The sequence below is a fragment of the Eulemur rufifrons genome, chromosome 6 (genome assembly GCF_041146395.1).
Source record: "Eulemur rufifrons isolate Redbay chromosome 6, OSU_ERuf_1, whole genome shotgun sequence".
Taxonomy (NCBI): domain Eukaryota; kingdom Metazoa; phylum Chordata; class Mammalia; order Primates; family Lemuridae; genus Eulemur; species Eulemur rufifrons.
Genome location: NC_090988.1, coordinates 91,443,633 through 91,586,090, shown reverse-complemented (window position 1 = coordinate 91,586,090; position 142,458 = coordinate 91,443,633). Strand labels below are relative to the sequence as shown.

The 142,458-nt window shown below is 35.5% G+C and overlaps 16 protein-coding genes across 16 annotated transcripts; 1 reads left to right on the top strand and 15 right to left on the bottom strand.

Annotated features, from left to right (window-relative positions):
- The first annotated feature begins 787 nt into the window (after positions 1-787).
- Positions 788-1,726, top strand: LOC138384952 (olfactory receptor 5W2-like). The gene has a single exon (XM_069470593.1). The coding sequence runs from the start codon at positions 788-790 to the stop codon at positions 1,724-1,726; it is 939 nt and encodes a 312-aa protein (XP_069326694.1).
- A 4,497-nt stretch (positions 1,727-6,223) lies between these two features.
- LOC138384458 (olfactory receptor 5I1-like) lies at positions 6,224-7,159 on the bottom strand. Its single transcript, XM_069469963.1, has one exon. The coding sequence runs from the start codon at positions 7,154-7,156 to the stop codon at positions 6,224-6,226; it is 933 nt and encodes a 310-aa protein (XP_069326064.1). The 5' UTR covers positions 7,157-7,159.
- Positions 7,160-19,050: 11,891 nt separating this feature from the next.
- Positions 19,051-19,995, bottom strand: LOC138384457 (olfactory receptor 5D16). The gene has a single exon (XM_069469962.1). The coding sequence runs from the start codon at positions 19,993-19,995 to the stop codon at positions 19,051-19,053; it is 945 nt and encodes a 314-aa protein (XP_069326063.1).
- Positions 19,996-24,863: 4,868 nt separating this feature from the next.
- LOC138384456 (olfactory receptor 5L1-like) lies at positions 24,864-25,799 on the bottom strand. The gene has a single exon (XM_069469960.1). It carries the CDS (start codon positions 25,797-25,799, stop codon positions 24,864-24,866), a length of 936 nt encoding a protein of 311 aa, XP_069326061.1.
- A 3,379-nt stretch (positions 25,800-29,178) lies between these two features.
- Positions 29,179-30,114, bottom strand: LOC138384455 (olfactory receptor 5L1-like). The gene has a single exon (XM_069469959.1). The coding sequence runs from the start codon at positions 30,112-30,114 to the stop codon at positions 29,179-29,181; it is 936 nt and encodes a 311-aa protein (XP_069326060.1).
- Positions 30,115-40,116: 10,002 nt separating this feature from the next.
- Positions 40,117-41,046, bottom strand: LOC138384951 (olfactory receptor 5L1-like). The gene has a single exon (XM_069470592.1). The coding sequence runs from the start codon at positions 41,044-41,046 to the stop codon at positions 40,117-40,119; it is 930 nt and encodes a 309-aa protein (XP_069326693.1).
- A 5,849-nt stretch (positions 41,047-46,895) lies between these two features.
- Positions 46,896-47,837, bottom strand: LOC138384454 (olfactory receptor 5D18). The gene has a single exon (XM_069469958.1). It carries the CDS (start codon positions 47,835-47,837, stop codon positions 46,896-46,898), a length of 942 nt encoding a protein of 313 aa, XP_069326059.1.
- Positions 47,838-58,052: 10,215 nt separating this feature from the next.
- On the bottom strand, positions 58,053-58,997 carry LOC138384453 (olfactory receptor 5D14). Its single transcript, XM_069469957.1, has one exon. It carries the CDS (start codon positions 58,995-58,997, stop codon positions 58,053-58,055), a length of 945 nt encoding a protein of 314 aa, XP_069326058.1.
- Positions 58,998-64,777: 5,780 nt separating this feature from the next.
- On the bottom strand, positions 64,778-65,704 carry LOC138384452 (olfactory receptor 5D13-like). Its single transcript, XM_069469955.1, has one exon. It carries the CDS (start codon positions 65,702-65,704, stop codon positions 64,778-64,780), a length of 927 nt encoding a protein of 308 aa, XP_069326056.1.
- Positions 65,705-72,065: 6,361 nt separating this feature from the next.
- Positions 72,066-73,016, bottom strand: LOC138384451 (olfactory receptor 5D13-like). Its single transcript, XM_069469954.1, has one exon. The coding sequence runs from the start codon at positions 73,014-73,016 to the stop codon at positions 72,066-72,068; it is 951 nt and encodes a 316-aa protein (XP_069326055.1).
- An 8,900-nt stretch (positions 73,017-81,916) lies between these two features.
- LOC138384450 (olfactory receptor 1165-like) lies at positions 81,917-82,864 on the bottom strand. Its single transcript, XM_069469953.1, has one exon. It carries the CDS (start codon positions 82,862-82,864, stop codon positions 81,917-81,919), a length of 948 nt encoding a protein of 315 aa, XP_069326054.1.
- An 8,759-nt stretch (positions 82,865-91,623) lies between these two features.
- On the bottom strand, positions 91,624-92,571 carry LOC138384449 (olfactory receptor 1165-like). The gene has a single exon (XM_069469952.1). The coding sequence runs from the start codon at positions 92,569-92,571 to the stop codon at positions 91,624-91,626; it is 948 nt and encodes a 315-aa protein (XP_069326053.1).
- A 7,261-nt stretch (positions 92,572-99,832) lies between these two features.
- LOC138384950 (olfactory receptor 5D13-like) lies at positions 99,833-104,937 on the bottom strand. Its single transcript, XM_069470591.1, has 2 exons — positions 104,726-104,937; positions 99,833-100,775 (listed from the first exon to the last, which is right to left on the bottom strand). The coding sequence occupies exons 1-2, from the start codon at positions 104,935-104,937 to the stop codon at positions 99,833-99,835; spliced, it is 1,155 nt and encodes a 384-aa protein (XP_069326692.1).
- Positions 104,938-106,754: 1,817 nt separating this feature from the next.
- LOC138384448 (olfactory receptor 1165-like) lies at positions 106,755-107,702 on the bottom strand. Its single transcript, XM_069469951.1, has one exon. It carries the CDS (start codon positions 107,700-107,702, stop codon positions 106,755-106,757), a length of 948 nt encoding a protein of 315 aa, XP_069326052.1.
- A 7,965-nt stretch (positions 107,703-115,667) lies between these two features.
- LOC138384949 (olfactory receptor 5D18-like) lies at positions 115,668-119,402 on the bottom strand. Its single transcript, XM_069470590.1, has 2 exons — positions 119,374-119,402; positions 115,668-116,616 (listed from the first exon to the last, which is right to left on the bottom strand). Exons 1-2 carry the CDS (start codon positions 119,400-119,402, stop codon positions 115,668-115,670), a joined length of 978 nt encoding a protein of 325 aa, XP_069326691.1.
- A 14,337-nt stretch (positions 119,403-133,739) lies between these two features.
- On the bottom strand, positions 133,740-134,669 carry LOC138384948 (olfactory receptor 4C6-like). The gene has a single exon (XM_069470589.1). It carries the CDS (start codon positions 134,667-134,669, stop codon positions 133,740-133,742), a length of 930 nt encoding a protein of 309 aa, XP_069326690.1.
- Positions 134,670-142,458: the final 7,789 nt, after the last annotated feature.

Here is a 142,458-nt window from a genome sequence, read left to right as displayed (position 1 = left end):
CAACAGTAGCTTTCAGCAGAGGGGAGCATGGTTAGGCCTGACATACTCCTATCTGCCCACTCTAGCTTACTTTTTGTGGACACCTTTCTACTGGCTTCTCTAGCAAACACCAGCCTTTCTACTCCGGTGGTTTGTGAACCACAGACTCTCCATATCCCAATGACAATGGGATGCAGGCTTGCTTATCCACGCTGGAGAGGCCCTAGGGGTTAACGGGGAAGTGGAGAAATGTTATATGTAGGAAGCTGCCATAGCTCAGCCCGCTCCACAGTTTAAATTATGACAGAAAAATAATGGGATATATTCATTATTTGCACTTCTCACTTAACTATGCTTCTCTAGTACAGGATATAACATTTCTACAAAATTGAGAACAACAATTTTGTCAGAAGATGTGGACTATCTGAATGAACTAATTATAAGAACTATTACTTTGAACTCTGAGGACACCAATTCCTTAATATATCAGAAGAGCGTAACTCATCATCAACATAAGTAATATGTTTGCATGAAAATAGCATGATTTAATTTGGATGAAAGTGTGCTACAATCTCTGTACCATGCCTTGCATATACAAGAGATCTCATTGTTCTTTCGATTTATATTAAATTGGGTATATTTCCAGAAGAGTCAGTTTATTTTAAACAATCCTAGCGTTGTTTATATCATTTTTCTTTTAGTTACAACAAAAAAAAAGATGAACAGTTTGACCATTAACATAGTAAGATGATGTTAATCTTCCACTTCCATTTTCTTCTGTCACACCAGGGATTTCCAGATCTGAGTGATGACCATTGAGAACTGCACTGTGTTCACTGACTTTGTATTCTTAGGACTTTCTGGCAAACAGGACGTGCAGCAGGGGCTCTTTGTACTTTTCCTCTTGGTTTATGGTATAACTGTGATTGCCAATCTAGGGATGATCCTGCTGATCAGGATGGACCCCAGACTTCACACACCTATGTATTACTTCCTGAGCAATCTGTCTTTCTGTGATGTCTGCTACTCCTCCACTGTCTCTCCCAAGATGCTGGCTGATTTCTTATCTAAGCAAAAGAGGATTTCATATAATTTATGTGCAATTCAGATGTATTTTTTCGGGGCCTTTGCAGATGTGGAATGTCTCATGCTGGCTGTCATGGCTTATGATCGTTACGTTGCCATTTGCAATCCACTTCTTTATACAATCACCATGTCTAGGAGGATGTGTACCCAGCTAGTGATCATTGCCTACATTGTAGGGTTGATAGATTCTGCGATCCATACCTGCTGCACATTTAGGTTGTCATTCTGTAATTCTAATGTCATCAATCACTTTTTCTGTGACATCCCACCCTTACTAGCCCTCTCTTGCTCAGACACATCCATCAATGAGATAGTGATGTTCACTTTCATTGGCTATGTTGTGGGGTGCAGCATCGTCACTGTCCTTCTCTCCTATGGCTACATCATAGTTACCATCCTTAGAATGAACTCAACGGAGGGAAGATACAGAGCCTTCTCTACATGTGCCTCCCACTTGATGGCTGTGGTTGTATTTCATGGCACACTCCTGTTCATGTATTTCCGACCCAGCTCGAGTTACTCAATGAACACAGACAAAATGGCCTCTGTTTTCTATACAGTTGTCATACCTATGTTAAATCCACTAATCTACAGCTTAAGGAATAAGGATGTGAAAGGTGCTCTGATAAAAGCAATAAAAAACAAATTATGTTCTGGATGAAACCGGGATGTCCATTCAAAGATATTAAAAGATTCTGGGAGTTGAATATCATGTGCTTTGACGTAGGTTCCTGTAGTCTCACCAAAACAACTTCAAGGTATTTTCAGTTACTTACCTTATGCCTAAATTGTGTGTAGGGGGCAGGAATTACTGGTTTTAGTCTTCCCTCTAAACCAGGGAGGAGTAGAAACAGGCTCGTTTTGTTGTTTTGCAAAGAGGGTCCTTTTATACTTCCTTTGTCTGTTTGTATGTCCCAGTGAGCTATCATGGATTATAGCAAACCCTCTCATCCTCCAAAGTGAGGTATCACAAGAATGGAAGAATAAGCACCACATATACTTGCCATCAAATTGGCACTAACTGATCAACACTAAGGTGCTCACATGGTAGTAATATTCTTTGGGGGTTGGAGAGTTGGGGGTGGATAAACTCACAACTAATGGACATGGTGAGCATTGTAGAGGAAAGGCATGCCTCAAATCATGGTTTGGGTGTGGCAAAGTCATAACATGTAACCAAAATGTTTGTATTCCCATAATATCCTGAAATTTAAAAAAATGGATTTAATAAACAATTGCTCAGCCAAAGGGAATTTTAGAGAATCAGACTTAGTCTGGTTTGTGTTCTTCCTGTATAATATTATTATTACCACTTAAATGTCCAACACAGCACTTCAACATAAATAAGTAGTAGATAAATGAATAAGAATAAATAAGGAATCTCTTGTTCTAGACTCGAAGTTCCACAAAGACAAGGCCCTTGCCTGTCTTGTTCCCCATTATTTCTGCTTTTTTATTTATAATGTTTGGCTCCAGGATAACATTTAAAAGGAGTTATTTAATAAATAATGCCCCCCACAAAAATGATGCAAAAAGGAGTTTTTGTAAATTTACCAGAAAAAGAACTCCTTTCCTTTTATTTTATCCTAGTACATTCACCTTAGATGACATCCATCAACACTTCTTGCCTTTTGGCCTAGGCTTGAAATAAGTTATCAGGGACAGAGATAATTCGATGTAAAGAACATCTCTTCTTGGACCCACTGTTCCTCACCAGTGTGCCCCAATTATGTCAGCAGATGTCCCCAGGATCAGCAGCCCCAGAGATTGATTACACCTTGTAGTCTGAGAATCAGCCGGTGGGCTCCTCTTCTTGCCCTTACTCTGCAGAACAGGTGTGGTGCTATTAACAGCTATACAGCAACTGCACAAATGGGAGTCAGCGGTGAAGAATGTAGACCTTCTCCTAAGGCCACTATAAATGGGGCCTCAATTTCCCTTGGCAAGTTCATAGCATTATACTGTGGTAATGTTTAAGGTTAGTTAAATTTAAAAAAAATACCCAATTGATAGAGGTTAAGTTGTAATATAAAAGTTATTAACATAAATATATGTTCAGTGGAAAAAAACACAAAGGACAAGTCACATTTACATTACTGTATCAATTATAATGATTTATATTGCCTCTTTGTGTATCTATGAAATAAACTGGAATCCTAGTCTAAACAAAATGTTAATAGTTGTCATCTCTTAATGGATGAATATTAAGTAATCCTATAATAAATTCTAGCAATTTAATTAATTGCATATGCCATTTGTATTGTAATCACTTAGCAATTATAATTCATCTTTGAAAAATGTAACATAATTCAGCTTATCAAGAGCATTAATTTTATTTTAGGTTATTGTCATGACAGAAACATAGAGGCACTCTTTTATGGTCCCAGGAGGACAGGTTAATTGGTTATACAGAGTTTTTTATTTAGGTCCATTTATATAGCTTTTTTTATTTATAAAATGCATTGAAAGTTATATGCTTCAAAAAATCATAGGAATGAAATGAGTCATTAAAAATAAGAAGATTTTAACAGGACATTTGTCTTACATTACTGATTGAACAGAATCATAAAACAAAAATATTTTAATATCTCTTAAGTATTCATTTTGCTCTATAATCTCAAATATTTGTTGTTCATAGAATATATCACTTATCACAACTTCTCGATCATTGCCCAAACCCTTTCCCAACTCAATGTGTTTTAGTAAAACATATTAATTGTATTTATATCTATAAAAACTAAGCATACTCATGTTATATAAGGTTGGCTTGACTTCCCATTATTTCACATATATGTAGGAAAAAAGATATTTCTTATTTATTTTTCTTTACCTTTTCGTTTAAAGACAACACTTAATAGCCTTTACACGTTGTCAAGGCTCCATGATTTTGCTTGATTTTCTGCTTATTTTATTTTCAGTTTGAGAAAATAACAAAGATAGGGGAAAATTTAAGATAAGAATTTGGATTTTGGAGTGAAACATACATGGGTTCAAATATGTATACTATCATTCACTTCTTAGCTGTGTCACCTTAATCATATTACTTAACATTGTTAAATCTCAGTTTCTTCATCTCTTTAACATGGCTTATATATATGTCTACATCTATATTTATGTTAATATCTATCATACACACACGCACAAACATACACATACCTACACACACACACTACACACACACCACACACACACCCCTGAGATTGGTCAAGAGAGGTTCTAAGATGATGCTGAGCTAACTATCAGGGACTACCCTCCCAGCTCTAAAAGAAGGTCTGGTATTGTTCATAACGCCACGCCATGAGACAAAGTCTCCAGACTCTGTCTTCTTTCCTCTTTAGCATCTGCTCACCTAGTTGGTCAGACTCCAGTTGCAGATCCTAGCCCAAGGACGTATTTGTAGCTCTCTGACCAGACACCTTAGGACTTATTTTTGCTGACCTTAATTTTACCCCTGGTTAGAACTGAGTGTAGGTTTGTTCATGGCTACCCATGCTGCTCACACCATTCCCTTGTTTTGTCACATTCCTGAAACTATTGATTTAAATACCCAGACCCCAAAATTCCAAGAAATGATTTTAGATAATAAATCCATAAGTACCTCATTTTATGTTACCCTGTGAGACCCTGTCCCAAGAGCTGTGGCTGAAATAGCATACTTAGCTACGAAGGAACCAGTATCTACCTATTGTGATCCCATGCACTTCAGAGAACATTTCCTGTTCAGTATTTAGGACAAAGCACTTAGTTCTCATTCATGGCATCTCACAAAGCCATTCCAGTCTTTCCTATTGAAAGCTCACATCGGTCCTACCCAACCTCCCCACTGATGTATATGAACAAATCCCTTCTTATAAAAATACATCCCACCTCAGTAAATGGAACTATGGTCTAGATTTACAACCCAGCATTTGCTTTCACTATTAGGTTTTCTTTCTAATTCATCCCAACCTCGCCTTTGGGTTTAACACTGTTTGTAGACTTTCTAGCCACACTTTTTCTCTGGGCCACAACCCAGCAACCAACTAACCCCTTGCCCCACCATTCATGAACTCCAGTTCCCACCCCTGGCTCTCAGAGCACAGCTTCCCTTAGAAATTTTGCTGTTTGTTTACCAATCAAAGAGATTTCAGGCTCAAGATATCCTTGAGAAAATATTCTATCAGCCAGATTTTAAATTAGTCAACATTTGAAAATTGTTTTTAAAAAATCATCACACTTAGCACTGTCTACTAGTAATCATCTTTTACACAGTACCACTCTGGAGGATGAACCAAAAATAATGCAAGAGAAATAACTGGTTTCTTCATATTGGAGGCAAGTGATCTAAAAACAATAAATAGTAAACATATTTATTTCATAAAAATTCACCCAGGATCTGCATTGGGAAGATAATGTGATAAATAGGCAAGAGATAAAACGATGAATAAGAATTAATGAATAATTCTGGTAGAGGGATAGTATACAGACAAATAACTACAAGGTCAGATAGCAAATGCTGAGCATCTTAAAAGAAGTGCACCTAAGATTCTAGTGAGATTTAGAATATGAATCATCATCTGAAATTTTAGGGAGAATCAGGAAATAAAATCACGCAAGTGTTAATGTTTGAGTAATCTTTTTAGAGTGAAAACGATTTGGACCGCTAAGCTACAATATGTACATATTTACATGGAAATCAAATAAATTGATGTAAAGTCCCAGTGTACTGTATTAATTTAATTTTATTAATTTTATTTATTTTTTTATTTCAGAGTATTACGGGTGTACAAACGTTTTGGTTACATAAATTGATTTTGTGCCATTCACGAGAAAGGAATTATGCCAATGATTTATCCATTATTAGGAGTAATTGTGATAAAAGTTTAGAGTGGGAAGAGAAAAAGGATAAGACTATGAGATACAGGAGATTAAGTGAAAGAAAGGTAAATCTGTCCCTGAAATAAATATTACCAATTTCAACTTTAAAATAATAGACATTATATAATTGATGTGAGAGGGTCCAGCTTTAATGTTAGACTCTGGCCCTATTCTGTGGTTGAGAGCTCATTACCCACAGAGTCAGGGAACATCCATGTGAAATTGACTTTTCCAACAGTTAAAATGAAATGTTACAGCACAGACACTGCTGAAAAGTTGTCAGGCCCAGTTTCATCCTTTCTTAAGAAAGCAATTTGCGGCTAATCATTTTTCTAAAGGCATTTTTGACATCTTTGTTCCTTAGACTATAAATTAGAGGGTTCAACATAGGTATAATCAATGTATAGAACACAGAGGTCACTTTGTCAATATCTAGTGAATGACCTGTGCTGGGGCGCAAATAAATGAAGATCAAGGTACCATGATAAATAGTGACCACAATCAAGTGGGAAGCACAGGTGGAGAACCCTTTTCGTCTTCCCTCAACGGAGCCTGTTTTAAGAATAGCTGCTATAATGCAGACATAAGAGAGGAGAACTGTCAGAAGACAGATAGCTTCCACCAAACTAGCAAAGACCACCAGAATGATGTCATGCATGTAAGTATCTGAGCAGGACAGAGAGAAGAGTGGGGAGATATCACAAAAGAAATGGTTAATTTCTTTGGAGCAGAAAGACAGATGGAAGGTGTTAGTGGTGTGAATAATGGAGCTAACAGTGCCCCCCAAAAATGCTCCAATTGCAAGCTGGCAGCAAACCCTCTTGGACATAATAACCGTGTAAAGCAGTGGGATGCAGATTGCTATGTACCGGTCATAAGCCATGGCAGCCAAGAGGAAAGATTCCGTGTCAACCAAAGAGCAGAAAAAATACAACTGTGCCACACAGCCATTGTAAGAAATGATCTTCTTATCAGAAACCAAGTTCGCAAGTAATTTGGGGGCAATGACAGAAGAGTAGCATGCGTCAATGAAGGACAACATGCAGAGGAAAAAGTACATCGGGGTGTGCAAGTGGGAACTGATTGTGATTAATAAAATCATCCCAAGGTTCCCTAACATTGTAACAGAGTAGATGGAAAAAAAAACAGCAAAAAGGACACTCTGAAGTTCTGGATGGTCACTAAATCCCAGGAGGATGAAGTCAGTCTTCAAGGAGGCATTCTCCAGCTCCATTATCTGTAGAGTGTCTGGGTTTCTGGAGTTCTAACAGAGTAATAATGGAAATGTTAACAGTAACCTGGACATGGACAAAACAGAAAGAAAAGTAGAAGGTCAAAATAAGTAGAACAGTGATTCTAAATCCACTTTGGCATCCTGATAACAACTAGGCACGTCTACAGTTGGTGTAGTATAATACATAGGTTTTTAATTTTTTTAAAGTAAATCGGTAATTTATCACCTCTATTCCTTCAAGCTATTGTCTTCCACAGTAAATAGCACCACAATGAAACCAGTTGCTGAACTCTAAATCTTGCCTTCATCCTTAATTTCAACTCTCTGATCTGCCACCAATGTCAAGTGACAGTGGCTAACCCCCTTGCTATAGCGAACTCTGAATTAATAGCCCCCGTTCCCATTTCTGTTGTCTTTGGTTATTTCTACAAAAGGAAAAAAGAAAAGTGTTGCTGTTCCAGGTGAAGCCTTGTGGGTAGGACAGAAGTTCTGTATTTCTCACTTGGGGATGTGGCTTCCCCTCTAAGAAACAAAGGAACTCCTGAGAGTTATTTAAGATCATTGATAGAATATGGACAGAACAGAAAAAAATAAAGCTTCTCAATTAGTTATTTAAGTGACCGGGTCCTAGCTTTGTCAGCTACAAAACCCTGGGCAGGCCAATTACTAATGGTGCTTCAGTTTCATCGTTTATAATACAAGAATGATGGTATCTTTCTCATCAAATCATAAATGTTAAATGAATTTCCTTCCACAACCTTAATATCCTCATCATCTTATTCATTCACTGTTATGAAGTGGCAAGATAGCAATTTTTAGGTCAATCCAGACTTTTTAAAAAATCTGGCATCCAAGCTATTGAATAAAACTAGAGAAATCCTCATGCTTAAAAATGTACTATATTTAATCCAGGAATGTACATTGATGATAGCCAGAAATATTTCTGCACTTTCTATAGTGAAAAAGTGTAAAAAGATTTGGAAATAGGCTTGCTTACCTAACCCTCTGAGTTATCTCTACTTTATTGTCCTTGTCTTCCTTTGTAATTTCAGTTTTTTTTAGGAGATATGAGTGTTTTTTGTTACATGGATGAATTGTATAATGGTAAAGTCAAGGCTTTTAGGGTACCTGTCACCACAGTAGTGTGCATTGTACCCAATCGGTAATTTTTGATCTCTCACCCTCTTCCCAACATCCCCTTATCTTAGTTTCCAATGCCCATTATACCACCTTATGACCATATATACCCATGGTTTAACTTCTACTTATAAATGAGAATAGGTGGTATTTGTTTTTCCATTCCTGATATACTTGACTTAGGATAATGGTTTCCAATTTCATCCAAGTTGTTGCAAAATACATTATTTCATTCCCTTTTATGTCTGAGCAGTACTCCGTGGTGTGTGTGTCTGTGTGTGTGTGTGTGTGTGTGTGTACATATAAACACCACATTTTCTTCATCTACTCATTAGTTAATGGGCACTTAGGTTGATTCTGTATCTTTGCAATTATGAATTGTGCTGTGATAAACATTGGGGTGCAGCTTTCTTTTCAACATAGTGATTTCTTTATCTTTGGGTAAATATCCAGTAGTGGGATTGCTGGATTGAATGGTAGGTCTACTTTTACTTCTTTGAGGAATCTCCATACTGTTTTCCATAGAGGTTGTATGAATTTTCATTGCTACCAACAATGTATAAGTATTCCCTTTTCACCAAATCCTTGCCAACATCCACTGTTTTTTGACTTCTGGATAAGCAACAGAGATACAAATACTTGTCTAAAGACACGTTCATTTTATTCGGTGTAGAGACAATTGATTTCCCTCCCCTCTGTGGAAAATCCCAGTTTTATATCTATTTGTATTTGTGAATATCTGATCCATAATATTCTGATTTTTAAAATTCTCTTTTGTACTAGTTATAACAGTTTAATAATGAATTAAGTAAAATCATTGAACATGTTCATTTTACATTTGTATGGATCATAATTTTAAGTGGTGTGTATATATGCGTATACCCACACATATTATTATTTAATACTTCCTATTACATGCAACTATCTCCTTCATGTAATTACTATTTCAAACCTTCACTATTCTATTTAAGGCCCTATTCTACCACTTTCTTCTTATTCCCAGAAAATAATCTATATTTTGTAGAGGATAATATAGAATAGCAAGTGGTTTTACCTTCAACTTTCTCATCAGGGTATCCCATACGCATTTAAATTCATCAGTGACTCTCTCCCTTCCCTCCCTTCCTTCTCTGGGGAGAATGTGGCCCTCATCTCTGAGGCTATTCCCTTCAACTGTGTTTGTGTCAGTTTAAGCACTTTTGCTATTATCAATAGTCTTACTCTCATAAACTTTCAGCATATAACAATTTTTTTTTTTTTTTTTTTTTTTTTTTTTTTTTTTGAGACAGAGTCTCACTTTGTTGCCCGGGCTAGAGTGAGTGCCGTGGCGTCAGCCTAGCTCACAGCAACCTCAAACTCCTGGGCTTAAGCGATCCTACTGCCTCAGCCTCCCGAGTAGCTGGGACTACAGGCATGCGCCACCATGCCCGGCTAATTTTTTTGTATATATATATTTTAGTTGTCCATATAATTTCTTTCTATTTTTGGTAGAGACGGGGTCTCGCTCTTGCTCAGGCTGGTCTCGAACTCCTGACCTCGAGCGATCCACCCGCCTCGGCCTCCCAGAGTGCTAGGATTACAGGCGTGAGCCACCGCGCCCGGCCAGCATATAACAATTTTTACATATATTTTAATTTAAAAATATTACTTCATATCTACTACCCGTTATTTTCTTCATTTCATTGTAAGGTTCCCTATAGACATCTGCACTGGCTTACACATTCTCACTTGAGCCTCTGAGATAGGGTTTTTGTCCCAACAAACTAATTAAAGCCCTTTTTGTTCAACAGAAACTACATCCTAACTGTCAAATCCAAAGATTTTTCAGTAGGTAATGTACTTTATTTCTCTGTGTCATGTGGTAGAACTCTTCTTTCTTTTTAAAATTTCCACATTTCCTTTTTTTCTGGACCTCTCCTTTCTTCCTAAAATGTCCACCTCTCTTGGCTTCCATACCCCCTCTTGGTTTCTCTCTAATCTCAGTATGTCCCTACTCACCCACCTTCACACGTAGTAGCAGTTTCCTAGGGCTTCATTCCTGACCTACTTCTCTCCTCACCACGGGCACTCTTCCTAGGTAGTTCTATGCCTTTTCTTAAAAATACCATTTACACAATGACAGTTTTCATATATACAATCCTAGATCATCTGCCTAGCTCAAAGTTGCTTATCAAACGGGTACGTGTACATTTCAGCATGTCTAAAATCAAATTTAATTGATATCACTTCCTGCAACTTATGCCTATTCCATGATCCCTATCATGATATACATGGCTACCACCTACACTCCTGGTCCAAAGCAGAAATCTCCTCCCAGCAAAAAAAAAATATCCAAGAGCCATTGATTCTCTCTTGGAAATGTGGAAATTATGCAACCTTTATACTTTACCATCTCTAATATTCCATTATTTAATGTCACCCCTCTTTTTCCCCATTTGGACCTCTTAATTGGCTTCATTCTTCTAGTCTTTCCCCACTCTAATTCCAAACGTGCAACAAAATTTATCTATATATCACTATACAGTTACCTGTACAAATATATTTTTATCATGTTGCCCTCTTGCTTACACCCTTAAATGATTCTCTATCCCCTGCAGGCTCAGTATTTAAATCACTTCAGATTTGGCATATATTTCCAATTTCATCTCATATACTCCATCCTAAAACCTGATCTAACAACAATACCAAACTGTTAACCTCCTGTCCTTTCCTGCTCAAGGTGTTGCAGATTTTTAATAAAACTAAATCTCTTTATTAAAATTTTGTGTACATTTAGGGTTAATAATCAGAAGAAGTTTTTCTCTGGGTATAGAGAATAAACTGTAGATACAATAATGGCCGTGGATTCTGGATTACTTTGTTCAATATTTATTTTTCTTCATTTGTTCTGTATCTAGCCAGCTAAATTAGGTGAGTTCTGTGTAAGCGTGCTATATCTGGAAATAACATTTTGAACTCGTAATTTTCAATGTTCTTTGAAATCTAATTTAATTCTCACAGTTCTTTAAAATATGTTAAGGGTTGATTGTCAATTTCATAAAAAAAAAAAAAAAAACCCTGATGATTGCAGGCTAATTAACCAATCCAGGCTTACGTAGCTTTACAATAAAAGAGCCAGGGCTAGAGATTGGAAGTTCTGGATCACTGGGCTAGTGCACTCTCCCATAAACATTGCCTTTCCAGAGATGGAAGTGAGGCACAGGTGGAAAATTCAAAAAGATTAGAGAAATAATGTCATTATTTCCTAAAATCTCAATGTGCTAAACTTAATATAGGTATATTATTTTAAATCTAACTTAAATTTTATTTAGGACATTGCTAGAACAGGAAGATTTACTTCTTTTAACACAGAAACAGAGGCAGTATGATGTGGGAGTAAGTACATGGTCCCTGGAACCAGACTTCTTGGGTTTAAATCCTGGCTTTACCACTTAATATTTGTGTGGTAAATTTTCACACAAATCCTGGCTTTACCACTTAATATTTGTGTGGAAAATTTCTAGACAAATTTTCAATAATCCTATGGTTTTATTTCCTGATATTTAAATTATATATTATAGTAGCACTTGTCTACAGGGTTATGATGAAGATTAAATGAGCTAATACCTATAAAGTATTTTGGAGAGTGCTTTTCACATAGCAAATATTTGATAAATATTAGCTATTATTATTCAACCATTGGGACAGGTTGAGCTTCACTAGACATTAATATTTACTATTTTGTTACCAACCAGGATTCCCTTTTTGCTTTAAAAGGGGGGGACTGGGGAGGAAAGCATCATTGTCCTCCTTAGAAAATACCAACTCTGATGGAGGGACAGCCCATCTGTTCTTGCCTATACACATGGGAGACAAGACTATGAAATGACTGAGGATCAGAGCAATGACCACAGCCATGAAGGTGAGGGAAAGATACAATTGGATCCAGTGGCTGGTGAATGAAGGTTGGGTGGAAGTGCTTTATTGTGCAATCCTCTACTTTGGCAATTAACAAGACTGACCACTGAAAAGCAGGCATCAAGAGTGTCGTCTTTAGGGACATTGCTTAATTAAATGTGGGATCTGGGCCATTGGAGAACAACCTCCTCTTTGCTAAAGATATTTTCCTACCAAAACCCCTCATTTCTAATTCCAGAATTAAAGTTGACAAAGAAATCCATTCATACAGAGAATATCACTTATAATAATCCTTCAAGGATGTTAGATGAATCAAGGCTGAAAGAAACTTAAAGGATCCAGAATGAAATATGAAAGCTAAATGCAACAACGGAAGAGGAAATGACTATAGGAAACAAAAGATTAAGAGTTTAAAAATTAAAATGAAATATAATTTTTCACCTTATCATTTGGTGCATATAATCAAGATTAATAATAATTAGTGTTAGTAAGGTTGTGTGGACAATTACTCTTTAATATACTACTGATGGGAATAAAATCTGGTGCAGGAAAAAAAAAAATGGGTCAAACAACTTGTTTTTGTATGTAATAGGCAGGTAAGAATGGAGGTTTCTGAAAAAGTTCAGCAAAAAGACACATTGCTGCAGTAAGTTCTCTATATTGAACACTACTACTTTTTAAAATGCTTTTTTCCCCCATAAAGCCAACTCCCTAACCCCACCCCTGTCCTGTTACTTGGATATTGATAACAATTGGTATCAATGCATTACCATAAGACATAATAAATAATATTATATAAAAATTGAGTCAGACTTAATAGATATTTAAATCTGCTTAACTTTTAAAAAGAAATAATGTGTAATGAGAACCATTTACATTTAGATTCCTAATCAGAGTCCTATAATACCGAGAGTCCTCTTGAGAATATTAACTGTTAAATGTGCCCATTTGTTTACTATCATTTTTGTTGGAAACACCTTGAGGATTTAAAAGTTGTGTTATTCTAGTCGTGTTTACTCTCAAAACATTAGTTTTCTATATGTAAAATAAGGGACCATATGGAGGTGAACATTAAAAATTCCATCCAGCTCTAATATCCTAGTATTATGTTAAAAATACTTACCAGGTCACTACATTCTTTCATCCACCCTTTTAATTCACTGTTGTGAGGCCCAGTTCATTTTCCACCAGAAAAATTAAGGTTGACATTTAGATATAAAAAGTGATCCCTTGTAACATTTGTCATAATCCATTTGGAGCAGAACTTCTGTGTTCATAGAAGAAAATTGTGCCTCCCTTAAGAAGGCTGTGGCTCCTTAGGAGAAGCAGACCTTTTATATTTTTCTTTGAGGATTTTGAGATCAACTTTTTCATCTCACATCAGATGCCAGGAAGCCAAACTCTGATATCCAGATCACCAGTGGGAAAAGATATGTGAGCAATTAAACAATTCCACTCGGGAGCTGATTAAAAACAAAATGAAATGATCTAAGGTGTTTTTCTATGTCCTGAGAATGCCTCAAAGGAATATATTTTGGCTTTCAAAATGGTAGATTACTATACATAAAATAAAATTTGATAAATGTTATCTAATTTTATTTAATTGGTTCAAAGCAATTTAGCAAACAACTATTGGAATATTCTATGCAAGATGATGGTGGAATAAACTGAAAAGAAGTAAAAATGTATCTAGTGATTGAGAGATAGATGATCTTGAAAGTTAACGTGTTGAAGAAAAAACAACCATAAATGAGCTCAATAATCTGATATGTACTATGATATATTTGCATCTGTATCCAAATTAAATTCTGGCTACCCAAGGTCAGACTATATCAAAAAGTCTTTATTAAACAAATACATTCACTCTGTGAATATATTCTTCCAGGGACTCTTCTAGGTACAAAACAGAGAGGAGGAGAATAACTTGAAGTGGGCATTAAGAACTGTGCCAAGTACAGACTAGTGAATGAGAAATGGTAGGGAAAATAATATGAGCAAATACACGGAGACTAGAAAGTCCATAGCATGATCAGAAAATTGAAAATGAGATTTAGAGAGAATGTTGCCTAATTAAGAAAGATAAGTATGGCTGATACACACACACACACACACACAATTTAAATTGTCTTGAATTCTACTTCAAGGAACTAGAATATTACACAATTAATAAAGAGGATAATTACAAATAGTTGTATAAGTCAACTTTTGTTTGGATATAGAAGAACTGTTTTAAATGGCTTAAACAAAATTCGGAATTTATTGCTGATATAAAAATTCTGGACTTAGATCAGTCAAGAGAGGATCCATATGTTCCAAAAATTTTCCATCAATCATTTTTCTTTCTCCAGCTTTCTGCTGTACTTTCCTCTTTGATGACTAAAGTCTCAGGCAGACTTTCTCTTCATGGCAAACAGAGCGATGAACAGTTTTGAGCAGATTCCATCTGCCCAGAGGATTAGCCTCAGCAGCCAAAGCTCTACTTTTCCAATAATTCTAGCAAAATCCCACAGTTGAGTCACTAGCTCACTAGTGTCTTACAAGAAACCAATCCCCATAATATGCTGAAATTAAAAAAGATAATTATGAAAAAATCTGCCAAATCTTTAATGGTTCTTCCTTTCAATATTTTCTCCTGTATTTTTTTTTCCTTCTTTCTGAATGTACCCGTGTATATTCATTCTGCTTGTTACTTAACTCTTGGATGTATGGTTTGGTGGTTGTTAGTTTCAGAAAAATTTTTAGCCATGTCTCTACACATGATCCCTCTGCCCTGATCCTCTTATCTTGGAAGAAAACTGCATTTCCAATTATAGTTATTTTTATTATTTGATATTGTTACACAGCTTTTGGATGTTTTCTTCCCTTTTTTTCTCTTTGTGTATCCTTTTTGGTATTTTATATTGATCTATCTTTAATTTTACTAATATCTTGTTAAGTTATGTTGAGACTACTGCTATACCTCTCTAGGTCATTCTTTATCCTTGTTACTTTATTACTGTAATTTCTAGCTGTTTTACTGATCCAGTTTTATAGTTCCCATGACTTTGCTGAAACCCCCCCATCTATTCATGCATGTCATGCACATTTTCCACTAGAGCGCTAAGAAATCTTAGTTGTTTTGGATTGCCTATCTAATATTTCTACCATCTAGCTCATATCTGAATCTGACTCTGTTCATTTCTTTGTTTTCTTACAGTGAATTTTTTTTCTCTACTTACATGGATGTATAATTTTATTTAAGAGTGAATATTGTTATTTTGAGAGTAATAGTGAGTGAATGATATTTTTGCTGGGTAGTTGACTCATTTCCTTTGCTTGGCAGTTAAGTGTGGGCAGTTGAGCTGGGCTTCAGTTCAGTTACAGATTTCTCACAGGTTACCTTATATTTTAGGTGGTGGTTGGTTTGCCAGAGATTCTGGATGCCTAGTTCATGTTAAGCTTTAGGTTTTCCCTTTGCACATGTACCTCAGAGAGGACCTTTCTCCAGATTCTTCTCCCTCCCCTAGGAATGGAATATTTTTACTGGCTACCCTATGCTTATGTTTGTTGGTTGCCCAGTGACCTAAGCTATCTGTTGGCTTCTAGGAAGTTATAAGTTTTCAAAATATCTAATTCTAGAAGAATATCAGTTTTAGTGCTATAATATTGGGAACAAATTTCTTTCTATGTTGCTACCTCTTAAATTGAAGCCAGAAGTCTGATAATATAGATATAAAGTTTTTTTACTTGTCATTTAATAATCACGCTAAAAATATTTTTATAATCTTCTCTAAAACTGACAAAGTGAATTTCTCTAATGACTGAATATCAAGTCCATTTGAAAATAATATTACCAAGCATGCCTCCATCAATAAATAGAAGGGATACAATCATATATAGTCAATTATTAAAATAATCATTGATGATAACTCATAAGGATTTTGACATATCATGTTGGTGATGTAAAAGATATTGACTGGCATTGCTATTACAAAAACCACACAATTCTCTTTCCATCTGTTTATTAACTTTTTTATTGCTAAATAATTGATATTTATTTTTTGAGGGTGCATGTGACATTTTCATACATTCATAAAGTGTGTAATGATCAAATCAGGGTAATTGGTACATCCATCACCTTAAATGTTTATCTATTCTTTACACTGACAACATTCATATATACTCCCCTAGCTATTTTGAAATATACAATATTATGTTATCAAATTTAAGGATTCTGAAACCTGTGTTATTCTAGCAATAAAAATATTTCTAATGGATAGTTATGCTAATTGAAATAAAGAAAAGTAAAATTCATCTCAATAAATATAATTAAAAGATGCGTTTCTATTGATATCTTATAGTTTATTTTTGAATACCTTATGAAAATTTGTAATACTTTTGTTAGTGAATAGGAAAGGGGTAATTATTGTTGTAATATTTTTTAGTGTTAATAAAATTCACATGAAGCTTTATTACCACAGGAATTAAAGGTCAATTTACATAAAATTTTCATTGCAAAGTAAAATAGTCACATGATTAATAAAAGATACAATTCTGCAGAGTAAGTAGAATTTCAGTGTGAGTTCAGAGACAAATGAAATGATATGAATTCTGATGATATATGTAATTCAGATTAATCACAGTGGACATCAGTTATGATATACAACAAAATTATAATTTTTTCTTTTTCAATTTAATTTATAATGATTTATTTTTGAAGTGAACTAAGAATTCTAACAATTATGTAGATTTTCAAAATTAAATCTTTTAAGAGGCACATGAATAAAACAATTGAATAAAGCTAATATAAATCATGCTGTAGTTGCAGGTATAGGAGCTACCAAAATATTTTGAAATTTAAATTTAAAGAATGAGGAATATGAAATTTGACAACAGTATTTGATTCAGCCCCCAAATTATCATCTTGATTATTTCTCCCACTAATTTTAAATAATGGACCAGAGCCCTTAAACAGTGTGTATCTCCATTTCCTCAGAATAGAAATTTAGGAGATTGTTTTTCTTAAGCTTCCCAAAAATGTAATCATCCTTTCCTAAGTAAGGAAAGACAGGTAAAAATTTATACTTTGAAAATTGATTATTCATCATTAATTCGAATCAAGATTAATATAACTTTTCTACTATGTTTTTACCGTTGTTTTGAGTAAGTTAAAGATCAGTTAGATGACAATATGTAGTGGCAACAGTTTATTTGTGAATATATTAATAATGTTGGATAATATTACATATCCATATATTAACTTTAAAAAATAATTTTAATTCATCATGATAACTTTATAATCACATAACTTATGCAAATTATTTCACTCATCTAGTATAAAATGTTGACCAGTTTTCATTTTACCTTCTGAAAACAGACAGAACTTCTTTCAATAGCTTTTGGACTTAATTTGGAATTTTATCCAAAGATTCAAAGAATATAGAACACAGGAAGACTGTTTGTAAGTAATTCAAGGAAAATAATTCAAGGAAAATATATGATAGATGAGATGAGAGAAAAGGTAAATATTATGTTATAAAATTTCCAAATTAGATGCCTGTGTGTATGAGTGAAGACTTTCTATAATACATATTATATTTATTAAAGGAATATCAAACCTCCCTGATATACACAATAATATTGATCTTTTTTTTTTTTTTTTTTTTTTTTAAGAAGGGTGTAGTTATGTTTTATTTCCTGCCAGGGCAACATAGATACACCTTTGCACAAAGGTAAATTCTTCTGCCAGGACCAGTTTTACAAAGGTGTTGCTCTTTGATCTTTATTTCTTTGTTTAAATTATAATTAAAAATGACAGTTAATTTAAAGCAACATTCAAGTGTAAGCAGGACAATTAGCTCTCAATACTTGTAACAACTTTACCCAATTGTTTTTTGAAGACTGTCTAAAGAGTCCTGATGAATACAATTGTCGTGTACCCTTGTTCAATGTGTCCTATGAATATTTATTCTGATTGGTAGGTTATGGAAAAGAATCATAAACATTGAAAGCGAACATATCCTATTTTTGTTCTCCATATTTCAAGAAGCAATCTCATATTTCTAAACCTTTTATAAATCCTTTCATCCGCCACACTAGAACTCTTTTCTGAAATAATTTAGAATAGTAGCAACATCATATTCAGTGTGCATTCCTTTGAGCCCCTAGCAATCTACCTTCCAAGATATAATATAAAATTGTACCTTAAAATATTTATTCAAGCATTGACTTAAACTTAACAGAATTGCCTCCTAAACATTGTTCATGCTCTTTACTCCTGAATAAGACTTCTGTCTTACCCTTTGTTTGTCTTAAAAATCTGTCCATCCTTCAAGGCCAAATTAAAATAGCACATAATTGTAAAGTAATACCCTTTATATCCCCAAATAGATTTGAAGTATTCACCCCACAAATCCTATTATGATATTTACCATCATCACTGGATTTGGGGTCCTAAATGGTGGGTCTATTTTTTTCCTAAATACCATTTATTTCATTAAATTTACAATACAAAATTGGTTGTTAGCACCTATAACCTATCAGTTACCAGGAAAGAAAGGATGAGAGAACTAGCCTATATTGCACATCTACAATATGTCAGATATATTATCTACATTTTCATCTGCACCACATAGCACCTTATGAAATAAATCATTTTATATCACTTTGTAGACAAAGACTAAAGTCAAGGTCAATCAATCCTGTCTTGCTTATACAAGCTGAGCCAATTGTCTCTCTAACCTAAAATTCAGTCATTCCATTATAAAATTTCATTTTTGAAAATTTAAGGTTTTTTTTAAATGAACTCTTGATGCACCGTCCATTAAAAAAACATAAGAAGTTGTGAAATAACCAAATTAAATGTATACTAGCACATACATTCAATATGAAAAAAATTTTGTGTTCATTATCTTTCTGACTGTTTCCTTGACATCTTTATTTCTCAAACTGTAGATCAGCGGATTCAGCATGGGAATCACCACTGTGTAAAACACAGATGCCACTTTGACTGTGTGCCTGGAGTTTTTGGAGTTGGGCACACAGTAGAGGAAGAGGATGGTGCCATGGAAGATGGTGATGGCAGTCAGGTGGGAGGCACAGGTGGAGAAGACTTTGCGGTGCCCGCTGGCTGAATGCATCTTCAGGGTGGTGACAATGATGAACACATAAGACATGAGAATAATGAATAGTGTGATTATCTCATTAAAAGTGGCAACAATGAAAAGAAGCAACTGGCTGAGATAAGAATCAGAGCAAGAGAGCGATATCAGGGAGGATAACTCACAGAAGAAGTGATTGATTGTGTTGAGACCCTGGAAAGATAACTTCAAAGCAGAGCATGTGAGTGTCAAGGAACATATTACACCCCACGCATATGATCCAACCACCAGCGAGGCACAGAGTTTCTGGGACATGGCAACCGTGTAGAGCAGGGGATTGCAGATGGCCACAAAGCGATCGTAGGCCATCACGGCAAATAGAATTAATTCGGTCACCACAAAGGTGCAAAAGAAAAAGAATTGCACCATACACCCTGAGAATGAAATGGTTCTGTCTTCTACAACCAGGTTCACCAGCATCTTGGGAGCAATGATGGAAGAATAGCAGAAATCCACAAAGGAGAGGTGGCTGAGGAAAAAATACATGGGAGTGTGCAATTTTGGGTTAATTTTGATGATCACAATCATCCCAAGATTCCCCACCACGCTGAAGGTGTAGACTGCCAGAAACACAAAGAAGAGGGGAACCCATAGGTCTGGGTAATCTGAGAAGCCCAAGAGGGCGAATGTGGCCTCAGAAGTTATATTTCTCGCTGTCAGAAACATGTTTCCCTTTGGTGCGATCTGAAAAGCAATGTTGGAAATAAAATATGGAAAGTGATTGATACATAAAGCATGCTTAACTATCCCCTCTGTAGAATATAAGGTGAGACAAATAATTCTCTGTTACTGTCCTGCTAAATGTTAAGTATCATAACAGGAGGAACCAGAGTTTCAGAACTAGATTAACTAATAAATGTTGCTTTATCAAAAATTGTAAAATTAGCTCTTAATATAACTTTAAAAACAAACAAGTGCAATAATTATTAACTCAAGCAATTTGGATGCTAACATACAATTAAACCCTCATGTGGAACACTAAAATATCAGTGAATTTTAGGAAGTCTGCAAAGAAAAGTCTAACAAAATGAAATAACTTTTTTATTTTAGTACTACATTTACTGAGGAAAAGTGGAAGCATATGAAATAGTCTCTATAATTATAAATATTGTTCATGTAATAATATGTGCATATATTATGATCTAGTGAAAGAATGGTCCTATAATTATCATTTATATTCATGGTTAATTATTAGTTTAGCATTGTAATCATTATTCCTCTTTTTTACTAAGTAGGTCAAACAAAAGTCAACAATATTTTATGTTTTTTCAACCACTATTAAACAGCTTTATTCTACAGATGAGTGAATAGAAGGCATAGCTTGCCCAATGACATATACATATTGGATGATCAGTGAACCCAGTGTCCTTGACTCTCTTAGTCATATATCCAGCCATCTGTGTCAGTCTTTCATTATACGTAGAAATCATAACATTTTATTTTGTAACAATCACATTTTTATACTTCACTTTGTAATTCTTTTGATCACCTTTAAGACAATCTTTAGATTATAAAGTATGGAAATCAGTTCAGTGGAAGTATTGAGGACCTCAGAGATGTTCTGAATATCTGTGTCAAGATGAAAGAGTGCACGGAAGTTACAGAAATGTCCCCATTCAGAAATAAGTATTATTAAAAACCCATAAAGCTTTACAAAGATATTTTCTTTTTCTAGGCCCTTCTCTCCTCTCCCTTTAAGTCAGCGAGAACAATTCATTATGTTCCTCTATTACCTATCAAGAATAGGAATGTGAATCTTAAGATGTTATCACACTCCTAAGACATTCATCAGAAAGGAATTTTTAATACAAAGAGAATGGTGGGATTTTTCAAATTTGTGCCCAGGTAGGGTTGTTAGAAAAAATGCAGGGCCTTAGTTAAATTTGAAAAAAATATTATTTGTTTATCTGCACTTGAAATCTAATTTGGCACCATCTATTTTTGTTTGCTAAATCTGGCAACCCTGTATCCAGAACAACTCAGAATCTTACAGCAACACATCCTGGTTCACCTGGAACTTCCCTTGTTTTAGTACTGCAAGTCATTCAGACAAAGAATCCCCTGCACCATATCTCCTTATGATGAAGACCTCTTATGCAAACTGTCATTTTTGGTAAGGTCATCTCTGATTCTTCAACTCAAGAAATATGTTCTAAATATTCAGCACTAAAGGTCTCAGGTCCCATGCAACACTGAGAATTCTCCATGGTGCTATGTGTTCAGATGTCCAAGGATTTAAGGACCAAGGAGAAGGCCATCTTTTCCAGTCAATCCTATCATAAAGCTCATCCTTATTGCCCTATTTCAGGGTTTCTAAAATTCAGCAGTAGTGCTATTTTCATGCTGGATTACACTTTATTGTGGGAAGCTACCCTGTGAAGTGTAGCACGTACAGCAGCCTCTCTGGCTTCTATCCACTAGATGAGAGCTTCACTGTCCCCAACCCCAGATGTGAAAATAAAAAATGTCTCTAGACATTGTCAAATGTCCCCGTTAGGAGGGGGATTAGGGAATGCATAATTTTTTGTAGTTGAGAACTACTGCTTTATTCCCTTCATTCTAAAAGATTGCAATGTTTCTTCTGTTCTAATTTAACTTAAGACTAATGTGCAATTTAAATATCATGGTTCACTGTTATATGTATTAAACAATTTGTATTATCTTTAAATCCAGGCAATGTGGTATCTAAAGTCTTCTTCTTTATAATATCTTCTCATTTTCTTTTTCTTTTTGCCCTTATGAGCCAGCATGTTTTCCCCTTGATCTACAATCTTTTTCAGATTGAGTCATCATTATGGTGTTTCTCCAGAAGGTTCATTTTATTCTTTTTAATTTATTTTTATTTAAATACTTATCTTCCTTATACAGTTCTTCTAAAAATTTACAGAAGCAAGGAGATATATATTGCTGAAAACTCTTAGGGCCCTTCTATTCTCCAATTCCCAGGAAACAGTTGTACAGGTCTATACTGTCAAGAAAATCAGCCAAGCCAGGCCCTGTAAACAAAGCTCTATACCAAGTGAGGAAAGAGTACACTTCCTGTTTCCCGAATGTCCAGATATATACTGTCTGCAGTGACTTGAAATGTCCCCCAAATGTTTCCCATGCAGAAACCACAAAACCTAAGGCATCTTCTAGATTCCTTACATAAAAAAGAATATCTGTTTTCTCAGACCTGGAAACAAACCTGCTGGTGGAAAAGGCAGCCCCCTCCTGCTGCTGGAGAGCTTATCTGGAGGAGATGCTAAGACTTTTATTTGTACTGTCACTCCCAGTGGCACCATGATATAGAAAAAATTGGTTGCCTTATTCCCCAGGGGAATCAAAACAAGCAATTAAAATTAAATATTCTTTTCTGATGTAATTCTGGTTTCATGGAAAACCTGAAGGGACACACTAGCAGCTTTAGAAACATTTTGTATAAAAGTTAACTTAAAAGTTTAAATGTCCTCTCTCTGTGCTCCCTGGTCATTCCTATAATCTCCTTTTTTTGTGTGGGTATAATAACAAATTATAGCAGGAATTATCTTTTTTATTTTCTCAACAACTATTTCTTAAATATCTGTCATGCCCCTGGTCTTTGCAAAGCCTAACTCCCCTCTTGTTACACTAATCACCTTAGGGAAGCAGGGAGATTCTGCCTTCAGGTCTCTGGGCTACTTAGTTATATTCCTGCCAGGGATGTTGGGTGCAGACCATCTCTTCATACGTATTAGACTAAAGGACTACAAATGTTTGGAATTAGTTTCTCAGTGTCCCCAGAAGCAGCTACATCTGGCTACAACCAGTATATTAGAGTGCTTAAAGTTGTTGCCAACATCCTAATATCCTGTAAACAAATTATTGTGTAATTTTTCTTTGCTTCTGATTGATCAGACAACTATCATCAAGCCATTCAGACTCTGAAATCCCTTCAAATGCCACATTTCCGTGAAATTCTTGATTATCTTCTTCATCACCACTGATAATTCTTTAGGTCATATTATTATCTAACACTTGTACTATTCAATAGACTCAAAATTGGTCTTTATGTTTGTAAATTCATCTTCATATATGTCTGCTGCACTGACATTAACATAATTCTTTACAAATAAATCAACTTATATTTATATATTTGTTTGAATATGCATGAAATGTTTCTGGATGCCAGTACTAGGTATTATCACAAGGCTGAGATAAAAGAAGAGAAAGTAGACCACGTGAATATATCACTTATTCAAAAAAATAAGTACATCAAATAAGTGTAAACTCATTTTAGTTTATTTTTAGGCCTTTAGTGTAAGGATCAAATAGTCATGAACTGGAAAGTCTTGACTCTGCTATGAAAATTCAATCTAAAAAGCTATAATGACCAAATCATTCTCCTGTTTATAAATTTGAGCGACCCCCAATCACTTATATGTGTATTTCCATGTTCCTAAAAATGTCATCCAAAGGCTTCTCTGCTAAGACTTATTCTCCCTCACTTTTCTGTACAAATTTTAGTCTCTATGTTACACATGTGCACATTTGTGTGATGTCACATCAACTTGTCTATAGTTAACTTACCATTTAGCTTATTCATACATCAAAACACCGCTAGTTGTGAAACCTTCCGTGAAACATTTTCTGACTCCGCCAGACCAAGGCTATTTTTCTTTGATGGTAACAATTTCAGTGAATCAGCATTTGTTCCATTGTGGCTCCGGCCACAGTGTGCTATAGTTATCTGTTTATGCATTTACATGGCTTTCCCTCCAGCTAAAGTGTGAATCGTGGAGGCTCTGTGCTATGACCTTAGATCTTTGTTATAAGGATCAAATAGTCATGAACTGGAAAGTCTTGACTATGCTATGGAAATTAAATTGAAAATGTATGATAATATGGACCCCAGCATTCTCTTTCCTGACAGAATTCTAGCAAAGAGCATTGGCATTTTAGTCCATACCATATTTCATCTATTCTAAGATATACTTGCATCTATTAATATTATAACTTCTCTGTGATTGGATATACCTTACAATTCATAGTACAGAACTTATCACATCATAGTTTAATTATCAAAGTTTGTTTATTGTGGGAATGTTTAATGATGGTAAGTCTTATAATAAGTGAACTATGAAACAATAATGGACATGGAGTAGAAAAGTATGTGGTAAGTAGTATTTCAGAAGCAGCATTCCTAAGACGTGGAAACGGTGTCATCTTCTATATAATTATTAATAGGATCATATTAATGTAAAGGCTTAATTTAAAATATATGGATCATCATTAATGTGAAGGCATACATTAAAAATAAAATGGTATTTATGCTTGAGAAACAAGTATTTCAAAATAAGTGTTATTCTTGAAATTGAATTCACTCGTATTTCAAACTTTGAAGTATGTTTAATATCTCTTTTAAATTTAAAAAGTACAAAGATAAAGGAATCAAAAAGACTCGCTGACAACTACAAAGTTTCTTAATCTGCTCTCCAATCTAACATTGCAGCCCTCCTATTGACCCCTCACCTGTCTCCACTTTGGAATCCTGAACCCTGATAATAAAATCTTCCCTAGGAATACATTTTGGAGCCCATGACTTTCCTGAGAGCTTCCTTTACATCCCTGTTCCTCAGGCTGTAGATCAGGGGGTTCAGCATAGGAATCACTACAGTGTAGAACACAGTGGCCACTTTGTCAGCATCCCCGCTGGTACCCGAACTGGACCTGCAGTAAATGGAAAGGATCGTTCCATGGAAGACCACAATGGCCGTGAGGTGGGAGGCACAGGTGGAAAAAGCTTTGCACCTTCCCTCTGCAGAGTGCATCCTCAGGATGGTGATGAGAATAAACAAGTAGGAAGTGAGGATGACCACGATGGTAATGACCTCATTGAAACTGGCCACAATGAACAGCAGCACCTCATTCACAGTGACATCAGAACAAGCAAGTCTTAACAGAGGGGGTAGATCACAGAAGAAGTGGTTAATCACATTTGATCTATAAGATGGGATCTCAAGAGCTAAGCACAAGTGGATTAGAGAACACAGTGTTCCACAGAAGTAGCAGCAAGATACCAGCTCCACACAGAGCTTCCGAGACATAGTAACCATGTACAGCAGTGGGTTACAGATGGCCACAAAGCGGTCATAGGCCATCGCGGCCAGCAGGAAGACCTCAGTGACCACGCATGTGCAAAACAAGTAGAACTGCATCATGCATCCCAGGAAGGAGATGGATTTGTCTCTGTTGAGGATATTAGCCAACATCTTTGGCACAATGATTGTGGAGTAGCAGAAATCTATAAAGGATAAGTGGCTGAGGAAAAAATACATAGGGGTATGAAGCCGAGAGCTCACATGAATCAGGGCTGTCATACCCAGATTGGCCAAAACTGTGACTCCATAGATGAGAAGGAGCATCAGTAGTAGGAAAGCTCGCAGCTCAGGGGCATCTGATAGTCCAAGGAGAATGAACTCTGTCACGGGGGTGCAGTTTTCCTTGCCCATGTGCCCAAATTAGTTAGGATTGGAGAAAAAAACCTTCAAAGTCATTCTCTGTTATATGATCCAAAATAGGGTCTCTCCTATAAAAAGATATCAGAAGGAGTTGTACAGTTAATTTTATTAACAAGAGTAGGACTTTTGGTGAAGTTTAGGAAAAAATCAGACATTCTATAATTGTATAATATGGATGCATAAAACTCACAGTTCTGAGATCAAATTAAAAGATTAACCTTTATATGAACTGATAAGATTCTTATAATAAGTTTTTCATAATTGAGAGCCTGTCACTGAATCATTGGAAAAGAGGTGAGACTATTATTTAATTAGCCTTACTGCTCTGTGAAATCCAAATCCCTTTTTCATCACAGACTCCACATTTGGATCCCAGAAAATAATATTTAAAATATATAATACCATTCTCTGAATTTCCCATTGAAGTAATGAGAGATATTGTTATTTAAGATTGTTAACCCACAAGTGCCCCCTCATTTATTCTCTCATTTCCCAAGCCTTGGTAGATACCTATGAGACTGTAGAGGCACCAGTCAGTATTGCTGGAGGAAAAAGAATTGGACTAGAGACCAACACAGCCTGGTATTTTTTTCCCTTCTTCAACTGATTTCAAAGATGTGCAGGATATGCCTATTACAAAATCCCTGCTGCAAACATATAATTGTTCTGATGATATGGTTTTCTCTCTTCAAATGATGAGGAAAAGTGAGTTATTTGTCTTTCCCTGAGGTCAAAGCAGATTATAATTTGAAAGCCCTTCCCTGTTTTCAAACCTAACATGACAAATCAGGATGTCAATCGCTCATAGAGCACTGTGTCTTTTCCAGGGGTGACTCTGATTCCTACAGGATATTTGTCAATGTCTGGAGACATTTTTTGTTGTCACAACAGAGAGCGGTTAATACTGACACCTAGTAGGGATGCTGCTAAATGGTCAGCTATACTCATGAGGGTCCCCACCCCACGACCCCCTGCCCCCAACACCCACAACAAAACATTATCTGGACCAAAATGTCTGTAGCACCATAGCTGAGAAACCTGCCATAGACAGAAATTTGAAAGGGCTTTTCAAAAAGCAAAAGTGATCGCTTTTTTTTTCTGCTTCAGGGTGATTCACATGCCCACATCCTTCCATGAGAGTCCTGTAGGACTCTCACTGCCACCCTCACCATCAGGGTGACAGTCCAGATGATCTCTGTGTAGCCTCTGCCAGCTTGCATTGATGGAGTTAGGGGAAGAGAGGGGAAGAGGAAGGGAGAGAGAAAACAAGCATTCATCCCAATAGGTTCACACTGTTTCCCTATAACACTAATATCTGTTACAAGATATTTGCTTCTGTAGGTTATTCCCATTTCCCATCAAGTTGTCTCTTAATACACAAAGAGAATATTATTTTCATTAAGAAGTGCTCAAAATATAGCATTTCTTAAAATAATGTCCAATTAAGGGAAGAATAAAACAGATTTTTTTAAAAATTGTCTAATACTACTGCTCTCCTTTGTGATTCCTCTTTCGCATACATAGGACTATAATAAATCACACAATGACAAAAAACCATAAACCTTCCATCTCCCATAAAATATTTTTCATTTCCATTCCTCAAAATATAAAGTGCAGTCCAACCAACCAAACTACTGGACAGATGTTGCTTCCCCTGTTTCTGAAGATGCAATGATGGAAAATGTTACAGTCTTTATATTTGTGTGTGTGAATCTCTGGAGCCCATGTTTCATAAGCTTCCCAATACAATCATTGCTCTCTGTGGAATATCAACAAGATATCAAGGAAACTACACTATCTTGGGACTCCAACTATTATCGATCACTATGAAATATAAACAGTGGGGAAAACAATCCAACTTGGTACATATTATAATCTAACACATTTACATTCAGAGTCCACAATGAATTGCAACACATTGTACGCTGTACCCAACCATTGCCTCTGTTAGCCAGTATTCACATGGCCATTATGAAATGTATGAATAGGTCTTTTAAACTTTGTCTGCTTTATACTCAACAGCTCCTTCCCAAAGGATGTAGGGTCTGAAGCTACACCATAAATCTTCCAAATACCAGATAGGGGAGTGGACAATGAATCTCTTTTACGGAGATAATGATAATTTACTGAGCCATTGATAGTGAAGCAGAAGTTAAATAAGCCCAGACATCAAATATTTCATTTAAATACCCTCTGAGTACATTCTTAATGTCAGTGAGTACACAGAAGAGAAAAAATAGTCTCATTAAATGCTCTGAGGTTAACAGTATTATCTGATGTTAAAATGAAGAAAATCAAAACTTGAAGAAGTTATATTACTTGACAAATTAAAAATCCTAATTTTCAAGAACTCAAGTCTAATGCTTTTCTACAATTATAGATACACAGAGAGAAGCTTCATTTAAACTGTATAAAGCAATGAGGAAATTGACATAAATCATAACGGAATTACAAAGAAAGTGTCAATGGTGTGTATAAATCAGGAACAAATGAAGAGATATACTTTAGATTTATAGAGAAAGGGTGAAATAAAAAGCATTTCAGTGAAACCAAAGACACATGAAAAGAACATAAACAAAGGTTAGAAGTCCATTTATTAGTGTCAGTAAGCATATCATCCACAATGCATTTTAAAGTTAGCATGAAGATAAAAAGAAAAGATAAAGTGAGATAAGAGGCTTAATTCAGAAATGCTGCTATTTATAATAATGGTTTCTAAATGATTACATGAATATATAACAATATATGTATTTACACAAACAGTGGGAGAACAAGAACTAATTATATTCTAGCAATTATTCTAAACTCTTTGTACAAGCTTTCAGCTTCTTTAATTCAATTTTTTTAAGATTCCTGTGAAATAACAGTACTTTTTCATTAGTCCGATAACATAGTATTCAAAGTTCCAAAAACAATGGATACTGCAACAATTATAACAAATTAATAATGGAATAATAAAATACACAATGAACATAAAAAAAGAAAATAATAAAGATATATACATATGTGGAATTCTTACTCTGCATATAGTCTGGTTGACAATGGTGTTATCTTCATTATAATATGACAGAAATTATATTTTGAATCGTAGTTTCCATAATGGACTTATGCATGTTTTACAGCAAATGAAATGTGTGTGCCTTAGTAATACTATTACCCATACCTATTTATAGCATTACAGATTGCTACAAACTTTGAAACATGTCAAAAATACTCTTTTAAACTTAAAAGCACAATATAAGCAGATCAAAAAGACTGGTGCATGACTACCTAGTTCCTTACTCTTCTCTCCATTCCAACACTGCAACCCTCCTATTGACCCCTCACCTATCTCCACTTTGGGATCCTGAATCCTGCTATAAAATCATCTCTAGGAATACATTTTGGAGCCCACAACTTTCCTGAGAGCTTCCTTTACATCTTTGTTCCTCAGGCTGTAGATCAGGGGGTTCAGCATGGGAATCACTACAGTGTAGAACACGGTGGCCACTTTGTGAGCATCCCCACTGGAACCCGAACTGGGCCGGCAGTAAATGGAAAGGATCGTTCCATGGAAGACCACAATGGCCGTGAGGTGGGAGGCACAGGTGGAAAAAGCTTTGCACCTTCCCTCTGCAGAGCGCATCCTCAGGATGGTGATGAGAATAAACAAGTAGGAGGTGAGGATGACCATGATGGTAATTACCTCATTGAAACTGGCCACAATGAACAGAAACACCTCATTCACAGTGATGTCAGAGCAAGCAAGACTTAAGAGAGGGGGTAGATCACAGAAGAAGTGGTTAATCACATTTGATCTATAAGATGGGATCTCAAGAGCTAAGCACAAGTGGATTAGAGAACACAGTGTTCCACAGAAGTAGCAGCAAGATACCAGCTCCACACAGAGCTTCTGAGACATGGTGATCATATACAACAGTGGGTTACAGATGGCCACAAAGCGGTCATAGGCCATCACAGCTAGCAGAAAGACCTCAGTGACTCCGAATGTACAAAACAAGTAGAACTGCATCATGCATCCCAGGAAGGAGATGGATTTGTCTTTGCTGAGGATATTAGCCAACATCTTTGGCACAATGATTGTGGAGTAGCAGAAATCTATAAAGGATAAGTGGCTGAGGAAAAAATACATAGGGGTGTGAAGCCGAGAGCTCACATGAATCAGGGCTGTCATACCCAGATTGGCCAAAACTGTGACTCCATAGATGAGAAGGAACATCAGTAGTAGGAAAGCTTGCAGCTCAGGGGCATCTGATAGTCCACGGAGAATGAACTCTGTCACAGTGGTGCAGTTTTCCTTGCCCATGTCCCCGCGTTGTTTGGGTTTGGAGAAAAAAAGAACTTAAAAGTCATTTTCCACTTTATGATCCAAGTTTAGTTTTGTCTGTCTCCTATGAAAAGACATCAGATGAAGTGGGACTGTTAATTATATCAACAAGGAATAAGACTTTTGGTGAAATTTAGGAAAAGTTCAGGCATTATATAGTTGTATAATACTGATGTATGAAACTCACAGTTCTGAGATCAAAAAAAACATTAACATTTATATGAACTGATACGATTTTTGTAATTATTTTTTCACAATTGAGAACTCATCATTGAATCATTAAAAAAGAGATAAAAGTATTATTTAATTAGCCTTAGTGCTCTTTGAAATTCAAATTCTTCATTCCAGGCAAATTTCAAATATCTGGATACTAGGAAATAATTTTTTAAATATATAGTATGTTTCTCTGAGTTTTCCACTGAAGTAATGGAAGATATGCTTACTTAAGCTTGTTAACCAACATGTTTTCATACTTTGTTGTTATATTTTAGAGGGAGAAAGTAGTATCATACTTTATATTAACATTTTCTCCCTTAAATATGCAAAGTGATTTTGTTAATTATACTCTTCAATATCAGCGATGGTTCAGGAGTTGGTACTTGTCACCATGTTACTATAACTATGACTCATCAGCCTTAAAAACATCTATTTTGTAAATGAATTTACTGCTTTGAATCTGTTTGAAAGACTGATCAAAGATGTCCATAAGAAATTATTTTTAAAATGTCTGCTGTTGCTTTGCATCATAACTTATGATATTAAAACATAGAAATAAAGTGTCAAACAATAGGGAAATGGTCAAAATTATAGTATATATGTGATGAAAAATATGCAGCAAAATAAAATAATTTTGTATCATTTCTGGTGACATAAAAAATGAACGTGGTAAAACAAAGGTTAAAAAGCTAGGGTACATAGACAAAATATTATGTGCGTGTATACACACACACACACACACACACACAGTGCATTGCATATTTAATCCTTACAGCATCCATGAACATAAATATTTTATTCCTATTGTCGCTTAAAGGAATTTATAAATTTGCTTGAATTCTCAAAATATAAGCATTATGTTGTAGAGGGAGGAAGGAGGGAAGAATTTTTTCTAATGAGGAACTCATATATCCCAAGTCTTTGACACAGAACTAGTGTAAAAAAAGGGTGAGTAGCCCTTCATTCATTCTCTGTTTTCCCAACCTTCTGTAGATACCTATGTGATTCTACAGGCACCAGTCGGGGCTATTCCTGGAGAAGAAAAGAACTGAACTAGAGACCAACACAGCCTGGTATTTTTTCCAATCTTCAACCTATTTCAAAGGTGTGCAGGATACATATATTACTAAATCCAACAATGGGAACAAATAATTGTTCTGATGGTATAGTTTTCTCTCTTCCAATGACGAGGAAAAGTGAGTTATTTGTCTTTCTCTGAGGACAAAGCAGTTTATAACTTTGAAAACCCTTCCCTGTTTTCAAGTGTAAACATGACACATCAGTTAATTGCCCATAGAACAGTGTGTCTTTTCCAGGGGTGACTTTTTTGGGGGGGAGGGGAAGACACTTCTTTTTCTTTTTTTATTTTTTTAGTCTTATTTCAGCATATTGTGGGGGTAAAAAAGTTTAGGTTACGTTTATTGCCCTTGCCCCCCCCCCCCCCCGCCCCGAATCAGAGCTTCAAGCGTGTCCATCCCCTAGACGGTGCGCATTGCACTCATTATGTATGTATACACCCATCCCCTCCCCCCCAACATCTGCCCGACTCACCATCAAATTGGTTTCACTGATCATCACCTAAGAGCACATTTAGGAATAACATTGATCAGGGGTGATTTTGATTCCAATAGCATATTTGTCAGTGTCTGGAGACATTTTTGGTTGTTACAACGAGCCTTGCACATTTAGCGGTGCTGCTAAACGTTCTGCTATGCTCATGAGGGTCCCCACCCCACGACCCCTTGCCCCTAACACACACAAAAAACATTATGTGGACCAAAATGTCTGTAGCGCCATAGTAGAGAAACCTGGCATAGAGACATTTCAGAAGGCTTTGCACAAAGCCAAAATGATCGTTTTCTGTTTGTTTGTTTTTCTGGTTTCCTGCTTCAGGGTGTTTCACATGTGCACGTCCCTCCATGAACAGTCCTGTAGGATTCTCACTGCCAACCTCAGCATCAGGGTGATGGTCCAGAGGATCACTGTGCAGTCTTCACCATCTCGCACGGATGGTGTTAGGGTAAGAGAGGAAGAAGAGGGAGGGAGAGAGAAAGCAAGCATTCATCCCAATTAGTTCACACTGTTTCCCTAGCTTGCTGATATCTGTTATAAGATGTTTGGTTTTGCAATTGTTCCCATTTCCCATTAAGTTGTTTCTTAATACACAAAGAAAATTATTTTCATTAAGGAGCACTCAAAACATTGCACTCCTTAAAATAAGTTCTAATTGGGAAGAGGATAAAACAGAGATTTATTTTTTAAAAAATTGTCTGATACTACTCCTCTCCTTTACAGTTTCTCTTTCTCCTACATAGGACTGTAATAAATTACCAAGTAAGAAAAATACATACAGCTTCCATCTCCCTGAAGATGTTTTTCATTTCCATTCCTCTAATTACAAAGTACAGTCCAACCGACCAAACTACTGGACAGATGTTGCTTCTCCTATTTCTGAAGATGCTATGATGGAAATGTTATAGGTTTTATATTTGTGTGTGTGTGAATCCCTGGGGCCCACCTTCCACAAGCTTCCCAAAACAATCATTGATCTCTGTGGAATACCAACAAGGTATCAAGGAAACCACTCTATCATGAGACTTCAACAATTATTGACCACTGTGGAATATAAGCAGGGGGAAACCATCCAACTTCGTACATGTTATTATAACATAACACAGTTACATTCTGAGTCCATGATGAATTGCATCCAAGCATTGCCTTTGTGAGCCAGTACTCACATTACCTTTATGAAATACATGAATAGGTCTTATGAACTTTTTCTTCCTTATACTCAAAAGTTCCTTCCTAAAGGATATGGGGTCTAAAGCCACACAATAGATCTTCCACATACCAGATTGCAGGGATGGGGGTAATAAATCTCTTTTACTGAGAATAATAGTAATTGCTCACATTTACTGAGTATTTCCTATGTGTTAAGGACTATTCTAACTACAACTATTAATATATTTCATCTTTATTAAAATAATCAGTACCAATATCCCTTTTTACAAATGAAGTGGCTGAGGCACAACAGATGAAACTTGCCCAAAGTCACACACAGACCCCCTGACAGAAAGAGGCCTTATACTGTGATTGGTTTGCACCACCCATACGACCGTGAGGAAGAACATAGCTCCACAGTGTTTCTGGGGTGGTTCACTCCCTATTGAATACTGGAGATAATTTAATGGGAATGTCTCAAGGATACTCCTCAAGTATGCTCCTTTATTGACTATATACAGCAATTTCAATCGGAACTATTAGTGTTCAAACCACCATCTATTAATATTTGCCTCTAGAGAAACCAAAAACTTCAAGAAATCTATAGATGCAATGAGTTACAGGTAACCAGTTTCCCAATTCTCAAAAGTCTATATGTGTTTTCCTAAAACTCATCTATCTGAGGTTTGCCTATGTTTAGGATGCTTTCTGGTTCTCCTTTCCAACTAGAATTTTCACATTCCCTTTTCTGTCACTCTTCACAAGCAAGGCATTTCTCTAATACATTCACATCTAACCACATGAATTAATCTGATGAGGGGAACAAAAGCATCCAAAATCTAACTTGTTATTCATGAGGTCTGAAGTTTTCTTTAATCAAGACACTTCAAACCCATGGTAAGACTTCTTGTTTCTCTGTAGCATGTGTAAATGTCTTTTATTGAAATGAATGGCATTTGACATGTATTCTAGCCAATTCTAGCCAATATAACCATTACCAATTGGCTATATACCTATGAGTCTATATATGATATTTACATGTATAGTATAATATATATACTCACATATATAGCAGAATGATGAAAACGTTTGTTTCATGCCTATTTATTTTGTTCTTAAAGCACCACCAGACTATTTTCACAACATGCCTCACCATAAAAGGAGAGAGTATTATGCCAGAAAACCTAAAAGCACATCTATGAAGAACACTATTGGCAGTGATGCCTTGTGTCGTCTAGGCAACCCATTCATAGTAAAGCTGCTTTGCTTATCTATCTTAGACTTGGAGAGATGGGAAGTGATTTTAAAAGTTGGTTTAAATTTAAATATTTGATTGGAATTAATTTTATGATGACTATCCATAAATGGAATCATATATTAGTAAATTTGAAGTGCTAAGCTTTTGGTGAAATGTATTTAAATCACATAAGATAATTTCATATTAAAAATTGTATTAACAAGCTTTAATGAAATCAACAATTTTAAATTTGAAACAAATTGTACTGTTTAACAAGTTGTCTCTGTGTGGGATAATAGCAGATATCCCTAATGGTTATAGGAGAGATTTAAGAAAGTGTCTGTCATAACCTTCCCAGAGTTTGATAAAGTATGTGGGGTGAGAGAGAGAGCACAATAACTGAGTAGAAACCTCTAGCTATCTTCCCTTCCCATGAACACCTAATGCAATAACTATCTGCGTGAGCACCTTCAGAAGGACCACATATCATCTCACAAAGGCAGTACCACTGGGAGTGTGCAAGAGTCACAGCATTACTGGGCTTGGGCAACCCCACTGCAGATACACCTGTAGTGATCAGAGGCTTAGAATAGAACACTCAATTCCCTTTTAGAATCTAGAAAGCCTTCTCAAGTAGGATGGGTTCAAATAAGCCCACACAGTGAAGATTAAAATAAATACTTAACTCTTCACTGACTAAACATTGACGGACATCCACAAGCATCAAGAACATACAGGAAGCCTTGACCCCACCCAATGAAGTAAGTAAGATACCTGTGACCAATCCTGGAATGATGGAGATAAGTGACCCTTCAGCCAAAGCACATTTAAAATAACTGTCCTGAACAAGGTCAATGAATTTCAAGTCAACACAGAGAAGCAATTCAGAAGCCTATCAGAAATTTAACAAAGACATCACAGTGATTTAAAAAAAAAGCAGACATTCTGGAGCTTAAGAATTTGATTGACTAACTAACAAACTCACCAGAGACTCTCAACAGCACAATTCACCCATCAGAATAAAAATTAGTGAGCTTGAAGACAGGCTATTTGAAAATGCACAGTCAGAAGAGAAAAAAGAAAAAAAGAATAAATAAGAATGAAGCATGTCTACAGGATCTAGAAAATAGCGTCAAAAGAGCAAATCTTAAGAGTTATTGGCCTTAAAGAGGTGGTAGAGAGAGGGGTTGGGGTAGAAAATTTATTCAAAGAAATAATAACAGAGACTTTCCAAACCTACAGCAAGAATCCAAGATTCATCAACCAGAATTTGAGAAAGTGAGTGACTCCAATGAGAACATAACAAAGCAATCTAAAACATATTGGTTAAAAATAACAACCGCTATTGCTTGTGACACTATTACAAGGATCATCCAGGTAGTTCTGCTGATCTGACCCTGGCATGGCTGATCTTGGCTTCACTTGTTGATATGTTCAGTATCAGCTGGCAGATCAGATCCTAAAAGAGGGCTTCACACTCAAGTCTGGTAGCTGATAGGTGGGAGCTCACATGATGGGGATGTGGACTATTTTTTCTCATTATCAAATACACTGGTTAGTGCTTGTTTACATGGCAGTTTTTCAAGATTGTAAAAGAGTGTGTATTTAAAATTCAATTGAATAGTAATGCAATGTCCTAATTTCAAAGAAAAATAGAAATTGACTAAGTAGCAGATATTATGAAAAAGAATTTTGAGTTCTCAGAGAAACAGAAGTAAAGAGAAAATGCATTTTCTCATCAGATATCCAGTATCTAGCACAAAGTTTTTTCTCATTTCTTATATTTCTGTGTACAATGATTATTTGAGTCCTCATCAAATAATATATATATAAATGAACATTTAAATAATAATCATAAATTCATAATAATATGACTCTTCCAAATAACTTTGTTAAGCATATATAGAATTGTTCCCAGGTTATTTCTTTCTCCCTTAACAAAGCAAAAACTATATTTCTTCCACTATAGTGATGATATGTTTGGAATTTTATCTGGACACAATGAGCAGAGAGGAGAAAGCTGTAAAAGTTACTCAAGCAAAAGTGAGTTATTAAGGAAAGACGCAGCTGGCATTTTTAATTTGTCGGGTTAAAAAAGTCTTGATGCTAATGATTGCCTGATTTTATTTTGAATACATTTATGTAAACAGTTAGCTTTTAACATTTAAGACTATTTCAAACACTTTTTTTTAAAGGTGGGTGAGAATTCTGTTGAGAAGGATTCAGAGATTATTTCCAAGGCTCAGAAAGAAAGTACATTGATAATGTGTGTGACATCGTTGAAAGAATTGATAATGTGTGTGACATCGTTGTAGGCAGAACAACAGCATGAACCACTGGGTGGGCAGGCACTCATCACCCCTAGTTTGGCATAAGATTTTCTAAGATCTGATCTATCATTTCTAAGCCTTTGGTGAAGTCTATCACACTTTATCACACTTTCATACTGGAGCCCTTTTAAAAACACATTCAAGATATAGGTCATATCTTATTCAAGTTTTCATTCATGTCAGTTACTTTTAAATCCAATATGACAGACACACATGCTATAGCATGTTAGCTCAATAAAATACCTGTAGGATCTTTGATCAATATTACATTCTTACTTCCTTGATTTTGCTCATGCTGTTTTCTTCCTGAATAAAACTCCTCTCGTACTGGAATGTATATCCTAAAATTCTGCTCATTCTTTTGTCAAAGATCAAGTTCAAACAATACCTATTTTGTGAAGATATTCTTCTTTATTTTTAATTATTATGGGTACATAATGTCTATATGTCTTTACAGTGTACATGTCATGTTTTGATACAGGCACACAATGTGAATTAATAAAATCAGGGTAATTGGGGTATCCATCACCTCAAGCATTTAACATTTCTTTGTGTTAGAAACATTCCAGTTTCACCCTTTTAGTTATTTTAAAGTATACTGTAACTTATTGTTGACTATAGTCACTTTGTTGTGCTATCCAATATTAATTCTATCTAACTGTATTTTTGCACACATTAACGATCACTACTATCTACTGCTTCCTCCTACCCTTCCCAGCCTGTGATTATGATTATTCTACTCTCTGTTTCAATGATATCAATTGTTTTTAATATTTACCTCCCACATATGAATGGAAACATGCAAAATTTGTCTTTCTGTGCTTGGCTTTTTTCACTTAAACATAATGTTCTCCATTTCCATTTATCTTGTTGCAAAACACAGGATTTCATTCTTTTTGTGGCTGCATATTATAATATTCTATTGTGTATATGTATCACAATATATTAATCCCTTCAACCATTGATGGACATTTAGGGTGATTCAGTAACTTGACTATTGTGAATAGTGTTACAATAAACATGACACTGCCGATATCTTTTCAATATACTAAATTCTCCTCTTGTGGATACATACATTTTCCATAGTAGTTACACTAATTTACATTCCCAGCTACAGCACATGAGGGTTCCCCTTTCTCCATATCCTCCCCTGCATTTGCTACTACCCTTCTTTTAGATAGAAGCCATTTTAACTGGGAAGAGATGATGTCCCATTGTAGTTTTGACTTGCATTTCTCAGATGACTAATGATTGACATGTTGGCCATTTGTATATCTTCTTTTGAGAAATAAGACTGAAAGTCTTGACTCATATTCAAGTGTTCAGATATAGAAAGATTTACATACTATTGGTGAGATGAGAAGAGGTAAAAGCAGCTCTTCATTGTGTCTCTTGCATCATAAACTGCAGTTTCCTCAGAAGCTGTGTATGCTTGGATCTGGTCTCATTTTCATGTCCACCCTCCTACACTTTGGGCTGTGCTTCTGCTCCTGGAGTTTGCAAACCGCATTCCCCAGATGCCATTTCTAGCTGGCTTCCTGTTAGATTCTGCAAAACAGAGAAAGGGGGGAGGGGAGAGGGAAAAAGGAGGGTGGGAAGAAAAGGGAGAGGAGAAAAGATCCATCAAAACTCCTCTAGATTTTTCTGTATCTGTTAATGTAAATCCAGCCACAATAGACACTTGGTATCTTCCTCCAGCCTCACATAGTAGTCTCTTCAGAGTGGGAGCAGTAGTCTGGCATGGCCCCCTTTGGTGTCCAAAGACCCTGCTCAGTGGTGCCACCAGAGGTGGGAAAACTGCTGAGACCTAACCCAGCCACACAGGCCCAGGCACACTCAGAGTTTTGTCTCTTCCTCAGGGCTTAACACCAGCTGACTGCACTGCTTCCCCTATGCTCTGAGGTTCTGGTCACAATACCTCTTGACTGCTGTCCTCTAACATCAAGAGCAATAGCTGCCTATAGCAGTTGAGGATCCTTAAATTAATACACAGTGTCCGCTTTGTGCTCTTTCAGGCCTCTAATAACTAACATTCCTTCTATTACATCCTGCTGGGCATTTGTTTTCCTAAGTGGACTCTGACTGATAGAAATCACATGCCAATGTGGGCTGATTCACATTGTTGAAGGCTCTGGAAGTGATCTAAATTCATACATTAATCCCAACATGCATACTATTAATTCAACAGGCATTCATTTAATATCAAATATCCCTTTAATAAAAGTAGATAAACTTATCATATGACATTGATAGTGAAATAAAAGTTAAATAACCTCGGGCCTCAATGACTTCATTTGAATACCCTCTGAGTACTTTCTTCATGTCAGTGAGTACCTAGATGTGAAAATTTAATCCCATTAAAATGCTGTGAGGTTAGCAGTATTATCCAATGTAAATTGCAGAAAACCAAGAATTGAAGAAGTTACATTATTGACAAATTAAAAAAATCCTAATTTTCAAGAACTGAATCCAATTGCCATTCTAAAACTATTAGAGATATAGGGAGAGAAGCTTCCTTTAAATATGTAAAATATAATGAGGAAATTTACAAAAGTCATAGTGGAATTATAAATAAAGTGTCAATGGTGTGTATAATCAAGAAGAAATGAAGAGATGTGCTTCAAATATAGAGCATATAGAGAAAGGATGAAATAAAAGGCATTTTAGCAAAACCAAAGACACATGCGAAGAACATAAACAAAGGTTAGAAGTCTGTTTATACATGTCAGTAAGCACATTATCCACAGTGGATTTTAAAGTCAGCATGAAGATAAAAGAAAAGTTAAAATGAGAAAAGAGGCTTAATTCAGAAATGACGCTATTTCTAAAAATGGTTTTTAAATGATTGTGTGAATATATATTAATATCTATATTTACATACAGAGAGAACAAGAGAACTATTTATGTTCTAGTGATTATTCTAAACTCTTTGCACATGTTTCCAGCTTCTTTAATTCAATTTTCCTAAGATTCCTTTGAAATAACTGTAATTTTTTTTCATGTAACAGATAACAGAGTATCCAAAATTTCAACAACCTTGGATACAGCACCAATTACAACAAAATAATAATGGAATAATACATTAAAGAATGAATATTAAAAAAGAATAAAAATGAAAGATATATGGAATTATTTTATGTGTTCACTCTTATTGACCATGGGGTGATCTGCATTATGAAATGACAGAAATTTTATTTTGATAGGAACATTTTTTCCATAATAGACTTGGGAAGGTTTCATAGCAAACTAAATGTGTGTGTCTTAATAATACTGTTACCCATACCTACTTATAACATTATAAATCAATGCAAACCTTGAAACCTGTTAAATGCATTCTTTTAAATTTAAGAGCACAAAGATAAGTGAATCAGAAAGAATGACACATAACTACTGAGTTCCTCACTCTTCTCCCCTTCCGGACACTGCAACCCTCCTATTGACCCCTCACCTGTCTCCACTTTAGAATCCTGAATCCTGCTATAAAATCTTCTCTCTCACATTCCTGAGAGCTTCCTTTACATCCTTATTCCTCAGGCTGTAGATCAGGGGGTTCAGCATGGGAATCACTATAGTGTAGAACACTGTGGCCACTTTGTCAGCATCCCCACTGGAACCCGAACTGGGCCTGCAGTAAACTGAAAGGCTTGTTCCATGGAAGACCACAATGGCCGTGAGATGAGAAGAACAAGTATAAAAAGCTTTGCGTCTTCCTTCTGCAGAGCGCATCCTCAGGATGGTGATGAGAATAAACAAGTAGGAAGTGAGAATGATCACCATGGTAATGACCTCAGTGAAACTGGCCACAATGAACAGAAACACCTCATTCACAGTGACATCCGAGCAAGCAAGACTTAAGACAGGGGGTAGATCGCAGAAGAAGTGGTTAATCACATTTGATCTATAAGATGGGATCTCAAGAGCTAAGCACAAGTGGATTAGGGAACAAAGCGTTCCACAGAAGTAGCAGCAAGATACCAGCTCCACACAGAGCTTCCGAGACATAGTAACCATGTACAGCAGTGGGTTACAGATGGCCACAAAGCGGTCATAGGCCATCACAGCTAGCAGGAAGACCTCAGTGACCACAAATGTACAAAACAAGTAGAACTGCATCATGCATCCCAGGAAGGAGATGGATTTGTCTCTGTTGAGGATATTAGCCAACATCTTTGGCACGATGATTGAGGAGTAGCAGAAATCTATAAAGGATAAGTGGCTGAGGAAAAAATACATAGGGGTATGAAGCCGAGAGCTCACATGAATCAGGGCTGTCATACCCAGATTGGCCAAAACTGTGACTCCATAGATGAGAAGGAACATCAGTAGTAGGAAAGCTCGCAGCTCAGGGGCATCTGACAGTCCACGGAGAATGAACTCTGTCACAATGGTGCAGTTTTCCTTGCCCATGGCCCTAAGTTATTTGAGATTGGAGGAAAAAAATCTCAAAGTCATTCTTTACTACGTGATCCAAAATTTAGTTTTGTCTGTCTCCTATAAAAAGATATCAGATGAAGTGAAATTATTAATGTTATCAATAAAGAATAGGACTTTGGGGAAACTTAGGATAATTTCAGACATTATATAATTGTAAAATGCAGTTGCATAAAACTCAAAGTTCTGAGATCAAACAAAAACATTAACGTTTATATGAACTATAAGATTATTGCAATAAGGTTTTCACAATTGTGAGCTTGTCATTGAATCATTAGAAAAGAGGTGAAAGTATTATTTACTTAGCCTTATTAGTCTGTGAAATTCAAATTCCAAATATTTGGATGCTAGGAAATAATTTTTAAAATATATAATAACTTTCTCTGAGTTTTCCACTGAAGTAATGGGAGATAGGCTTACCTAAGCTTGTTAACCTACAGTTGTTCATATTTTGTTGTTATTAATATATTTTAGAGGGAAAAAGTACCATTATACTCTATATTAATGTTTTCTCCATAAAATATGCTTAGCAATTTTATTAATTACACTCTTCAATATCAGCTATGTTTCCGGGAATTGGTACTTGTGACTACAACATTACTGTAACTATGACTCATCAGCCTGAAAAAGATCTATTTTGTAAATGAATTTACTGCTTTGAATCTATTTGAAGAAGCAAAGATGTGCATCAGAAATTTTTTCTAAAATGTCTGCTGCTTTGCTGCATTATTTATGATATTAAAACAGAAATAAAGTATCAAAAAATAGGTAAATGGTCAAAATTATGGTATATATGATGAAAAATATACAGCTAAATAAAATGATAATTTTACATCGTTTTTGGTGACATAAAAATGACTGTGATAAAACATAAAGGTAAAAGACAGCTGGACAGTACAGACAAAATTTTATGTATGTATATATAAACACACACACTGCATTTCATATTTAATCCTTATAGCATCCATGAACATAAATATTTTCCTCCTATTGTCTCTTAAAGGAATTTATAAATTTGCCTAAATTCTCAAAGCTTAATCATTATGCGGTGGAGTGGGGAAGGAGGGAAGAATTTTTTCTAATGAGGGACTCATACATTCCAGTCCTTTGACACAGCACAATCGCAAAGAGAGGCTGAGAAGCCCTCATTTACTCTCTCTTCCCAACCCTCTGTGTTAACTAAGTGACTCAACAGGCACCAGTCAGGGCTGTTCCTGGAGAAAAAAAAACTGAACTAGAGACCAAGATAGCCTGGTATTTTTCCAGTCATCAACCTATTTCAAAGATGTGCAGGATACATATATTACTAAATTCAACTTTGGGAACAAATAATTATTCTGATGGTATGGTTTTCTCTCTTCAAACGACAAGAAAAAGTGAGTTATTTGTCTTTCTCTGAGGACAAAGCAGCTTATAACTTTGAAAACCCTTCCCTGTTTTCAAGTGTAAACATGACACATCAAGATGTTAATTGCCCATAGAACAGTGTGTCTTTTCCAGAAGTGACTTTGATTCCAACAGCATATTTGTCAATGTCTGGAGACATTTTTGGTTGTCACCACGGGAGTGGGTACTACTGACACCTAATGCAGATGCTGCTAAACGTTCTATTATGCTCATGAGGGTCCCCACCCCACAACCACTTGCCCCCAACACACACAGCAAAACATTATCTGGACCAAAATGTCCATAGCGCCATAATAGAGAAACCTGCCATAGAGACATTTCAAAAGGCCTTGCACAGAGCCAAAATAATTGTTGGTTTTTTTTTTTTTTTCCTGCTTCACAGGTGGTTCACATGTTCACGTCCTTCCATGAACAGTCCTGAAGGATTCTCACTGCCACCCTCAGCATCGGGGTGACAGTCTGGATGGTCTGTGCAGTCTTCACCATCTCCCATGGATGGAATTAGGGTAAGAGAGGGGAAGAGGGAGGGAGAGAGAAGACAAGCATTCATCCTAATTCATTCATACTGTTTCCCTATGACATTAACATCTGTTACAAGGTATTTGGTTTTGCAATTGCTACCATTTCCAATCAAGTTATCTCTTAATACACAAAGAAAAATATTTTCATTAAGGAGTGCTCAAAACATGATACTCCTTAAAATAATTTCTAATTAAGGAAAGGATAAAACACAAGATTTTTTTTTAATTGTCTAATAATCCTGCCCTCCTTTACAATTCTTCATTGTCCTACATAGGACTGTAATACATTACTAAGTGAGAAAAATACATAAAGCTTCCCACTCCCAGAAAATACTTTTTGTTTCCATTTCTCAAAACGCTAGGTGTAGTCCAACTTACCAAACTATTGAACAGATGTTGCTTTCCCTGTTTCTGAAGATGCTATGATGGAAATATATGCTTTATATTTGAGTGTGTGTGAATCTCTGGGGCCCATGTTCCATAAGCTTCCCAATACAATCATTGATCCCTGAGGAATATCAACAAGATATCAAGAAAACCACTCTATCTTGGGACTCCAACAATTATTGACCACTATGGAATATAAATTGTGGGGAAAACAATCCAACTTGTTACTTGTTATTATAATCTAATACACTTACATTCAGAATCCACGATGAATTGCAAAACAGTGTGTGCTGCATACAAGCATTGTCTGTGAGGCAGTACTTTCATTGCCATTATGAAATGTATGAATAGGTCTTAGAAATTTTGTCTGCCTTATACTCAAAAGCTCCTTGCTAAATGATGTAGGGTCCAAAGCCACACAAGAGATCTTCCAAATACCAGATAGGGGTGGGGACAATGAATTTCTTTTACTGAGAATAATGATAACTGTCATATTTATTGGGTATTTCATATGTCCTAAGTCCTATTCTAACTACAACTATTAACATATTTCATCTTTATACAAAAAAGAGAGATCAGACTGTTATTCTCCCCCCTCCTTTTTTTTTTCTAATTTGTTTCACTAAGGAAAGATTTAATTTCTTTTTTTTCAAATTTCGGAATATTATGGGGGAAAAACTTTTAGGTTACATGTATTGCCTTTGCGCTGTCCAAATCAGAGCTACAAGCGTGTCCATCCCCCAGACAATGTGCAACACATTCATTAGATGTGTATATACCCATCCCCTAGTCCCCTCTCCCACCTGCCCAACTCCTGTTGCGTGTTACTACTATATGTGCACATAAATGTTGATCAATTAGTACCAATTGAATGATGAGTATATCTGGGGCTTGTTTTTCCATTTTTGTGACACTTCACTTAGAAGAATAGACTCAAGCTCTAACCAGGATAATACAAGAGGTGCTAGATCACCATTGATTTTTGTGGTTGAGTTCTCCATGGTATACATATACCACATTTTATTAATCCACTCATGTATTGATGGGCACTTGGGTTGTTTCCACATCTTTGAAATTATGAATTATGCTGGTATAAACATTCTAGTGTAGATGACTTTATTATGGAATGTCTTTTTATCCTTTGGGTAGCTTCCCAGTAGTGGTATTGCTGGATCAAATGGTAGTTCTACTTTTATTTCTTTGAGATATCTCCAAGTTATTTTCCACGGATGTTGTACTAATTTGCAGTCCCATGGGTTTTAGGTTTCTAGATTAAAAAAAATTTCAGACCTCATGGATAGCAACATTTTTAGCTGCCCTTATATTTTAGATGTTGGACGTTTGTTTTAGTTTATCTCATCAGAGTAACTCATATAGTTAGATGTGAACGTATTAGATAAGTCACTTGTGAAGAGTGAGAGAAAGTGAATGTGAAAATTCTAGGTGGAAAAAGAAAACTAGAAAACCTTTTAAATTGAGGGAATTCTCAGATAGAGCAATTTTAGGAAAAGATACGCAGATTCTTGAGAATGTGGAAACGAATTACCTGTAACTCATTACATCCACAGAATTCTTAGTGTTTGGTGTCTGTAGCGTTTATTGTTTGTGACACTATTGCAAGGATTATCCAAGTAGTTCTGCTGATCTGACCCTGGCATGGCTGATCTTGGCTTCACTTGCTGATATGTTCAGTATCAGCTGGCAGGTCAGATCCTAAAAGAGGGCTTCACACTCAAGTCTGGTAGCTGATAGGTGGTAGCTCACATGATGGGGATGTGGACTATTTTTTCTCATTATCAAATACACTGGTTAGTGCTTGTTTACATGGCAGTTTTTCAAGGTTCTAAGAAAAGTGTGGAATTTAAAATTCAATTGAATAGTAACGTAATGTCCTAATTTCAAAGAAAATTAGAAAGTGCATAAGTAGCACATGTTACAAAAATAATTTTTGACTACTCATTAAAACAGAAATCAAGACAAAAAGCATTTCCTCATCAGACATCCAACATCTAAAACACAATCTTATCTGATTTCTTATTTTTCTATATAAAATAATTATTTAATTCAGTCCTTATCAAATAATATATACATAAAATGAACATTTAAATAATAATCATAAATTCAAAATAATATGAGCATTACAAATAAGTTTGTTAAGCTTATATAGAATTGTTGCCAGGTTAGTTTTTTCTCCCTTAACAAAATAAGAACTTCATTCCTTCCACTATATTGATGATGTGTTTGGAATTTTATCTGGACATAGTGAGTAGAGAGAAGCAGGCTGCACAAGTTTTTCAAGCAAAAGTGAGTTATTAAGGTAAGAGAGAGCTGGCATCTTTAATTTGTCATATTAAATAGGTCTTAATACTAATCATTGCCTGATTATCATTTTATTTTGAATACATTCATGTAGGCAGTTAGCTTTCAACACTTAAGGCTACACCAAACAGCTTTTTTTTTAAAGGTGATTGAGAATTCTGTTGAGACAGATTCAGATATTATTTCCATGCTCAGGAAAAAAAAGTTTATTAAATATTGATAATATTTGTGCTATCTTTGTAATCAGAATACCAGCATGAACTACAGGTTGGGCAGGCATTCATCATCACTGTTTTGGCCTAAGATCATCTAATATCTGATCTATAATTTCTAGGCCTTTGGTGAAGTCTATCATAGTTTATCACATTTGCACACTGGAGCCCCTTTAAAAACCCATTGATGACATACAACACATCTTAATCAAATTTACATTCATGTCAGCTACTTTTAGGCACAATACACAGACACACACACTTATACCATGTTAGCTCAATAAAATATCTGTTGGATCTTTGATCAGTATTACATTCTTACCTCCTTGATTTTATTCATGCTCTTTTCTCCTGAATAAAACTCCTTTCTTACTAGAATTTATACCCTGAAACTCTGCCCATTCCTTTTCTGAAGGCCAAGTTCAAACAATACCTATTTTGTGAAGACATCTTTCTAATGTATGTAAATGGGTTTGAACTTTTTATTCTCTCAAACTCTCAGTGTTAGTGATTGTTTTCTGCCTTATACAATGGTCACTTCTTCATCCATCTGTTGTCAACATTGCATTTTGCATCCTTGAAGGCAAAGACTATGTCTTAACTGCTTTTGTCTTTTTATGAGATAAATTCATATATTTATTAAAATCCTAGTCTACTCCACTATAAGAAAAAGGAATGAAATTAATGTTTTCTAAGTTATACAAAGTGCCCCACATGATATGTATATTATATCTAAATCTTTACAGAGTATGAACTAACTCATGCATGCCAGTTTTATAGAAGAAATATTAAATATTAGAGAGATTGCTGATCTTTTCCAGAAAGTAAGAGATAGAGCCAAGTTTAGTCTCTTGAAACCAAAATATATTTTCATTCCATTGTACAACACTAACTATTTATTTTAAAGATATCTTTAAAATTAATGTTTATTAACATACTTCATTTATGTGACGGGGCAAATTCTAGTAAAATAACATGCTCAGTAAGAAAAGACTTTAGCATCCATTATCTTTCTGACTGTATCCTTGACATCCTTGTTTCTCAGACTGTAGATCAGGGGGTTCAACATGGGGATCACCAGTGTGTAAAACACAGAGGCCACTTTGACTGTGTGCCTAGAGTTTTTGGAGTTGGGCACACAGTAGAGGAAGAGGATGGTGCCATGGAAGATGGTGATGGCGGTCAGGTGGGAGGCGCAGGTGGAGAAGGCTTTGCGGCGCCCGCTGGCTGAACGCATCTTGAGGATGGTGACAACGATGAACACATAAGACATGAGAATGATGAGCAGTGTACTCACTTCATTAAAAGTGGCAAAAACGAAAAGCAGCAACTGGTTGATGTAAGTATCAGAGCAAGAGAGGGAGAGCAGTGAGGAGAACTCGCAGAAGAAGTGATTGATTGTGTTGAAACCGTGAAAAGACAACTTTAAAGCAGAGCATGTCAGTATCAAGGAACATGCTACTCCCCACACGTATGATCCAACCACCAGCAAGGCACAGAGTTTCTGGGACATGGCAACCGTGTAGAGCAGGGGATTGCAGATGGCCACAAAGCGATCGTAGGCCATCACAGCTAATAAAAAGGATTCAGTTACCACAAAGATACAAAAGAAAAAGAACTGGACTACACATCCTAAAAATGAAATGGTTCTGTCTGTGATGACTAGGTTTACCAGGGTCTTGGGAGCAACGATGGAGGAGTAGCAGAAATCCACGAAGGAGAGGTGGCTGAGGAAAAAATACATGGGGGTGTGCAGTTTGGGGTTAATTTTGATTATTACAATCATCCCAAGATTCCCCACCACTGTGACACTGTAGATGGCCAGAAAAATCAAGAAGAGTGGGACTTGCAGTTCCGGGTAATCTGAAAAGCCCAAGAGTATAAATGTAGCCTCACTTCTATTTCTACCTGACAGTAACATGACTTCCATTTGCCAGAATCTGAAATGTGGTCCTGAAACAAAAACATTCGGAGAGTGAGGAAATAGGAACCATGGTTGACCACGCTTACCGAGCCTGGAGGATAAAACCTAATATCCTTTTCAGAATCTATGTGTTTATTAGCCAAGAGATACTAATACCTTAGTATATACTAATATCAAGATATACTAATATCATAATCATTTTTAAAATTTTTCTTCAGAAAAATATTGAGTTAAATACTAAGTTCTAGGGTATAATTTTTAATATTTACAGGTAGAAGACAATGGGAGCAAAGCAGTTCGGTTATTTTAAATTAAATCTGACCATGATACTTTGAGCTCTCCTTGAACATTGTAAGTTAACAAAGATAAGTTTAACATATCACGATGACTGATTATGTCAGCTCTGTAATGAGTAATAAAAATCAAAAATTTCTAAACAAAGTGATTTCTTTGCATCATATGTTCACACACGTTTAGTGTCAATACTTCATGTCCATGCCTTCTTTGTTAATTTTATATACCACTTTAATGTATTTTTGTCTGTCTGACCGAATAAATCAAAATACATTGTGATTATTTTTCACAGAAAGTACTCTCCTTAACGAAGAGAGTTTTAATTATCAATCTTTCTCATTACTTGAGAAATAATAAAATTAGAACAGATTATAAAGGTAATCTAGTTTACATCTTTTCTATAGAGGTAACAAAATAGAAGCCAGAGAAACCTTGATTTTCCCAGTGCCCTGCAAAGACCAATCTACATGTCTATGACTAGAACCCTGATCCTCACGCTTGTAAGCAGGTATCCACTTATCTACCCCAAACTCTGATCCATGTTCCACATGTAGATACTAACATGTTTCCTTTATTAATAATTCTGCTTTCAATTAGTGGCCAAACTAGAGACTCTAAACCTATGGGAAATAGTTCAATGACAGTTACATGCCACAGATGTATACACGAAAGTAGCATCAAGATTAAACGGGATTTAGGGAAGTTTTTCTCACCCTAGAATAACTAACTATTGTAAAACTCTGACTTAGAAACTTCCTTTTCCTAAGTCTCTCTCTCTCTCTCTCTCTCTCTTGGTCTATCTCTCTCTCTTTATACCCCCCCACACACACATATATTTCTTTCTCAATTTCTACCTCTCTTATCTCTCCTCAAGGTACTTAGGATATTCACTTTGTTCAAATATTACCTGTGAAAGAGAAGGATTAAAAACCTGAGGTAGTACTGCACTATGAAGACATTTCATGAGAAAATGGTTAATAAAAAATAATCATTATATTTCCCAAATTGATGCCCAACACCTCTCAGTTACTACCATACCAGGAACGGAAATCTCTTTTGCTATCATTTCTGGTAAGGTTATCTCTGTTCACATAACCCAAGACATAGTTTTCAGATGGCCCATCAAAAAAGCTGTCAGATCATATGCAAGATTGAGACACACAATGGCTCTCAGTTCCTATACTCAAGAATTTGAGTATTAAATTGATCAAAAATTGATCCATTACAAAACCAGACATTCTAATTGTCAAGTTTTTAATACCATCTTTCATTTATCTAAGGCATTTAAAAAATTATGTTAAACTAATGTTGCATGTAATATAATGGCTTTTGTGTCCCAAATGCTGCTATTAAATTACTGGCAAAACTTTCTTTATCTTTGAGTCCAGGAAATATGACAGCTGAAATCTTCTTCCTCATAGTTTCTTTTTTCTCTCAATTTGGTTGTTCATTTTGCTCTTAGGAGTCACATATGATTCCTGTTTTATAATGTTAATTAAAGGTAGACCCTTTTATTTTTTATCACTAGAGTCTATTCGATCTCTGTTTCTTACATTTTACTTAAATACTTGTTTATTCTACCTTCATTATTCCTTCAAAAATTAATAAAAGCAAAGAAATATAAATTCTCAAAATTCTCAGAGCTCTTCTATTCCTCACTCCAGGTACCAGTTTTCCATGGGGCTGTTGTTGAGGAACTTAGCTGAGCCAGGCCCTCCAGCACAAAGCTTTACACAAAGAGGGCTCTTCCTGTGCCTTGCACGTTCACATGTATTTGTCAAGAACTGCTTTGTTCTAAAGAATAAGTTTTCCTCCTCCCCAGCTGTTGTCTATATTGAGATTTATATCAATCTGTCTTTAGAATCTTAAAACAAACCTGTCGATGGCAAAGGTAGGACCTCTCCGTGTTGGGAGTGGTACCTGCTTCCATTTATCTGTAGTTACAACCTTGGAGACATGAACTCTAGAGACTCTCTCTTGCTCCATTCTCTTGAGCTCATGAAATAAGCAATTATAATTAATCACTTTTATCTGATGTAATTCTTATATACTAGAAAACCTGGAGGAAAACCCATATAGCAGCACTAGGGGCATTTCATATAAAATGATTCATATTTAAAAGTCACCTTGAAAATGTATATTTTAAAGTTACCTTCACTAGTCCTGTGATCACTCCTATACCCTCCTACAATTACAAAATATATATATAAGATTTATCATTGTCAAATATTGATTGAGTATTGATTATTTTCTGGGCATAACCCTCTTCCTCCATGTCACGACTCTTGCCATACTGAGGAAGTGTGAAGATCCAGTTTTCAAAGCAAAAATATTTACAAAATATTTCAACTGGATAAATGATATAGTCACTTTTTAATCTCTGTGCTATGTATTGTCTTTTTTCCTTGCTGTCCCCTCCAGCTACTCTTACCTCCTTGTTTTTTTTTTTTTTTTTTTTAAAAAAAAAAAAAAGCACACTCATTCTTTATGGCCTTTTCCTAGTAGTGTTTTCCCTGCCTGGAATTATTTTTCTTAAGTTTTTGTTCAAATGCTTCTTTTCATCAAAAACTTCTATGAGCACTCCCTTACACTCAGGGGTTATCCTACTACCCAACTTTAATGTTTGAAGTATTTAATGTGGTTAAACCATATTTTTAAATCTTTATTTTTTTCATGTATTGTATATTATTAATTTCCCCTGATAGAATAAAATTTCTAGGAAAGCAGGATTTTTTTCATTGTTTTGTTCACTGACACGTTCCAACTGAGCTAGATCAGTAGCTAGCACAAAGCAGGTGTACCATAATTATTTATGGAATGATGTAGCTGGGATTAAAGCCAAACTTGTCAGAACTATGAGTAATTAGAGTGCAAAGAGAAGATAGTTCACAAAAGAAATTTCTGGCTGTTTTTACAAAAATTGATTTAAAAATTATCATTTGTGAATTAAAATAAAAATTTTAAAATGTGCATTCACAATTAAATGAAACAAAAACAAAACAAACACCCACTCTACTGGATTTCCAATCTCTAGTCAGATTTATTACAGCAGAGATATAGAAGGTCCGTGAATAAGCTCAGTTCCCTCAACATCATTTTGTATAATGCTGATGAGAGAAAAAATATCAATTTCCAGTGGGGGCTACCATCTATGTGAGGTTTTCATGTTCTCCCCATGACTATGTGGGTTTTCTCTGCATACTCTCGTTTCTTATCATATCCCAAAGATGTGAGTGTTAAGTGAATTGGTGTTTCTACATTGCCCCAGTGTGAGTGCGGGGGGTGTGTGTGTGTGTGTGTGTGTGTGGATATGAGTGCACCCTGCGATGGACGAGCATCCTGTCTAGGGCTGGTTCCTGCCTTTTGCCTTGAGCTGCTGGGATGGGCTTCAGCCATCTGTGAGCCTGAACTTGAATAAGCAGCTTGGAAAATAAATGAGTGAATGAATACAAATTATCGTCAAATTCACCGTGTCTGTGATAATCATGCAAGTGCAGGACAGTAAACCATGTGGTGTGTAAGCGCTCAGCCAGCCCGCCAGATTTATAATTGTTTGAACTGCATGGTGGTAGGAGATACTTCTGACAATTTTCTACTTGTAAACATTTATTTCTTGATTTAACCCACCACTGCTATGACCACCATCTCTCACTGATTCACCAAAAATTGGATAAATAATCATCTTACTTATTTTTATTAATCTTTCTTAAATGTATGTATAGATCATATTAATTTCAATGTTTAATATTAGAAATGTTTTGGTCTTTATTTAGAAATTTGGTAACGATCTTGTGACCAGAAATATACTATAGGAACTTAAATTTTGTTCCTATCACTTAGCCCACAGTAAAATTGATTTCATTATATGTTGTTTTGTTAGAGCAGGTTCCCTTTGGCCCCAGGAACAGAGAAGCAGAATCATTGAGGCTGCAAAAAGGCAAAGGAGTTTATTGGCTAGCTCGAGCTAGGGTCCAAGTCCCAGAGCACCAACGCAGTGGCCTCTCCACGAACGAGGACCCCGCCGTGGGGTAAAGGTTAAGATTTTATACTTTTCTGTATGCTAGTTTTCACACGACATGTTAGTCTGCACACGACATACTAGTCTGCACAGGACATACTGGTCTGCACTCCATCCCCCTTTAGTTTATTTGTTCTTTTAGAAGTGGCTGATCGCGTTGGCTCCTGATTGGTTGACTCTAAGCTTCGGCCTTTTCGCGTTGGCACCAGTTGTAGTTAACGTCATTTAGGGGAAGAGGAGGGTCTCCGACGGGGGAGGGGAGCTGTTGTTGCATACCTTCTAGTTTTTGGTTACAAGCAATACTGGGAACACACGCCCTGCACAAGCCGTTCATGCGCTGATCATGTCTTGCCCTTCTTATCTACTTAGTTGGTTGGAGGCTCCTGGACTATCCAGCCCTTTATCAGGAAGTAACTTGCGGTTACCTCCCCGGGGCTTTGTTTTCCTTTAGTTTAGTGAAGCCTGCCATGGCTCCACTTACGCTAAGCACCAAGCCAGCAAGCCATATATACAGAAGCAGAACTAGGCTGTTAGCTTCTCACATCCAGGAATCCTAGCCTATCATGGAGTTACCTTTGCTCTTATACCTGTTTTTCATTCTGATTTACTATATTTATCAAACAACTAAAAGCAAGCATAGTCACAGAAGCGAATAGCATCAGTTAGAATCAAAGAGAGCACACATTTTCCTACTATCAATTCCTGTTCTTCAGTTTCTCTTAAAGTCACAGTTGGCAAGGACATATTGACACTTTTATAGCTATAACCAGAGGTGTCATCCTAAGAAGAGAGGTCAGGCAAGACCACAGTGAGGTGCTATCTGAGCATGGCCCATTGTGATGTAAGGGAATGAGTTATGCAAATAACTGGGGAAGAGTGTTGAGTTGGAGGCAAAGGGAAAGCAAATACAGCTTATTTTCAGTCACTTTTTTTTTCATCTCAACAATTCTGCAGTATGTGGTGATGTTCTGCACTTACTAAGCCCCTTTGCAAAAATATAACATATTAACAAATATGCAGAATGACATTAGTTATTGTATAAATGGAAAGAAAAAGAAGGAAACCTGTCTGGGTATATCTATGTGTGTACTGTAAAGCAATATTTTGTGACTAAGTAGATTTCTTTTTTTTTTTTTTTTTTTGAGACAGGGCTTACTCTGTTACCTGGGCATAACAGTGATGTCGTCATAGCTCACTGCGACCCCAAACTCCTGGACTCAAGTGATCTTCCTGCCTCAGCCTCCCAGGTAGCTTGGAATACAGGCACGTGACATGATGCCTAGCTAATTTTTCTATTCTTTGTAGAGATGGGGTCTCACTATGTTGCTCAGGCTGGTCTGGAACTCCTGGCCTCAAGCAATCCTCCCACCTCTGCCTCCCAAAAGTGGTAAGATTACAGGAGAGAGGAACCATGCCCAGCCAAAGTTGGCATTTCTTAGAACAATAACGAACTATGGATTTACATTAGTAGAATGCATTTGTAGAACACTTTCATTAAGAAATTACCAATAAATAATTTCAGGTTTGAAGAAAAAATCTGAGATGATAAAACCAGAAAAGGCTTACAAATGCTATTGTGAACCTTTAAGTCTTTCGAAGACTTTCAAGGAAACAACAACAAAAATACTTCAGGCAGTGCTGCAAGCCTCAAAATAAGTCACTGCAGGAAGTGCTTGAGGCATTGGCTTTTCTTCTGTTTCAAATATATTTCTTGAGCAAACATTCCTGTGCCCAGACTGAAAAACAAGACTATGTGGCATGCTCTTTTGCTAGAAGGGTCAAGACATTTGTAGAAACAATGAGTTCTTGACTTCCAATCCTATAGATTTGAGTGGTTTAAAACATAATCATACTTATTTATAACATATCATATTTCTCTATCATTCCACTTGCTAAGAAAACAAAGTCATTGATAGTTTATTTTTTAAAAGTGTAACCGTTCTCAAAGAACACTTAACTGAACATCCATGCCAAAACTGCACCTAACAGAAATAATAATATATTCTTAATATAATTCAATACCCAATCCATGTTTAAATTTCCCCAGTTGTGTCAAAGATATCTTTTTCCAGTTAGTTTGAATCAAGAGTCAAACAAATGTTCTTGTTATAACTAATTTTTCTTTACTATGTAACGATTATTTGTGTGACAGCATGTGCATGTGTGTTCACTTAATTTGGGGGGGCGGAAAATGGGCCATTTGTACAATCCTACATGCTCTGTATTTGGCTTACTGCTTCATTTGGTGCAAAAATCTTTATTAGTTCAGTTCGTTCTTTTAGTTTCATTTAGGCAAGAATTCTTCACAGATGGTTCTAAACACTGCCAGTGACCAATACTCATTTGGAGGCACATGCCAACTGGTTGTCCAGCTTTTATTGATTATTCTGATTTGTGGATTCAGGTAGTGTCGGCTTTGTTTACTTCATTTTAAAATTACCCACCAACATTTTGCCTAATAATTTTAATATCCATTGAAATCATCAGTTCAATCCTTTTTTAAAAAAAATTAAAAATTCGAACATTGTGATTTTCTAACTCCATCCTTGCTTATGCTTTTATTTATTCTGAACTTTTCCTCATTAACTGTTAGGTGACCCTGACATACAATTCATAAAAGAAAAATAGAATAAATATTTGTTTCCTTTAATCAACACTTTTCAGAGTAATGAATTGGTTCCCCAGTAAACTTTAATAGTAACCAATGATGTTTTTTCTTTTTCAGTAATTAGATTTAAACATATAGGAGACCTTCAAATCAGTGGCAGTCAATTTCATTTTTATGTCAGTATTTTGTAACCATAAGCCAGTGGCAGCCATTTCAAATTGCCTTCTATGTCTCTTTGAGATAATTTGACTAGCTGTTGATAGCATTCTTGCTTTCTGGAAAATTAAACTGCCCAAGGCTCATCTTGCATATTTTCTACCCTAGACTTCAAATCAGCCATTTTTCCAAGGAACCCTAGTTCTGTTTAGAGAAAAAAGGTTTGCTTTTAGAGAAAATTTGTGGAATAAGAATGTTTGTGGCTACTGTGTTATAAGTTTTGGTGGTACTTGTTTTAAAAGAAAAATATTATTTTAAACTAAATTTATAATTCAAATTCAAAAGTATGAAAATATTTTTATTTACCTTCTCTTAGACCTGTAACTTTTGTCTCATACACTGACAAACGTGCTATATTCCTGCCCCAAATGTATAAAAATGCCTGTTTCCCTACAGCTTCACTTACAAGATATGTAAACTTTTAGACTTCTGTCCTTTTGGTAGGTGAGAAATAATAATTCAGGGCAGTTTTCATTTGTGTTTCTATTATTATCATTCAGGTTGTGTTTCTATTATTTGTGATTCTATTATTATCAGTCAGGTTGAATAATCCTTCATGTGTTAAAAGGCTTCTTGTATTCCTTTTCTGTAGACTATTTAATTATACCATTTATTTTTCTATAGGATTGTCATTTTCACCTTTAATATATGTGACAGAGGTAGAGGCTTTTCTCAGTTTGTTATTTGTCATTTTAATTTCTGTTGTTTTTGCAAAAAAGTTTTGTGTTTTCATGTAATCTAAATTTTAATCTTGCTTTTAGAATTTTGTTTTGGTATATGAAATAAGGAAAGGATCTAATTTTATCTTCTTATATCACTATTTGTCCTAATATGACATTGTTTTAATAATAGAAACTTTATAATTTATTTTAAATTCCTTAGGGCTAGCCATCCTATTCAATGTTACTTTAAGTTTTAGGGTACTTATTACCAGATATTTGTGTTTGTTTAGTCATTCATGTAAATGTTATAACAGAAATTTTGAAATATGGTTCTTCAGTACTCCCAGATTAAATGTTTATTTATATTCATTCTGTATGAACTGCACTAGACAAAACTTGTAAATATTCCACACCTAATAATCCCAGGGTTGCTATCTTCTGAGTAACAATATCCAAGTGCAATGTAGAAATATTAAAATTACTCTAAAGATTGTCCTTTCCAGAGGGAAAAAATAATTTCTATGAACATTCATACTAATAACCTCAAAAGCACTATAGAGAAAGGGCATTAGATTTGGAGTCAGCAGAGTGAAGTTCCTGTCTTATATCAGTCATTTCTAGACTAATTCTTTGAACTTCTGTAGTATCATCTACCCAATAATTGTCCTGGTCCTGTGTACTTTCAACGTAAGCTGTTTCAAGTTTAAGGCTTTCTATTCACAGAATTCACAGAACTCAGAAAATGATAGTTTCAGAAAAGAATTATTTCCCCTTTTATCACAAAGCATACCTACTTGTATTCCCCCAAAAGGACACAATGCTTCAGTGACACACAACACAAATAACTTTAAAAGTAAGTAATTTGCTGTCATATGCATCAACAAATCAGAAAAGACTTTTTTTTCTTTTTTGTTTTTTGATAGTTTGATATTTAATGGAACTGAATGTAATTAATTTCTGCAACTTATTAAAGTAACTTAATTCAAATAGTTACACCTTTTACTTTCTCCTTTTTTCGTGGAAATATTTCAATGTTTTATTTAACATTTCCCAAATATTCAATTTTCTTTTTTTTATTTCTTTGTTTATTATTTAAGGGAGTACAAATGTTTTGATACATGGCTTGAGTCAGGGCTATAAAGGCACCCATCACCAGAATAGTGTCCATTGTACCTATTAGGTGGGTGTTTGTCCCTCCCTTCTTTCCCCATCTCCTGCTTGATTTTCTATGACTTTTATTTCCCTCTGTGCACTTGTGTGCCCATGGTTAGTTGCAATATATTAGGAAGTACATGTGTTGTCTGTTTTTCCATTCTTGAGATACTTCACTTAGAATAATGGTCTCCAGTTCCTCCCAAATTGCTGCAAAGGACATTAATTCATCCTTTCATGGCTGAGTAGTACTCCATGGTATACATATACCACGTTTTGTTAATCTACTCCTGAATAAATGGGCACTTGGGTTGGTTCCACATCTTTGCAATTGTGAATTGTGCCGCAGTAAACATTCAAGTGTAGGTGTCTTTTTGATGAAAAGTCTTCGTTTCCTTTGGGTAGATTGCTGGATCAAATTGTAGGTCTACTTTTAGTTCTTTGAGAAATCTCCACACTGTTTTCCATAGGAGTTGTACTAATTTTCAGTCTCACCAACTTAGTATAAGTGTTCTTTTCTCTCTGTATTCAGGCCAGTATCTATTGTTTCTGGACTTTTTCAAAAAAGCCATTCCAACAGGAATAAGATGATATCTCATTGTGGTTTTAATTTTCATTTCCCTGATGATTAGTAATGTTCAACGTTTTTTCATATGTTTCTTAGCCATTTTTCTATCTTCTTAAAAACAAAACTTCTGTTCATGTCTTTTGCCCACTGTTTATTGGGGTTCCTTTTTTTTTTTTTTTCCCTTGCTGATTTGCTTGAGTTCTTTGTAAATTCTGGATATTAGGCCTTTATCAGATACGCAGATTGTGAATATTTTTCCCCATTCTGTAAGTTGTCTATTTTCTCTGTTTATTATTTCCTTACCTGTGCAAAAGTTTTTTAATTTAACTAAGTCCCACTTATTTATTTTTGTTGCTGCTGTAATTCCCAATGGGGAGGAAAAGCCTTTTCTATTGTGAGTTAACATGATTCTCTCAGTAACTTTATTCCCCACGTTGAATAATCTATTAAGCCCCTCAGTAGTTTTAGGTGTTAGTTTTTATAAAATTTGAAGAAATAGACGCTTTATGGATCAAAATCCTGTGGAATTTATCCCAGAATTAAATGTTGACTTCTTCAAAGGATTTGAACTTAGTAATTTATGCATCACAGTCATCTATAAAAACCTTATAGAAATATATGCTATAGGTTTTAGAAACATTTTAGGCTCTGTTCAAGTTGTTCATTATGATTGAAAACATCTTTTGAGATTGGTTCAGTAAAATGGGTCTTTTGTGTCTATCAGTTTCCGAAAGGCGTCCTTCACATCTTTATTCCTCAGGCTATAGATCAGAGGGTTCAGCATGGGGTTGACAACTGTGTAAAACACAGAGGCGACTTTGACTGTCTGCTGAGAGTTTTTGGAGTTGGGCACACAGTAGAGGGAAAGTATGGTCCCGTGGAAGATGGTGATGGCGGTCAGGTGGGAGGCACAGGTGGAGAATGCTTTGCGACGACCACTGGCAGAACGGATTTTTAGTACAGTCACAAAAATAAAAACATAGGAAGTGAGGATGATCAGTAGCGTACTCACCTCATTGAAGGTGGCGAAGCCAAAAAGCAGCAGGTGGGGGATGTGTGTATTGGAGCTTGAGACAGCGATGAGTGCAGTGTATTCACAGAAAAAGTGGTTGATTACATTATGTCCAGAAAAGTCTAAATGGAGAGCATAGCAAAGGAGAACCAATGGGCCAAACATACCCCAGAGATAAGACCCAGCCACCAGCAGGGCACAGAGCCTCTGTGACATGACCACTGTATAAAGCAGAGGGTTACAGATGGCCACAAAACGGTCATAGGCCATGACTGCCAGCAAGAAGGACTCTGTCACCACCGCAGTGCAGGACAGGAAGTACTGCAGCATGCAGCTAAAGTAGAAGATGCTTTTGTCCGCCATGACCAAGTTCTCAAGCAGCTTGGGAGTGACGATGGAGGAGTAACAAAAATCAACAAAAGAGAGGTGACTAAGGAAAAAGTACATGGGGGTGTGAAATTTGGGGTTAATCTTAATGATTACTATCATCCCAAGGTTTCCACCCACAGTGATGATGTACATGACCAGAAACACGAGGAAGAGGGGAATCTGAAGCTCTGGGTAATCTGTGAACCCTAAGAGGGCAAAAGTTGTCTCCACACTCAGATTTCTTGCAACCATCACCATAATTCCTTTTTATGAGAAAGCGTGGTTGAAGAGAATGGTTCCTGTGAAAAAGAAGACTTATGGGGGTGAGTGATAATTATGTCACGACTTTCTATTGTTGAGGAAAAAAATGAGAAGGAAGAGTTACTGGTCCTAGTTTTCTCCATGAAGAACATGCCTCAAGGAGACAGCTGTTCTGTATATATCAAACCAAGCTGAGTCTCTGAAGTGTCTTTGCATTTTTATTGCACTTTGTGTTTCCATAAAAATACTTATATTGTAGCATATGCATGCACACATTATCTAGTAGCATAACAGACACATAACTGGTAGGAAATGTTTATATATAAGCTAGTGAATATTCCCTAAAAAATGTAAAATATTTGTCTCAAAGAACAACACACATTGCTATGTATTTTGCTTATATACACAAATCAATTAAAACATTGAAAAGAATATGTTTCTATTCTAAGAATGAAATAAAATAATAAAGAAATCTAGAAAAAGAGCTTAGCAATCCCACTTCAGCAAGTTTTATTTGATAAAGGCTACTGCTCTCATTGAATATCTTCATTTGCTGAGGGATTAAGGAAGACAATGGCCCACTTTTGACCTCTAAGTGGAGTGTACACTTTGTTTGGGTTTATGGTTCAGGGGTTAGTATTCACTATAGCCCAGGGTTTGCATCGGTACTTCATAATGGTCTCAAGACTAACTAGTTTATCAGGTAAGAGTTTTCTCAAGATGAAATAGTTTCCATTCTTATAAAAGTTTATATACTTTTTCTCTTTATACATATAAAGAGAATATGAATACACATCCATTTCCAGGTAGCAAGTTTATTCTATGTGAAATGATTGTCAGTGGACCTAAGGCCAAATATTTCCATGAGCGTTAACTTTTCCCTTTAATATTATTGAGCTCAGAATTGGAGAACATTTATAGTGACTTAATATAAAAGGAAAAATCAAAGACCCTGGCTACCACCTCAGGAAGATACTATTTTTATAGTTTCATAGAAAATCTGAATAAACTTACCTGCTACAGAGAAACAGGCCACCACCCTCCTGTTTCTCTGTAGGCTATGTATAACTTGAGCACCAAGGCTCTTACATCTAACCCTGTGGCCCTGGGGACGCAGACTCTAGAGAATCAGTAGCAGCTTATTACTCACAAGAATCAAAACAGGTAATTAAGCAAATACTAAGTCTCTTGTACATCTTTAATGACTGGAATTTCCTTGAAATTACATAGGAAAATTGCAGGATGAAGTTAACTATCAGGCTTTGCTTGCAAATAATTAAAATACCCTCTGTAACTAATGAAACTAAAGTAAAACTCAAATATTGCCTCATCTACTCCAAAATTCAGTGGGCCTCTTGGGATTCTGTAGGCAGCATATACTGATTTTAGACAAGTTACTTCAACCTATTGACAAAATGACCCAGAAGGGTGTCCATTTTGAGTGGTTCCTAAAACAAGAGAAAACTATGTAATAAGCCCAGTCTGCCTTGCAAGCTGCTGTACTATTTGGGCCAAATTACTTAGTATGTATGAGTATCCTAGAAGTCTATGTGACAGATAGGGGATGTCCAGAACTTTGAATGGCCCTTTATAGTGAATTACAGATCACACCTTTAGGATTTTAAAGCAAAGCAATAACTTCCTCTGCAGATAACTATTCCCCTTTTGAGAAACAGCTTCCGACTTATTAAGGGACTCTAGTAGAGACTGAATGATTGACTATAGGCCACCAAGTAACATGCAAGCTGTACTTCCCATCATAAATGGGGTGTTGTCTATCCTGCTAATCTATAAAATTAGGCATGACAGCAGTCAACAGAACTTGTATTCCTGAAGACGTAAGTGAATTGTATGAGCAAGTGGTACAAACGCCCATGGTTCATATTCTTGCTATATTGCTCCTTCCTTCTAAGCCTGAATTCATACCTCATAGCATATTCCCTGTGACAACTTGAATAAGGAACAAAGCACTGGGACCTTATTTTCTGATGGTTCTCCATGATATGCTGGCATGACACAGAAGTAGATAACCACAGGTGCAGCACTGTAATCCTGCTCTGGGGTGGCCCTGAAAGATAGCAGTGAACAAAAATTCTTCCAGTATTTATAAATTCAAAAAGTGTGCTTGCAACATTGAGAGCACCTTTTGAAACTTAGCTATGGGTCAAGCTCTGTAGCAATATCTTAGAGGCATAGAGTAATAGCCCTCTGAATTTGTTATGTGCTCTAAATCTGCAACCAATATACATTGTCATTTCTCCAGTAACACATGAGACCCAGAATTTATCGGTCTAAAGTATAAATAGGAATGACTCTTCTACCTATCATCCTTAATGATGCATTAGCTAAATCTTTGCTTCCCATACATGAAACCATGAGCTTTAGCAGTTTAGAGGTCTTAACTCCCAAGAGAGTTATGCTTCCCCTAGAGAACACAGTAAAGGATTCATTAAGTTGGAATTGAGACTTACTTGGCCAAGAGAATGTGGCAAGAATGTTATGAACATTCTGATTTGAAGCACCAAAATGCCTTACAGTTTCTACTTTCTTTTTGAACATTGCTCTGAGACCACCACATAAGAAAATCAGTGTAACCTACTGCTGGATGAGAGACCTCTTGGGAAAATACCAAGACACCACAGCCAACAGCCAGCACCAAGGCAGATAAAAAATGAGTGATGCAATCTTAGAAGTTTTAGCCCTAGTTTAGTAGAATCCCCATGTAATCACAGCAACATGAGAAAGCTCAGGTGAAACTGGCAAAAGAATTTCTCAGTCAGCCCACAGAATGGTAAGAAATGACAGATTGTTTTTAGTCCCTAAGTTCTAGGTTGTCTTTTCTTCAGCAAAAAACAACTGAAATATGTTCTAGTTTATAATTTCCAGGGATTGATTTGTTTACAAAATTACTTGCAACATTCATTATTCTTGTACAGCCACAGTCACATGCTCAGAGCTTTTTTGTATGTGTTAATGTACTTCAGTTTCTCCAGAGCAGTGATTTGGCACAATTTTTCATATCACAGCATACACAGAAAATAATATTTGTATGATACACATGGAAAGACAGAAAATGATTTGTTTCACATTGTTTTCCAATTTTACCACTATTTTATTTACTGTCTTTTTCTACTTAATTTTATAGCTATTTCTATATTGTAGATATTGATCTTTTGTCAGTTAAATGTGACCCTACACCAGTTGAATTTTATCCAAGATAAAAATATATATTTGTTTAGATTCTTTCTTTTCAGAATGTGGCCCAAGGTCCAGTAACACCAGCATCACTTGGAAGTCTGCTACAAATGCAGGATCCTGGGCCTCCCCAACAGATCCATGGCACCAGAATCTGCATTTTAGAACCCTTCCAGATGATTCATAGGCATATGAAAGTCTGAAAATCACTGATTTTAATTACCTTTGATTTGATGGAAATTCTGGTGATGTAGTAAGATACTTTAGTGAATTAAAAATAAATAAATAAACATTAATTTTTTTTTCTGATTTTTTCTGTTTTGTCCCTTATCACTTTCTTTCCTCTTCTATTAACAAACCAAAGATCAAAGAGCTCATCCTTTGTCCATATACAAGCCAATGTACCAGAAAGTATGTGATAAATTTATTCTGAAGAGCAATGATGGATAATGCTTAATTTGTTATAAATGTGTTGAAAGAGGGAGGGTACATATTTTGCATCCTTAAGCACAACACCATACACACACGCACAGACACACACACAAACATACAAATCTATGGTGGAATTAAAATTGTAAGTTTTTATTGCATTTCCTGAGGTGAACAAACTTTGAGTCACATTATTTGAAAAATGTGTGATATAGTATATTAGTGATTGGCCAGAATCATGGCAAAGTTATGTACAATCCCTGGTTTACAACTAAGAAAAATTAAGAGTAAAAAATCTGTTTCTTTTATGTTTTATAATGTCTATCCACTCACATATATAAGACAGGGTTTGGTGGTATAACTTTATAATATAAGGTGAAGTTAAGTTTCATTTGACATGATCATAGCAACTCGGAGAAAATAACTAATACCTAAACACTCAGTGATGTGAAGGAACGATTTCAGTTGCCTACACAGTGCATGTCCTGGGAAACTTGTGTGATACAAACCATGATTAGCAAGAGATAAACAGAGATAACATCTAGATTCTTTTTTCTAACTCAGTCAGTCACTGGTTTAAGCCAAACACTTGAATAATCAATTTAAAGGATATTTGAATCAAAAGAGTTACAACCATGCCTGGCAGGAAAAAAAAAAAATCATTCTATTCTGGTAAAAAGTGTAATCAACTAATTATTAACCTTAAAAAGCAAAACAAGGATTATACAAACTGTTTCTGAAATGTATCATCATGTCCACTGTGTTAGTAAATAGAATTTAAAAAATCAAGTTTGACACACCAATTTGTAAGATTTGTGAGATTAATCTGTGACATTTATATTTTTCCCCCCTTGGTAATCTTTCAGGAACATCACAAAAAATCAACATTTTTACATGATATTAAGAGTCATGTTTAACATCACTTTCTTTTTTTTTTTTTTTTTTTTTTGAGACAGAGTCTCACTCTGTTGCCCAGGCTAGAGTGAGTGCCGTGGCGTCAGCCTAGCTCACAGCAACCTCAAACTCCTGAGCTCAAGCGATCCTCCTGTCTCAGCCTCCCGAGTAGCTGGGACTACAGGCATGCGCCACCATGCCCGGCTAATTTTTTCTATATATATTTTTAGCTGTCCATATAATTTCTTTCTATTTTTGGTAGAGATGGGGTCTCGCTCTTGCTCAGGCTGGTCTCGAACTTCTGAGCTCAAACGATCCGCCCACCTCGGCCTCCCAGAGTGCTAGGATTACAGGCGTGAGCCACCGCGCCCGGCCTCATCACTTTCTATATTATAATAAAAGTATAGGAAGTTCTTGGGGAGAAAGGAACAAATAACTTGGTAGGATCTTGGGGACAGTGCTCCAGTCTGTCCTTTATTCTTCCAAATGCACATCCCTATTCGGCTGTGGCTTTTTTGATTTCCTCTGTGACTCTGGCATTCTCATTGCTAAAATTACATTGAAGAATATTTTTAAAATGATTTGCCATGCCAATATACAAGCTGAGAGATTAAGGTTTTATGGTCTGATATTTTCTTGTTGCATACATTTCCCAGGGTTACCACAAAGATTACCACCGATTTGGTGGCTTTAAACAATAGAAATTTATTTTCTCACAATTCTTGAGACCAGAAATCTGAAATCAAGGTTCTGGCAAGACTTTGCTCCATCTGAAGGAACTAAGGGAGAATTCTTCCTTGCACCCTGGTCTGTGAAAGCAAACTGCCAATTTGCTCCCATCTTCCCCATGTATCTCTGTGTCGTCCTTTACTGTCTCCTGCAAGGACATGCTCACTGGATTTAGGGCTCACCCTAATCCACTATGATCTCATCTCAATCCTCACTCAATTCCATCTGCAAAGATTTTACTTCCAAGTAAGGTCATTTCTGAGGTTCTGGGTGGACATAAATAGTTTAAGAGACAATATTCATCCCACTTGAAACACTTGTGTTACTTCACATATGGTTCACAGCTATTTTTCTAAACATTGATGTGAATGAAAATCAAACGATCAAATAAATGGTTTATTACAATAGATTTAAAACTCTGGTGAATTGACTAAATAATCTGAATCATCCTCTCTACCAGAAGCATTGAACACACTTCACTATAATAAATCAAATTTCTTTTGGGGATATAAGTCTTCAACAAAATTGTGTTAGGTGATTAACTTCCTGATGCTGTCTTTTACATCTTTGTTCCTGAGGCCGTAGATCAAAGGATTCAGCATAGGGATGACGACTATATAAAATACAGAACCTACTTTGATTATGAGCCGTGAGTTTTTAAAGTTGGGTACACAATAAAGGAACAGGACAGTCCCATGGAAAATGGTGATGGCGGTCAGGTGGGAGGCGCAGGTAGAGAAAGCTTTTTGGCGCCCACCAGCAGAAGGCATTTTTAGGATAGCAACAAAGATGAAAACATAGGTAGAGAGGATGATTCCCAGGCTGCTCACCTCATCGAACATGGCAATGACAAAGCAAAGCATTTGGCTGATGTAGGGATCGGAGCAGGAGACAGAGACGATGACAGAGTGCTCACAGACAAAATTATTGAGGATGTTAGACTCACAGAAGGATAATGCCAAGACAAAATAGGTGAGTGTCAAGGAACAGACTATACCCCATGCGTAGGGCCCAGCCACTAATGATGCACAGAGCTTTGGGGACATGACAACTGTGTAGAGCAAAGGGTTGCAAACTGCCACAAATCGATCATAGGCCATCACTGCCAACATGAAGGTTTCTGCCACCACGAAAACACAGGCAAAGAAGAACTGCATGATGCATCCCGTGAAGGAGATGGTCCTGTCCTCCACAACCAAGTTCTCCAGTAGTTTGGGTGTCACTGTGGTGGAATAACAGAAATCCACAAAGGACAAGTGGCTGAGGAAAAAGTACATGGGGGTGTGGAGTTTGGGGTTGATCCTGATGATCATGATCATGCCCAGGTTCCCCAGCACAGTGACCATGTAGATGGTCAGGAACACCAGGAACAGGGGCACCTGGAGGTCCACATATTCTGAGAAGCCCAAGAGGGTAAATGTGGCTCCAAAACTCCGATTTCTTTCTGCTAACAACATGATTGTTGTTGAAGAAAATCTGAAATAATGACAACAAAATAATTATCTTGTACATTTATATAATATTTACCACGTGTCAGACATTGTGCAAAAACATTAAAACATATGAATTTAAATATGGAAATAACAAGATGAATTGTAAAACAAGTAGCCCCATAATTTATATATAAGCAAGCTGAGGCATATATAAGTTAAGGAACTTGTTCAAGATTAGACATCTTCTTCTTAGTGACCTGGGTTTTGAAGTTGATTCATAGTGGCAGATGTCAAAGTATAATGTCCCCTCCCCTTATCCACTAGGGATGTTTCAAGACCCCAAATAGTAACAAACATTATATATACCATGTTTTTTTTTTCCTATACATGTATACCCATGATAAAGTTTTATAAATTAGGCACAGTGAGAGATTAACCATAATAACTAATAATAAAATGGAACAATTATAACAAAATGTCAGCATCTCTAGTATTGCACTTTAGGGTGATTATTAAGTAAAATAAGAGTCACTTGAACACAGACACTATGATATAGCAACAGTTGATCTGATAAAGGAGATGGCTTCTAAGTAACTAAGGGGCAGGTAGTGCGTACAGCTTAGATACGCTGGACAAAGGGATGATTCACATCCCAGGTGGGATGGACAGCATGAGATTTCATCACACTGCTCACAACAGCACATAATTTAAAACTTATGAATTGTTTACTTCTAGAATTTCTCATTTAACATTTTCCAACCACAGTTGACCAGAGAGAGAAAACTCAAACCACAGGAAGTGAAACCATTGGATAAGGGGGTGCCATTGTAGTTTTCTTTAGGATGGATAGAAAATTCTTCTGCAGTTTTCTGGCAAACATTGTTTTCACAGTTCCATTATTCTGAAGGTCTGTGCTTTTTAATGGCACTGGTATAGCAATGAATATAAATTTAGCACAGCAAATTGAAAAGGATCACAAGCGGTAAAACGTTAGAGGAGATGACACTGCCATGGCTGCATGGCAGATGTTCAGTCTGAGGATCACAGGTAAAGGAGGTTTTGTGAGGCATCAAAGGAATTTTTGAGTTTTGAAAACATTTTTGGACATTGAAGGAAATATAGCCTTGTATATCTGCAAGCTTTCTATTGATTCCATCCTTATATTGCAATAATTGTCTTAATTTTCTAAAATAATGTAGCAACTTGATAATTTGATAAAGGTGCTTTTTTGACATGTACCTTCACTCCTTTGTCTTCTTTCCTACTTAAGAGCTTTCTCACCTAGTTTCACTGATGCTCTTAACATACTCATCTAGATCCCTTGCTCATTATCTGTTATCTTTTAACTTCTTCATATTTTTTAATCTGGTGCCATTACCAGCATATTATATTATTAAATACTCATAGAATTTCTGAATTGGAAAGTAACATAAAATGTGTTTTGTCCAAGCCTTCTACTGTTCTTTGGAGTAAGATGGAGAATATGGTAATTATCACCAGTGGTTACACAATCACACTCAACATTTCTACCAACAAGAACATTGACACCCTAGGGATGGCAGAGGGTTTTAACTGAAGCTACATATATGATTATCTTGTTTTGAGTCACTCAATCTATGCTGTATTTGGAAATGTTATTTTGAGAAAGCACAAGTATCTAAAATTCACAAGCAGTTCATAACCATAAGTCTCTATAATTGTTTAACAATGATTTTGAAAATAAGTTGAGCCAATAACAAGCACATCTCTGAAATGTTCAGGTCAATAAAAGACTCTGAGTATGAATCTCACAAACAAAGACACCATTTTTGCCTGACCAGTTCGCAGTAGAAAGAAACCATCATCTCCTTTGTAGCTAAACGCTATTTCTGACACTCAGAAAAAAAAATGCATTTCCTTCATAAGGAAGAGGGAATGACAAGCAGCTCATGACAGACCAGCATAGTGAAGGAAGCATGGGCTTTGGAAACATCGATTTAATTTCAATGTCAGGCTTTGTCATTTGTTGTGTGAACTTTCATAAATTACTCAAAACTTCTGAGCCTCAACTTCTTTATCGATAAGATGAGAATAATACTGATGGGATAATGCATGTTTCATAGGAACATAAGTATCACATTGAGAAATGATACTAATATGCTCAGCTCAGAGTCTGACGGTTGTGGAGTCCAGGAAATGCAGGCTCCTCCATTCTCACTTCTTCTAATTTTTAGTTTTATGGTCCTTTGGTTTTATTTTTCAATCCTTATGTCATTATAAAACATTTACAAAACAGATCAAAGGCCAAAGTGGTCAGGCAGCAGTGGACATATAGATAACAGTTTAAAACATCAAAGTTTAGTTCAGCTCTTTTTCCTGGATCTCCTTTGCTCCCCCTTAGTCCTAATTCACTAATAACTACCCTTCAATAAATTTGCTCTGTGCTCCCTTTGCTTTGTCATAATTATCTGACTCTTTCTGGTGCTCTGTTTCTGGTCTCAGGTTTGTGCCTATAGAAGATTTATCAAACTGCCACCATTACTCCAGCAGAAATGGCAGCAGAGACACAGCCAACTTCTCTGTAGGGCTCCTACTCTGCAACGAGATCACTGATTTCTTCATCCCTCAGGTTTTGTGGTTTTATGGCAATCTTGGGTTTGAAAACTTCAGTTGCTCTATATGACTTAATTTGTCAAATATAAATTTCTGTGCTTGGTTTTACCTAAAGCCTTACCCTAGCTATTCCCCTGCATTCAACCTTCTTTAGTCACACCAGTATTCTTAGTTTATAATGAACAATACATGTTCATTTATTCTTTGGCTTATTTGATTTTGATTTTATTTTACCTGGAATGTCCTCTTTTTCTAATACACACATGCAGAATTTGCAATATATAAAGCCTTAGATGAAAACCCTATCACAAAGTAATGTCCCCTTTCTTACTCCAGCAATATCTTCTACATTCTTGGTTTACCTACAGGCATTATTATTAGAAAATGAAAATGTCGCGACATATTCTGTTCGCTATTACTTTATGCTTATTATTCTTTTCTTCCTACAAGATTTTGAGAGGTTCCCAGATTTTATAATATTCCTTAAATTTTTTCAGTGTGACTGTACCATGCTAGGCACACGTTTGATACCCTGAAAATAAAAATCAAGATTGATACCCCAGAGAAGGACAAAGAGATCAGAGATCAACAAACTGAGCCCTTGGGCAGATAGACTCAGAAGATTTTGCATTTAGTCTAATGGAGAGTTTTCTACTTCCAAGGCTGCAGGACTTCAATGTCCCCCAAATGGGAGAAAGATAACACAAGATAAGATACTTCACCCATCTGAAAGCAACTCACCTGAAGATCCTGTTCCTATTTATTAGTAGTCTCCAGAGAAGTTCCCACTCAGAATTTACTTTAAAATTAAGTAATTTTAAAATTACTTAAAATGTTAAAGTTGGTAAATATAGCAGTAGTCCATGATAAATTTCAATTAATGTTTGAGGAGTATATTTCTTTCTTAATACCCAGAGAAACTCAGGGAAAGGAGGCAGGAGGAGAGAGAGAAGAAGAAGAAGGTTGGGAAGCTGATTCTGACTTCTAGGAACAAAATGTAGGGCTTATGTATGCCTCTGTGACCTTGGGGATTTAGACCCCAGAGAACATTTTCTGAACTACTTATTTTTAGAACACAATCTCAGAAACTAGGTTAAATGCCTTCCTATGTGGCATTTTGCAGAATGTAATTTCTCCTAAATCACTGGAGACAATGCCTCATCAATTTTATTTTACTAATTTATTTTAGAACTTTTTATTATAGAAAATATACAAATTCACCTAGAAAACAAACATAGTAACTACAGTAAGACACAAAGGAAATGATAAATGAGTAAGAACACAACAATGAAGAGAAAGCTGTTGTTAATATTTTTGTATTAATTTTCTGTCTTATATGTCGTGTGTGTGTGTGTGTGTGTGTGTGTGTGTGTGTCTTGAGATGTATAAACAATAGAATGTGCATTCTGGCTTTTTAATTTAACATAAAATAATAATCATTGCTTTTGGAAACATTGATTCACTTCATTGAAAGTAATTTATGTTTTTTTTCCTAAATATGACCTGGCCACTCTTCCAAGCTTATATTAATACAATTAAGTCATGAAATAAATTTGTGTCCACACCTTCTTAAAATAACAGATGTACTTTGGAAGCATGTTTAACTCTCTAAAACCACTGGGTGGCAACCAAGGGTTCCACTACGCCTAACTGCCCCACAATTTGATCCACTTCGTCTCTCCCTGGACTCCTGACAACCTGGCTAATGCTTGTCATACTCTCCACCAAAGAACACTAAAACAACAAAGGCTGTTTATTACAGGGCACAGGATTTTTGCTATAGATGGCACGGCCTTGTTCCAGAACTCCGGGTATCTGCATTGTCATTCTCCCACAGGGATTGGCATGAGCCACCATTGACAGCTCTGCAACCTGGACTAGCTGAGAAGCCAATTTTTGTACCAGAGCCACTGCCTTATGTGTCTCACTTACATTAATTATTTTTATGCTGCACAACAAATTACTCCCAACTCAGTGGCTTAAACTATTACACACTTTTATATCACAGTTTCTGTAGGTCAGAAGTCATGGCACAGCTGAGCTGGGTTTTCGCATTCTCAGCAGGTGGCCATGAAGGTGCCAGCCAGAGCTATGTGTCATCAGAAAAAGCACTAGGGAAAAATACCTTCCAAGCTCCTCCTCAACTAGTTGGCTCTTTATGGAGGAACATTTTTCTCCTTTAGGAAAACAGAGCCACACAAAACACATATACCCCACACAGAGTACTTCCTTTAGTCTTTTCCCTTCCTTGTATTATCGTATATGCCACAGAGAAGAATTTTCTTCTAAGTTAAAATATTGGATTTCATTTCTCATAGGTAAATACCTGGCAGAGGGGGTGTGGGTTAGATGGGAAGTTTTTGCGCAACTTCATAAGATACTATAATACCAACACATTTTCAAAGTCATTTTTCCTTTTGCCACTCTCTGAAAACCATCAGCATTACAATTGCTCCATTTTCTCACCAATAATTGGTATTTCAGTTATATTTATTTTAGTCATTCTAATAGGTGTGCAATATATCATCGTAGTTTTAATATGACTTTCCTTAATAATAATGATACTTAGTATCTTTTTAGTGTTTATAAACAATTTGTATATCTGCATTGCCAAGTGTCTGCTCAGATATTTCAGCCATTCTTAAGCCAGATGATGGTTTGTCTTCCCGTTTTGAATGAAAGAACTCTTTATACCTTCTACATGTGAATCTTTGGTCAGACATACACACACATATATATATAGCAAATGCAAATGTTTATTCACAATCTGTGGCTTACATTTTCGCTTCCTTTCACCATTAAGAAACTCTTACTATAAGGTTTTAATATCAATGAAGTCCATTTGATCACTTGATGAGTCATTCTTTTTGTATTCTATCTAAAAAAGTTCCACTACAAATTTGGAAATTTGGAAAGGTTTTCCCTATGTTTTATGTAAAAATTTTGTACTGTTAACATTTATGTTTAGATCTATGATATCTTTCAATTAATTCAAGTTAATAGATGTGTATAATGGGAAGCAACAGTTAAGTCTCTTTTATCCATATGGATATCCAGTTCTTCCATAATTATTTTTTAAAAATTCATTCTTTCTCCATGGAATTGTAATGACATGTTTGTTGTAATTTCAATGGTCAGATATGTGTGGTTCCATTTTGGAACTCTATTACTCTAATATCCCACGGGCTTGATTAGTCAAATAATTTTTTTGGAATAAAATAGGAGTTGTATTTAAGAAAGGTAGAACAATACTATGTTCAATTTTGTTTCCTAGCCAGCAGGCTATACTTTCCATAAATAAAAATCAACTTCTGCCATTCAACACAAGAAAAAGAAAAGTGTTGTTTGTTGTGCAAGATGCAGTAAGCCGAAACATTTGTTAAAGTCTCACAGAAGTATGGGTTTCCTGCTTACAGTTTTAGGGGACCATGATGAACCTGCACATGCTTGATGTGTTGGAAATTAGTTTTACTTTGGAAGCACACATATAAAATTCTAGTGCATATAGTAAAGTATTTAAAAATAATTTTAAAATATTGCAGCAGATGATCCAAAATTTTTAATTGTCTTAATGTTTGGTTTACATGTGGTTTAGAACTATTTCGCTAAACATTTATGCATGCAAAAATCAATAATCATAAAATGTGCTGCCATAGACATATTGACTTATATAGCACATAAATCAATATATGATTCAATAAATAATTTGAATCATCAATTGCACTACAATAGATGGGCAATCTGTAGGATAGTAAATCATTTTTTCTATAATAAAATTATAAATCTAAGAAAATTATAATGAGTGACAAAGCAATTTAGTGAAAACTAATTTTCCAAACATATCCTTCACATCTTTGTTCCTAAGACTATAGATCAGTGGGTTCAGCATGGGAATTATTACTGTGTAAAAAACAGAAGCCACTTTTACTATGAGCCTAGAAGTTTTAGGATTAGGAACACAGTAAAGGAAAAGAATGGTTCCATGAAAGATGGTGATGGCAGTCAGGTGGGAAGCGCAGGTAGAGAAGGTTTTCGAGCGCCCGCTTGCAGAAGGCATCTTCATAACAGTGATGAAAATGAGTATATATGAAATAAGAATAATCATCAAGCTGCTTGTCTCATTGAATACAGCAATAGCAAAACGCAACGTCTGGCTGATATAGGGGTCTGAGCAGGAGACAGAAACAATTACAGAGTGGTCACAGATAAAATTATTTATGATGCTAGATTCACAATAGGACAGTTCAAGAAGAAAATACGTGAGTGTCAGGGAACACACTACACCCCATGTGTAAGACCCGGCCACCAGAAGAGCGCAAAGCTTCTGAGACATAGTAGTGGTATAGAGCAAGGGGTTACAAACTGCCACAAAACGGTCATAGGCCATCGCTGCTAACATGAAAGTTTCTGTCACTGCAAAAATGCAAGCAAAACAAAATTGCATGATGCAACCAGAGAAAGAGATGGTCCTGTCTTCCACAACCAAGTTCTCCAACAGTTTAGGTGTAACTACGGTGGAATAACAGAAGTCTACAAAGGACAAATGACTGAGGAAAAAGTACATGATTGTGTGGAGCTTTGGATTGATCTTGATGATTATTATCATGCCCAAATTCCCCACCACAGTGACTGTGTAGATGGACAAGAAAAACAGAAAGAGTGGAACGTGGAGTTCTGGGTATTCTGAGAAACCCAGGAGAATAAAAGTAGGTATGCCGCTTTGATTTCCTTCAGATAACATCATGATTCCTGCTGGATTAAAACAGACAAACAAACAAACAAACATTATTCCTGAAAAGCAGAACTGAAGAGAAAGGGGAAAGAGAGAGAGAGGAAAGAGGTTTCATGTGTTTCTGTGAAGAGTGACACAGAAGAGTGATTCTCAAAGTGTGGTCGCCAAACCAGCAGCGCCATCATCACCCGGGAGTTTTTTAAGATTGCTAATTATCTAGCCCCATCATCAACTTTCTGAATCAAAAACTCTGGGATGAGACCCACAGTTTGTGGTTTAACCCACCTGCAGGTGATTTTGATGCATGCCAATGTGTGAGAACCACCGACGTACAAATATATACAGTAATCATTCCATTATTTAAAAGTCAGGCTTTGCTAGTATTATTAACATAGAGTTGAACATATAAATTTGACAGAAAATAAATTTTAAAAAAATACAAAAAAGAGAGGAAGAAGCACAGAGTATCTTGTTATTGATCTAAGAATGATACTAAGGGTCAACTAGATGGCTTGGCATTTTTATTGTTGGCACATAAAATGTTAGTATTAATTGCATTTACATTTTATAACTTTTCCAGGGATAGTACAAAATTAAATGACCACAGAATTTAAGAGTTGTAATAAACCTTAAAATGTATCTAATCTATGATGTCCACCTACTGCTTGATACTTTGCTACAGAATCTCATCAATGAGATGTTTAGGTAGCTTCCATTAAAACCTCCATCCATGCACACTGCCCCCTAGGGTATTTTTATGGATCTTTTATTGACATTTTGCATAACTTTTATTATTTTACTAAATAAATTCAATCAAACAAATTTTCATTACCTGTTCATAAATGTGGTTTAGTCTGTCCCTTCTGAGATATACACCATAGATAGATAAATATAAAATATGTTTTATATGTTTTATATATCATATATTTTATAATATGTATAAGAAGAAAAGAATATTACAATTACTGACAATATTTCAATACAAAATATATTCAATGATACAGTGAAAATTGTTTACTGAAAATTACACATTTTCTTAACCAGTATAAAATAGTCCTCCTTCATTATGAGACAAACCTGGGGAAGATAAGTGTGTGTGTGCAGTATGGCCATAAAATGAATGGCCTTGGCATGCAAAAGGAAGAATGAATAACACATGGACATGACACTGTAGCGGAAATGCATCTGTGATTTTCTCCATCTTCTCAGCCTTTGCCATAGCAACTGCCAGGCTCCAGACTCAGCCTCACAAGTTTCTACCATTGCATGCTTTATAAATAATCCCAGACACAGAGGATCCATAATGAGCATATTCTTTCTGGTAGCAGGTGGGCCTGGGTGGATACACTTTAATCATTCATTATTGTTCATACTATCTTAATAAATGACTTTCCCTTTCAGCATTTGTCCATAGTCGTAAAGCCTGCTACAACTGCTCTGGCTACTTGGAAAATTTATTAGGTCATAAACAAAACAATATTCAGAAAGAGACTTAATATTGAAGTCCTAGCAACATAAAATGGATTTCATAAAAATCAATGGGTTAATATTAGGTTTGTACTCACATTAAGAGTAAGCCTACGGGAGTTCAAAATCAACAAATATCCCATACATTTTCAGAGATTTTTCTCCATTGTTCCTCAGTAGTACCACTGCTAAAAGTTTCTATAATACAAAATTTAATTCTAGTAAACACTTAAGGCATTGTTATTGAAAATTAAAATGCCTCTGACCATAAAAAGAGACCAATTTTATTTTTAGAGTCATCTATATGAGGACCTCCATGTTTTCCACCTGAATTTAAAGATAGCAAAAAATGTATAAACTTACCTGAAACCAAAATCTCTTGATTAATTTACTGAGGATTTATTTTCATGATTAATGAACCTCAGATATTTTTCTTTTCTGTAATCAAGCATTGTTTAAGATAGCAACAAGCTTCAGGTTTCTAACAAAGTAGAAGTACATTTCAATGAGTGTGCTGGTAAGATGATAGCTTAATTTCAGGACATAGGAATTTCATAGCATACAAAGAACAAACTAAAAGCTGAATCCATAGTCAAACCTCTGCCAAACTCTTTGTCTTATATATGCCTCCATGGCTATGGAGGTATAGACCCAAGAGAATTAAAATTAGAGTATTCCTCAGTTGGTCTGAAAACACACAATAGGTTGTAATGCTGTCTCCTCTATTATTATGATGAATGAATTTTTCTCTAAATCATTACAGATAATTGCATCACTACATTTATTCCATTAACCACCTGTAGGTATTGGCTTGTTGAAATAAAACACGTTCACCTAAGAAAAAAATAACTACATAGTTTCAGAATAAGAAAAAAAATAAGGAACGATTCCATAATAACTAGTATAACTGCATTTCAAATTCCACATTCGTATTTATAGTGGAGAAACTTTGCATGTAACAGCAGCCTAAGCAAAGGATGAAAGTTACCATCTCTATTAATATGATGTGGATATCATGTATCCCCAATATGATATGACAAGAAAGACACTTCACCTCTGTGATGTCCTTCCCCAAAACCCATAATCCAGCTTAATATGAGAACATCACCAGGCAAACCCAGATGTGAGAACATTCTGCAGGATGCATAGAGATTAATCCTTAAGACTGTCAAAGTCAGGACAAATAAGGAAAGAGTGAGACACTGTCACAGGCCAGAGGAGATTGTAGAGAATTGACTATAATGTGGTACTTGGGATTGGATTCTGGAAAACAAAGGTAGCATTAAGGAAAAGGAAAACAATGGTGAAATACCAATAAAGTCTGGAGTGTAGTGGTAGTAATATTCTAACTTTTCTTTTTTTTATTTTTTTATTTCAGAATATCACAGGCATACAAATGTTTAGGTTACATATATTGCCTTTGCCCCACCTGAGTCAGAGCTTGAAGCATGTCCATCCCCCAGACGGTGTGCACCACGCCCATTAGGTATTAATATACCCATCCCTTCCTCCCCCTCTCACCTGCCCGACACCTGATGAATGTTACTACTATATGTGCACTTCAGTATTGATCAGTTAATAGCAATTTGATGGTGAGTACATGTAGTGCTTATTTTTCCATTCTTGGGATACTTCCCTTAGTAGAATGGGTTCCAGCTCTATCCAGGATAATACAAGAGGTGCTAGATCGCCATTGTTTTTGTGGCTGAGTAGAACTCCATGGTATACATATACCACATTTTATTAATCCACTCGTGTATTGATGGGCACTTGGGTTGTTTTCACATCTTTGCAATTGTGATTGTGCTGCTGTAAGCATTCTAGTGCAGATGTCTTTTTTTATAGAATGTCTTTTGTTCTTTGGGTAGATGCCAAGTAAGGGATTGCTGGGTCAAATGGTAGGTCTACTGGTAGCTCTTTCATGTATCTCCATAGTATTTTCCACAGAGATTGTACTAGTTTGCAGTTCCACCAGCAGTGTATGAGTGTTCCTATCTCTCCTCGTCTATGCCAACATTTATTATTTTGGGACTTTTGATAGAGGCCATCCTCACTGGAGATAAGTGGGATCTCATTGTGGTTTTGATTTGCATTTTCCTGATGATTAGAGATGTTGAGCACTTTTTTGTTTGCTTGCCATTATTCTGTCTTCTTTTGAAAAGTTTCTGTTCCATCCTTTGAAATGAAGTATCACAAGAAGGGAAAAATAAGCACCACATGTACTCACCATCAAATTGGTACTAATTGATCAACACTTATGTGCACATATGGAAGTAACATTCATCAGGTGTCAGGCAGGTGGGTGGTGGAGGAGGAGATGGGTAAATTCACACCTAATGGGTGCGGTGCACACTTTCTGGGGGATGGGCACACTTGTAGCTCTGACTTGGGCGGTGCAAAGGCAATATATGCAACCAAAGTTTTTGTACCCTCATAATATTATGAAATTTTTGAAAACTGCATTACAATTCTACTATTCCAGGCCACAACATTGGTATGTGTAGTAGCCAGGACTCAAATATTGTCCTTCCACTTAAAGAGATGCTACAAATCACAGCAATCTGAGGACATACTTCAGTCACATCGGTTACCTTAGGGCTGTGGTTTGATTTCCTTGCTTTCATTACCACATTCTTAAACTCCTACTGTATTTTATTAAGCTAGTGTCTAACTCAGTGCCAAACTATATATTTAAGAGGTATTAGTGAAGTTAATAGATGAAAATCTATACTTCACATAGGCCATTTATATTTGTTAATCATAATTGCAATTTATAAAGCAGCTCTATGTATTTTGATGAAGCAAAAATGGCATTATATTTTAATGCCTACCTTGACATAGAATATAATTTTTTTAATTATATTCTGGATTATTACACTCTGGGAGTTATTATAAGTATTCCACCATTACATTGATAATTAGAGGCAGAAATTGAACCATTCCCAGACGATTAAATCCCCAAATATTTGTACTCCTGCAATGCTTCACACAACATAGCATAATGAAAACTTTCTGAAAATGTAAGAATTGTAAATGAGAAAGAATATTAATGAACCTGAAAATAGATTGAAAGTTTATAATCTTATGAACAAAAGAGTATGAAATAGTTACATTGCCAGAAATGGTTAAAATAGCTATTGAAGAAAAACTGATGCACCTCGTTATAGTCAAAAGAAGACAATAATAATTTTTCTAAAAGTATGCAATAGAAAATAAGTATGGATCTTATTTTTTTAGGCCTAACGTAATCCAGCTTCTGAAGTAGCATAAAAGTATTTGTAAAATAATATATATGTAATCTGTAGTATTTACATCAAAGCTTACATAATTAAATATGCAAAATATAAATATGCTTATACATGGATTATCTGTATATTATCTGTGTATATGACCACATATATGTACAATCTATATCTGTAAATATGTGTATCTATCAATCTACTTACGAGTGAGAAATGAAGACAGATACTTAATGATCATAAAATTTCAGATAAATTGTTAATCACACAATGGATATGATGCCAACATTTTTTTAGTAATTTTCTCTATTCTAACAATTTGTGATTAATTATAGTCATCTTTGATTATATAATACATTTGTCCAATGTGATTCAAAAGATAAGACTTTTAAAAAGTCTCCTACATGCTATTCTCTCTCCATTTATCAGTTTTTCCACCTGAGGTAACCACAGATACATCTTTGCTTGTTTATTAATTTGAATTCTCAAGGAATAGTAATACATTATATACTCATACATAACACAGACACATATGCACTTCTTATATAAATTGTGTCGAATTATGACTACTGGATAGATACTGCTCAACTTTTTTTGCAAGATTCTATTTCAGAGATGTAAGTATATACAAAATATAAGTATATATAAAAATGACCTAACATTTTTAATGGCTATATAGTATAATTTTTTCAACAGTCTGTAATTTATTACCAAACACAAATTAATGAATATTTAAGAGTCTCAAGTCCTTTCTTGTTACAAATAATTTTTCAGTGATATCCAAGTGTGTATCTCTGTGTTTTTTCAAAATATATATTTTCAGAAGTAGTATTGCTGGGTCATGCTGTACATTTTCTTAGAATAAGTATTAGCAAATTATTCTCTGAAGTAATATATAAGGGTCATTGAAGACACATATTACAGATCCCCCTTCAAGGAAAAACTTGTTCTTCCAGTTGTCAACTTCTTCAAGATTGGCCTCAGCTCCATGGAATCACCATGCCTGCTTGACTGATTAGGCATGTGTGTAAAAGCCTGTCCCAAGGGGATAGATTCAGAGACTGTATGTCCTGTGTGCCAAAGTTCCCATGGGATAGGACAGGGCTTTGGTGGATTCTTCACAGTCCGCATCATCCCTGTCCTTTTCTTTCCTCCCACAGATGTTTAGTCCTAAAAAATACCCTACATGCCAAACTCTGTCTCAAGATCTGAGACCAGGGAACATAACTACCACAACTTTTTAAAAATACAGATTTTTGTAAGTGTTGCCAAAAACATTTACTTTTTTTCAAATTCTTTTTGATTATTTTAATTGAAGTATAACTTAAATGCAATGAATTGAACAAGTAAGAGTTCAATTCAATGAATTAAAGTGAACAAACTAGTACATACATCAATAATTTCAAAATTTTAATTATTACCAAAATATTACCAAGAAGTATACATTATGCTCTTTCCCAGGAAGTAACCTTCAAAGATAACAACTATTTGCACAACAAACTAATTTTGTCTATTTATAAACTTTATATTAATAAATAATTTGATTTATATACTGATATTTCCCTTTTCTTGCCTAAAATTATGGCTCTAAAATTCCATGATGTTGATCTGAGTATTGGTAGGTAACCTTTTTTTTCTTAATTTCTATACAGTACTCATTGGAATAAATATTTTAAAAAATTCATTTTTCTAATGGACATATGAGTTTTTGTTCAATTTGAGGCAATTGGAAAGTATTGTTGTGAAAATACTTGTGTCTATCTTTAGTGAAAATATATATTTTTATTGAATATATAACAAGAAATGGAATTAAGAGCTCATACTTCCAAAGAGTTTCTCAAAGTATTGGTCAACTTTCCACTGACACTCAGCATTTATGAAAATTTGTTTAATCTACATTCTTGCTCACTCTTGGATTTAGTGATTAATTGTTGTTGAACTTTCTATTAGGTTATTTGCTAATGTTTCTTGAATATTTTTATACTTTATGCTTAGTTGGAAATCTTTACACGTAATATTATTACGTGTGTCTTTCACGTATGTTCCAAAAATGTTTTCTCTTCTGTCCATAGGTTGATTCCCATAGTTGCAGACCCTGAGGCAAGGAGTTAATTTGGAAGACAATGCCATGAAGGTTCAGGGAATGCAAAGGAAAGACAGCATTAATGAACAGGTTACCTTTGTGGGCAGCTGGGTTTCAGGAAGACTGAGCAGAATCAATTCAGTCTTGTCCCAATAAGAGACGAGGAAGTTTGAGTAGTTGTGCACCTACTACAAGTATAGGTTGAGACTCATTACTGGAGATAATTTCCTGGCACATTCAAGCTGTCCAATGCACGGACTGACCACACTTCTACTACCAGAAATAAAGCCTTGAGGTAGCGAGTCATGGATATTTTCACTAAGAAACCATCTGAAAAAAGAAAACAAATAATGATAAAAGAAGAAAATAGAAGTATTTGATAAAATAAAAGGCAAACATAAAATGGAGGGAATCAACAAATATAAAATGGTTTATTGGATCAAACTAACAAATTGATTAGTCTCTCCTATATCTAATCAATAAAAGAAGAGAAAAAAAGCAAAAGTAACTATCACCAATGAAAAGCAAGCATCATTATATATCCTGCCACCTTTGAAAAGAGAGTATTATAAAAAAATATTATGACAATAACTTTCAAAACATAGCCATAGTGAATGAATTCTAAGAAAAATTAGACAAAAAAGGATACAGAAAACTATTGGGCATTTCTAAGCTGAAGAGTAGAATAAATGAATTTTACATTCTAAAGAATCATAACCGATAATCTATGATTAATGGCTTGCATAAGTATCCTAGTACATTTTGTGTTGCTATAACACAAACAGACTGAGCAATTTGTAAAGAAAAGACATTTATTTGTCACAGTTCTGGAGGCTGAGAAGTTCAATATAAAAGTGCCAATGCCTAGTGAGAGCCTTCTGCAACATCCCACAGCCGAAGGTGGAAGAAAAGGCACCACAGAGCATGTGCACAAGACAGAGAGGGGGCCAAACCCATCCTTTTTAGCAGAACCCATTCCCTAGATAACTAAACCACTCTCATAATAATGGCATTAACCCATTCACGAGAGCAGAGGCTTTAATACCCAATCACCTCTAAAAGATCTGACCTCTCAATGTTGTTACATTGATGATTAAGTTTCCAACACATGAACACTGAGGGAAACATTCAAGCCATAGCAATAAGGTTAAGACATTTAAAAAAAGTATATTAATTTTGTATTAACTGCTTAATATTCACTTAATGACAATGATAAGTCAGAGACCAGAGACATGGAGAAGATCAATTCTGGAGATAGAAAGAATATGACTTAATGACAGATGTTTGTGAGAGGCGCCGGAATAAATAAATAATATTTTCTTGTTTGTTTAAGCAACTGAGTAGATGTGGACTGTGGACCCTTCACTGACACAGAAGAGTGGTGAAAGGAATAAGTTTATTATGAAAATGGGTGATCACAACTTAGATTTCATTAGTCTCGAAGTTTTTTTATAACTCACTAATGGAAATAAGTATTGTTAGAAATAAATTGAACTTTTCTTGATATTCAGCCTTACTTCAACAAATTTTATTGAACTATTTTACACTGATACTCCAAAAATGGGTGATGCATACTAAGTAATATTTTCAGCATCTACTTGCTTAAAGTCAGCTGATATTTTTCATCATATATACCCCAAGGCCCTCATTTTATCTGAAATAAAGATTTAAGGTCAAACAAAAAAGTGTGTTGTACAGAACTCCCTTAGTCAAAGCAAGTAATTATGAAAACTTGAGCACATATCCAAGAACTGACTAAATGTAGTTATCACCTGTGTTTGTAGCACTTTTTAAGAATGGACTAAAGTTAAATCATAACATAAGTAGTGAATCTCTAAATATAAATACCTTCATCACCTCGACTTCCACAATGTCCAGTGGGATGATTTTGAAATATATTTCTCTATGAAACCTTCTGGGAAAAAGTGATTCAGATTGCATTACAACTATATTAAACTACACATGATTTTAAGGCATTCTGAACACTGAAAACCATGGCATATATAATATTAAATTGATTAAAACAGAATCATATACTTATTTAAAACAATGGTAAAATGTCATCAACAATGTATATGAAAAAGTTGTACATATAACATAAATACATACATGTTTTTGAATTATTATGAGTGAGAATATAGTCTGGCATTGATTACGGTCCTGACTGTCTCCTTCACATCTTTGTTCCTAAGGCTGTAGATAAGGGGATTCAGCATGGGGATCACAACTGTAAAACACACAGTGGCCACCTTGACCAGGAGCCATGAGCTATTGGAGTTGGGCACACAGTAGAGGAGGAGGATGATCCCATGGAAAATGGTGATGGCAGTCAGGTGGGAGGCACAGGTGGAGAAGGCCTTCCTCAGTCCACCTGTAGAAGGCATCTGGATGATAGTGACAACTATTAAGACATAGGAGGCAAGGATGACCAGGAGGCTACAAGCCTCATTGAATGTAGAAATGACCAGACAGGCCATCTGGCTGAAGGTGGGATCAGAACAGGCCAAAGAGAGGATGGCAGAGTACTCACAGCCAAAGTGATTTATGATGTTAGGTCCACAGTAGGAAAGTTCCAAAAGAGAATACGTGAGTGTCAGAGAACAGAGTCCACCCCATAAGTAAGTCCCAGCTACCAGGAGTGCACAGAGCTTGCGAGACATGGCAACTGTGTAGAGCAGGGGGTTACACACAGCCACAAACCGGTCATAGGCCATCACCGCTAACATGAACATCTCTGTGATCACAAATGCACAAACAAAGAAAAACTGTGCCATGCATCCTCTGAAGGATATAGTTCTGTCTTCCACTACCAAGGTCTCCAACAGTTTGGGTGTAAATACACTGGAATAACAAATATCCAAAATGGATAGATGTCCCAGGAAAAAGTACATGGGTGTGTGAAGTTTGGGATTGATTCTTATGACCACAATTATGCCCACATTCCCCACCAGAGTGACTGTGTATATGGCCAAGAACAGCAGGAAGAGGGGTGCCTGGAGGTGTGGATATTCTGAGAAACTCAACAGGATGAATGTGGTCACAGAGCTCTGGTTTCCTTCATCCAGTATCATGGCCCTTGATTTAAAACAAGAAAAAAGAAAAGAAAGATAAAAACAAAGAAAATTGAGCATCAGAACTTGAGAAGGTGGGGTGTCAGGCACTCAGGAGAGGCCCCATGCAGAGCAGTGAGGACAAGTGTGGTCAGTTTGTATTCATAGTGTCTGCTTCACTCTGGAGTCTCACTTGCAACTTGGTGTCTTTTTGATTATGGGCAATGAGCTTTAGCCTTTGGTACTTTGGTTTCCTTATCTAAAAAATAAAAAAATAGTTTTATTTATGTATCTATTATCTGTTAATGTATGCGACACTTGGAGTATTGATTGCTCTATGATAAAAAATAATTATATGAGAACAAAGGAGACATAGAACAATTCACAAAAGCATTCATCAGATCATAGTGCCCAATTAATAATGGCAGAACGGTCCTTAACATCAAGCACTTTGAATATTTATTAAAAAACATAACAGAAAATTCCTTCGGAGAAAGATGTGTCTTGTCAGACATTTCCAGTTCTATATTTATATATTGAATTTTTACCTATTCTAGGTTTACCTCATAATAAGAACTCATCAAACACATAATTAAGAGGATCTTTAAGTGTTCTGTTCAAAAATTTCAGTGGTAGCTATGTTCTCTCAACTGTATGAGCACCATAGGGTCATTTAGAAGATTCAAAATGCTCAATGGCATAAAACTATCTACTGATGAAATATTTTGGAGATATTCTTATAAGTTTCATGTTGATTGTCTTCTGCTAGTTACATAGTTTTATTGCAGTGCATACTGTACAGAATGAATAAACAACTTATTTATCAGCAATTATAAAACACAAGAAATATAGCACTAAAAAAGTAATATCGCATACAAAAACAATCATTAGATGACAAACTTAGCTGTGGTGGCCAAGGAAGAATAAAAGAATGTGTAAAACTGAAAAATATGAATTGTTTGTTAAATGAATATGAGTCTTAATATTAGGAATTTCACATGATTAAATCTAAAAAAAAAATAAAATAAAATAAAAAAGACTGATTCTATAAGGGGATTTGAAGACCCAATCAACATGATGTTGCCATCTTGAACACATTTGTGCACTGATATGACTTTAACCTTGTCTATAACAAGCAACAGCCTACCATCAAATTTACCAGTACTAATCCCCGGCACGGAGCATTGGCTATAAAAGGACATTCTGTTACTTAGGAAATCGGTAGAACTTTTTTGTTAACTTCATATATATTTAACTTCATATATTTGGTCACATATGTTGATCAAAAGACTTATCTTTAAATTCAGGACCTTGGATTACTTGAACTGGGTCACAACTAGGCAGGTTAAGAATTTTGAGATATAATCTGCGACTACTACAAGGCAGCTATTTTAAACCATTATATCAGTAAAGGTTCTTGAACTTTCATTTTAGAAAGAATCTCTGGGCCGGGCGCGGTGGCTCACGCCTGTAATCCTAGCACTCTGGGAGGCCGAGGCGGGTGGATCGCTCGAGGTCAGGAGTTCGAGACCAGCCTGAGCAAGAGTGAGACCCCGTCTCTACTAAAAATAGAAAGAAATTATATGGACAACTAAAATATATATATACAAAAAATTAGCTGGGCATGGTGGTGCATGCCTGTAGTCCCAGCTACTCGGGAGGCTGAGGCAGGAGGATCGCTTGAGCCCAGGAGTTTGAGGTTGCTGTGAGCTAGGCTGACGCCACGGCACTCACTCTAGCCCGGGCAACAGAGTGAGACTCTGTCTCAAAAAAAAAAAAAGAAAGAATCTCTGGAGTTGTTAGATTATACTCTAATACCAATTAAGTGGCTGTTCCGAAAGAATCTAAAGCAAGATTAAGACAAGATTTGGCCCAGCTGTAAAATAGAAGATTCCTAAGGATTTTCATGTCTTATATTTCATTTTTATAAGCAATACTTTTAGTGTTTCTTCCTTAAAGTTCATTTCTTTACATCTAATGATGTCTCTTCAAACTCTGTCATTGAAACAAACCATAGCACTATCACAGTTAATTCCAAATTTAAACATTTATCTTAAGATGTCCATTATTACTATTGACTTTTCTTATAATGGTCAGATCCTAATAGATATGTTTCAATCTCTGGAGTTAAAAGGGGGAAAAAAAGGCTCATTTATTCTCTTTCACAATGCAGAATTTCAAATATTTTAAGACACTTTGCATAGTCCTCTTGCTTTTTGCTAGGTAAACATTTTGAATGCTTTTATATGTTTGCTGTATTCTCTCACAGTGGTTTCTAAATATCTTAGAGGGTTTCCTTAATATTCTTGGTATAATATTAACTTTCCTGAGCTAATACTAGTCCTACGAACAAGACATACTCTTCCAGTGGAATCTATCTAGGCCAATGGGAATGAATTCAGGAAACTGCTTATACTACCTAAATATCTAATAAACTTAGAATTTGTAGTTAGTTATTTGAACTGCCTTAGGTCAATTCACAGCTATGACAAACTTTGCCCCTGGTTTACTGATAAGCCACAAATTCATGCTTATGTGGTTAGAATTTTTTAACAAAGTTGAAGATCGTGCACTCATTATTATTTTTATGCCCTGATTGATTCTTCTATTATTTACCATTTCTGCCTGCAGAACTTTTCATTCTAAATGGGTGGATCCCTGACAACAATTTTTGCCTTAAGACAGAACCCTCTGTCTAGAATACTTTCATTAATGTCACTGATCATCAAGGACCATCCCATTTTTCTATATCTCTTTATGATTTGGGCAATTTGTTAACTTTTATAAAATATTTTTTCATCTTAACTTCTGCAGAGTAGCTATATTGTGTTAAGCGTGTGCTTTCATTTTAATAACTACAGCGAGCGTAGCAACCTGGGAAGGTCTTGAATACTTTAAATATGTTCCTTCCCTACCTACCACACAATTATTTTGAGTACAACATTCAGTTTTGAAATCATGATTCCATTGAATTCTCAACAGAATGATATATAATCTTCATTGTCCCATTGCTTACTCCACACTGTGGTGCTTTCTGGTTCTTTTATAATCTCAAATTTGTGGCTATTGGATAGTCATTCAGGAAAAAAGAAAAACAAAAATTTCAAAATGTCCTTTCTTCTTCATTCTCACCATGACCAATTGTCATTTAGATACAAAGTGCCTTTCTAGCCTGTGAAACTCTACCTCATCTATCCTTTAGCCTTAGATACATAATTGAAGTGTTTTTGATACCACTTTGTTGCAAAATGCATCAGAATGATGCTTTTCTTAGTGGATTTATATCATATTCCTCTCAGAATTATATAAACAAATTATTTTTGTCACCATATATAATGCTCTATACATTCTAATATTAAAAAATATTCCATAAACATTTATTTATTCTAATCTACTTAGAAAAAAATGACACTTTTTCTCCTCTAATGTTTTAACCATATCTTCTTTACATGAGAAGCTCCCTATATAGTTCTTCCAAGAAAACTTTTCCGGTTAACACAAATATCACTGTTTTTCTTCTCCTCTAATTTTCATGATACCATATTATCACAGTATATATAAAATGCCTAGCCTATTTTACTAACTTTACATGTGTATGCATGTGTATGTGCTACTTTATTTTTTCTGAATTCATTAAATTTCTTAAGAACAAAACTCACATTTAACAATTCATCTAAAACCTTTAGTGTACCTGAAATAGCATTTAAAGATAAAGCTTCCAATTCAGTACAATGGTCCTAAGAATAATAAAAGCAGACTTTAGTACCTTGAATATGAACCATTAGCTGAACTATTAATCTAACTCAACTCATATAAGTTTTTCCCTTCCCAAAAATATTTCCAGATTTTAATATATCACATTTAAGAATGAAAAGATGTCCAACATTGAAGCAACTCACCAAAAGCCATATTTTCCTGATGCATATTTTTATTGATGGGTTCCTTGCTGTTATTAATAAACTGCATGCACAATCTCTCTCAAAATTAAAATTTTCTTATAAATATCCCCATTACTTTAAAAGCAGTGGGTGACTTTTGCAATACATTATTCAATAAAGGAGTCAAATAATGTTATATTTCCAACTGCCAAGAAATTTTGGAGGGAGCATAGAGACACCCTTGAGTAAGAGACAGACCTGGAAACTAGGTTCCATAATCATGTTTATTGTACATGTAACTGTTTGACCTTGGAGACGCAGACCCTGGAGAATCATTTAGAATGAAATTTCTTCTTCACAATTAGCATGGTGTGCTTTGTGCTTAACACAAGTTTATATCCATGTAGAGATTATATTTCTAAAAATGGCAAAAATGATACCACTCTTATTTTTAGTCTTTTCATTTCAAATCTAAATGCTTATACATGTGTTTAGAAGTGCACTTAACATTATATAACACGTATTTTTACATTTTGCCCTGTAGTCTTATTGTTATACCCTGAAGAAAGCTGCATATATCTTAGTTTTTTTATCTGTATTTTAACCAGAAAATTGAAGGTATGGGATATATTATGTATCCTTATTGTGGCTATAGGGCCAGCTGGATTCTGAAGTGCAGCATTGTAGGTCATAGAGCTGATATTTTGAATTCTTCTATATGATTCCTGAATCTACTAATAAAGTAGGTACAAATAATAGAGGCAAAAGCTATTATAAGTATGCCTCCTAAATTCTATTATATTGGTTATTGACCAGGAAACCATGAGATATGTATATATGGAGAGACAGCTGAAAATAGAAATTACCAAAATTGTCTAAAGGAATTGGACATTCTGGTCTGGTATAGCTGGTATAAATGGATTTAGCTATTTTAGTGGCCTAAAATTAAGGAGATAATTAAGGTTAATATTTGCTATTTTTACTATATTGTGAACTATTTTAATAGAGGATAGCTAGCAAAAAAAAAAAAAAAAATGTCCAGCTTTGGTTTAAGTAAGGAGGCTATGTGAGCTTCCATGAATGACCTGTACCAACACAGTTGGCCTGGCATTTTAATACAGATCAAGACAGGATTAAAGCACTGAAAACGGACTTTTAAAATATAAACAAAGGGTTGTTTTAAAACAGAGTTGGCACTTGGAACTTTTTTCCCTGTTTGATAAGGTTTTCAGTATGGCATATAAACCAAAACTTGAAGCATAATGGCAACTAAAGCCTTGTGCTGTGTTAAACTTTTTAAATAATTAATTCAAAATATTAGTGTGTTGCAGCTCTAAATCCTTATTCTCCGATTTTTTTTTTGAAATGTCATGCAATTTTTGTCAAGGAAGAACTGTATGGATATTCCTTATTTTTCTCATAGCTTTCAGTTGTTCACTCATGAGCTGCAAAAATGCCTTTAGATTCAGAAGTACCACGTATGCAGAGGGCACTGTCTGGGAGATGGGCATGCTTGTAAGTTTGGCATGGGCGGTGCAAAGGCAATATATGTAACCAACATGTTTGTACCCCCATAATATTCTGAAATTTAAAAATAAAAAAAAAGAAAAAGAACATACTGTAGTTGCCTAACATGGAATTCGGAGATTTTATTTTAAAACACCAATTAAAAGAAATAGTGATATTAAGTATGGATGCTATGTTTTCTCCATGGGTTAAAGTATGGAACTATTACAATAAAGTACTCTAAATTCAAATATTTGCAATGTATTTTACAGTTAGATGCCAATTAGCTGAATCAAGTAATTAATGAGGAAATGGATTTGTGGACAGAATTTGTCAGTTTTATTACCACAATAGATATAGTGGGAGACAAAAAAGTAACATAAAAAGAACACTGACTGGTTAAGATTTAGGAACTAATTTATTTTTTCAGAATATGTATTGAGATTCATAAGACCAGGCTAGAGAGCTGTTAAAATAAAAAGGACAAATAAGCACACGAAAAGATGATCAAAATCATTAGTTATTGGGAAAATGCAATCTTTGAAAAACAGTCTGGTGGTTTTTGAAATAGTTAAACATACAACTCCAGCCATTTGAAAATTAGATAACCAAGAAACTGACCAAGTAATATAGGAGTGTTTCATAGATGACAGGTATTGGGCCTGTGGAGAAAGAATATGCTTCTTGGTGAATGGAAGGGTAGCTGCATATCCCTATCACAACACAGAGCAAATCCAGTTGATGGCAATTGGATTACAGATTTAAATTAGCAAAGACAAACACACACACACACACACACACACAGCTTTAAGGAGTTAATATGCCTCCATATAAATTACAGTTTAGATGTAGAATTCTAAAACAAGACACACACATAAATTAGCCATGAAGATTAATACATATGAATTCATAAAGATGCAGAACTTCTATTTATAAAGAGGTATTGCATAACATTGGCTTATGTTTCCTAATCACCTTTCCTTCCAGTTTCCTTGCCATCTGCCCACTAGTCCCAGAGAAAACTTGACATATTTTATGTTTTTGTGTGTGACAGCATCTCACTTCCAGGTACCAATTTTTATATTATTAAGTTATTGATGCACAACACAAAATCACAAAATCCACCAAAAAAGTACTATGCAACAGCAAAATTGAAAGAAGTACAGCCATTGGATCAATGTGATGAATCTTGTGGGAAAGAAAAAAGTCCCTGGTGGGACCAGGTTTTACTATGCTGTAAGTGTCATTTCTTGGGCGAGACTCACAAAAACAAACAAAAAAAAAAAACACAATGATCAGGTTCTTCATCTCCCCTTTTGTGTTCCAGTATCCTTTTGATTATCATTGAATCAGCCGACAGGTAATGTCCTCAAATCACAGCAGTGCTTAATGCAGCCTGGTCCAACTACAAAGACTCCTTTTGGCGTCACACTATTTATTAGTTTGACTTTTGCAAGATTAGACTATACATAAGAAATAATGATCATTTAATTTATTTGTTATTTGTAAATAATACCAGTAAAAGCATGGGAAAGACAAGATAAAACAAAAACAAAAAAGATGAAGAAGCATCCAAACAAGGAAGCATTGATAAGACATCTATAACTGTAGAAAAATGAAGCTTAAATGAAAAACAATAAAGAATAAAAGGAAAACACTTGTCAATTTTGTTATATATCATGAGTGTTGAGAGTTTTTTGGCATACCCTTAAACAGTTGTATACACAGGATATGTAATTTTGTGGGAATCTCTATTTTGAAGAAAATTAAATTTTTATTTGTTAATAAAATTACAAATCATGGAGAATGAGAAACATTTAATGGGCTTGATTGGATACACAAGGAATGGATATCTCCCTGTTTTCTACTTATTTTGTAAGGCTTAATGATGATTGGCAAGAGACAAGTAGCAAAGGAAAGTTCTTATTGTTAACCTCAGCAAGTCATTTATTTAAGTCAACAAAATAATGAAATAATTATTAGAAATCATTAGTCAAACCAGTCAGTCATGTTTCACTTACCTGGTATTATCAAGGAAGAATGTGTTACAAGAGATAAGCTTTTTAACCAATCTTACTACTTCATCTCTCTCTCCCTGCACTCATAAACATTGCATTTTAACTGTAACTCCACAAAAGGAAGATAACTTTCTTACTTCTTAACTTTGTGCTTAGCCATTTGATTTACATTAATTAGTACACTGTTAACAGCCCTGATACAAATGTAGACTTGAAATATACTTTTGGTATTTTTTTTACTGACTGTAGATCAGGGGATTCAGCATGGAGTTGACCACCATATAAAAGATAGAAGCCACATTGATCATGAACCATGAAATTTGGAGCTAGGAACACAGTGAATAAACTGATGGTTCCATGAAAGATAGTGATGGCATTTAGAAAGGAGGTATGGGAGGAGAATGGACACAGATCAATGGCAGCAAGCATGCAGAAAAAAACAATCGTTTAATAGGTTCATCCTGCAAAATGGATAAGGTCAAAAAACTAAAAGTAGATGACTGTACAGTAAACAGAATATATCCCAAAATTATGATGAACCAACAATAAACTAAATGTCTTGGACATAGCAGTTGTATAGAGCAGACAATTACAAATTACCAAAAATTGTCACAGGCCAACATTACATACATAAATGTTTATGTTACCACAAATGTGCACAACAAGAAAATTTCATGACATCTTCCATAAGAAGATGATTATGTATTCACAATCGAGTTTTCTCTTGCTTTGGGTGTAATCCAACTGCAAACTGCTTTCTCACCCAATAAAAATCATTAGTGTTTATTTATTTCCTAAATATATCAAAAAACCTTTTTATATATTGGTCAGGCTAGTTCAACTTTTTAAACAAAAGTTATAATTCTTCTCTGAAGTACTTAAACTCTTATATTTTGCTCTACTTTGGGTTGTACTTAATAACATTGCTATTTCAAAGGAGACCAAAAACTTATGTTTTATGGAACTTGCTGATTCGAAAGAGTTGGTGAGATGGACTTGGTTTTGGATCCAGTAAAGGCAGATACGATGTGTTTTTGGAACACTTTTATTAAACACAGTTTAAGTTAAACCATAACATAAGTAGTAAGTCCCTTAATACATTAGCAACTACAGAGAAAAGAATAGATTCCTTGTTAATCCTGACTTCCATAATGTCCACTGGTAAAATAATGAAATATAAGTCTTTCTTAAACCACCTGAGATGAATTGAAACAAAATGCACTGTATCTATATTTAACCAGAGATAATGAACACTGAGCCATAGCATATGCAATATTTAATTGTTTTAAAACATAAATATAGCTAAACTATATTCTGCCATGTATACAAAAAAAGTTGGACATAATTTGAGGAGTAATAAATACATATTTTTGAATTATCATGAGTGAGAAAGCAGTTTGGAGTTGATAAAACTCCTGACTGTTTCCTTCATATCCTTGTTCCTAAAGCTGTAGATAAGGGGATTCAGCATGGGGATCACAACTGTAAAACACACAGTGGCCACCTTGACCAGGAGCCATGAGCTATTGGAGTTGGGCACACAATAGAGAAGGAGGATGATCCCATGGAAAATGGTGATGGCAGTTAGGTGGGAGGCACAGGTGGAGAAGGCCTTCCTCAGTCCACCTGTAGAAGGCATCTTGATGATAGTGACAATTATGAAGACATAGGAGGCAAGGATGACCAGGAGGCTACAAGCCTCATTGAATGTAGAAATGACCAAACAGGCCATCTGGCTGAAGGTGGGGTCAGAACAGGCCAAAGAGAGGATGGCAGAGTATTCACAGCCAAAGTGATTTATGATGTTAGGTCCACAGTAGGAAAGTTCCAAAAGAGAATACATGAGTGTGAGGGAACAGAGTCCACCCCATAAGTAAGTCCCAGCTACCAGGAGAGCACAGAGCTTGCGAGACATGGCAACTGTGTAGAGCAGGGGGTTACACACAGCCACAAACCTGTCATAGGCCATCACTGCTAACATGAACATCTCTGTGATCACAAATGCACAGCCAAAGAAAAACTGTGCCATGCATCCTTTGAAGGAGATAGTTCTGTCTTCCACTACCAAGGTCTCCAACAGTTTGGGTGTAAATACATTGGAGTAACAAAAATCCAGAAAGGATAGATGTCCCAGGAAGAAGTACATGGGTGTTTGAAGTTTGGGATTAATTCTTATGACCACAATTATGAACCAATTTCCCACCATAGTGACTGTGTAGATGGCCAAGAACAGCAGGAAGAGGGGTGCCTGGAGGTGTGGATATTCTGAGAAGCCTAACAGGATGAATGTGGTCACAGAGCTCTGGTTTCCCTCATCTAGTATCATGGCTCTATATTAAAAGAAAGAGAGATAGAGAAAACTAAAGGAAAGAGAGAATAAAATTAATTTAAATTGAGCAACATAACTTTAAAAGATGGTGTGGGAGGAATTCAGGAATGTCTCGATGTAAACCATTGAAGACAAACGTGGTCAGTTTATATTCATAGTGTTCTGCTATGGAGCGTTCTGCTAAGGCTCTGGAGTCTTACTTTATAACTTACTGTTTTTTTTGATTGTGGGAAATTGGCTTTATCTTTCAGTACTTTAGTTTTCTCTTCTGGAAAACAAAAGACAGTACATAACATTATTATTTTACATACATTTTCATAAACGTGTTTGATACAGCACTCAATGCTCATTATAAAACATAATTATATGACAAGAAAGGAGACATATACTAATATCAGAAAAGCATTGAACAGGTCATAGTAGCTATATGACCATAGTAGAGCAATCCTTGAGAAAATTAAACACTTTTAATACATACATAAAAACATAATAGTAAAATTTTGTAGGGCGAAAATGCATCTTGCCAGAGTTCTGTATTGATATATTGAATTTTTACCTATTCTCAGTTTACCCCATTATGAAGAACCCATATAACATTTACTTAACAGTATCTCTAAGTAGTGTGATCACTACTTTTACTGATAACTATGTTCTCTCAATTATATACCCACCACATGGTCATTTATAAGACTCAAAATATTCAATAATATAAAACTGTCTCTCCTGAGGAATTATTTTGGAGACATTCTTAGAAGGATTATCTTCTGCTGGTTATGCAGTCTGTTTGCAGGGCATATTGTATGGTATATTTATCAGGTCACCAATAAAATAGGTACTGAAAAATGCTTTAAAAAGACAATGATCATTAAAATTATGTCACGGTTAACATTTTATCCAAGTAGCTATGGTATTGTTTTGAATTAATTAAACTTGGTCCTGGGAGGATTACAAGGGTTGAATGAATAAACTAAAACCTTATTCTCAGCAAACAAAGAAACAAAGAAACAAACAATGTTTCATTATATCTTATTAGAAATTCTAACCTCAATAGTGTTTTTTTTTTTTTCCTCCTCATTGAGGGAAGCTAATTTGAATGCATGGGAAAAGGTAGTATCATATTATGCTATTTTATAGGGAACACAGGTTTAGAAAGCACATTTCACTAGTCCAGATTCAACCTCTTCAACTTAAAAATTCAGCAAATTTTTAAATTATATGACCCTCGATTTTATCATCTATGAAACCTGGATAATAACACTATGCTAGGTCCTTTAATGTTTGGTGCAAAAGTGTTGAATGGGGTATGACTTTCAAATAGTTTCAACAAATCTATACTAATAAAACCTTCACCAATATCAGCTCCCTTGCATTGTAATTTTCTAATATGTTAACCTTGCAGAATATTGCACCAGTTCTAAGTTTTGAAAATGTCTTTGTGGTATAAATTTGGAAAGCTATTTTTAAAAGAGTGCTATATCTTGGAATCCCTTTAATTTTAGATTTTAGACTCAATCTTGGATTCACAATTTTATCCATTTCTCAATCCACCAATACAGAATATTCATCTTACCATTGCGTTCTCATCCCTGCCCTTGCTCTTTCTGATTCTCTTTTGACATGCCGTCTGAGGTCTGTGGATTCGGGACGGGCAATCAGGGGAAAAATTTAAAAAGAGAAACCTTCAAAATGACCCTCCCTCTTCATTTCCACTGTCATCAACTACTCATCTGGATACCACATTTCCAAGTATCTTACCACACTAACGTTTAAGATGTAAAACTAACTGTGTCGTCTCTCTCTTAGTTTGGAATACAATAGTGTGTTTTTGAAGGCAGTTTATTATAAAATGTATCAAATTGAACCTCTTTGGCCTAGGCTTCTGTAATATCCCCAGGAACTGTGTAACCAAATCATTTTGTCAGTACAGTATTGTTTTATTCATACTAGTATTTTGAATCTTTATTTTACAAAAAAAGTCACTTATATCATCTAATCTATTGTTTATTCCTCTAAAATGCCACCTTTTCCCCTTCACGTTTTGCATTGTGTCATCACTTCACAAATTTCTATATAACTTTTCCAAGAAAGCTTTTCTGTTAATCCAAATGCCTTTTGTTTCTTATTCTATTTTCTCTCCACTGATATCATAACAATATTTATACAATGCCTGTAATATTCTACTAGTCTTTGTGTGTTTCTTTTAGCTTTTTTCTCTGAAAAATATCACCTCTTTAGGACAAGACATATATTCAACATAATTTCTATACCTTCTAAAGTACCTAACATAATAATGGAGACATATTTTTGAATTTAGGACAATGGTCCTGGAAATAATAAAAATTGAATTTAGCCTGTTTCATATAAACCAGGAACTAGGCAGATATCACTGCCTGCCAACAATTTACTGGATGTCAGTATCCCTCATATGAGAATGAAAAGATGACCCTAAGTTGAATCAACTCACCGGAAGCCAGATTTCCTTGATGTACTGTTTATTGAAGGTGTCCCTGCTGGTATTAAGAACTTCAGAAAAATTCTTTCTTAAAATAGAAGTTGTGTCTAAAATTTTCTAGGTCTTTAATCATTTTGTGATTCTTGCAGAATATAACTCAATAGACATACCAAAAAATGACATTTTTTTTTCCAACTGTAAGGCAGCAGAGATGCTGTTAAGGAAGACACAGACAGACCTTGAACCATATTCTGTGATCATGTGTTTTGTTTTACATTTAACTGCTTGACTTTGGGGACACAGACCCTGGAGAATCCTAATAGTTTGTTGTCATTAGCCACAAACAAAATAATTAGAGATAGTTTCTTTTTCTGTGACTTAGAATATAATTTATTCTAAATCATTAATATATTGATCTTCATGTCTTAAAAATAATTTACCTCTATGAAATCCATCTAATGTGATTTCTGCATCCACTCCCATAAGGCACAAATTAGGGAAGGAAGAAAGTGGTGTCAAATATTGATCTAATAATATACTACCACATTGGTCACTGAACATAAATTCTTGAGATTTGCACATATGTATAGACATTTGAAAACAAAAATTACAAAGTATTCAAAGGGACTGGAAATTCTGGTACAGCTAGTATTAGAAGATTTAGACAAATTGGTGGAGTAAATTTTGGCAGCTAATTAAGATTTATATTTACAAGTTATTTTTAATAGGGGCTGGCTAGCAAAAATTAAATATCTGCTTAAAAGCTTCTGTGGCTGACCCCTGTCAGTACATTTGACCTGTTATTTCCATTGAAGTCAAGCCAGGGATTTAATCAATAAAATTATTTCTACAATCTAAGCAAAAGATCACTTTAAAACAGACTGCTCAGAAACAGGAAGTATTTTTGTTATTTTATATTTTCTCTTTTATTTTACAGATATCTCAGTACAGTGAGTCAAAACTAAAATAATAATAATAAAATAAAGACAAAGTAAATATAGAAGTAACATATGATCCAGCAATCCCACTACTGGGTATGTAACCAAGAGAGAGGAAATCAGTATATCGAAGAGTTACCTGCACTCCCATGTTTATTACAGCACTATTCACAATAGCCAACATATGGAGTCAACCTAAGTGTCTATCAGTGGATGAATGGATAAAGAAAATGGGGTATATATACATAATGAAATATTGTTCAGCCATAAAAATAGAATGAAACCTTGTCACTTGCAACAACATGGATGAAACTGGAGGACATTATATTAAATGAAATACACCAGGCACAGAAAGACAACTATTAGATCTTCTCTCTTATATGTGGGAGTTAAAATAAGTGATCTCATGGAGATAGAGAGTAAACTAACGGTTACCAGAGGCTGGAAATAGTAGTCATGGGAGGTGGATAATGAGGTGTTGGTTAACAGGTACAAAAATACAATTAGATAGAAGGAGTACGGTCCAGTGTTCTGTAGCACAATAATTATAGTTAATAACTTATTTTATATTTCAAAATAATTAGAAAAGCAGAATTGAAATGTTCCAAACACAAAGAAATGATAAATGCTTGAGATGATGGATACCCCAATTATCGTGATATGATCGTTATACATGGTATGCTTGTATCAAAATTTCACATGTACACCATAAATATATGTGACTGTTATGTGTCCATACAAATTAAAAATTAAAAATAAATAAAGTCAGCTGAAGCCCAGGTGGGCGGAAGAGCATTTGTGCAACAAGTTCTGTTCTTAAAATTATTAATTCTGCATAGTATTATGTTGTAATTCTAAATTCCATTGCTCTAAGTTTGTTCAGAATTGCATGTAGGTTTTGGTTAAGGAATGATCTGTGTATATAGTACTAACTTATTATCAGTCTCCAATATGTGCACTCATTACAACTTTAGTCATCATTTTCATAAGTTCTGAACATGTTTTTAGATTCAGAAACTCATACTGTGCTGTTTCAACAAAGAGGTGGAGAATTGCATTATATATACAAATTAAAAAGATGAGGATCTTGATTATGGATGCACCTTCTTTGGTTAAAATATAGAAGTTTTTTGATAAACTTCTGAAAATTCAATTAAAGATTTATTTAAAAGAAAGTGCCAAATATTCTCAGTCATGTAATTAATGAGAAAATGGAGTTAGTTATATAATTTGTCATTTTACTACCACAGTAAATATAGTTAAAAATAATGAATGACTTATTAAGCCATACGAAAATATTTTTTCAGAGGAAGTATTGAGATCCCAGAAGCGGAGATAGACATTAAAAGAAAAAGTATATAGACACAGACTAATTGCTGAAGTTAAAACAAAAGCATCTTTCAAGAAGGAGAAAGTATTTTATTTGTCTAAGATACAAAAGTTGACTGTATTGTAAAGGATTCCAGTGGAAGATAAGGGAAAAGTATCAAAGTAAATTGGAGTGACAAATCTGGTCAAATTCAGGCCTAGCAAAGTTATGAGCAATGTCTTTGTGTCAAATTTTATAAAAATGTTCTGTGACAGGAATAATTAGCAGTCAATTGATGTCACTTCAAAACCCCCCACACACTAGTAGATTACAAGAGTAAAGACATATAATTATATAAATATTTGCAGGAACTATTTGTTTTAAAATTTAATATTAACACATGCAAAAATTTCCTTAGCAAATAAAATTAGAAGTTTTTTAATTTGATAAAGGAGATTTAATTTGATAAAGGAGATAAATAACAATAGAAACAACATGCTTCATAGTGAACGTATTTCTTTCTTAAATCATAAAAAGATATTTACAGCTTCATTTTTTCAATCATTGTACTATAACTTTTAACCCCACTATAGCTGGGTAATCCATGCATGCATATGAGCAAAGAATAGATGATAGATAGATAGATAGAATAAAACAGTCATTTACCATAAGATAACATTTCATACATAAAAATACATAATCTATAGGTAAAACAGATAAGAGAAAAAGTAGATGAGACAATTACAAATTTTGTAATGTTTGTGAATTCAATATAAATATACAAAAATCAACTGCCAGTTGGTTCCTCTTTTTCCCCATTACTTTCTACAAACAAGAGTGTTCTTGAGGTGCAAGATGGGGCCTGTGGAGTCAGATTTAACCCCTGATGGCACCTCTGACTACAGGGAGACCTGCTGCCTCCCACGATTACCAGTTTCCTAACAGCATGAGGCTCAAATCAGACAACGAGGAAATCCCCATCTGGCAGCCTTCAATTTATATCCGTCCTGCAGCCAAATCTTGTTAAGCTCTCAGTGTTTTAAAATTTTTCATTTTATTATTTTGAATAGGATAGTATATTAACACTGTGTAAAATTGAAAGTGAATTTAAAAAAAAAAAAAAAAAGAGTTCCAGTGAAAAGTTACTCTCTCTTTCACCCCTGTCCTCAGCTGTCCCAGTTTTCCCCTGCATCTGGCATGTGCCTGCAGAGATATTTGTACACATAAATCAGGATTTTTGCACATGCACACACATGCATACTTTAAACAAATAATAATATAACATATACTTCGTGTTTGACAATTTGCTTTTATTATTTAATATATTTTGATGATCTTTCCATGTCACTACAGAGTTGTTTTCCTTACTTTTGTTAATAGCTGCAGAGGTCTCAATTGTACGGATGTGTCATAATGTTTTTCTCTCCCTTTAACAATGGGATTATAGGGTATTCCCAATGTTTTGTTATTAAAAACAGTGCTGGCATATATAACCTTATAAATATGTCATTTTGCATGGTAGTGTGTGTCATCATAGGACACATTTCTAGAAATGGAACTGACGAGTCAAATGTTATGTACATGGCTATAATGCAAAACAAAAAATGGAAAATAACCAGTGTTGCTGAGGATGCAGAGAAACTGGAACATTCATTCACTTCAGATTATGAGACTGTGAAATGGTGCAGCTGCTCTGGAAAACAGTCTGGCAATTCCTAAAAAAGTTGAACATATAGTTGCATATGAACCTGTTTCCACTCCTAGATATATAGTGAAGAAAAATCAAAACATATATCCACCCAAAAACTTGCACATGAATTTTCATAGCAGGATTGTTTCTAGTAGCCAAAAGATGGAAACAACCTTAATATCCATAAACTAACACATGCATAAATATAATGTGGTATATCCATGCAATTAAGTATTATTCATCATTAAAAACTAATGAAGTACTCATACACAGGACCCAGACACAAAAGACCTCATTTTCTATGATTCCATTTATATGAAATGACCAAAATAGGCAAATTCATAGAGACAGCAAGTACATTAGCGGTTGCCAGGGGATGGAGGATTTGCAGAAAATGGGGAGTGCCCATTCACAACTATGAGATTTCTTTTTAGGATGATGAACATATTCTGGAATTAGATGTTGATAATGATAGCACAATATTATAAACATACTACAAACCACTGCGCCATATACTTTAAAATGATTATTTTAAGGCTACTAGAAAATATCTCTAGTTCTTTGCAAGTAATTGTGCCAGAGTTTTAATAACCTGAATTTTCATTTCCTGACTGTAAGCTCCCCAGGGCATCCAGAAGAATCCACACTTTCAGAAACCTTTGTATTACAGCATGTGAATCAATTATTTGGCTTAAGTAGTCTGAGATTACATCCTCAATAGTATTTATAATTTTAAAGTTATTTTATTAAACATCAGAGTAAATAGGTACTGAACTGTCAACTAGAGAGTTATCATACATTCATGTATTGATTTGATATTGAACTACTACACCAGTCATCTCAAAGAAAAATAAGTAATATTTCTAGTGTTATATTTTATGACATAATAATTTCATATTGATTAACTTCCTGACTGTGTCTTTTACATCTTTGTTCCGGAGGCTATAGATCAGGGGGTTAAGCATGGGAATGACCACAGTGTAAAAGACAGAGGCCACCTTGACCATGAGGCACGAGCTTTTGGAGTTAGGAATGCAGTAGAGAAACAGGATAGTTCCATGGAAAATGGTAATGGCGATCATGTGGGAGGCACAGGTGGAGAAGGCTTTATGGCGTCCCCCAGATGAAGGCATCTTCATGATAGTGATAAAAATAAAAACATAAGAAGTTAGAACAATCATCAGGCTGCTTATTTCATTGAATGTGGCAGAGACTAAAATGATCTTCTGGCTAATGTAGGGGTCAGAGCAGGACACAGCAACAATAGCAGCATGCTCACAGACAAAGTTATTTATGATGTTAGTTCCACAAAATGATAAGGTCAACAAAAAATATGTGTATGTTAAGGAACACATTATACTCCAAAAATATGCTGCAGCAACTAACAAGGAGCAAAGCTTCTGGGACATGACAACTGTGTAGAGCAGAGGGTTACAAACTGCCACAAATCGGTCATAGGCCATCACTGCCAACATGAAGGTTTCTGCCACCACGAAAACACAGGCAAAGAAGAACTGCATGATGCATCCCGTGAAGGAGATGGTTCTGTCCTCCACAACCAAGTTCTCCAGCAGTTTGGGTGTCACTGTGGTGGAATAACAGAAATCCACAAAGGACAAGTGACTGAGGAAAAAGTACATGGGGGTGTGGAGTTTGGGGTTGATCCTGATGATCACAATCATGCCCAGGTTCCCCAGCACAGTGACCGTGTAGATGGCCAGGAACACCAGGAACAGGGGCACCTGGAGGTCCACATATTCTGAGAAGCCCAAGAGGATAAAAGTGACTCCAGAAGTCTGATTTTCTTGGTTCCTGGGACAAAATAGGAAAGTGGATTCAGAGAAGTGAGAAGAAAAATTTGGAGAAAGTGAATTAAAATGAGGAAATATTGAGAGGCTTAATGATTATTCACAAAGAGTGCTATGGAAAACACTGAGTTTCAACCACTACACTATTTCAAAAGCTTGAATTCACTAATATCACAATTATAAATATGAAATTGGTATGCATGGAGTAATAAAAGTCGGAAGTTCAGAGAGGAAAAAATAAATCAGTTGGCCCTGGTATATTTTAAACAATCAGACTTCATATCATCAGAGGCAACTGACTTCATGAGTAGGGGCAGTCTAGCTTATTGTATGAATCAGAGTTCACTGAAAATGCTTATCTTGAAAGAAGTAGTTATCATAAATTTCAATAATTTCTTCCCGTCTTCACCTTTTAAGCTTGAGAACTTGGTACTCAGAAAAGAAAATTAGAAAATTGATGACTCCCTGAAACGGTCATTACTTTTGTTTTACTATTGTTTCTATAGCTATTTCTAAATTTCCCTTTCCAATGACCTTCCTACACTTAATTACACATTTCTCTCCATATATTTTAGATCTGTCTTGTAAAAGAATAATGCACTTGATCATCCAGTTACCTACTTATTGAAAATTATAAAAATCTGTTGCCTCTTCTTGGCGTATTATAGTATCAGGTATTCAGAATGATTTGGGGTGAAAACAAACTATAATATATCCAGACCATTTTTATTTTGCTGGAGATATTTCTACGATGTCGTGCTCAGGTGATCAATTTAGTCTACATAGATCCTGCGAATCTAAGATTCTGCTTTCTGAGAAATTGCTATGGTTTTCATTTGGTTATGGATTATTTTGCATTAAATTGTTTTTCATAGACACACATTATCTTTGCATTGCCTTATTCTCTTAGTTTTATTATCTCTTTCAACAATTTTATCTTCACTTTAGGTATTCTTCATAGCCATGGTCATACTATTAAATATGTTTTTATCAGTAACTATAAACTCTGAAAAATATCAATTTCTTGAAACTTCTGTAAGAATATAATACATTTTTTTTATCATTTACCATTTATCATTGTTGCTACACAATAAAATACAATTAACCAGTGCAAATGTTAAACACTGGGAAATAGTAGGTAGGTGTACAATAACACTTGAGTAAATGAAAGTACATTTGAGTGAATGAACTCTTGGCGTATAATATACATGTATAGGGGTAAAATTTTATAATGCTAATAAGGAAGTTAGACTTGCCTATTAAATGAAGACCACACTGTAAACTCATAATACACTGAGACATATCTTGAATTCTACAAAACAAGGAGCTGTAGTGAAACCCCATGGGACCGTAAGCATTCTAAATTAGTATAAAATGAGGACAGTTGGGGGAAAAATGATGCATTGGATTATTTTTTTTTAAATGTTCCAAGTGCCTTCAAAATAACTCAACTGCCCTATTCCATCATTGCGATCTAGAATCACAATGACTGCTTCCTGAAAGCCAAAATATCACTGGGTATAAGGGAAATACAATTCCACATAGAATTCATTAAAAATCATAGGCTTTATCACAAGCTGAAATTAAATGCTCTATAGTTTTCATTGAGTTATGATGATTTTATCTTCCAAGGAGATATACAGCACTTATGTTTCCCGCACATATATAATAAATATATCATTTATATACACATATAATTTTTCTTTAATTGCTCATTTAGATTCATTTGATACCTACAATTTGATCTACTACATTTATTATTAATTTCTAAATGTGTTTTTTTGTTTAACACAAACTCATTGAGTGAAATTTCCATAACTGAACACACTTTTTCACTTTTTCAAGCTCATTCTGAAATCTATGTTTGTTCCCTATGGTTGCTCTAACAAAACCTGAGCAGCTCAGGATTAAAAGGGAAATCATCACCATCAATGAAAAATATATTTTATATGCATATATAGATATAGATATATTCAGCTCATTCTTACCTATCCATCTTTTCCACTTGTGTAGCTTTTCAACCCACCTCTTATACTTTGTGTTCATAGCAACAGACTTTGACCCAAATTTCACAATCTCCAATTTAGTCCCAAGAAGTGTCACCCACGTTTACCTGACTGAGAGCTCAAGGTGCTGTGCAATTTTTTTCCCTCCTTTCTAGCCATGTCCACTCTGGCTTTCTAATTGCATATTTGCTATATACTCAGCACTGTAATAAGCATTTTGGAAACTGTGAAATTATCAAATATAGGCCCTGGCCTCAAATTTGTTTTATTTTGAGAATTAACTGAGCAATAATTCATGTAATTGCAAATAATACAATACGACAAATAATTCTTATTCCTTTTATTTATTTATTTCGAGACAGGAGCTTGTTCTGTTACTCAGGCTATAGTGCAGTGGTGGAAAAATAGCTCACTATAATCTCAAACTTCTGGACTCAGAGCAAACTTCCTGCATCAGGCTCCAAAGCTGTTAAGAATACAGGCATGTGCCACCACACCCAGCAACTAATTACTTACTAAAACTAAAGTTTATACTCATAAAACATGAGAAGGAAATTGTGATTAAAAATAATGAAAATATTTCCTGATAAAGCGGGACAATTAATAATAAATATAGTAAAAGATAATGAATCAAATATTTCTAGTTAGAGGAACTAAATGGTTATCGTGGCAGTCAGATTTACACATTGATTTGCCTCCTGCAAAGAATATTGAAACACATTATTTTCCTTCTAAAATGAAATAAAGTAAGAATTAAAGCAACTCACCTAAGTGGAGAACAATTTGACTTATTCATTTACTGATGCTTGTTTGCAAAAATGAATATAATCTAGGAAAGTTCCTGCTGAGAATTCAACTTTTTTTAAATATCAAACCTAAAGTGTATTTCAATAAATGTTTTAGGGAAATAACTTTTTCCCCTAATGTTTTCAAAATAAACTCAGCAATAACAGAAAGAAGAAGAGACCAAAACCTGAATCCTGGTGTTAAACTGTGTCACACATATATGCCACCAAGTCCTTAGGGATGTTAACAGTAGAAAACATAATTGAAGCATTGCCTTGGAGGCCACAAATCGAGCAATTAGACAAAACAATGGTTCATGTGATATTTTGGTTGCATGTAATTTCTTCTAAAAATTGGGGAATATTAATCATTTCATCACCAACTTTAATTCTATGATCTTCTTTTAAATATGTTGAACAAGAGTTAATTCATTTTGACTTTCAATGCTTATAAAATACAAAAGATGTACAAAAGAAAAAATCAGCTATTAGGAAACAATCAAGAGATAACTATTCTTAATCTTTGTTCTAGTTCTGGTTTTCTCACTCCTAGATGGGTATTTAAGTACCAGTGTATATACAGATACAAATCTTACACAAGTATAGTTATATTGTTTGTTATACTTTTGTAATATAACATTGTATTGAGCTCTTCATATTTATATAATAAATAGCTATTCAACTTCTACAAATAGCTGTTCAAATTTTCTTCAAGCAAATTTGATGTGCAATATTCTTTAATTTATTAGATTTGTTCTCTGCTTCTGAGCAAAGCTGCCAGGGAGGGGCTGAATTGGCCCCACTCAGCCAAAGATTCTGCATGTTCCTTTCCACCTTCCCCTATTCCACCGTTTCTCCTGGGCCTCTGCTAGCAGGCAGGACCACAAGCCAGCAGATCTCCCCTGACTGTGATGTGAGCACACACAGCCCTCCCATGGGAGGGTGCTTGCCCTTCGTGCATGCTGTAGCTAGGACCCACTCTGATCTGCCCCTAAATGCATACACACCCCAGTAGACTAGCTCACAAATATCCCTTTTGTGCTCCTGGAGGACGCGATTGAAACCTGAGTTTACAGGATCTGGGGATCTGGCCTGCAGCCCTGTTCCCTTGCCCTGGAAATCAATCCCTGACACCGCCATGAAGAGTGCTGGTCTCAAATTACCCACTGGGTGCCCAAGCTGGATCAATATCTCTCCGCCTCGGGATTTGCCCCACTCTGCTGGAGCCACCAGGCAAGCAGCACCTGGGAGGGCTGGTAGGTAGGGAGCTCACAGTCCGAGTATCCCTCAGTAAGCTGCAGAGCCTCAAAAGGAAAGGTCCCATTCCCTGCAGATGCCTCTGGGTGGTGGCTAAATTGTCTCTCTCGGCAGCCATGGGTAGGAAAGGAGAAGGGGAGAAGGAAGCAATTTGGTTCCTGCCCATCATCGCAGGTGGGGTGGGAGATGCCCCGGCAGAGCTGGGAGCCTGGTGGCCTGTCTACAAGAGGCTCATGGCTCACTGGCAGCAGCCATCTCTGGGCTGGTGTCGGCAGGTCTCTCCAGCAGCTCAGAAGCCCACCAGCAGTCTGAGATGCAAGGGAGGGGAAATTTAACCGCTCCACCTACCCTTGTCGCTGGTCTCCAAGCCTCTCATGGTTTGGACCCTGTTGATGCCTTTCTCCTTTCAGTTCTGCTCCACAACTCCTCCCCATGGAGTCTCCAGTAGTTTTAGGCACCCTTCCTTCCGACCCTCATCTGATCTGTTTGTCTGCCTGTTTGTTTTTTTCACTTTCATCTAAAATCTATCTTTCTTGCAGAGACACTCTGGCTGGCGGGTTTTTTTTTTTTTTTTCTTGTCCACCATCTAATTTTGGTATATGTATACCATGGAGTTCTACTCAGCTACAAAAAATAATGGTGATCTAGCACCTCTTGTATTATCCTAGATAGAGCTGGAGCCCATTTTACTAAGAGAAGTATCACAAGAATGGAAAAACAAGCACCACATGTACTCACCATCAAATTGGTATTAACTGATCAACACTTAAGTGCACATATAGTAATAACATTCATCGGGTGTCGGGCAGGTGGGAGGGGGCAGGAGGGGATATGTATATTCACACCTAATGGATGTGGTACACACTGTCTGGGGAATAGACACACTTGAAGCTCTGACTCGGTTGGGGCAAAGGCAATATATGTAACCTAAACATTTGTATCCCCATAATATGCTGAAATTAAAAAAAATTAAAAAATGAAATCGATTAATTTTGTATTAACTGCTTAATACCAACTTAATGATGGCTTAGTGAGCAGAGACATGAAGAAGATCTATTTTGGAGATAGAAAGAGCATGACTACTGTAAGATTTTTGTGAGAGACTCTGGAATAATAAATAATGTTTTCTTCTTTCTTTAAGCAACTGAGTAAATGAAGACCCCATTCACTGCTACAAAGAAGACCGGTTGGAGGAATAAGTGCATTATAAAAATGGGTGATACAAAAGTAGCTTTTATTAATCTTGATCATTATATCATTCAGTAATAGTTGTAAGTATTCTTAGAAGAAAATTGGACTTTCTCTTGATATTCAGCATTATTTCCACACCTTTTATTGAAAGAAAATATATTACATTGACACTCAAAAAAATGTGTGATGCCTGTAAATGGTTGCCAATAATTTCAGCAGCAACTTCTTAAAGCAAGCAGATATTTTTCACAATATAGACCTTAATATCTTCATTTTATCTGAAATAAAGTTTTAAAGTGGCACAAAAATTTGTGCTATACAGAACGTGCTGAGTCAAAACAATTATGAGAACTTGAGCTTGAATCCACTACCTGCCTAGGTGCCCTTATCACCTGTGTTTGCAGCACTGTTTAAGCATAGCTTGAAGTTAACCATAACATCAGTAGTGAATACCTAAATATAGATTTCTTCTTCATCATCCTGACTTTCACAGTATCCAGGGGGATGATTTTGAAATATATTTCTTTCTCAAACCTCCTGAGAAGAAGTGAATCAGATTTCGTTATAATTATATTAAACTACAGATAATTGTAAGGCATTCTGAACACTGAAAACCATTGCATATGCTACATTTAATTGATTAAAACATAATCACATATTTATACAAAATAATGCTAAATAGTCATCAACAAAGTATATGAAAAAGTCGGACATAGACATAAATAAACAAATGTAATTGAATTATTATGAGCGAGAATGAAGTCTGAAGTTGATTAAGCTCCTGACTGTCTCCTTCACATCCTTGTTCCTAAGGCTGTAGATAAGGGGATTCAGCATGGGGATCACGACTGTAAAGAACACAGTGGCCACCTTGACCAGGATCCATGAGCTATTGGAGTTGGGCACACAGTAGAGAAAGAGGACAGTACCATGGAAAATGGTGATGGCAGTCAGGTGGGAGGCGCAGGTGGAGAAGGCCTTCCTCAGTCCACCTGTGGAAGGCATCTTGATGATAGTGACAACTATGAAGACATAGGAGGCAAGGATGACCAGGAGGCTACAAGCCTCACTGAATATAGAAATGGCTAAACAGGTCATCTGGCTGAAGGTGGGGTCAGAGCAGGCCAAAGAGAGGATGGCAGAATATTCACAACCAAAGTGATTTATGATGTTAGGTCCACAGTAGGAAAGTTCCAAAAGAGAATACATGAGTGTCATGGAACAGAGTCCGCCACATATGTAAGCCCCAGCTACCAGGAGAGCACAGAGCCTATGAGACATGGCAACTGTGTAGAGCAGGGGGTTACACACAGCCACAAACCGGTCATAGGCCATTGCTGCTAACATGAACATTTCTGTGATCACAAATGCACAGCCAAAGAAAAACTGTGCCATGCATCCGCTGAGGGATATAGTTCTGTCTTCCACTACCAAGGTCTCCAACAGTTTGGGTGTAAATACATTGGAGTAACAAAAATCCAGAAAAGATAGATGTCTCAGGAAGAAGTACATGGGTGTTTGAAGTTTGGGATTAATTCTTATGACCACAATTATGAACCAGTTCCCCACCAGAGTGACTGTGTAGATGGCCAAGAACAGCAGGAAGAGGGGTGCCTGGAGGTGTGGATATTCTGAGAAGCCCAAGAGGATGAACGTGGTCACAGAGCTCTGGTTTCCTTCACCCAGGACCATGACCCTTGATTTTAGAAAAAGAAAGAACAAAAGAAAAAAAAAAAGAAAATTGAGCATCAGAACTTGAGAAGGTGGGGTGTCAGGCACTCAGGAGAGGCCCTGTGCAGAGCAATGAGGACAAGGGTGGTCACTTTGTATTCATAGTGTCTGCTTCACTCTGGAGTCTCACTTGACCACTTGGTGTTTTTTTGATTATGGGCAATGAGCTTTAGCTTTTAGTACTTTAGTTTTCTTATCTAAAAATTTTTAAAAAATTAGTTTATATATATGTATATAAATATATATAATCTGTTAATCTATGTGATACTTGGAGCACTGAATGCTCTATAATAAAAAATAATTATATGAAAACAAAGGAGACATAGAGCAAAATCAGGAAAGCATTAATCAGATCATAGGAGTCAGTTAATCATGGCAGAGGAGTCCTTGAGAAGATCAAGCACTTTGAATATATATAAATAAATACATGGTAGCAAATTCCTTTGGGGAAAGATGTATCTTGTCAGCCATTCACAGTTCTGTATTGATATATTGGATTATTAGCTATTCTAGGTTTATATCATTATGCAGGACTCATCGGACATCTACTTAAGAGTGTCCTTAAGTGGTCTGATCAGAAATAGTCTGTCAATGATATACCCACCATATGGTCATTTATATGGCTCAAAATGCTGAATGATATAACATTATCTCTTGAAGAAATATTTTGGAGATATTCTTAAAAGTTTCACTTTGATTGTCTTCTGCTAGTTACACAGTTTTTGGTTTGTTTTTTTTTTTTTAGTACCTATTGCATAAAACAGAAATAAACAACCACTTATTTATCAGCAATTATAAACCACAAAAAACCTGGTACTAAAAAAGTAATATCACATACAAAAACAACACAAGCCCTTTCTTTATGTGACAGACAGGTGTGGTGGCCAAGGAAAAATGAAAAAAAAGTGTAAAATCGAAAAATATGAACTCTTTTTTGGTAAATGAATAAGAATCTGAATATTAAGAATTTCACACGATTAAGCCTAAAAAAAAGGTTTGGCAAGGGGATTTGAAGACCCAGTGGATCTGATGCTGCCATCATGAACACATTCGTGAACTGGTACAGCTGTTAGCCTTGTCTATAACAAGCGACACCCTAACATCAAATGTCTGCTAATCCCACTACTAATCCCAGATGTGGAACATCAGCTATAAAATCACGTTCTAGTAATTCGGAGATTGGGTGGGCATTTTGTGAGCTTCATATATTAAGTCATATGTGTTGATATAAAAAGGCTTACTTTAAATTCAGGAACTTGGTTTCCTTGAATTGAGTTATAGCTGGGCAGGGTAAGAATTTTGAGATACAACTTGTTGCTACTACGAGGCAGCTAGTCTAAACCATTATATCAGTAAAAGCCTTTGAACTTGCATTGGATAAAGAATCCCTGGAGTTGTTAGGTCACACTCTGCCTAATAGAAATTAAGAGACCTTTCTGAAAGACTCTAAAAGGATGATTAAGACAAGACTTGGCCCAGCTGAAAAGCAGGAGATTCCTGAGGATTTTCGCCTGTCTCAGATTTCCTCTTCATTAGCAATGATTTTAGTGCTTCCTCCTTAAAGTTCATTTCCTTACATTTAATGATCCCTCTTCAAACCCTGCCATTGAAACAAACCACATCGCTATCATAGCTACTTCTAAATTTAAATATTTATCTTAGTATGCCCTTTATTAGACTATCTTATAATTCCAGGTTCTAGTCTCTATATTTCTATTTCTAGAGTTAAATGGAACAAAATGCTGTTTACTACTGTCTTTCACAATATAGAATTCAAAATATTTCAAGAAACTTTACCTAGTCCTCTTGCTTTTTCCTAGGGAAATATCTGTAATATACCTTTAATGCTTTTGTTTGTTTGTTTTTATCCTCTCATACTGGTTTCTAAATATCTTAGAGGATTTTCTTAATATTGTTGGTACAACATTAGCCTTCCTGATCTAATATCCATACTAAGAACTAGACTCCAATGAAATCTATCTAGGCCGACAGTGTATGAACTCGAGAAACTGTTTATACTTGCTATATGTGAAATAAAATTAGCATTTGTAGTTAATTCTTTGAACTGAGTTGGGTGAATTCACTACCATGCCAAACTTTAACCATAGTTTACTCTTAAGCCACAAACCCCATGCTTGTATAATTAGAATTTTTGAACAAAGTTGAGGATTGTGCAATCATTACTAATTTTATATGCTACTAGAATCTTCTCTAATTTACTGTGTTGCCTGCAGAACTTTTAATTCTAAGTGGATGGATCCCTGAGCACAATCCTTGCCTTAATTCAGGACTCTCCTTCTGTCTAGAATACCTTCATCAATGTTACTGATCATCAGGGACCACCCTATTTTTCTGTATCCCATTATGATTTGGGCAATTTGTTAAGCTTTTATAAAATATTTTTATCTTAACTTATGACTATTGCCCACATTGTGTTAAATATGTGCTTTCAGTTTAATAAATACAGGGAACCATAGCGACCTGAAAAGGTCGAGAATAGTTTAAATGTGTTTCTTCCTTACCTACCTCACAATCATTTTCAGTCCAACATTCAGATTTGAATTCAAATTATTGATTTCTCAACACAATGATATATAATCTTCATTTTCCCCTTGCTTTCTCATGACGATCTGGTGCTCTCTGGTTGTCCTTTTGTAATCTCAGGCTTGTGTCTATTGGAAAGTCAGTCAGGATAAAAGAAAAATGGAAATTTCAAAATGTTCCTTCCTTTTCATTCTCATCATCACCAGTTGTCATTTAGATACAAAGTTCCTTCCTGGCCTAAGAAATTCCAACCCAACTATCCTGTACCCTTAGATATAATAATTTAGGTGTTTTTGACAGCACTTTATTGCAAAATGCATCAGATTGAAACTGTTCTATGTGGATTTCTATAATATCTTACCCAGAAGTATATAAAGAAATTATTTTGTTGCTAAATATAATGTTCTACTTATACAAATATCTTAAAATTTTATTATATAAAAATATATTTCTTCTAAACTACAGAAATGACACCTTTTCTCCTCTAGTGTTTTATACCATATCAGCTTTAAATGAGAAATCCCCTATATAGTTCTTCCAAGAAAACTTCTTTGGTTAATACAAATATCACTATTTCTCTCCTGCTCTATGTTCTTTGATGCTAATACTTATGAAATGCCTCGCATATTTTACTAATTTCATGTGTGTGTGCTACTTTATTTTTTCTGAATTCATTAAATTTATTAAGGACAAAACTTACATTAAAAATTCATCTAAACCCCTTAGTGTACCTAAAATAGCATTTAAAGACAAAGTTTCCAATTCGGTATAATGATCCTAAGAACAATAAAAGTAGACTTTCTCACCTTGAATATGCACTATTAGATGAACTAAGTAGATACTTAGCTGATATAAGTTTTCCCCTCCCAAAAGCTTTCCAGATTTTAATATACCTCATTTAAGAATGAATATTGAAGCAACTCACCAAAACCCAGATTTTCCTGATGTGTATTTTCTTATTGATGGCTTCCTTGTTATTATTAATTACCGCATGCATAATCCCTCCCAAAAGTAAAATTTTCCTTATAAATCTTCCTGTTACTTTAAAGGCAGTGGGTGACTCCTGCAAAACATACTTCTGTACAGGAGTCAACTAATGACAGTTTTACAATTGTCGAGAAATGTTGGAGGAGCATAAAGACACCCTTGAGTAAAAGACAGACCTGGAAACTATGTTCCATGATTGTGTTGTTTATTGTACATATAACTGACCTTGGAGACACAGGCCCTGGAGAATCATGGTTGAATAATTAGAGGACACTTTCTCTTCTTTAATTTAGAATGAAATTTCTTTTACACCATTACCATGTTGTGTTTTGTGCATAAGAAAAGTTTATATGTAGAGGCTGTATTTCTGAAAATGGCAAAAATAACACCACTCTCAAGTCTATTGAAAAACCCTTGTATAGTGGATATGATTATTTTTAGTCTTTCCGTTTTGAATTTCTATACTTGTGTATGTGTTTAACAGTGCACTTAACATTATACAACACATATTTTTACATTCCTCTCTGTAGTCGTATTGTTATACCCTGAGTACTCCTGAATACACCTTAATTTTTATAGGTATTTTAATAAGATGATTGACAGTCTGAGGATATATATCATGTATCTTAATTGTGGCCCTAGGACCAGCTGCACTCTGAAGTACAGCCTTTTAGATCATAAAGCTGATTATTTTTTAATTCATCTATGTGATTCCTGAATCTGGTAATCAAGCGATCACAAAAGAGAAAGGAAAAGAAAATCTGCTGGATGCCCAGCAGCTGCAGGCAATATAGACACACTGTGCCTGTGCTCAGGTAGTATTCAAGCAGGTGCATCACCTGGTAAAACGTGTCCCTGACCAGGCCTAGGTACTCTTGGAGAAGGATATGAGAAACCACCATCAGCCCAGGCTGCAATACAGGCCTATCCCACGCTCTCACCAAAAGTACATGCACCTGGACCTGCCAGTCCAACCCCATGATGCACATCTCCAGGGTCACTGTGTGGGCAGGGCTCGGGCAGTGAATAGAACATCTGGGTTTCAGCAGAAGCATCCTCACTCTCTACGCCTGGAGTAGGGAAGGACTGGAAGACATCCTCTTAACCAAGTGATAGAACAGTATCCCCCAAAATAGGGCATCTTGACATCAAATGTCTTTTGAGGGGACCAAAATTGCCTATGCAGAATTTTTTTTAAAAGAAACTGTCGAACCCAAATGTAATGATGAGGAAACAATCATATAATGTGAATGGGAAACACCCCCAAGATAACTGGCCAGGACTCTTCTTCAAGGAAGACAATGTATAAATAACCAAAACAGAGGCCAAAGAGATCTAAGCAGCCAAATAGAGTTGTTACACCTGGATAGCGTCTTGTGTTGTCCATTGATTTTGGGCCCTCTCTTGGTTGGTGCTGGTTTTCTATTCCTGTCTGGTGAGTCTTGCTGACCCCTTGATGTCCTCAAAGGAGGGACAAGGCTGGTGTTTGTAGGTGATGGGGGTATGTTTCCTTTTATAAATGTTAGAGTCTTTCCCTGCAGCTCTGGCCTGCATTGGAGCATGAATGGGAGCCTTGTGTATGGGGGTGGGGCTTTCCCACAGGCTGATCTCAAATGTGGGTGAAAGAGAGTCCAGGAGCCCCTCTTCTAGCTGTCCCTCCCCTGGCCAAAAGTGCCAGGATAGGGCTGGCTGTTTGTTTGTTTGTTTTTTTAATTTCCACATGTTAAGGGTGTATAAATGTTTTTGTTACCTTGATAGTTTTTAAAATGCTTGAGTGAGGGCCATTAGTGTGTGCATCACCTGAATAGTGTCCATTGTGCCTGTTAGGTAGATTTTAACCCCTTCCTTCCTCTCGCTCTCCACTTATTGATTTCCAATGACTTTTACTTTTCTCTGTGCCTGTGTGAGCCCATGGATTAGTTTCAAATTATTAGAGAGTACATGTGGCATTTGTTTTTCCATTCCTGGGATACCTCACTTAGGATAATGGTCTCCAGTTCCATTCAAATTGCTGTAAAAGACATTAATTCATTTCTTTTTACGGCTGAGTAGCACTCCATGGTACATTGTTTGTCATTTTTGTTTTTCATTTCGGAAGCCAGCATCTGGCCTGGATACCACCTCCGGCTGTCAGAGAGGTGGATTTCTTTAGGAAACCACCTTTCAGTCCTTGTTTTCCTGTACATGGATGTTTGTCCTAGGGGAGGGGAAGAAGAGGGTGCAGGAGGCACAGACAGGCTCTCCTGAGCCTGACTGAGTCCATCTGGTCTGCCTTCTCTCCCTCTTGCCTGCTCCCTGCCACCTGGCTCATACCTGGCTACCTCTGTCCTGCAGCCCCCTCCTGAATGCTGTGGTCTTCCTCACTCTGATTCTTGTCAGATTTTTATACCTCCATCTGATTTGTCTGCCAGAAATATGTGGACATCTCTCAGTTGTGGATGGTAGGCTGAATAATGGCCCCAAAAGTAGCCACAGCCTAACCATAGAGCCTGTGAATAAGTAGCTAACATGGCAAAAGGGACTTTGCAGATGTGATTAAGTTAAGGATGCTGAGATGGGGAGACTACCCTGAATTATCTTGGTGGGTCCTAAATAGACCCCCTTACAGGGGGTCACAGAGGAGTCAATCAAAGGGATGTCGATGAGATGAAGCACAGATTGGAAGGATGTGCTTTAAAGATGGAGGAAGAGGCTACAAGCCAAGGGATACAGGGGCCACCAGAAGCTGAGAAGGACAAGAACGTGGATTCTGTCCCCAGAGCCTCCGCAAGGAACCAGCCCTGCCATCACCTTGACTTTAGCCCAATAAAGCTGATTTGGATTTCTGACCTCCAAAACTGTAAAAGAATAAATGTCACTGTTTTAAGCCACTAAATTAGTGGTAATTTGTGACAGCGGCAACAGGAAATTAATACAGGCTTCTTTCCAATCTCTTTGCCATTGCCAGTTGTTTCCTATTTCCTGCCCCCGCCATTACTTTCTACAAACAAGAGTGTTCTCGTGTTGCAAGATGGGGGACTCTGGAGTTAGACTTAACCCCCGAGGGCAGCTCTGACTACTGTGTGACCTGAGGCAAGTCATGTGGCCCCCCTGGGTAGCAGTTTCCTCACAACATGAGGGTCAAACTGGACAATGCAGAAGTCCCTGGCTGGCAGCCTCTTGTTTGTATCAGGCCTGCAGCTAAGTCTTGTTTAGCTCCCAGTGTTTTAAAGCTTTACATTGTATTATTTTTGAACAGGACAATATATTAACATTGTATAATATTGAAAACATATTTAAAATATATTCCCAGTGAAAAGCTACTCTCTCTTCCACCCCTGTCCTCAGCCATCCCAGTTTTCCCCGCACCTGACGTATTCCAGCAGAGATATTTCTATGCATATATCATAAATTTCTCACACACACACACACTTTAAATAAATAATAACGTGCCATATACTTACTGTTTGACACTTTGCTTTTATTATTGAACATATTTTGATGGTCTTTCCATATTACTACAAGGGAGGCTTCCTCACTTTTGTTAATAGCTGCATAGGTCCCAATTGTATGGATGTGCCATAATGTATTTCTCTGGGTTTACCAATGGAATTATAGGGTATTTCCCATATTTTGTTATTAAAACAGTGCTGACATAAATAACCTTATAAATATGTCATTTTTTATGACAGTGTGTGTCACAGTACACATTTCTAGAAATAGAACTGCTGAGTCAGAAGATATGTGCATGGCTATAATATCAAAAAAGGGAAAATAATCAGGGTTGCTGAGAATGTGGGAAAATTGGAAACGTCATTCACCGCTGATGGTGAGGCTACAAAAGCGTGCAACTGCTCTGGAAAATGATTTGGCAATTCCTCAACAAGTTGAACATAGAGTTGCCATATAACCTCATTTCCACTCCTAGATATTAACATCCAGTGAAGAAAAATCAAAACAAATATCCAAAAAAACTTGTACATGAATGTTATATCAGGATTATTCATAGTAGCCAAAAATGGAAACAACTCAATGTCCATAAAATAACAAATGGGTAAACGTAAGGTGGCATATCCGTGCAATGGAGCATTATACATCATTAATGCTAATGAAGTGCTGAGACACACTACCAAATGGATGGACCTTGGATTTCAACTTCACAAGAGTTAAATTAGACTGTAGGTTGAACTGGGAAAACATAAGGTAAACTCTACTAACACAGAAACCTTTTTATTACAACATGTGAATCAAATATTTGGCTTAAGTAGTCTGAGATTTCATCCTCAATAATATAATTTTAAAAGTTATTTTACTAAACATCAGAGTAAACAGACAAGGGAGGGCTACCAAACATTCATGTACTGATTTGATAGTGAACTATTACACCAGTAATCTCAAGATAAATAAGTAATATTTCTAACATTTTATTTTATGACATAAAAACTTATCATTGATTAACTTCCTGACTGTGTCTTTTACATCCTTGTTCCTGAGGCTATAGATCAGGGGGTTAAGCATGGGAATGACCACAGTGTAAAAGACAGAGGCCACCTTGACCATGATCCATGAACTTTTGGAGTTAGGAATGCAGTAGAGAAACAGGATGGTTCCATGGAAGATGGTGATGGCGGTCATGTGGGAGGCACAGGTGGAGAAGGCTCTATGGCGCCCCCCAGGTGAAAGCATCTTCATGATAGTGATAAAAATAAAGACATAGGAAGTAAGAATGATCATCAGGCTGCTTATCTCATTGAATGTAGCAGAAACTGAAGTGACCTTCTGGCTAATGTAGGGGTCAGAGCAGGACACAGCAACAATGGCACCATGCTCACAGAAAAAGTTATTTATGACATTATTTCCTCTGAAGGATAATTCCAGTAGAAAGTAGGTAAGTGTCAGGGAACAGACTATACCCCAAGAGTATGACACAGCCACCATCAAAAAGCAAAGCCTCTGGGACGTTGCAACAGTGTAGAGCAGAGGGTTGCAAACTGCCACAAATTGGTCATAGGCCATCACTGCCAACATGAAGGTTTCTGTCACCACGAAGATGCAGGCAAAGAAGAACTGCATGATGCATCCCATGAAGGAGATGGTCCTGTCCTCCACAACAAAGTTCTCCAGCAGTTTTGGTGTCACTGTGGTGGAATAACAGAAATCCACAAAGGACAAGTGGCTGAGGAAAAAGTACATGGGGGTGTGGAGTTTGGGGTTGATCCTGATGATCATGATCATGCCCAGGTTCCCCAGCACAGTGACCGTGTAGATGGCCAGGAACACCAGGAACAGGGGCACCTGGAGGTCCACATGTTCTGAGAATCCCAAGAGAATAAAGGTGACTCCAGCAGTCTGATTTTCTTGGTTCCTGGGACAAAATAGGAAAATTGATTCAGAGAATTGAGAAGAAAAATTTGGAGAAGGCATCTTAAAATGAGGAAATATTGAGAGTCTTAATGATTATTCATAAAGAGTGCTATGGAAAACACTGAGTTTCAGCTTGAATTTATTTCAAAAGCTTGAATTTACTAATATCACAGTTATAAAATAAATATTAAATTGGTATAAGTGGAATAATAAAAGATGGGAGATGTGAGCGGAAGAAACTAAGTGCAGTTGGCCCTGGTATATTTTTAACAATCAAACTCAGTATCATCAGAGGCAACTGGCTTCATGAGAAAGGCCAGTCTAGCTTTTTGTATGGATCAGAGTTTGAAAGTAAAAGTTATCACAAGTTTCAACAATTTATTTCCTTCTTCTGCTTTTAAACAATGAGAACTTAGAACTCAAAAAAGAAAATTAAAAAATTAATGACTCACTATGCTGGTCATTGCATTTTTTTACTATTTTTTACAGCTATTTCCAAAGTTTTGTTTCCAGTGATCTTACACTTTCACACATTTTTCTCCATATATTTTAGATCTTTCTTGTAAATGAATAATGTACTTGATCATCCACAGTTACCTAATTTTTGAAAATTATAAATATCTGTTAACTCTTCTTGGTGTATCATAATGTAAGGTATTCAGAATGATTTTGGGTGAAACAAACTTAATAATTATATGTCCAGACCATTTTCATTATGCTGGAGAGCTTTCTACATACAACATCATGCTCAGTTGGTGAATATAGTCCACCTCAAATCCTCCAAAGATTAGACATTGCTTACTGATAAATTACTATGGTTTTTACTTAGTTAGAGATTTTTTTGTATTGAATTAGTTTCAATAGACACACAGACAGTACTACCAATGCTCTATTCTCTTAGTTTCTTCATCTCTTCCAACAATTGTATCTCACCTTATTCCTCATAGCCATGGTTATACTATTAACTATGTCATTATCAGTAACTATAAATGCTGAAAAATATCAATTTCAAGCAACCCCTGTTGCTTAAATAAATACGTATTTAACTTTTTTATCATTTACCATTTTATCAGTGTTACTCCACAATAAAATGCAATTCCCAAGGGCAAATATGAAACACTAGGACATAATAGGTGCTCAATAATACTCATTGACTAAATGAAGGTATATGTAAGGGAACAAGTTATCAGGCAGATGGGAAAGGGGAGGAGGGGATGCGTATATACACACCTAATGGGTGCGGTGTGCACCGTCTGGGGGATTGAGACACTGGAAGCTCTGACTCGGGTGGGACAAAGGCAATATATGTAACCTAAACATTTGTACTCCCATAATATGCTGAAATAAAAAAAGTTAAAAAAATAAAAAGAAATAAAAAATAAGCTGTTGGTATATAACGTACATATATTGGGGCAAAATTTTATAATAATACTAAAGAAGTTAGACTTTCCTTTTAAATCAAGACCACACAGCAAACTTACAATACACTGAGATACATATTGAGTCCTACACAACAAGTAACTGTAATGAAACCCCATGGGACCTAAGCATCCTAAATTACTATAAAATGAGGACATGGGGGGGGGAATGATACACTGGATTATTTTTTTAAATGTTCTGAGTGCCTTCAAAATAAGTCAACTGCCGTTTTCTGGCATCATAACCCAGAACCACATCATAACTGCTTACTGAAAGCTAAAATAAGACTCAGCACTAAAGAAATACCATTCGACACAGAAATGCTCTAAAGTTTTCACTGAGTGAAATTTTATACTCTAGGATGATATATAGAGAGCATTTACATTTCCTGTATGTATATATGAAGATATAATTCACATATACCTGAAGTTTTTCTTCTTTAATTGCTTCTTTAGATTCATTTGATTTTATATTTGTGATTTGATCTTCTACTACATTTATTACTACTTCCTAAATGTATTTTTCATTTTAACACAAAATACTTGGAGTGCAAATTTCATACCTGAGCACACTTTTTTCACGTTTTCAAACTTTTTCGAAAGTCTGTATTCTCTCCCTGGATTTGCTCTAACAAAATCTGAGCAGCCCAGGGTCGAAAGGAAAATTATCACTGTCAAAGACAAATATATTTTCTTACATATATATCCAGCTCATTCTTCCCCACACATCTTTTCCACCTGTGTAGCTTTTACATCGGCCTACTACACTCTGTGTTTATACAAACAGACTGGGGCCAGAGTTTACAATCTCCCAATTAGCCCCCGGAGCTGTCATCCACATTCAGCTGACTGAGGGCTCAAGGTGCTGAGCACACTCTTTCCCTCTAGTGACAGCCACCCTGACTTTCTAATTGCAATATTTACTACGTAGTCAGCACAGTAATAGGTATTTTAGAAACTACACATTTATGAAATATCAGTCCTGTCCTCAAAATTTATTTGCCTTTAAGAATTAATCTGAGAAATGTGTATAATTGCAATGATACAATACAACTTATAATTCTTGTTATTATTAAATTCTTGTTATTATTAAATGTAAAGTTTGTGTGCATAAAAAGAAAGAGAAGATTGGTATCAAGAAAAAATGAAAATATTTCCTGGTAATGCAGACCAATTAATAATAATAAATATGGTGATAGATAATGAATCAAATATTTCTAATTAGAGGAACTAGGTAGTAATCATAGCAGTTAGATTTACACAGGAGTTTGCCTCCTGCAAAGATTACTGGAATGCCTTTCCTTCTAAAGTGAAATAAAGTAAGAATTGAATCAACTCACCTAAATGCAGAAGAATTTGACTTATTCATTTACTAAAGCTTCTTTGCAAAGATTAATAGACTCCAGAAAAGTTCCTGCTGAGAACTCAAATTCTAAATATTATAGCAAACCTGAAAAAAGTAGCAAGATATATTTCAGTGTATGTTTCTAGGAAATGATTTTCTCTTCCTAATATTTTGAAAATAAACTCAATAAGAACAAAGAGAAAACAGAGACCAAAAAAATGAATTCTGTTGCTAAATTGTGTCACACATATATGTCACCAAGGCCTTAGAGACGTTAACCCTAGAGAATATAATTGAAGTATTGCCTAGGAGGCCACAAACTGAACAATTAGAGGAAACAATGTCCCATGTGACATATTAATTATGTAACTTCTTCTAAAGATTGAGGAATAATTTCATTATCAACTTTAATTTCATGATCTTCTTGTAAATATGTTGAACCAGACTGAATACATTTTTACTTTAAATACCTGTAAAATACAAAAATGTACAAAAGGAAAAAAATCAGCTATTGGGAACAATCTAGAGATAACTATACTTAATTTTTGTTGTATTTCTGGTTTTCTCACTTCTATGTATGTCTGGATACAAACCTTATACAATAAATATCATAGTTAGTTATATTGTTGATCTTTTTAATACAATATTGTGAGCTTCATTTTATGCAATAAATAGCTATTCAACTTCTATAAAGAGCTGTTCAACTTTTCATCACATAAATATGATGTGCTTTATTCTTTAATTCGTTAGGTGTGTATATCAATGGTTTTCAAAATTTATTTGAATTTTATTACAAACTGGTATGCAAAAAAATCCTCAACAGTATACTAGAAACTGAATTCAACGGCATATTCAAGGAAATTAAAGGCCAAATGAAGTCACTTATGCCTGTAATCTAAGCACTTTGGGAGGCCACGGGAGGAGCCTCACTTGAAGCTGGGAGTTCATGACCAGCCTGGTCAATATAGTGAGACCCTGTCTGTACAAAAAATGAAACATTAGCTGGGCATGGTGGTGCATGCCTGTAGTCCTAGCTTCCCAAGAGGCTGAGGTGGCTTGAACCAGAGAATTCAAGGCTGCAGTTAGTTATGATTGCACCACTGTACCTCAGCCTAGGCAACAGGGAGAGACCCTGTCTCTAAAGTAAATAATAAATGGCATTAAATTAAATAGTATGCCAAGTGGAATTACATTTCAGGAACAAACTTACAAAAAATCAATCGATATAATATTAATATCATACAAAAATCAGTCAATGCAATATACCACATTAATAGTAAAAGGGAAAATACATGATTCTCTCAATTGATGAAGAAAAAGAATTTGACAAAAGTTCACATCCTGTCATAACAACAACATTAAAAAAAACTAAGAATGGAAGAAAACATCCTCAACATAATAAAGGATATATATGAGAAACCCACATATAATATAATAATCAATGACGAAAAACTGAAAGCTTGTCCTCAAAGATCAAGAACAAGCCAAGGCTGTTCATTCTCACCACTTTCATTCAAGACAGAATTAAAAGTTCTAGCCAGAGCAATTGGGCAAGAAAAAATTTTTAAAGGAATTTTAATTTGAAACGAAGAAGTAAAATTAACTCTTCAGCAAAGTTGCAGGACACAAATTCAACATTCAAAAATCAGTTTCATTTCTATACTTTCAGTGAACAGTTTGAAAAGGACATTTAAAGAGCAATATTAATTTACCACAGCATCAAAAATAATGAAATACTTAGGAATAAATTTAGCCAAACAGAAAAATAATGCTACACCAAAAACTATGAAATGTAACTTTCAGAAATTAAAAAGGACGTAAATAAATGGAAAGACACCTCATGTTCATAGATTGGAAGCCTTCATATTTTAAGGTGATAATACTACCCAAAACAATTACAAATACAATGAAATCTCTCTAAAAATCCCAATGACATTTTTTGTAGAAGTAACAAATACCCATTCCTAGATTCATACAGAATTGCATGAGACCTCAAATAACCAAAACAATCTTTAAAAAAGTATAACATATGAGATTTTACACTTTTTGACTTCAAATTTACCACAAAGCTATAGTAATCAAAACAGTGAGGTGTTTGAACATATAGACCAATGGAATGGAATAGACAAACCTGAAATAAACATACATATATGGTCAAATAAATTATACAAGAGTACCAAGATTATTCAATAGTAACAGGGCAATCTTTTTAACAGATGATGTTGAGAAAACTGGATAGCTTCATGCAAAAAAATAAATTTGAAAGCTTATATTACACCATGAGAAAATTAACTTTAAATGGATCAAAGACCTAAAGGTAATAGCTGAAACTTTGCATGGCCAAAAAACAATATCATCTGCTTATTACAAGAAGGTTTTGAGACAGTTAGCAGAAGCTTTAGCAGAAAAATGCCCCCAAGACAGCATCACCAGGAAGTCCTTCTCCACAAACACAATGTTACTCATTCCTCTCAACAAACAAGGGCGATTTTGTAAGAATTTGATAGGAAATCATTAGGCATCCACTTTACAGTCCTGATTTGGCTCTTTCTAACTTCTTTTTGTTTCTTAGTCTAAGAAAAAGATTTTTTTCTTCCGTTGATAATGTAAAAAAATACTTCATTGGCATGGTTAAATTCTGAAGACCCTCAGTTATTTAGAAATGGACTAAATGGCTGGTATTATTACTAACTAAAGTGTCTTAAACTTGATGGAGATTATGTTAAGAAACAATATCTATATTTTATTTTTAATTCCACTTTTTATGAATTATTTGAAGTTTCCATTTAAATTTATCTGTATCATGTATCTGTTCTTATGAGAAAAATAAAACAAAACAAATTTCTTTTGATAATATTAAAAAGGTGCAGACACATTTCTTGTTTACGATCTAGTTTGAGAAGCAAAACTGCCATGGAATTAATAAGAGCAATTAATAAATAAATTTTGAATATGTGCATAGGTGTAAAAAAATAAAATAAAATCATAATTTTAATTTGTCCTCACTTATACTCCAATAGGATGCATACTAGATTGTAGGTTATGTATACTTAGCTATAGTATACTTTTATTATTATTACTAGTTTTTGTTTAATTAGCAGGGAAAAATGTTGACTCATCTGTTCCTTTGGTGAGAAATAAATAATGCCATATTTTAGGCTCTTAAAACCAAGTTTCTTTTCTCAAGGACAATAAACTGTGTGAGTTGACCCTCATTAGTTAAAATGTAAACCATATTAAAAGTCCATTTTCTTAATCAGGATGAAGCTGAGATATTTTGGTTTCCAAACCATTAAAATTTTCATGAACAACAACAACAAAAACAGAACAAAACAAACAAACAAAAATGAGATATCACTTCACACCCATTAATGGCTATTATATAAACAAAACGAAAAAAGAACAAAATGAAAAATAACAAATGTTGGGGGGATATGAAGGAATTGGACTCCTTGAATATTACTGGTGGGAATATAAAATTGTGAAGCTGCTATGAAAAAACATATTTTGGTACCTGCTTCAACATGGATACACAATGTAAACATTAGACTAAGTGAAACAAACCAAACACAAAAGGCAAATATTGTGTGATACCATATATATGAGGCACCTAGAAGAGTCAAATTCACAGAGACAAAAGGTTAGAATATTGTTTATAAGGGACCGAGATAGGGAGAAATTGGGAGTTATCGTTTAATGGGTACAGGCTCCCAGTTTGAGATGTAGAAAAAGATCTTGAGACAGGGTGATGGTTGCACAACTATATAAATATACTTAATACTATTAAATTTTATAGCTTAAAATGATAAGCTTTATGTTCTGGGACTTTTATCCCAATAAAAATATTACATTAATAAAACACTAACAAGTCAGTAACAAGACAAGCAACTCAATTTAAAATGAGCAAACAATTTTCAACAGACAGAAAATGACCAATAATCACTGTAACAATGCTCAAAATTATTTATCAGGGAAATTAAAGTTAAAATTCTAATGAGATACCACTATTCACCTGATATAAATGACTAACAAGGTTAAATCTAACAATACCAATTTCTGACAAGAATGTGAAGCAGTTGTTACCCAGGCATAGCTCATAAGCAGGTAAACTAGTTACACAGGCTTGTATAACTGCCACATCTCACTGAAGTGGACTCCTAAAATGTATGCGATTTTTTTTTTAATTTTTAAAATACACAATGAGTTTAGTCTTCCTGGATTTAATTGAAAAATGCATAGTATTAATATGAAAGTGGATTGGTTATGAGAGACTTCCTCTTATACATTGTCAAAAGAGAAATGATATCTGGAATAGTATTACCTAAATCTCAGTGCAAGAAAATCCTCTTTATGCCTGATGTTTGAAATAGAAGGCTAAAGGGAAACATTAATTTAGATAGGGACAGATGATAGATGGATGGATAGACAAATAGATATATGGATATAGATACAGAGACATATAGTGAAAGATTGATAAATGCAGAAACATAAACATTTATGCATAAATCACACATACATATTTACAGAGATATAAAAATCACAGGCTGTTTGCATTTTCCTTTATGTTTTGCAGAATTGTATATTTATAAGTCAGTTACCAACTTATATAGCATTTAATTTTCAAAGAATGTCTGAATGTATTTAATAAGGTTTGCAAGAATATTGTATAATAAACCAAAATTTGAATATTTTAATGATTTTTCTAGGAAAACATACTTAATTGTATCAGAAGATAACAAATAAAACCCAGAGCTCTTAAATCCCAGTACAGTATTCTCTCTTCTTTTACATGAGGCAATGTTTTGTTTTTTAAAGTTTATCCTCATTTGACATAATGAGAACAACATATTTTTCTTTCCACCAATATTACCAAATTGATTCTCATCTATTTGTTGTCTCATTCTTGGCTAATTACATGATAATTGATAGAATTTCTTTTCATATGGTCCAGTAGAACAAAATCCATCTCCAAAATAGTAACTGAGAGAACAAATTTTTCTCTTACAAGTGGTAAAAATATAATATCCACCAGATGGCAGAATAATACCATAATTTAAATCAAGAAACTAAAAATCTCATTGTATTGTTTTAAAGAGAAAACAGAGAAACAGCAAGATGTTTATAGTTTGAATGTACTTTGAAGACCATTCATTCCACCTCATTTTCTTTCATATGTAAGGGATGAATTTTTCAAAGATGGTAATTACGTGACCACATTCAAACATGCACATCTATTGATATTTATTTTTATTTTCTCCATTTATCATTTTTGACTAGAAGTAATGCACTGTCTCCTGGTCACTTACACTGTCATCAATTTAAAAAAAAAATACAGAGTTATATATTGAATAACAACTATAAGTATAGCCTGAATACCTATTAATAATTTGAATCTATAATATTTCTATTTGATATATTTAGATGTCTCCAAAGCTGGCTGATAGGATCACTGCATTCACTCGCCAAATGCATTTTGAATAATTCCTATGTTAAACCTAATACATTTCCTTGCAAATCTTACCCATTAATGGTAGGAAAACAGTGACACACTGGCAATTTCAATACATGTAATATGTTCAATGACAGTGGTATGTAAGAATTAAGTAGGATCCCCTGAGGATGACACACATCACAGAAGTAGTGGTCTATCTCATTAGGACCACAAAACGGTGAGAAGAAAGTAAGAAGAAACTAGCTGGTGGAGTGAATAAATCTCCCAGTACAACAAGCTATGACGATTGCGTCACACCTCTGCCTGTTCATGATGACAGCACAGTGCAAGGGCTTGCAGATGCCCATGTAGTGGGTGTCATAGGCCATCCCTGTGAGAATGAAGATCTCTATGCCTCCAAGGAAGTGAATGATAAATAGCTGTATCATGCAGTTATTATAGGAAATGATCTTCCTTTCTGCCGGTAAATCAGCCATTAGTTTGGGTGTCACTGTGGATGTACAGCAAAGATCTGAGAATGAGCCATAATTGAGGAAGAAGTACATGGGCTGATCAATTAGCTGAGTGCATGTGATAGAAACCATTAGGAGCAAGTTTTCCAACCAAATAACAATGTAGCAAAATAAAAATAATACAAAGCAGAGGAATTCAATGCTCTTATTTTGAAAAAGTCCCAAGAGAAAAAACACAGGGACTTTATTCCTACTCTTCATGGTCCAGAGCAGTAAAAATACATAACAGCCACCTGAAAATACAAAATGCATAGGTTATTGTCAGAAATGCCATGGAGAGTATTGATAATAATATTAATATCATGAAATTATGTTTAATGGATATGATTCCAGAATTTCAAAAAAGAAAAACCTGATATTTTTATGAAAAGTATTTTTCCCTGATTAGTCTCACTGTGATTTCCTTATGTCATTCTTTCAGGACATTATGACATTAGTAAATATAAACACATTCAATTTTTAAGATGTTTCATAATTACTACTACGTGCCAAACATTACCCAATATATAATTAAATCCTTATAAAGGACATAGTTCAAAATCCTTACTAACTCAAAATTTGTTAAAGAGGAAAGTTTAAATCATACACAATATGTTTACAAAATGTAACGTTTACCAGTGATCACTAGTGAAATATGTACTACCTCAAAATCATTTTAGAGTGAAGTAGAAGACAAAATTAAAGATTAATGTAAATGTATATTTACATTGTATATATTTATTAATGTATATGTATTTATAAAATATACATATATTTACAAAGTGGAAGGTAATATCTCTCAGCAAGAAGCCCATGAAATTGGGTATAGTAAATTTTGGATTTCTAGTTTGCCTTTTCCTTATTTATAATGTAGACAGTAAAATGCTGAATTTTATAACAGAGGTATAGTTACTTCTGCAGGCATTTAAATTACAATTATATACTTAAAGCAACCACAGAATAAAGCAGTAGTTAAAACTGGTGAAGGAAGTTTTACCTGGATAGTTTTGCTCTTAACTCTATCCTATTTTGCAAATCAATTTTTCTCAGTCTTTTTAATTAGAGTTTACATTTCTCTTTCTTATTTTGTCCAACTTATTGCTCTTGCCAAAACCCAAGAAGAATTTTGACACTGAATAATTCACAGAAAAAAAAAAAATCGAAAGTTCATAGGAAAGAAGTGAAGAGAAATAATTGGCACCTGGATTCTGCTATCTAATTATATTAGAGTGTGTGAATTTGGGTAACACTTTATTTCTCTGAATTAAAGTTACCTCATTTATAAAATGAGGAAATCTGCCTGGGCATTCTCACAAAATGGTTGTGAAACTCAAATTAATAAATGGTCAATGTTTATTAAACAGAGATTATTAATGCCTGAATCTGTTATTTAAATGCTAGTGTTACCAGGTCAGTACTGTAACACAGTGGTCCCCAACCCCCAGGCTGCAGACCCGTACTGGTCAACGACCTGTTAGGAAGTGGGCCTACAGCCACAACAGGTGAGCTGCCAGCAAGCCAGGGAAGCTTCACCTGTATTTACAGCTGCTCCCCATTGCTGGCATCACCGCGGGAGCTCCGCTTCCTGTCAGACCAGCTGAAGCATTAAATTCTCACAGAAAAATTAAGTTCTCATAGGAGCATGAACCCTATTGTAAACCACGCATGCAGGAGATCTAGGCTGGACGCTCCTTATGAGAATCTAATGCCTGATAATCGGAGGTGGAGTTGACGCGGTGATGCTAGCGCTGAGGAGTGGCTGCAAATACAGACTATCATTAACAGAGAGGTTTGACTGCACAATAAATGTGGTGTGTTTGAATCATCCCGAAACCATTCCCCGCCCCCCACCCACTCCCCCATCCATGGATAAATTGCCTTCCATGAAACCCATCCCTTGTGCCAAAAAGGTTGGGAACATCTGCTCTAACAGTTGTCAAAAGTACAGGCCAGTAAATTTGACTCCTGTGAAGAAAACAAATTTTAGGATCATAAAATCATTTAAGTAAGAAGGAAACTTTGAGATTCGCTAGTCAAATTCCCTGGTTATAAATAGAAGAAATTTTAATTAAAATCTAATGTAGACTGAATAAAGTAGTTTGAATATCTTCACCATTCTGCAAGTATTAAACCAAGATTTAGTTTATGAAAATCTAGGCAATGTAGTTGGGGTTGACTGGAGTTTCTAATAATTTAGTTTCAGTTTCAAATCTATTGGTAAAATAACAAACTTGTTAACCAAGTAGTCCAATTGCCTTTACTACAAATCTCACCTTGAATATCATTAATATTTTCATCTTTGCTTAAAATTTGTGATGTACCCTCTGTTGTAATCTTGTAGCTATCTTTTTTCATCACTTAATTTTTAAATTTCCTGCTCACCTCTCTTTCACAGATTGAGTTAATTTTGTCATCTTCCAAATTAAAAAATATATATATTATGATGAAAATGAAGCCTTAGAAGAAATGAATTTTTTTCCAAGACACAATTTCAAAATTTAGAATTAGTTTAGAGACAAGCCATTGAGAAGTAATAATTCTTAGCATGCGTCCAATTATAGTAGAGGTATATAGCATATTTATAGGTGAAGAAAGCTCTTCACCTATAAATAAAAAGTCTATTTTTATTTTAAAATAATAAAGTACTAGTTTGGACAATTCTCAAATTAATTGCTTATTCATATACATAGATGTAAGTAAAACCATTATTTTAATTATGTACGTGGAGATAAACACTCCCTGAATTGCTTTTCCCCCAAAACTAAACAAAAAAACATGGTTCATACATGAAATGAAGGCTCTCAAGAAACTATTGTTAAAACATCCAGGTAAAGACAAATAATCATTCTTTCTTCATTTATTGATACAAAATTAATTGTTCTACCAACTAAATGTTACCTGACCATCTAACGAAGCAATATTTCTAAGTATATGTGTGAATCTCCAGTTGCTCCATTCTCAAGCCCACAGATAAGCCTTTATTTCCGATCTTGGCTTATCTCCCTTTTCTCTTCAACTTCCTCGTACACTTATGGTTCACCATGTATAAACTGCCACCTATATTTGTAACTTCTTAATTTTAGAATTTGGGAAGAAATCAGGTTTCTATTATTGGCTCAGCCATCAATTTTAAGTGTAAACTTGTAATTTCATTTCCTTCCTGGCTGTAAATTTTGAGAAATAATTTTCCCTATATAATTCAGGGAGTTCTCAGTTTCAAATTTAAAGATAGATAAAGGAGAACTTTGAAAAGAACAAAACGCTGTGCAAACACATATGGTATTTTGTTTAGTTTGAAGTGCATCCAAGAGTAATATTTTAGAAATACAAAAGTTAATTAAGGCTTTTCTGATAAAGTATAAGCAGACCACCAAACTACTATTTAGCGAATCAGAACTTAAATTCAGAATTTTCTGAGTCTAGAGCCTCAGAAAATATGTAAAACCAAAGATAAAAGGTATAAAACCAAAGTAACATATTACATTTAATGTAAAAATCTTCACTATTTTCATAAATGCTTTTTTCTTCTGTGAAAATCAGATAAACTCCAAAGTTATTGGCTTTGAACTACTTGATCCCTTCCAATTTTGATATGTAGATGACAAAATGGGGTAATAAATTAAGCCAAACTCTCTAAGTTTATAAAATATAGGTAATAAAAAACCCTGCATACTCAACCTGTTTCTCTCTCCCATAAATGTGTCTCATCTCTAAAGAGCAAGAAGGTTACAGCTCATATACCTGAATAAAAAGCACTGAATCTCCTCTTGCTCTAAAACAGGAGTGATGCTGTTACAGCCACACCAGCCCCTCTGCAAGACAATAGGCTAGGAAAGAAGAGGTCATGGTTCATTTTTTTAGTACAGCTGTTCACTCACTTTAGAAACTTATGCTCACTTGTTCTAGGTTACAGGTCTGTGAAATAATTAATCTAATCTCTATGATTTATGATACTTTCCAGTTAAGATTTTGTGTAACCCTTGGTTACTCTACCACTACTGAAAGCAAATTTTTGTACAGTCTACAAATATAGTCAAGTAAAACTGCTTGGGTTTATATTCTGGCCTTGCTATGAGTAAGCATATGACATCAGTAAGCTATTTAACTACACTAACCATCATTCGATCTAATGATTTTTACATTACCTTACAATTTGAGCATTAAGATGTGCCTCCCATACTTTCAAACACCTTGTAGGCATTAACTTTTTAAATCTTCATGATAACTCTAAGAAGTAAATATAAATAAACCTATTTTCCAAAGTGGAAAACTCATGGAGAAATTAAATAATTAGGCCAAAGCCATAGACCTAATATGTAGTAAAGTCAATATCTAAAACTACATATATACCTCTCACCTGGCAATGTACTTAACAAAATTTTATCTGCTTAGCAGAGCTCTTGCTATATAATGTGTGATGAATAAATATTTGATACTATTGCTCAATGACTCAAACATTTCAATTTTTAATCTATGCCAAAGTAAACTCAATACATGCTTAATCTGCATGATCCTAAATACCTCACCGACAGAGATACTGGCTCACACTCTGCCTTAAAATATTGAAAAGTTCTTGCATATATTTAATTTTGAATTCTAGCCACCCCTCCATGATCTGTGCAGTTTTTGACATGTAATGCTTTTTTCTCAGATCATTGTATTTCTGATGAGTACGTTGTTGATGAGTACATTTATTTCCAGCTACTTTGAGAGAATTAACTTGACAGAGTACATGAAAAAGTCACCCAGTCCATTTTTAGGAGCTCAAAAAATAATGGTTTCCAATCTTTTCATTTTTGTTTATCTCTTGTCAAATACACGGTATCACTCATTGAAACAACAATCAGTAAATGTTTGTTGAATGATTAAAAGAAATAACTGAAATCTTTTAAAACAATATATAAATAAATTATTCAACAATTAAAATCATTACTATATAACCATTACAGGCAGCAAGGGCAGGTAACAAAGGAAATAGAGATAAGGTAAACACGACCCAATCTTGAGACACTTCCATCTGATTTTTAATGACCTGCCTAGGGTCTCTGGTTAAGTTAATTCTTGGTCTAACTTTTTTTCTTCCTCTGGAGGTGTGGGAAAAACAATCATAGTAGAGGTTATTGCAGGGATCTTATTTGTCCTTTTGATATGGGTTTTCTCATTTTCTTGGTAACTTATGAATCACTCTTTTCTTTTAGATGATACTTTGTTGACATTCTACCAAAAGTTCTGATACTGTTTCTTTCTAACGTGAAATTTGCTACCCAGCTAAGCATCATCCCTTGTTACTATCTACCTATCCCTGTAGAACATCACATTACACTCTCATTCTGCAACTCCTTGAATTTATTGCTGCCCTAAGCTCAAAACAAATCAATCAAATTCAGAGAGGATGTCTATATTTAACTTTAACTGACTGTCACTCTGTTTTCTATACAAAGGAAGCAAAAATATATTCAACAAATATCACACATTTAGGTAGGATAATGAGAACCGAGTAACAATTCACCACACGTGTTCTTCTGCTTTAACAATTATCTGTGGAAATGTATTTAATAAAAAAGACAGACACGCCATTTAAGGACAATTAAATTTAATCACCCACAGAAAAGAAGTGAGCAAATTGGCAGGTGACTCTAAGTTATAGGATTGCATAGTCAGAAAATCTCTCCACTCTCCAATAAGAAACACAAGCCTAAAACTAATGTTAAGCTGTTAATTTGACCTTTGTCAAGTTATTAATCCTCACATATTACACAAATATAAAATAAAGAACTTCTCTCTAAGGTACATTCCAGTATTTATATTATATGATTATAATAAAATAAAGATCGTCATAAGGTTTTAACAAAGATCAAAACAATCACACTTTTATGGAATTTCCTTCTGTGTTGATAAGGGGAAGAAATAAAGACATGTAAAGTTAAAATAAGTACTATTTTCTGAAGTATCTTAATAAGGTATTGTGAAGTTTGCTTTAGAATTGAAATTGAAGGAGAAATAAAAACTAGCTACAAAGTCTTTTTTTTTAAATTTCATTTTTTTATTTCAGCATATAATGGGGATACAAAAGTTTAGGTTACATGTATTGCCGTTGCCCCCTAGTCCCACCCAAATCATAGCTTCAAGTGTGTCCATCCCCTAGACGGTGCACATCACACTCATTATGTATGTATATACCCATCCCTTCCCCACCCCACATCTGCCAGAAACCCGATTAATGTTATTCCTAAATGTGCCCTTAGGTGATGATCAGTGAAACCAATTTGATGGTGAGTATATGTGGTACTTACTTTTCCGTTCTTGGGATACTTCACTTAGTAAAATGGGTTCCAGCTCTATCCAGGAAAATATAAGAGGTATTATATCACCATTGTTTCTTATAGCTGAGTAGTACTCCATGGTATACATATACCACATTTCATTAATCTATTCATGTATTGATGGGCACTTGGGTTGTTTCCACATCTTTGCAATTGTCAATTGTGCTGCTATAAACATTCAGGTGCAGATGTCTTTTTCTATAATGACTTTTGTTCTTTTGGGTAGATGCCCAGTAATGGGATTGCTTGATCAAATGGTAGGTCTACTTGTATCTGTTTAAGTTATCTCCATATTGCTTTACACAGAGGTTGTACTAGTTTGTAGTCCCACCAGCAGTGTATGAGTGTTCCTATCTCTCTGCATCCACGCCAGCATTTATTGTTTGGGGACTTATTGATAAAGGCCATTCTCACTGGAGATAAGTGATATCTCATTGTGGTATTGATTTGCATTTCCCTGATGATTAGAGATGTTGAGCATTTTTTCATATGTTTGTTGGCCATACTTCTGTATTCTTTTGAAAATTTCTATTCATGTCCTTTGCCCACTTTTTGATAGGGTTGTTAGATTTTTTCTTGCTAATATTCCCGAGTTCTAAATAGATTCTAGTTATCAGCCCTTTATCGGATGTGTAGCATGCGAAAATTTTTTCCCATTCTGTAGGTTGTCTGTTTGCTCTTGTGACAGTTTCTTTGGCTGTGCAGAAGTTTTTTAATTTTTATATTATATTTATTTATTTGTTTATAGACATAAAATCTTTTCACGCCATTTTGCGCCACTCCTCTGCAGCATGAAAGTTAAAGTGCATCTGTGTTCTGAAAGAATTTTGGACTTCAGGTCATTCAAAGAGGCAACAACATTCATTCTCTTTGGGACTTTGAGGAGGGAGCTAGAACCTTAGATGTATTGTCACTACATAATCTGATACTTGCTACATTTGTGGTCCCTCTTATTTCCACTTTTTACTTGGATCATTATGTTCCACCCACACTGGTCTTCAAGTTCCTTGAAAATACCATGATAGTTTCTGCACAGGGATTTCTCTCTCTAGATTCTTCACTCTACAAACCTGTATGTGTCTATTTCTTTCTGATCATTTTTGTCAGTTATTAGTGATCTTCATTATTATTAAACATATTAATTAATATATTTAATTATTTTCCTAAGGAAATCTCAAAAGACTTCAGAATTAGCTGAAATGTCACCTACTTAGAGAATCTTTCTCTGCCTACCCTCTGTGAAGTACCCTCCAAACAGTAATCATAGCCCTTCATTGCCATTAACTTGTTCTAATAATCACTGTCTGACTCTTTTTGTTGCTTATTTTGAATTAATCATTGACTATCTCATTTACATCCCTAACCATCTCAATTTGACTATTTGGGGGAAAAAAAAAAAAACCTCTTGTAGTCTATCACTATTCAAGAAATACTTATTGAAAACCTAATAAGTGCCAAGCATATATAAAACAAAAGTCCACCCCTCATTGACATCCAGTCTGGAAAAGGAGATGGAAAATAACAAAAGTCAAGAAGTAATTACACAAAAATAATTATTCCTTTGGTCATTGTTACAAGAAAAATGAAGATATTAAGATAGGGAATAATGGCAGGCATGCAAGAATCTTTGAACAGAGTCATGGGGGAAGGTTACTCTGAGAAAATGCCACTTAATCTATTAACTACTACTGGAAGTTAGAGAAAAACGATGACTTGAAGAGGATGAGGGCTAATTTCAGATAGAGAGAAATAAAAGCACTGAGATGGGGAAGGGCTTGTGTACTTCTAAGGCTGATGCTTAGGGAGGGAGGGGGTGAGGGCTGGAGATGTGTTTGCAGAGGTGGAGGCAGCAGCAGGATGATCAGGGAATCCTAGGACAAGACAAGTCGATTCTAAGGGAGTGAGAACTGAGGACAAGTATAAAGCAGGAGAGTATCATAATCTCTAAACTGTAAATAATCTGAATCATAAATCAGAGTCTGTAGTTTTAAAAGCTGTCCCTGGCTGCCAGGGAGAATACACAGGTTTAGTTCTCACTCATTTCTGAAAGAAAGACTTCTGCTTAGGGGAAAACACAATGTTCTCAGCATGACAGTTACTTGCCAACCAAAGTCCCTCGTTTCATCCAGAATTTCTTCATGGCAGTTTTCACCTCTGCATTCCTCAGGGTGTAGATCAAAGGATTTAACATGGGTGTGATGACTGATTCAGACACAGTCATTGCCTTGTCAATGGAGTAAGTGACCACAGGCCTCATGTACAGGAAAATACACGGCACGAAGAACAACACAACCACTGTGAGGTGGGAGCTGCAGGTGGAGAAGACTTTGCGCCGCCCTTCAGAGCTGTGAGACTTCAGGGAACACAGGATGACCGTGTAGGAGGCAATTAGGATAAGGAAGATGGCCACACACATCACCCCACTGTTGAGGGTGACTAAGAGGCCCAGGGTATGGGTGTCCATGCAGGCAAGTGCCAGCAACTGAAACAAATCACATATAAAGTGATCTATGATATTAGGACCACAAAAGGGTATTTGACACATGAAGAGGAGCTGTATTGCTGCATGAATAAATCCCCCCACCCAGGCCCCTCCCACCATCAGGCGGCAGACCCTGGGACGCATGATGCTGGTGTAGTGCAGGGGCTTACAGATGGCCACGTAGCGGTCATAGGCCATCACAGTGAGCAGGATGATGCCCACACCGCCAAAGAAATGCTCTGCAAAGAGCTGAGTCATGCAGCCTTCCAGGGAGATGGTAGCGCTCTCAGAGAGGGAGTCCACAATCATCTTGGGGGCGATGACAGAAGAGAAAATGACATCCGAAAGGGACAAGAAGTTAAGAAAAAAATACATAGGTGATCTCAGACTCTGACTTGTGATTATGGTGACCATGATGAGTAGATTTCCCAACACTGTGGCCACGTACATGATTAGAAACACGGCAGAAAATATTTTCCGCAGCTCTGGGTTCTCTATAAGGCCCAGAAGAATGAATTTTGTCACATTGTTTTTATTTTCCATTTAACAGGTGCTGGTAACACGTTTCAGCTGAGAGTTGAGAATCCTAAAAAAAGTACACATATGATTTATAATTAGTGACTGGTTGACTTCCTGTATGTCCAGGACCCCAGGGAAACTGTTGTTTTTGTTTTTTACTTATTTATTCGCCATCCAAACATTAGGCTTTTAAGGATGGGCTAAATAAAGAATTTAAAAAACCGATACTTCATTAATACAAGGTTTCCTCAAACCTTTTCTCCTTTCTTTCTAAATTGTTATTCCATGTGCAATGGCTTTCTCTCCTTCCTTCTCCTACCTTTATGATTGTTACCATTAATGGCCAACTTTTTGAGCACCTGCCTCATATTGGGGGAAATTCCTCATTCCAGGAATAAGAATAATTCCATAATTAGTTTTATTTTACATATAAAAAATCTGACTGTCACAGAGTTTAGGAAACTTGACCAAGGTTGCATAGCTAGTGAGCAGTGAAGCCAGAACAAGGACCATATTTTCTGACTCCAGAATCAGTGTCCTCAAGCATTAATATTACTTCTTCAGCCTATCAGTCTCCAATAACTGTGCTAAATACTTTATAATTATTATCCCATTTTATCTTAAAAACAAGCTGGTAAGGTGAATTATTCTTTTGGGTCCTTTTTCAAAAAAATAAAATAATTCTTTTGTAATGTTGCTCTTCATTTTTAATTTTAAATGATCACATGCCTAAAAGTAGTGATTATATATAATCTCTGACTAATATATTGTTCAGTCATGAAGATTACAAACCAGGATGGTCCAGCAAAAGCCCAGGTCCCCAGTATAAATGACTTGAACCTGAACTGGTCCAAGTCATTCCTTTCAGTTTCCTTTGTCCTCTAAATGGAGCAAAAGATACTGAGCATAATAATAACAACAACTAAACAATTAGCTTTTAGGCTGACTAACTGTTTTGCTGGGCACTGTGCTAGTATGTTAGATATATTACCTCATCTAAATCTCATGATACCATATGAGGTAGGTGCCTGCATTACTTCCATTGTAAAGAGAAACTAAAGGCTTGAGAAGTTAAATCTGTTGCATAAGGTTATATAATTATTTTGTTGTGGAGCTGGCACTTTGATCACACAGTTCAAATTCTTACCTACTGTGAAGAGAAAAACAGATTTTGTGGTGTTCAAGGGAAGTTACTACCGCAACCAAGAGGAAAGCTGCAATGAAACATGTCTCATATTACCAGGGAGTTTTTAAGCAGAGACTGGATGCCACTTCGTAGGAATTTTGCAAAAAGCATTGCTTCACATTGATATTTGGATTATACCACTCTGTGGATGCTAAAAGGTCACTCTTGCTATTCAATAACCCACTCCACCCCCACCCCTTACACAAGGTGCAAAGCAGCCTCAGCAGACTGTGGATGTGCCATATATTACTTAACCTCATCCTCCCACTGCTAGCCCAACAGCTGAGGTCTTTCTTGCAACAGTCCTTGTGATGCAAAAAGTGTGCTGGCTCAGGAGTGAGGAATTGAGAAGTAGGTTTTATTGCAGGTTGGGTCACTAGCATAATCTGTTATTTGGGTGTGTTGCTGAAGTCTCTGAGCCTCAGTTTCCTCACCTGTAGTAGAAGGAGTCACTAGATGAATGATAACAGGAGTGACTCTGTGCTCTTAAAACACAAACATTCAGTTCTTACTGGCATTAATTAATTACTCCTCTGAGTAAGATTTCCTTAAGGGGTGGTTCATTTTCATGTTCAAGAAATCGATTCCTTTTGCAGAAATTTGGAGGGAAGTGGAGACCATTATCCTAAGTGAAGTATCTCAACAATGGAAAAACAAACATCACATGTACTCGCTGATAAATTGGAACTAAGCGATGGGCACACAAGTGCACAGAGGGAAGTAAAATTCATTGGAAAGCAAGCAAGGAGAAGGGGGAAGAGTGGAAGGACAACAATCCACCTAACAGGTACAATGAACACTATTTGGGTGATGGGCACATTTACATCCCTGACTTAACCCTTGTAACAAAAACATTTTTACCCCCCTTAGTATTTTGATTTTTTTTCAAACAAAGGAAAATTGAAAGTGCTGCTTTAGGTAATATCAGTGCCCTGTCTGTCCTTAAGGTTTGGCACCTAGAGTGACCCCCTGCTGATGCAGAACAGAATTGAACTCTCCCACCTGAAATTCAACTCCCTCCACAAGTCCCCCTCCCTCATTGATGGGACTTCATTTCTCTGTACTCAGCACTTTATTCCTCTGTCAGTCCCACCCGTTTCCTGCCAGACTCACACCCAGTTTCTTTCCACACCGTCTTTCTTTTCTCAGGGAATATTCCTGGATCCAGACACAGCAAATCTACCTCTAAGGCACAGCCAGGATACACACTGGCTCTGTAATCTCAACCTTCCCAAGCCTCAATTTCTGCAGCAGTGCAATTAGCAAATGAGAAACTGTAGCTACTATGTGTGTATTGCTTACTAAGTATGGGCAATGATCAAATAGCTTTTTCTCATTTAATTATCACGAACAGCCAAATAAAGTAAGCATCATGATTGTCTGGATTTTCTAAAGCAGCAACTGAGGCTTAGAGAAATCGTGTAACTTCCTCACAGTTTCTTCTAGGCATGTGATTGACTCCAACTGCTACACTTCACAGACCCCCTGATACTTTCACCTCCTGGCTCACAGAACAGCAGTGTGAGTCATAAAGCTTGGGAAAGCAGCAATTGCACACTGTAGAATTTTTCCTGTTCATGACATATGTCTGTGTATCTAGGCTTACCTCCTGCCTCTCTCTGTGTCTTCTACCAACTGGTCTTCCCCGATGGCTGTCTTCACCAGCCTGAATATTTATCCCACCTACTTATAAAACATTTTTTCTGTATATCATTATTTCATCTCATTACATGTTTCTCTTATTTCCACAGGGAGATGCTTAAGGATTGCTACATCTTTCACACATCTCAGAGTTCCTAATAGATGAGTAAGGATTCAGTGGGCACCAGCACAATCCAAGACACTCATCAATTGGTAGGAGACAGCAGTGAGCTGTGGGCTCAGGAAATGCTGGTGCCTACCCATCCTCCAGGTGTGAGCAAGGAACTTTGAGTTATGTTTATCTTTCTATAAAATGAAGGACTAGTTAGTAGGAGTGTAACTAACTCCAATAGAATTTTTCAGGGTGGAAATGGCAATAATATTGTAATTTTAAAAACTATGGTCTACAATTACTTATGTGTCTGACCAGAGCTCCTAAGTTACCTTTATCATCAGCATCACTAAACCACCAGCATAATCACCACCATCACCACCAGTACCATCATCATCACGGCCACCATTACTACAGCCATTTCTGTAAAGTAGATCCACTTACAACTAAACTTAGTAGTTACATTTTGACACAAAGACAAATACAAAAATTGAACCCATTCCTAAATTCAAACCATCACTCCAACATAGTATTGATAAAAAATTATAAATTTTAAGGAAAATAGTACATTTTTTCAAAGTCAAAAATTAGATGCCAATATGGGGAAGGAAAAGAAGAAAGGTCATTGGGGCCAATTAAAAAAAAGGAGAAAGACAGAGAAGTAAAGAGAGAGCGTGAGACACATAAACCTGCAAAGGCAGAGAGAGGGAAGAGAGAGAAAAAGATGACTTAGGGAGGGAGGGAGAAAGAGAAAAAAGAGAAAAAGAGATTAAAGAGAAATTATAAAAAAGCAAAAAGGGCATAAGAGAATATAGTAATTATTTCCAAATATGCTATCGACTCCCTTTATTGCCACATATGAGTAATTTTGGAAATCCACACATATTATTTTATCTACCAATTTGCATATCTTAGAGATTAGATTTTTTAATTTTTAAAATTCTGCTCAAAAGGATACAAAAGTAGATCAAAATAATTTGGTCTAACTCAAGTTAGAATTCAAACGTAAACTCAAGTTCATAACTCAAAGTTCCTTGCTCAGAGAATAAATATGGCTCAGAGGTAAAGCAAACAGGTATTGAGTGTGAATTATTGACATACACTAAGAGATCTACTTTTAGGTATATATGTACTTATTCAATAAAATTGACTCAATTAACAATTTTGCACTTTGAAAATCATTTCTATGCTATAATTTCATGCAATTGCTAAAATCTACATATTATATCACCAAATAATAAGGTGATCCTTACAGCTCAGCTTTTACAGTCATATAAAGATTCTAAGGCCACCTGAGGTATAACCTAAAATCTTACCACACTCAAGATTCATTCATATGAGGTAACTTCTTCAGAGAGTCCAAGAACCAGGTGAAATTTTTCCACTTGATGTTTCTAACTGTGGAGGCAAAACACCCAGATATAAATGGGTGAAAAGTCATCCAATTATTAACTCTTGGTCAAATATTTAGAACTAAAATTTCTATTGTTTACAAGGAAAAGTTTAAAGCAGAAGCCTTAATCATCCATGAGACTAATGAGGAAAACAACTTTCTGAGTCACCAAGGAATTAATAATTAAGAACAATCTCCAATTAGAACAATTGCTAAAGAGGTAGCCAAGTAGAGAATTTACCAAATCATTTCATGGTCCTTTTTAAATTCCAGTTGACTACATATATATTTATATATTTATTCTTATTTCAGCATATTGTGGGGGTACAAGAGTTTAGGTTATGTATATTGTCCTTGTCCCCCCAACCCCCTGAGTCAGAGTTTCAAATGTGTCCATCCCCTAGACAGTGCACATGGCACTCATTATGTATGTATGAAAGTGGAAACGGTTTTTGTTCAACTTTGAGATGTGTCATGACACTTAGGCATTAGGCTGTCTGCCACCATAAAGAAGGACCCATGAAAGACACACTTTAAGCAACCATGACCATGTCCCTTGAATTCCTGATCAGAGCAAGGCTAAAACTGTGGCCATTCTCAGGAAAGATGCCACAAGACAAAGTTAGAAAGAAACATTAACAATAGAAATCACAACACTTTTCCACTCTATAAGGGGATTTCATTCACATTGACTCATTTATCTTCAACATCCTATAAGTTATCAAGAACTAGCATGATCATCTCAATTTTCTGAACCCAATACTCTCAGATTATGCACTGGCTTCTGCTCTAAGGTCATTTTCATTAACTATCTAATGTTACCACAGTCACTGGAGCCATTTCAACATGGGCTGGCATAACCTGCTCATGGTGGGGGGAGATGGGGAGGAGAGTAACACACAGCTATATATTTACTTCTTGCAACCTCTAAACCAGCAGTTATTCTAATGACTGCACTACACATCAATATCTGTCTAGCACACCACTGTTTTATTTTCTTCTTCATACTCATTACTATCTGAAATTATACCTTTCATTTAGTTTATATTGTTTGGTAGTTATGTCTTTTGCAAGAATATAGTCACCACGAGAACACTGCCCTTTATCTATTTTTCACCACTTGAGTTTCATTGGCTAATTTAATATATAGAACATCAAAAAAATCAACAAATGTATGCTAAAAAGTAAATATGGTATACAGGTAATGGAATATTATTCAGCAATCAAAACAGGAAAGACATTCTTTCTCATACAACAGGGATAAACCTTGAGCCCTTTACAAAAAGACAAATACTGCCCAATTCCACTTCTGAGGTGTCTAAAGTAAAAAAATCATTGAAGCAGAAAGCAGAATGTTGGTTGCCAGGAGCTGGGCGAAGGGAGAAATAGGCTGCTTATGTTAATGGGTACAAAGATTCAGTTATGCAAGATAAAAAAGTTCTAGATACCTGGTGTACACCACTGTGTTTGTAGCTAGCAATATGGTAGTATTAACTTAAAAATTTATTAACACGTTGGATCTCATATTATGTGTCTTTATCATAGTAAAGAGAAAGAGGGAGAAAGAGAGAGAGGAAGACAGAGAAAGCAAATGTTTGTAAAATCCTTTCCACAATGCCTAGGGCTAGAGGCGTGCCCTAGCAATCCCATTACTGGGCATCTTCCCAAAGGAACAAAAGGCATGCTATAAAAAAGACATCTGCACTAGAATGTTTATTTCAGCACAATTCACAATTGCAAAGATGTGGAAACAGCCCAAGTGCCCATCAATACATGAGTGGATTAATAAAATGTGATATATGTATATCATGGAGTTCTATTCAGCCACAAGAAACAATGGTGATATAGCACCTCTTGTATTATCCTAGATACAGCTGGAACTCATTCTACTAAGTGAAGTATCCCAAGAATGGAAAAACAAACACCATATGTATTCACCATCAAATTGGTTTGAACTGATCAATACTTAAGTGCACATATAGTAATAACATTCATCGAGTGTCAGGCAGATGGGAGTGGGGTGGAAGGAATGGGTACATACACACATAATGAGTGCGGTGCACACTGTCTGGGGGATGGACATGCTTGAAGTTCTGACTCGGGTGGGGCAAAAGCAATATATGTAACCTAAACATTTGTACCCCCACAATATGCTAAAATAAAAAAGAAAAAGAAATTAATTAATTTTTTAATAAATAAATAAAGTTTTATCTTTATCACTGCCTTGCCCACTTATTATGCTATATCTTTTAGTGTACTTTTATTCATAATTTTTGTGTTTGGAGTTTGTTGGATTTTTGGATCTGTGGGTTTATAATTCTCATTATAAAAATTTTGGTCATTATTTCCATAAATATTTTTTCTGTTCCTTCTCCCATATAATTCTTTCAGGATCCACTTACTTATATGTTAGGCTGTTTTATGTTTTCCCATAGCCCACTGAAATTCTATTTATTTGTTTTTTAGTCTGTATTTTCTTTTTTTCTTCAATGTATTTTTTTGTGCCTCTCCTCCTTTTTTTTTTTATTTCAGAATATTATGGAGGTACAAACCCTTTGGTTACCTATATTGTGTTTGCGCCACCCAAGACAGAGCTACAAGTGTGCCCATACCCCAGAAAGTGCACACCACACCCATTAGGTGTGAATTTACCCATCCTCCCCAGATCCCCCACGTGCCCAACACCTGATGAATATTACTTCCATGTGCACATATGTGTTAATCAATTAATGCCAGTTTAATGGTGAGTACAGGTGGTGCTTGTTTTTCCATTCTTTTGATATTTCACTTAGAAGAATGGTCTACAGCTCCATATAGGATGATATAAGAGGTATTAGTTCACCATTGTTTTTTATGACTGAGTAGTTCTCCATGGTATACATATACCACATTTTATTAATCCACTCATGTATTGATGGGCACTTGGGTTGTTTCCACATCTTTGCAATTGTGAATTGTGCTGCTGTAAACATTCCAGTGCAAATGTCTTTATTATAGAATGTCTATTTTTCCTTTGGGTAAATACTAAAAAATGTGGGCAAAAGACATGAACAGAAACTTTTCAAAAGAAGACAGACTAAGGACAGCAAATATATGAGAAATTACTCAACATCTCTAATCATCAGGTAAATGCAAATCAACACCACAATGAGATATCATTTATCTCCAGTGAGAATATCTTTTATATAAAAGTCCCTGAACAACAAATGCTGTTGTGGATGTGAACAGATAGGAACACTCTTATAACTGGTGGTGGAACTGCAAATTAGTACAACCTTGATGGAAAGCAATATGGAGATACTTCAAAGAACTAAAAGCAGAACTACCATTTTCTTTAATTTTATTGCTATATCTTCTATTTTACTGATCTTTTATGCACTCACCAATTTTTGGCAGTGTCCAACCTTCTGGTAGTCTTTCATCCAGTGTGTTTTTCATCTCAGTTACTGTATTCTTTATTATTAGAATTTCAGTGTAGGTC

Bases quoted from the DNA above. Each gene is read 5' to 3' on its own strand.
- LOC138384952 (XM_069470593.1), top strand. From the start codon at position 788: ATGACCATTGAGAACTGCACTGTGTTCACTGACTTTGTATTCTTAGGA.
- LOC138384458 (XM_069469963.1), bottom strand. From the start codon at position 7,156: ATGGAGCTGGAGAATGCCTCCTTGAAGACTGACTTCATCCTCCTGGGA.
- LOC138384457 (XM_069469962.1), bottom strand. From the start codon at position 19,995: ATGTTTCTGACAGCGAGAAATATAACTTCTGAGGCCACATTCGCCCTC.
- LOC138384456 (XM_069469960.1), bottom strand. From the start codon at position 25,799: ATGGGCAAGGAAAACTGCACCCCCGTGACAGAGTTCATTCTCCTTGGA.
- LOC138384455 (XM_069469959.1), bottom strand. From the start codon at position 30,114: ATGGGCAAGGAAAACTGCACCACTGTGACAGAGTTCATTCTCCGTGGA.
- LOC138384951 (XM_069470592.1), bottom strand. From the start codon at position 41,046: ATGGGCAAGGAAAACTGCACCATTGTGACAGAGTTCATTCTCCGTGGA.
- LOC138384454 (XM_069469958.1), bottom strand. From the start codon at position 47,837: ATGTTACTGTCAGGTAGAAATAGAAGTGAGGCTACATTTATACTCTTG.
- LOC138384453 (XM_069469957.1), bottom strand. From the start codon at position 58,997: ATGGTGATGGTTGCAAGAAATCTGAGTGTGGAGACAACTTTTGCCCTC.
- LOC138384452 (XM_069469955.1), bottom strand. From the start codon at position 65,704: ATGTTGTTAGCAGAAAGAAATCGGAGTTTTGGAGCCACATTTACCCTC.
- LOC138384451 (XM_069469954.1), bottom strand. From the start codon at position 73,016: ATGATGTTATCTGAAGGAAATCAAAGCGGCATACCTACTTTTATTCTC.
- LOC138384450 (XM_069469953.1), bottom strand. From the start codon at position 82,864: ATGATACTGGATGAAGGAAACCAGAGCTCTGTGACCACATTCATCCTG.
- LOC138384449 (XM_069469952.1), bottom strand. From the start codon at position 92,571: ATGATACTAGATGAGGGAAACCAGAGCTCTGTGACCACATTCATCCTG.
- LOC138384950 (XM_069470591.1), bottom strand. From the start codon at position 104,937: ATGGCTGCCGAGAGAGACAATTTAGCCACCACCCAGAGGCATCTGCAG. The intron at 100,776-104,725 runs GTAATTTGAGAC...ATTTTGTCCCAG, and splicing joins CCAGCTTGGGCACCCAGTGG to GAACCAAGAAAATCAGACTT.
- LOC138384448 (XM_069469951.1), bottom strand. From the start codon at position 107,702: ATGGTCCTGGGTGAAGGAAACCAGAGCTCTGTGACCACGTTCATCCTC.
- LOC138384949 (XM_069470590.1), bottom strand. From the start codon at position 119,402: ATGAATAAGTCAAATTCTTCTGCATTTAG. The intron at 116,617-119,373 runs GTGAGTTGATTC...ATTTTGTCCCAG, and splicing joins TCAAATTCTTCTGCATTTAG to GAACCAAGAAAATCAGACTG.
- LOC138384948 (XM_069470589.1), bottom strand. From the start codon at position 134,669: ATGGAAAATAAAAACAATGTGACAAAATTCATTCTTCTGGGCCTTATA.